At 41.3% G+C, this 118,998-nt stretch overlaps 1 protein-coding gene, 4 long non-coding RNA genes and 1 pseudogene across 5 annotated transcripts; 2 read left to right on the forward strand and 4 right to left on the reverse strand.

The window, feature by feature from the left end:
- Positions 1-6,059: 6,059 nt before the first annotated feature.
- Positions 6,060-66,238, reverse strand: LOC145532172 (uncharacterized). Its single transcript, XR_014073049.1, has 3 exons — positions 65,918-66,238; positions 10,431-10,583; positions 6,060-9,934 (listed from the first exon to the last, which is right to left on the reverse strand). It is a non-coding gene; the product is annotated as an uncharacterized LOC145532172 (long non-coding RNA).
- On the reverse strand, positions 19,597-22,162 carry LOC145532231 (large ribosomal subunit protein eL8 pseudogene; annotated as a pseudogene).
- Positions 66,239-66,299: 61 nt separating the features above from the next.
- LOC145532173 (uncharacterized) lies at positions 66,300-81,429 on the forward strand. Its single transcript, XR_014073050.1, has 2 exons — positions 66,300-66,804; positions 80,957-81,429. It is a non-coding gene; the product is annotated as an uncharacterized LOC145532173 (long non-coding RNA).
- Positions 81,430-81,702: 273 nt separating this feature from the next.
- On the forward strand, positions 81,703-88,932 carry LOC145532174 (uncharacterized). Its single transcript, XR_014073051.1, has 4 exons — positions 81,703-82,154; positions 87,169-87,396; positions 87,698-87,797; positions 88,242-88,932. It is a non-coding gene; the product is annotated as an uncharacterized LOC145532174 (long non-coding RNA).
- On the reverse strand, positions 82,707-86,350 carry LOC145532175 (uncharacterized). The gene is made up of 2 exons (XR_014073052.1): positions 83,843-86,350; positions 82,707-83,154 (listed from the first exon to the last, which is right to left on the reverse strand). It is a non-coding gene; the product is annotated as an uncharacterized LOC145532175 (long non-coding RNA).
- A 21,334-nt stretch (positions 88,933-110,266) lies between the features above and the next one.
- On the reverse strand, positions 110,267-116,435 carry LOC145530955 (uncharacterized). Its single transcript, XM_081552286.1, has 3 exons — positions 116,415-116,435; positions 114,128-114,728; positions 110,267-112,333 (listed from the first exon to the last, which is right to left on the reverse strand). Exons 1-3 carry the CDS (start codon positions 116,433-116,435, stop codon positions 111,810-111,812), a joined length of 1,146 nt encoding a protein of 381 aa, XP_081408412.1. The 3' UTR covers positions 110,267-111,809.
- Between the last annotated feature and the right edge of the window lie 2,563 nt (positions 116,436-118,998).

Raw genomic sequence — 118,998 nt, forward strand, 5'->3', positions numbered from 1 at the left:
CATCTCTTTCAGAATTTTCCACAGTTTGTTGTGATCCACACAGTCAAAGTCTTTGGCACAGTCAATAAAGCAGAAATAGATGTTTTTCTGGAACTCTCCACACATCCAAAATTTTGGAAGGATAAACAAGAGACTATTATCAGGATTGACCTCTGGAGATGGGTGGGAAAGCAGGAAAGGAGATTTGTAACTTTTCTGTTTCATCTTTTGTGTTTTACCATCTCATACATTAATTTTATAATTAAAAAAGGGAAAAAAGTTATGTGTTTAATGATATACAAATGTTAAGATCACTCATCTGAAAAGACAGCTCAAAAGAGGAAACTTGAGAATCTCCAAATCTAATCCAACTGACTAGACATAGAGCATGACTAGATGTGATTCTAACATAAGAAGCCTGCAGCTTAGACAATTCTGATGAGAATGCTTTAGCAGAAGAAGGATGGAGACCAGAAAAATCAGAGTCTCAAGGAGGAAGCATGGTCAGTGTTTATCCAGTACTGTGCAAGTGGAGAGCCACCAGCTATGAGAACGTGAATATGCTGGTTCTTTGAGAGCTGGACTTCATTGTGGGGAAGGAGCAGTTCACCAGATTTACCACATCTGGATGGAATGCTCTTGACTACCCAAATCCCTTTGCTCTAATTTCATGCTCACCAAATGTATTACTAGCTGCCTATGTGAATAATGCTGAAATCACATTGTCTTAAAGCAATGAAACTTTCTGTCTCAAGTCACATTCCAGTGACAGTGGGGGTCACAGGTAAGCTCCACACAGTCCTTCAGGGACTCAGGACTGTCTAATATTGTGGCTCCATCCTCCCCTGAGTCCTTGGAGCAGGTGGAAGAGGAGGGAGAGGGTAAAGAAAGTAAATCCACTCTTCAGACTCTTGGCCCAGAGGTAACACCTCACTTTTGTTCACATTTCAATGGGAAGAACTTTCAGCTCCCAGGCCCAGCATGGTGAGAATATGGACATGGGTGAGCCTCAAACAATTTTCCAGTGATTAACTTGGTTTGCCTGAAATTCAAATCTAAAAAGGGGAGCCTTGAACAATGTATATGAGCATTTCTATCCCCAGGAAGCCATGTCTCCTAACCTAACACATCATCTTTTTAGTTTATAATTCTACCATGTGGGCTTCCCTAGTGGCTCAGATGGTAAAGAAACCACCTGTAATGTGGGAAACCTGGATTTGGTCCTTGGGTTGGGAAGATCCCCTGGAAAAGGGAATGGCAACCCACTCCAGTATTCTTGCCTGGAGAATTCCCATAGACAGAGGAGCCTGGCAGGCTACAGTCTATGGGGTTGCAAAGAGTGGGACACAACTGAGCAACTAACACTTCTATCATGACTTTACTTTTATTGCAACTTACCCTCAAGAACTTATCCATATCTCTATTAAAAAAAATAAATAAATGTTTCTGGGAATTCCCTGGTGATCCAGTAGTTAGAACTCTGTGCTTTCACTGCCAAGGACCCAGGTTCGATCTTAGTCTGGGAACTAAGATCCCATGAGCCAGGCAGTGCAGCCAAAAAAAGAAAAAACAAACTGTTCCTGAATTTATAAACTTGAGGAAATAGCTTTTGACCACGGTCGAATCACCAGGACACTGCAAACCTATAAGATCCCTTCTTTTTTTTTTGAGATCCTTTCTAACTGGTCAGATGGATCAAACGTCACAATCTCTTCATCACTCCTTTCTAAAACTTCAGCTTTTAGAAAGAACTGTTCTAAGAATTGTCAGCTTCTGCTCATGGAAAAGTATAACTTGGAGTTTACCTGGACAGGGAAATAATTTTTCAAGTTCAAATTTTTTGTAAGTGACTAAATGGCAAAGGGTAAAGTCTTCACATAGGCCAAGGGTATTAGTCTCCTAGGATGCTGCAGCAAATCACCACGAATACCACCGAGTGTAAAATAGATAGAAGACTCTTAGAGTCCCTTGGACAGCAACAAGATCAAGCCAGTCAATTCTAAAGGAAATCAACCCTGAATAATCATTGGAAGGACTGATGCTGAGGCTGAAGCTCCAATACCCTGGCCACCTGATGCGAAGAACTGACTCATGGAAAAGACCCTGATGCTGGGAAAGATTGAAGGTAAAAGGAGAAGAGGGCAGCAGAGGATGAGATGACTGGATGGCATCACCAACTCAAGAATCTGAGCAAATCCCAGGAGATAGTGAAAGAAAGGTAAATTTGGCACGCTACAGTCCATAGGGTCAGACACCACTTAGCAACTGAACAACATAAGAGCGGAAAAATGCTGTATAGCACAGGGAGCTCAGCTCAGAGCTCTGTGATGACCTAGAGGGGTAGGGGTGGGGGAGATCCAAGAGGGAGGGGATATATATATACACACATACCTAATTCACTTTTTGTACAGCAGAAACTAACACAACACTGTAAAGCAAATACATTCCAATTAAAAAAAAACAATAGACATTTTGGAAGTAGGAAGCCTGCGATCAGGGTGTTGGCAGGGTGGCACTCCTCCAAAAGCTCTGGGGGAAAAGTCTCCCTGCTTGTAGTGCTTCCAGATGTCCTGTGGCTTGAAGAAGCATAACCCTAATCTGTCTCTGTCTCCACATGAGCCTCTCCTCCTCTGCCTTTATGTATTCCACTTTCCTGCCTCATTTAAGGAGATTCGTCATTGGATTCAGAGCCTACCCAAACCCAGAGTGATCTCGTCTCCAGATTCTTACCGTAGTTACATCTTCAGAGACTGTTATTCCAAATAAGACCACAATCTGAGGTTCCAGGTAAACATACCTTTTGGGGGGATACCATGCAGCCCACTCTACCAAGTAAAGAGTTTCTTGCTCAGTATCATGTTCCATTCATAAGGCCCTTAGCAAGTGCTATATGGATTACCCAGGGTTTCTTGCTTACAGAATGCGACACGGTGACTAATGCCAGGAGGGGGAGCCAAGGTTTGCAAGCAGTATCCCCAGAACACGGGGCAAACGCCAAAGCAGAAATGCTGTTCTGTGTCTTCTAAATACTGAAATTACTTTTCAGTCTTTCAAACTTAAAAGACTGCCCTGAGCTTTTATATTTGGCTATGGTGTCAAATCCCAACAGAACACATGGCAACCAGCCTTTTTGTGACCAAGGGTTTCCCTGTTCACTTAGGGCAGGAGATGCTGACAGCTCAAGCCTTGACCGGAATAGGAGAGAGGACCCTGTGGCAGACTATGTTCAGGAATCCTGGTTCATAAAGAGAGCGGTTTGAAGGGCAGGCAGATGGCAAGGAGGACAACAGAGCAGCATTGGATGGCAATTCCTGACTTGAAATTTCAGGGTCTACTGGTGCAAACTGAGAGGTCATTGGCCACCTCTCCAGACTTCTTATCATCATCTGCAATGCAGTTTCCCACATCAGAATGTTCTTTTCATCCAATTTTGCTATTATCACACCATCCAGAGTAAAGAGCCAACTAGATCCTTACACGGCACTCACAGTTATTGGAGGCAGTAATGAAGAAGACAAACAGAATAAGCTTAATGTGATGTGACACTTCTAATTGTATTGCTTTCTTTTTGTACCCTCCTTTACCATTTAGGGCTAGACACCATGATATATATGCAGGGAGGAAAAGAACAGTATCGATCTCTATATCCAATGACTTCATGCCTCCTCCCATGGGGCATGAAAGCTTTTGTATTGCCAAATTCTCTATATTCCCAGCAGCCTAAGAAAAGTTGTTCTTATCATTCTTATATAGTGCTTGCTTCCTAAGAACCTTAATATTTACTCCGTAAAGCGCTTCATTTCACTCTCATGCCATCCTGAAGGTAGGACATATTATTGTCATCCTCTTTTTTCAGATAGAGAAACAAAGACAGGAATGGAGGAGCTGGAAGGGAAAAAGGGGAGGATTAACATTTGGAGAACATAAGAGGCTTATCTAAAGTACTGTAATAAGATCAGTAACCAGGACCCATAGCTTGTTCTCTAGGCCAAACTAGCATGTCTGCTAAAAGATCTGACACAAAGAATACACTAAATGACCCCACAACAAAGAAATCTGACAAATCCAGGGTGTATTCATTAGGTAGGACAAATGACCTGGTTTTACCAATAAATCAGTGAAAGCAGGAAATGGGAGATGAGCACTGATACAGGGGGAAAAAACACTTAAAAGAAAAATCAAATGCAGTGTAAGAACCTTGTTTAGATACTAATTTGAAAAAACCAACTGTAAAAATACCTGTTAGGAGTGATCAGGAAAATTCATTCCTTACCTAGAAAAGCATCCATGGAGGAGAGCTGGGCGGGCTGGAGGGGAGGGGCAGCCCACAGGCTGAGCGGATGCCATGGTCCTTTTCTTAGAAAAGATCTCTTCAGGCTTCGTTTCAGGGAGTTCATTCAGCTGCTGTGCAGAGGGCAGGCTTGAAGAGGTGCCCCAAAGGGATGGGACAAGATTAGAGGCCCTAACAAGAGTTTGTATGAAAAGATAAGGCGGTACCAACCACAGGCCAGGGTATCAGAAGGAATGGTACAGAGAAGGAGACTGAGGAGCAGCATATTTAAAAGAGGGGAAAATGGGGCTCTGGGCAGATTGGTTCCAAATAGGAAAAGGAGTACGTCAAGGCTGTATATTGTCACCCTGCTTATTTAACTTATATGCAGAGTACATCATTAGAAATGCTGGGCTGGAAGAAACACAAGCTGGAATCAAGACTGCCGGGAGAAATATCAATAAGCTCAGATATGCAGAAGATACCACCCTTATGGCAGGAAGCAAAGAAGAACTAAAGAGCCTCTTGATGGAAGTGAGAGAGGAGAGTGAAAAAGTTGGCTTGAAGCTCAACATTCAGAAAACTAAGATCATGGCATCTGGTCCCATCACTTCATGGAAAATAGATGGGGAAACAGTGGAAACAGTGTCAGACTTTATTTTTTTAGGCTCCAACATCACTGCAGATGGTGATTGCAGCCATGAAATTAAAAGACACTTACTCTTTGGAAGGAAAGTTATGACCAACCTAGACAGCATATTAAAAAGCAGAGACATTACTTTGTCAACAAAGGTCTGTCTAGTCAAGGCTATGGTTTTTCCAGTAGTCATGTATGGATGTGAGAGTTGGACTGTGAAGAAAGCTGAGAGCCGCAGAATTGATGCTTTTGAACTGTGGTGTTGGAGAAGACTCTTGAGAGTCCCTTGGACTGCAAGGAGATCCAACCAGTCCATCCTAAAGGAGATCAGTCCTGGGTGTTCATTGGAAGGACTGATGTTGAAGCTGAAACTCCAATACTTTGGCCACCTCATGCGAAGAGTTGACTCATTGGAAAAGACCCTAATGCTGGGAAGGATTGGGGGCAGGAGGAGAAGGGGACGAAAGAGGATGAGATGGTTGGATGGCATCACCGACTCGATGGACATGGGTTTGGGTAGACTCCGGGAATTGGTGATGGACAGGGAGGCCTGGCGTGCTACAATTCATGGGGTCGCAAAGAGTTGGACACGACTGAGCGACTGAACTGAACTGAACTGAACTTGCCCTTCTAACAGTCCAGTGTGGGACTTCCAAGTGGGTTTACCCCCGTTCCAGACCTGAAGATGGCAGTTCTTCAACACAGGGCTTCCAAGGTTATCCAAGCTGTGGCCAGGCCAGACTGTAAGAAAGGGGGAAAGAGCTGAGTCCAGGACCAGAAGTTCCCTGGTAAGCAAGCGAATCAGAAGTTGCTCCCAAGAGACTTCCCTGATGGTCCAGTGGCTAAGACTCTGAGCTCCCAATGCAAGGGGCCTGAGTTTGATCCCTGGCTGGGGAAATAGATCCCACATGCTTCAACTAAGACCTGATGCAATCAAATAAATACTTTTTATTTTACTTGCTTCCAAAACTTGCACACAGGCTCCATTAATGAGTGCTGCATCACGTGGCCAATCTTTGCTGTAAAGATTCAGGCAGGGGAGTGGGAAACACATTCCCTGGCAATGCAGCCAAGATCTCCAGCACCACTCTAATACTAAGGAAGAATGGGAGGATGGAGTTTGGCAGACAACTAGGAGTCTTCACACTGCTTTTCTTCACTAGTGATGCCCGATTTCTTTTTTTTTTTTTTGGCAAAACGAAGTACCCAGCTTATTGCTAGACTACATTAGTGTTTATTCCAAATTGTGAGTAAGATATGTGAATTGCTTACGTACTTACCTTATATAATAAAAAATTACCATTAACCTGTTAGTATATAATCTGTTTTTGAATTTTTTGATACTACATTAATATTGAAATAAGTAGACATTAATAGGCAGTGCACATACTTAATATATCTTTGATTTTTTTCTCTTTTAGGATCATACTTAATTCTTTAATGTGTATGTAAGTGTTGGAAGCAAAAGAATGGTAAGCAGGTACAATGATATATAAGAGTTATATAGGAAAGAATTACAGTACATTTCATTTATTAGATTCCCACTATTTTCACCTGTACTATCACTGCAGAGGATATGGTTTCGATCCTTGGTTCAGGGAACTAAGATCCCACATGCCTCACAGCATGGCCAAAAAAAAAAAATTATTTTCAAGTATAAGATTGGTTTGAAAAAATGCCTACGTACTGTGTGAGATAACCATTTTTTTCTCCACTACCTTCTCATTAAATTTAAAAAAGCCAAGAACGCAGTTGCCAAAGAAATGAAAGGCATCTTGATTTTTCTGAAGTAGGATGGCTTGTGGTTTGCTGTTGCTAAAAGCAAGTAAGATATAAATACACATAAGTATGATATAGCCAATAGGCTGTGCTGTTGTCATTTGGTTGGAAGGAAAGTTCAGGGCACATATAAGGTTCAAGATGACCTTCAGGAGATCACAATGTCAGGATTCTGCCAGGTCACACACAAGGGAATAAAATGTAGACTGACAGTTAAAATCTTCCTTCCCCCAGTAATCTTGTGCCACCTCTGTCATAAATAGAAACAATAGCACAGGAAATATCTGGTCCTTTCACTGGGGATTGCCAGTTCCAACTTGGCTAATTGCTAGAGTTTCTGTAAAATAAGGACTACTTCAGAAACTTCATTATGAAAAGAGATATTTTCATTTTACAGGTCCACGAGGCAAGCATCACCCATGCGCAGATGTGACCTGGTCTCTGTTAGAAGAACTCTGGCAAGTTAAATAGGCTGTGTCTTATCCTTTGAAGCAGCTAAGAGTGCCTCTAAGCTCACGGCAATGCTGGGAGGTGCCAGAGGTGACTCTCAGGGAAAAGGTTTGTAAACAGGGAAGATGCTCCCTAACCCACAGTGTTATCATTGCAGTTGTTAACAAGATAAACACTCTCTACCTTAACTCTCCACGAACTCACTGCACAGTTTATTGAAGTCCCTGATACACTGTGCTAGATGCCTGGGGTGCTGTTCAGTGAAGGAGAAGAGTTCTGCAGATGGACGGAAGAGGACCGTCCTTGGGGAACAGTCCAGGCCAGCTTCCAGAGAAGGAGCCAGGATATCCGGCCTAAAGATCAGGAAGGGCTCCCAACCACGGCTGCTGTAGCTGAAGCAGACAGGGAGCAAGCTGCTAACACAGGTTGGACCCAGAAAACAATGGATGATTTACATGTGACTTGTGGTCACATGTTTAATTATTGGGTTGATAAGAATTAAACATTGAGGTAGGTTTAACAGCCAGATGTCTAAAGTACTTAAAAAGGGACTCGACATACTTTTTGGTCATAATTACAGTCTCGAATGCACAGAAGTTTGGTTTTGTAAATGGGACCAAATATTAAATCCTACACTTGAAATGTTGAGATCTGCTAGATTTCTCTTTTTTACTATTTATTAATTCATTTGGTTGCTCTGAGTCTTAGCTGTGGCACACGGGATCTTCGATCTTCATTCTGATATGGGATTTTTTTCATTGGCAGCATTCAAACTCTTAGTTGCAGCATGTGGGATATAGTTCCCTGACCAGGGATTGAACCCTAGGTCCCCTGGGTTGGGAGTGCAGAGTCTTAGCCACTGGTCCACTAAGGAAGTCCCTACATTTATAAACAAAATAAATATATAACTTGACCGTAAGGGAAAGAATTTGATTTTTTTGATATTGCCTAAATGAACGACTGTTTCGAAAATCAGAGTAAACGCCCAAATGCACTCCTTGTGGACACAACTATCCTTAGAGACACCCAAAATCTTTTCTTTAACACCAGGACAGTACTAAGCAAAAAACTACAATGATGAGATGGGATTCCTTGCTCTTGTAACCGTTATAGTCTAGCAGGGGAGAGCAGACAATAAAGAGGCAATAGTGGATGTAAAAGAGACACGCAAAAGTAGGGTTGTGGACTTCCCTGGTGGTCCAAAGGTCAACACTCCATACTCCCAATGCAGGGGACCCTGGTTCGATCCCTAGTCAAGGGAACTAGACCACACATGCCACAACTAAGAGTTTGCATGCTAAAGCTAAAGATCCCACATGTTGCAAAGAAGACCAGGTGCAGCCAAATAAATTAATCAATTAATTTTTTTAAAAAAAGTACAACTGGAGCTTGAGTAATAGGGCATCTAGACTGGGAGTCAGAAAACTGAGGACAAGCGTGAGTTGGTCCAGCATGGAGTCGGGTAGGTGGTCCTGTCCAAGCAGAAGGAAAGAAATGGCACAGCCATGGCTACCAGTAATTCAGCATTCCTGAGTCAAAACTTGAGTGGGAAACAGGTACAGATGAAGCCAGATAAGTAGACAGAGACTGGATCAGAGGCCGGATCATGAAGGGACTTGTGTCCCAGGGAAAGGCATTTGTTTTAACCTGTAGGCAGTGGTGAGACATTAAAGAATTTCCATCCGATTTGATCCAATTTGCCTGTTACAGAGTTCACACTGAGAGAACGAAAGCAAACTGAGATGAAAGACAGGAAAACGATTGAAGTCCAGCTAAGAGATAGTGGAGAGGGAGAGGGAAAATGAAAGCAGAAAACATAAGATCAGGCTAAGGGTGAAATTAGTGCCTGAAGTACACATTCTCTTGGGCCATGTACACCTTGCTGCAAAATTTATCAGACAGAATAGATGGGAGGGAAGAAGGGACGGGAGGCTGAGTCAGGAATTGAGATGAGAGTTTGGGCTAGAGGTGTGTTTCAGGCATCGCAGGAAAATAGACGATCATTGAAGCCAGGGGTATAAATGGGATTTTCCAAAGACAGCATATAAATGGGAGGGGAGAGAACAGGGTTAAGGATAAACAATGGGGAGAGTCCATACTGAAGGTGCAGGAAGAGGAAAAATAATCCAGACAAGGTGATTGAGAAAGTTCAGCCCAAGAGGCAGGAAGCAATCTGGAAAGTAACGAGTCCTGGTCTTAAGGGAGGGCAGAATATAAGGAGGAGGAGGAAGGTGAGCTCCAGGGTTAGAAGACCCATAAGACAAATACTCACATCATGAGGTCCCATCCAGCAATTATGTGGAGACTTCCCACCCTCACTTCTGTATCAGTAACATTTCTAATAAAATTATAAAGGGGAAGAGAGTCTTCTCTGCTTTCCAATTGCTTTCTGTTCTCTTTTGTTGTTGGTCAGTCACTAAGTCATGTCTGATCCTTTGCAACTCCATGGACTGCAGCATGCCAGGCTTCTCTGTCCTTCACAATCTCCCAGAGTTTGCTCAAACTCATGTCCATTGAGTCAGTGATGCCATCCAACCATCTCATTCTCTGTCGCTCCCTTCTCCTTCTGCCCTCAATCTTTCCCAGCATCACCGTCTTTTCCAATGAGTCAGCCCTTCACATCAGGTGGCCAAAATATTAGAGTTTCAGCACTAGTCCTTCCAATGAATCTTCAGAGTTGAGTTCTTTTAGGATTGACTGGTCTGACCTACTTGCTGTTCAAGGGGCTCTCAAGAGTCTTCTCCAGCACCACAATTTGAAAGCATCAATTCTTTGGCACTCAGCCTTCTTTATGATCCAGTTCTCACATCTGTACAAGACTACTGAAAAAAACATAGCTTTGATTATACAGATCTTTGTCGGCAAAGTGATGTCTCTGCTTTTTAATACACTGTCTAAGTTTATGATAGCTTTCTTTCCAAAGAGCAAGCGTCTTTTAATTTTGTGGCTGCAATCACCATCTGTAGTGATTTTCGAGCCCAAAAAGATAAACTCTGTCACTGTTTCCACTTCTTCGCCATCTATTTTCCATAAAGTGATGGGATAGAATGCCATGATCTTAGTCTTTTGAATGTTGAGTTTTAAGCCAGCCTTTTCACTCTCCTCTTTCACCCTCATCAAGAGGCTCTTTAGTTCCTCTTTGGTTTCTGCCACTTTGACCAACAAATAGTCATTAGCCAATGAACCCTTCTATCACATTGGACCCCCAATGACCAACTCTGCTTTAAGAAATTCTACCCTTCTTCAGCTTCTGTGATTTACCCCTTGTGGTTTTCTCCCCACACCTCCCTCTCTCTTACCCGCTCCCTTCCCCACCTTTCTCCTTCTCTTCTTGCTCTCACCCCCTCTCTGCAGGCATGTCTCAAGGCTTCAGTGTTCACTCTGTTGGTCTCATTATACTCTCCTGGAATAATTCTGCTGGACCGATTTCATTTCCTTCTTCAGCGATCATTTTTTGGCTGATATTTCCTGGAAACCACAAAACATTGCTATTGTCATTGTTCAATAAATCACTGCAGGGAGAGAATTGCTAGAAGTACACATCCTACATCCAGAATCACAGATACACGGGCTGTACATACCTCATCCATTATGCCCCTGTTCTCTTTTTCTATTATTATTTTCAAGCAGCTCTAGGCAGCTTGGTGATTCCAAGCTTCTGGGACCATTGGCAAGAATAATAATGACTTATCCAACTGCAGCAACAAATCCAACCACATAACCAACATTTCTGCAAGTAACTTGGAAATTATGTATGCTCCTGCCTTTGAAAACTCACCCTGAGAATATACCAGACCCGCCAAGAAGTCACATTGTCAGTACCACTCATGCAAGTGGGTAACACAGCATTAGCCTCTTTTTTCTATGAAAAGCAGTTCTATAATTTTATCATATTTCATCGATTCTAAGACTTACCTACTTTTCACATGATTACTTCTCAGAAATTGAAATGCATCTTACAATTATAGTTAGCAGCACTTTTCCTTGTTATTAGAACATGAAATAATGATATGTGTTACAAGCCGTAGTCTTAAAGAGTTGATGGGATTGGGGTATTTGAAGAATAAGATGCAAAAGTAAATTAGTTTCATTCTGGGAGACAATAAGCACCATGATTAAAAGGTAGGCTTAGAAATCACAGATTGGGTTTAAATTTCAGTGTTGATACTTACTAGCTCTAAGAACATGTAAAAGTTGCTTAATCTCTCTTAGTCTCCATTTTGCAACATGAAACTGGACTAAGGGACTAACAATATTTACCCCACAGGGTTTTGTGAGGTTGAAATGCAATTGTGTGATGAGCTTAACTGTGCATGGCACCTGGTAAATGCTCAGAACAACAGCTACATTCTATTCCTCTTATTTTTTCAAAAGGAAAAGAGGCAAGAAGCATAGGCACAGTATTAGATCCTTATTTTTAATGAATTAGGCAAACAGCTCTCTCTCATTACAATCATGTAAGAGAAAGAATAAATAAATAGCCTGCGATTCAGAGTTGAATCAACAGGCTAAGCAGATTCTCATACTTATAGATTATGAGCAAAGCTTCTGCAGGTGACAGACAGGTCATGGTGCCCCTACCTCACACCATTTACAGTCAGAAATGCACATGTTACATACGAAACCCAAATTCACCCTGTAGGAGGTCCACCATCCCTCCATGAGAGCCTTGTCTGCTTCTGCAGCTACCAAGGTAATCATCTTAGTCAAAGTGAGATATTTACCAAAAATACTTGGTTTTTCTTTTAAGGAAGAAATTACAAAGTGCTCTAAGATATAGTCTGGGGCTTCCCTGGTGGCTCAGTGGTAAAGAATCCACCTGCCAATACAGGTGACATGAGTTCGATCCTTGGTCAGGGGAGATCCCACATGCCCGGAAGCAACTAAGTCCATGCACCACAACTGTTAAGCCTGCGCTCTAGAGCCTGGGAGCTGCAACTACTGAAGGCTACATGCCCTAGAGCCCATGCTCCACAACAAGAAAAGCCACTACAATGAGAAGCCTGAGCACCGTGACTAGAGAGTAGCCGCACTCTTTGCAACTAGAGAAAAGCCCCTGCAGCAACAAAGACCCAGCACAGCCAAAAATAAAATAAAGATATAGTCTGATTTTAGTAAGTGTACATATGTTCATAGAAAAAGCACTGAAAGGATACATATCAAGTTGCTAACTGGATAGCAGGCTTGTGAAATTTTTGTGTTTTCTTTTCATTCTATTTTGTTCTTTTTTAAATTTTTTTTGTATTAACTGCTTTTAAATTTCTTAATAATTGAAATGAGTTGCCTTTGTAAAACATTTCTTTCTTAATCTTTTTCTTTTATAAAGGAAAAAAAGTGATCTGTTTTCAATAGGGTTTAGGAGAGATTCTCTTTAGCCAATGTCCCAGAGGTTATTTTTGTGAATTTAAACACACATAGGAGAAATTGTATTTCTTATGAATTCTTCTCAAGAGTCCCCAAAAGGCTTTGTAGGACCGACACACAGTGGTGATACATTCATACTAACTAATGAAAGTCCACGCTAGCAATTCACAGGAAAACAGGACTTTTCAAGCAGGCATAAGTGAACCCAATATGGAAGAGACAAGATAATCAGTTTATACAAACACAGCTTGTGATAACTATTTTCTTTTGCAATGAAGAACTGTCCTTGTAAAATTACAGAGCAGTGCAAAGCAACTTTAATACCTGTCATCCAGCATGTCTTAGCAAATAGACAAACAGCAGTAGTGGAAACCAAGAAATGAGCTTCTTTCCTAATCTTGTCTGTGTTAGTTCATGTGTAGGCTAAGCTGCTATAACAAAGAGACTCCAAAATGATGACTCAAACAGTGAGAACTAGATTGTATAGCCCCACCTGCTGCAAAAAAGGCTGGTCCCCATCATCTCTCCCTGCTAAAAGTTCAGGAAGGGGAGGGGGGGTACACAACAAAAAGAAAAGGGTACTTGTTGTTGCTGTTGTTGTTCAGTTGTTAAGTCGTGCAACACTTTGCAAACTTATGGACTGCAGCATGCCAGGCTTCCCTGTCCTTCACTAGCTCCTGGAGTTTGCTCAAACTCATGTCCATTGAGTTGATGATGCCATCCAACCATCTCATCCTCTGTCACTCGTCCGCTTCTCTTCCTGCCCTCAATCTTTCCCAGCATCAGGGTCTTTTCCAATGAGTCGGCTCTTCACATCAGGTGGCCAAAATATTGGAGCTTCAGCTTCAGCATCAGTCCTTCCAATGAATATTGAGGGTTGATTTCCTTTAGGATTGACTGGTTTGATCTGCTTGCTGTCCAAGGAACTCTCAAGAATCTGCTCCAGCACCACAGTTCAAAAGCAATTCTTCAGCGCTCAGCCTTCTTTAGGATTCAGTTCTCACATCTGTACATGACTACTGGAAAAACTATAGCTTTAACTATTGGAGACTAGCAAATAGTTGCAATTTCTGCTGTAAAGAGTAATTTTTAATGGCATATTTCTATCTTGAAATTTTGCATTCTTTTCTGTCCACCCACTTTCGGAATAAAACTGATAAATATTTCAGGTGCAGCCGCCAAGCAGCCCTGGCAGCCTCAGGCACCATTTCCTCGCTGGGAGAGTCAGGGAACAGACTCTCCCCTCGAGCCTCTCAAGGGAGGGACTCTCTGCCAGCACCTCGGTCTCAGCCCAGGGATATTGATTGCAGACTTCTGGCCTCCAGAACTGTGACAGAATACATTCCTGTTGTTTTGAGCCACCTCGGTAACTTTACAGCAGGAAATTAATACAGTGCCTTTATCTTTGACTTCAGTCTTGGAAGTTTTTTCATAGTCACAGCCCTTGGCCATAATGTTCCAACCTGATTCTAGGATTACCCAGACACTGGAGTTAACAATTTGAATTTAGGGGAGCATTTATCTAAGAAAAATAAATCTCTAACTCTCTCTAGGCAAAAGGAATGGGTTATAATTGATATCCAGAGTTTCATAAAAATCAGAATAAATCCAGGTGCCCTAGTTGGGGAATCTGAGGTTGGAAAGAGAGAAGAAAATTCCCCAAGTTCATTTTCACTCATTAACTCATTCTGTAAATATTCAGTGGACACCTGCCATGGGCCAGGCACTGTGCTCTGAACTGGGGAAACAATGATGTATAAGATAAAGTTCCTCGAGGGATGCCATCTAGTTCAGCTTTCAGTGAAAAAGAGAGAAAAAAAGAAAGAAAGCCTCGGATGGAGTAAATAAATTTGAGAAGCCCACTTTATGAAAAGATGTAGAAAAACACACAAAACGCTTCATTACACCTCTCCAAACATTTTAACATCATAACATTTGTTCATTTTGTCTAATGTTTTATGAAAAAAGAAAACCTGTCTGAATGTGGAAATTAATCCAGGAGAAGGTCAGCATATCACCTGACAAAGAAGAGGCCCCTAGGGCAGACACAGAAATGAAACATCCCCAAACACAAGGTATTATGAGGGAACATGAAGACAGAGCAGATGCATTTGCTTCCTATTACCCTGTGTTTCGCAAAGGATCTCAAGATCCTATAAAAGACAAAAGCATGTATAGAGTTTCTTAATTTCTAAAGCTGAACTCTCTTTAGCAGCTGAATCAAATGAATGAAAAACTAAATCATCACATTCACCAATCTACATAAAACCATTTTCCTCTATTGAAAGCTTACCATCATACAAATTTAACTCTAGGTTTAAAAAAATCGGAAGCTGACACAATTATCTTCCTACATGGAGGGCAGGAGAGTCATAATCATCTAGGGGGCAAACCTAAATTACCCAAAGGATTTGACTACATAATCAAATTATCCAGTTCAAAGGGCAAGCTATATAATTCAAGACCATCAAGGAAAATAAAAGCCCCACTGTATTGCCTTATAAGTTTCCATGGCTTCATATTTTCCTGTGAAATTGCCTTGATTCTTCATTTTATTTTGCATCTTTAGACACAATCAGTGGGAATTTTTTTCATTGGAGAGTGGCAAAGCGACAAGCAATCCTGCTAAAGAAATCTAATATCACACATCCTGACAAATCTCTTTGGACTTCCCTCACTTCATTCAGGGATTCAGAAGTGTCTGACAGACTGGTAGGCCGGCCGGCCGGCAAGAATCTTATTTGCCTGAGGGCCTGAATAGCTTCCTGGGAAATTCTACCACCCAAGGGAAGCACACAAAGGTCAGTCGTAAGCTTGGCCCAGGAAAAAAGCCTCCCCGGTCCCAGAGGAAGGGTGATTCTGAGTGCAGCCCTGGTCTGTGAATTAGATTTGTCCAGCAGCCCAGCCCTCACAGTTTCAGAATCCCAGAGAGGAACAGAAAGAAAGTAAAAAAAAAAAAAAAAAGCCACAACAGCATTTTTAGCTAGAATTTGCTGATCAACTGTAACATCACTAAAAAGGAGTAACCAGATATTAATATTATGTTCCTAATAAGAGGCATTAGGAACTGTTCTGCACCATCTATAAAATATTCTCGCCCCTCAAGATAATAACAACAATAACTGAAGCAGAATTGAATCAAGCCTCTGGACCTCATTATGACCAATTTCCAGGAAACTCAGGGAACAGAGGAGAGTTTTGAACTGCACCCTGATGGTACAAGTGGCCAAATCCAATATGTGGAAAATTCCATGGGAAAGATGAGCAGTTTCCTTCAACAAATACATAGTTTTTGAAAGGAGTAAGTGAGAATTATTGTTGATGACTCAAGAGACTCAAGTTGTTGTTCAGTTGCTCAGTCGTGTCTGACTCATTGTGACCCCATGGACTGCAGCATACCAGGCTTCCCTGTCCATCACCAACTCCCAGAGCTTGCTCAAACTCATGTCTGTCAAGTCAGTAATGCCATCCAACCATCTCATCCTCTGTGGCCCCTTCTCCTCCTGCCTTCGGTCTTTCCCAGCATCAGGGTCTTTACTAATGAGTCAGTTCTTCATATCAGGTGGCCAAAGTATTGGAGCTTCAGCTTCAGCATCAGCCCTTCCAATGAATATTCAGGACTAATTTCCTTTAGGATTGACAGGTTTGATCTCCTTGCAGTCCAAGGGACTCTCAAGAGTCTTCTCCAACACAAGAGTCTTCTCCAACACCACAGTTCAAAAACATCAATTCTTCTGCACTCAGCCTTGTTATGGTCCAACTCTTGCATCCACACGTGACTACTGGAGAAACCACAGCTTTAACTAGACAGACCTTTGTCGGCCAAGTAATGTCTCTGCTTTTTAATATGTTGCCTAGATTTATCATAGTTTATCTTCCAAAGAGCAAGCGTCTTTTAATATCATGGCTGCAGTCACCATCTGTAGTGATTTTGGAGCCCAAGAAAATAAAGTCTCTCACTGTTTCCATTGTTTCTCCATCTATTTGCTATGAAGTGATGGGACCAGATGCCATGATCTTCGCTTTTTGAATGCTGAGTTTTAAGCCAGCTTTTTCACTCTTCTCTTTCACTTTCATCAAGAAGCTTTTTAGTTCCTCTTCCCTTTCTATCATACAGGTGGTGTTATCTGCATAACTGAGGTTATTGATATTTCTCCTGGCAGTCTTGATTCCAGCTTGTGTTTCATCCAGAGATTCAAGTGAAGTGAAGTGAAAGTCGCTCAGTTGTGTTTGACTCTTTGCAGCCCCATGGTCTATACAGTTCATGGAATTCTCCAGGCCAGAATACTGGAGTGGGAAGCCTTTCCCTTCTCCAGGAGATCTTCCCAACCCAGGGATCGAACCCAAGTCTCCCTCATTGCAGGCAGATTCTTTACCAGCTAAGCTACTCAAGAGACAACCAAATATACGTGTGGGCCTTCTTTAGATCCTGTTTCAAATAAACCATCAGTACAAAGACGTTCTTGAGACACATGGAGAAAACTGAACATGGACTGAAAATAGAGAGTATATAAGGAATATTTTAATATTTATTATTTATTATTATATATAACAAATATATAAATATATATTATATAATTACAATAATTATATAATATATATTTATATATTAATATTTAACACATTATTAAATACTTTTTATTTTTTATCTTTTAAATATAATATTGTGCTCATATTAGGGAAAGAGGTCCTTCCCTTTTAAAGATAATAATAAAGCACGTAAGGGTAGGACAGCTGGTAAAGAATCTGCCTGCAATGTGAGAGACCTGGGTTTGATCCCTGGGTTGGGAAGTTCCCCTGGAGAAGGGGAAGGCTACCCACTCCAGTATTCTGGCCTGGAGAATCCCATGGACTAAGTCCATGGGGTCAAAAAGAGTGGGACACGACTGAGCGACTTTCACTTTCACTAAGGGTAAAATAATTTGATCTCTGGGATTTGCTTTAACATATTCCATTGGTGGGGGACGCTTTCTTAGTGGTGCAGTGGAGAAGAATCTACCTGCTAGTGCAGGTGACATGGGTTCAATCCCTGATCCAGGAAGATTCCACATGCCATGGAGCAACTAAGCCCATGCACCACAACTACTGAGCTCTCTCTCCTAAGGTACTTTTCTGAACTGCCTTCTGTGCCCAGCTCAAATCCTGCATGCATGCAAGCTCAGTCATGTCCAACTTTTTTGCAATCCCATGGACTATATATAGCCTGCCAGGCTCCTCTGTCCATGAAATTTCCCAAGCAAGAATACTGGAGTGGGTTGCCAGTTCCTCCTCTAGGGGATCTTCCCAAATCAGGGATCGAACTTGCATCTCTTGGGTCTCCTGCATTGGCAGGTGGTTTCTTTACTACTGAGCCACCTGGGAAGCTGTGCATCCTTCTTTAAAGCTTTAGATAGTCCCCAGATACCATGAGCCTCTCCCCCTTCTCTGGACTCTCCTAGCACACATCTCTTGGCATTTGTCGTAGCTGTTTGCTTCCTTGGTTAATTTCTTAGTGTTTTGCATCCTCAGTGGGATTTAAGGCTCTCACATAGCAGGACACACACTGGGTTTTTTAATTCTCTCTCTTTTTTTTTCTTTTTCTTTTTAATTGGAGTATAATTGCTTAACAGGGCTCTGCTGCTGGCTCAGACAGTAAAGAATCTGCCTGCAATGAAGGAGACACAAGAGACGCAGGTTTGATTCCTGGGTTGGGAAGATCCCCTGGAGAAGGAAATGACTACCCACTCCAGTATCCTCTCCTAGAGAATTCCATGGACAGAGGAGCCTGGTGGGCTACAGTCCATGGGTCACAAAGAGTTGGACATGACTGAGTGACCAACACACTAATACATACAATTGCTTCACAATGTTGTGTAAGTTTTTGCTACACAACAAAGTGAACCAGTTATATGTTCACATTTATCTCCTCCCTTTTAGACCTCTCTCCCACCCCACCCCATCCCACCCCCCCATCTAGATCATCACAGAACATCGAGCTGAGCTCCCTGTGCTATACAGCAGCTTCCCATTAGCTATCTATTTTACACATGGTAGTATATAATATATATATATATATATATATATATATGTCAATGCTACTCTCTCAATTTGATTTTTTTGTTTTTGTTTTGTGTGTGTGTGTGTGTTTTGGTTGGCCACTGCTTTATTATTATTATTATTATTATTTTTGCCTCATTGCATGGCTTGCAGAAATCTTAGCTCCCTGATCAGTGAAACTGCCAAGTCCTAACCACTGGACAGCCAGGAACTTCCCAATTTATTATTCTCCTGATGCAACAACTTCACCCCGGAATCTCTCCTAAATAATCTTGAGTAACTAGTATATCATGGAGATGTCTCTTTAAAAGCCCTGACCTAACAAATAACACGTTGAAACAAGAATCTGGAAACCTGAGCTAGTCCTTGCATTAGTCAGAGGTGCAAGCGACAGAACATTTGGAATGTACTGATCCAAATAACTGGAAAGTTGAGGTGTAAATTCAGAGACCTAATGGGATTTTCACTTCCCTCTCCCCCTCTCCTTTTTCCATCTCTAAGCTCTGCTATTTGTAACAGACTCAGTTATTTTCAGCCAAGCTTAGAAAGTCTGAAAGAGAAGGTAATTTTTTTCTTGCCTGTAGATAAATCTCAGTGAAAGATTCTGATTGGTCCAGATTTCAATTCAGTGTCCATCCTTCAGCCAATCACAGCAGCTAGAGCAACGGGGGCACTACAGTTGGCCAGATCTGGATCATGTGTGGTCCCTGTGGCCAGTGGATAAGCAGACCCATGAGAACTTAATGAAATTAGTTCTTAATGTCAGTCCCCTGGGTGACTGACAGTTCCCCAGGGGAAGGTTACCAAAAGAATGGGGGAAGGAATGCTGAGAAGAATCCTTCCATCCCCACCCCCACCTCCAAAAATGACCTCAACCACAGCCCTAGTTCTCACCTGACAAATGGTCCTTGGTCAGTTGTTTAATAATAACTTAATAATTGTCACATTTTGTTGCATTCTTAGTATGTATCAGATTATATGTCAGAACTTTGTGATATAAGTACGTGTACATTTATTTTTTTGAAGAAGAAGAAGAATCTTTTTTATTACTTTTATGTACAGAAAACTCAGTAGTGTACACTCAACCCAGCTTGGTGGCCAGTTCTTTGGCCTTCGCCTTTTCCAGCTTGGCAATGTGAGCCACTGACTTCAGCCCCAGGACATTGCCTCCCCAGTGACGACGGATCTCATCGTATCTGTCATTGTAATTGGTCCTGATGGCTTCCACCAGCTTAGCCAGGGCACTCTTGTCCTCCGAGTTGACTTGTGTGAAGGCTACGGTGGTGCATATCTTCCTGTGGACCAGGCGCCCCAGCTGGGCCTTGCTCTTGATGATGCAGTAGGGAACCCCCTTCTTGCAGCACAGGGCAGGCAGGAAGACCATGAGCTCAATGGGATCCACATCGTGAGCGATCACCACCAGCTGAGCCTTCTTGTTCTCCGCCAGCGTGGTGACAGTGTTGACCCCTGCTCGAAGGACAGGTGGCCTCTTGGTGGGGACGTCGCCTTTGCCAGCAGCTTTCTTCTCAGCTCAGGCCAGCAGCCTCTGTTTCTTCTCTTGCTTTGTCTCTGGTCTGTATTCGTGGGCCAGCTTAAGCAGTTGAGTAGCTGTTTGTCGGTCCAAGGCCTGGGTGAATTGATTAATTGCAGGAGGAACTTTCAGCCACTTATAGAGAATAGCCCTTTGCCACTGCAGCTGGATGTAGCGGGGCCATTTGACAAAGCGGGTGAGGTCCCTCTTGGGTTGGATGTCCTGTCCAATGCCAAAATTCTTGGGCCTCTTCTCGAACAGGGGGTTGACCACCTTCTTGGCCTTCTGCTTCTTCACCACAGCTGGGGCCGGGGCCACCTTCTTCCCCTTGGCCTTCTTTCCCTTCTTGAAGGGCTGGCGTAGAGAGCAATGTGTACCTTTATAAAAGAATATAATGTCTATGCATTTATCTCTAACCCTGTGGACAAGGCTAATGTTATTAGGCTCATTTCACAGTTGAAAAAACAAAGATTTAAATAGTCCAGAGAACCTGTGTCTTACTTCAAAGGCTGCTATAACAAAGTACCACAGACTGGGTGGGGTGGGCATTGGAGGTTTATAAATAATAGATATTTATTTCTCAGGGCTTCCCTTGTGGCTCAGCTGGTAAAGAATTCACCTGCAATGTGGGAGACCTGGGTTCGACCCCTGGATTGGGAAGATCCCCTGGAGAAGAAAAAGGCTACCCACTCCAGTATTCTGGCTTGGAGAATTCCATGGACTGTGTAGTCGGACACGACTGAGTGACTTTCACTTTCACTTTCTTATTTCTCAAATTCTGGAGCCTGGAAATCCAAGATCAAAGGGGCAGCATGGTGGAGTCCTGGTGACAGCCCTCTTCCGGTTGCAGAATACTGCCTCCTGGGTGTATCCTCATAGAAAGCAGAAAGAGAGTGAACTCTCTCTTGACTCTTAAAAGGCACTAATCCTGTTCCGAGGGCTCCACTTTCACAACCTCATCTAATCCTAACCAACTCCCAAAGGCCCCCCTCCTAACACCATTGCATTGGGAGGTAGTATATCATGTTGTAATACATGAATTTTGAGGGGATACATTCAATCCATAACAAATTGCTCAATGTCACCTACGAGCTTTACAATTGCACATTTGTGCTTCGATTTCTCTCTGTGTGGAGGTTCTTAACATCTCTCAGCCTGACAGAGATGTTTTAAATGTAAAAAAGAAGTATGCCAAGGTTTTTGAGAGGTACTCATTCCTCCAGCACGCCTGCCCCTGCATCTTCCCAAGGCTTCAAGGCCACCTCTTCCAGAGCTCGCCTGACTCCTCCACTGATGGGAGGGATGCTCCTTACCCTGGGTCCCCTGGCAGCACACCCACAGTGCTCCTGAGTGTACCACCCTCCCTTCCATATCACAGCCAGGGATATTCACTCCTCTATTAGCCAATAAGTTATTGAGAGAGGGAAGCATCTCTCATTTAATTTCATATATAGCATGTATTTAATCCATCCATGAAAGGTGTTTTGGGTTGTTTCTTTCAGCCACATCCAGAGCAGCACTTGTGCAAGATCTTAGTTCCCCAACCAGGGATCAAACCCATTGCCCTTGCAGTAGAAGTGCAGAGTCTTAACCACTAGACCACCAGAGAAGTCCCTTTGATGGGTTTTAAATAAAAACGTTAAAAATGTTAAAATTAATACTTTTTAAAATTAATTGATATGTAAGTGGGAAGTTCCCCTTAAATTCAAGACACAACTGTTTGAGTTTTGAATAAAAGCACAAATGTACACTATAGGAGGGTCCCCAAAGTACAGGACCAGTCTGCAAACAATTTGTTACTGATCCACAACAAAATTTGTTAAGAAATTGAGAATAAGTATGTAGTAACTTTTATAACAATTTGGTAGATTATGTCTGTCTGTTGAATTAATAATAAAGAAAAAGTTAGACTTGTATTCTGTATGTCTTTGCTTTTTAGATGTATTTTTCTAACAACTCATTTCTACTATATTTTATAAACAGTGCAAAATGGACTGGGAGGTAAAAAATAATAATAATAATTCTTCGCCAGAGATCATTTGAGCAGTACGATCTTGTCTAAACTCTTAATCAGGGCAGAAGCCTTTTCTCTGTTCCTGGCCAACCAGTCTCTCATGCTTTCAGTAAACATTCAGACTTCACACCATCGAATTTCCACTTGCAGATCATTTCCTAACTTAACTATCTGTGTTCTGATCTGGGAAGGTTCTCCTGCTCTGTCAGTGGAGTTGGGGCATGACAGGCTTCAGCAAAGCTGACCTGGGTCTGAGGCTCAGTTTTCTGCAAAAGAAGGAACCTTCCATTTATGATCCCAGGATTCATTCATGAGTTTTTCTATCTCTCTGAGACATAAGGCAAGTATAGTCCACTGCAGCCCACTCCCTGGAAGAGAGCTCCCTTTTTGACATTTAATAACTTGATTATCTAACTACAGTACATCCTATGTACCATTTCCCTGGAATAAATAATGCTAGATTATGTAAATCCAAATAAAGTAAAGGTTAATAAAGTTGCTGTAGAAAGCAGATCTCTTCCTTCCTATAAATCATAAGTTTAGTAGTAGAAGTAATAAAAATAATAATCACAATAATAATGTAGCTAATAGTTACTGTGCACCTATTATATACCAAGCATTGGGTCAAGTGCTTTGCATAAATTATCTCATTTATTTGTCAAAATAACACTTAGAAAGGTAATGTTATTCCCACGATACAGATAAAAAATAGTGAGGTATGGAGAGGTTAAGACACTCGCCCAAGAGACATGGCTAAAGAGGGGTTGGGCCATGATTAGATTCCTGCTGATGGGAACACAGCAGAATTGATGCTTTTGAATTGTGGTGTTGGAGAAGACTCTTGAGAGTCCCTTGGACTGCAAGGAGATCCAATCAATCCATCCTAAAGGAGATCAATCCTGGGTGTTCATTGGAAGGACTGATGTTGAAGCTGAAACTCCAATACTTTGGCCACCTCATGCGGACAGTTGACTCATTAGAAAAGACCCTAATGCTGGGTAGGATTGGGGGCAGGAGGAGAAGGGGATGACAGAGGATGAGATGGTTGGATGGCATCACCGACTCGATGGACATGGATTTGGATAGACTCCGGGAGTTGGTGATGGACAGAGAGGCCTGGCGTGCTGCGATTCATGGGGTCGCAAAGAGTCGGACACGACTGAGCGACTGAACTGAACTGAACTGATGTGAACCCAGAGCCTGTATTCTTAACCGCTTGGCTTATGGGGAGGAGGAAAATGAAGGGCATAAACAAACAAAAAACAAATAGTGAAGTATGCTGATTTTTCAAATATGGGTGCTATATTTTTCATGTCAAATACTATCCAACTGTTTGTTTAAAATAATAAGTTTTCTTATTAAATAAAGCAACATAGCATTGGGCTTCCCAGGTGGTGCCAGTGGTAAAGAACTAACCTGCCAGTACAGGAGACCTAAGAGATGCAGGTTCGATCCCTGGGTCGGGAAGATCCCCTGGAGGAGGGCATGGCAATCCACTCCAGTATTCTTGCCTGGAGAATCCCTATGGACAGGGGAGCCTGGTGGGCTACAGTCCATGGGGTCACTAAGATTCAGACACAACTTAAGTGACTTAGCACACAACATAGCATTCCTTCTGTATTTTTAGGTTGAATAAAACTAAAATCTCTCATGCTTACTGTAATTAGGACCACCTACATGCAGACTGCAAGAAACCCAACTTTAAAAAAGATGTAGTTTCGTTTAAAGTGAAACAATAGAAAAAGACATGGTATGCAAGCACTAGTCACAAGAAAGCTGAAACAACCGTACTAATATCAGCCAAAGCAGACTTTAGGTCAAGCCATCTCATCAGAGAAAAAGAGAGACATTTCATATTGACAAAAGGTCAATTCATCACAAAGACATAGTGATTATAAATGTGCGTGTACCTAAAAACATGGTGTTAAAATACATGAAGCAAAACTGACAGAACCAAAGGGATAAATAGACAAATTCTCATTTCCCATAGAAGATTTCAATACTCTTTATTCAGTAACTGACAGAACAAGTGTCAGAAAATCAGTAAAGATACATAAAACCTCACTATCAAAATCAATCAAATTGACTCAGTTGACATTTATGGAAGCCACATCTAATAAACAGAATATATCTTTTTTAAAGTGACATGGAATATTCATCAGTAAAGATCATATGCTAGGATATAAAATAAGTTTCAGTGAATTTAAGAGGACTGAAATCATATACAGTATATTTGCCAACCATAACATAATTAAATTAGAAATTTATAAAAAAATATGTGAAATATCCAATTATTTTAATATTAAGAAACATGCTATAAAATAACTTGTTCAAAGAAATGAAATAGAAATCAATATACTAGAAATACACATGGAGTAAAATCAAAACTTGTTTTTCTGCAAGATAAACAAAATTGATGAGCCTCTAGATAGACTGATCACATGAAAAAGAAGATAAAACACCAATTATTAATATTAGAACTGAAAGCACAAACAATACTATGTATTCTACAGATATCAAAAGGAAAATAGGGACTATTATGAAAAAATTGATGCCAACAAATGTGACAACTTAAATAAAATGGAAAAAGTTTTCTGAAAGATATAACTTACTAAAATTAATACAAAAGAAATAAAGAATCTAAATAACCTTGTATCTACTCTTTTGTCTACTCTTGCCACTTCTATTCAACATTTTATTCAAGTTCTTAGTTACTTAAATAAAACAGATTAAGAAGAAATAAAACTATCTTTGAACACAGATGATATAATTATGAACATGCAGTTGTGAAGAATCCATAAAAATCTAATTCTGTTAGTTCAGTGCTCCTGGGGTTTTGTTTGTTTGTTTTGTTTTGCTTGGTCACACCATGTGGCTTGCAGGATCTTAGTTCCCTGACCAAGGATGGAACCGGAGGCTGGGCAGTAACAGTCCCAAGTCCTAACCACTGGACCACCAGGAAGGTCCTTGTGCTCCTAAGTCACTTGAGTTTGAAGTGTTGGGAAGGTTCCTCAATGAATAAACTTTATAAATTTGTGAGATACTATCATCTAGAAATTCTATTGACATGCAAGGCAATCAACTCTATGAATATCTTTTGCTCCAGATATTTTTATCCAAGTATCTATAGATTTAACTAACATCCAAGTGAATAAATACATATGTAGAAATCAATGTTAAGACATTCCATGCAAAATGTGGAGAAATGTCTAAGAAATCTGAGTTTAGGAGCCAAAATTCAGAGATTCTAGACCCTTCCTAAGTAATACGCCCAGAACAAAACTGATGGTATCAGATAAGGAGTAGCCTGGTTTCTGTCTTCAGTTTATGACTGTGTAGGAAAAAGGAAATAAATTTGGAGAATGGATTCCATACTCTCTAAACCCTTTCTTAACACATTAAGTTACATGTTTTATTAAATGCTTTAGAAACATATGTAATAAATTAACTAATAGTATGTCACAGGTTTTACCACAATTAAATAAACAAAATTTTAATTGTAGAAAAATGTGTTTTATAGTAAAACACATTCATATAAAGTCAAGAGCTTACCCTTTGACCTAATAATTCTATTCCTGGGATTTTAGCCTAAAGAAATACAAGATTCCTGGATTGTTTATGCACAAAAGTGTTCAATGTAACATTTTTTATAACAATAAAAGAATGGATTCTGCCTGGATGTCCAACAAAAGTAAACCAGAGTTCAACCATGGGACAGACTATTACGTAGACGTATTTGAGATACAGAAAGATGCAATAATACAGGGAAAGTAATCATTCCTAACATTTAGTACTTCTGAAAGCCAGGAATGGTGTTAAGGTCTTCAAAACATTAGCTCTTTCCATCTTCATAAGAGTCCTGTTGGAAAAAGCCCTTTCATTGCTCCCATTTTAGGAATGAGAAAGTAATGTGTAGAAAGATTACTAACTTGTCCGAAGTCACATGCATAGTGAGGAAGCTGGCATTTGAACCCAAGCAGTAGTACTCTGGAGCCTGCCTGCACTTTGCCAGTGTTAAACCAAAAGTGGAGTGCAAAAATTATAGAAAGTGATCATCTCTCCCACATTTTCAAAAAGGAAAGAGAGGGACAGAGGGAGAATAAAATGCATCAGAAGATTAACAATGATTTTATCTGGGTGGGGAGAGCATGGGTTTTTTCCTTTCCACTCTCTGTATATTCTAGTTTTTCAGTAATATAAATGCATGATCCTCTGAGTTAAGAAGGAGATGGCCCTCCCCCAAATCTGCCCTCCAAGCCTGCACCTGAGAGGACAGGCTGTCTCTATCATGCTGCCCAGGCAAACTTTACCTGAAACAAGGTTAGGGTTTAGTCCTCAGTGCTGAAGACTTGTTCACTTTGCCTGCACAATGCCCTCCCCTCTTTTCTCACTTTCTATGACCCATGCCCTCATTAGCCCCATTCCATTTCCCAGCTTGTGAATCCCTTTGAGGAAAACCACCTAGTGTAATTCACCTTTCCATACCCTCTCCAGGCCTGGAACAGAGCTTCACATGTACTGGGTTGGCCAAAAATTTTGTTCAGGTTTTTTCATTGCATTTTACGGAGAAATCATGACGAACCTTTTGGCCAATCCAATAATTCCCATATAATTCAATAACTAAAATCTTGAAAAGCCAAGAGGCTGTGATCAGAAGAGAAAATCTCCCAGAACAAAACATATGGCTGCAATTCAAAGGGCAGGACATCTTCTCTGATAAGTTCAATAAGATCCTGCTCCAAGAAGGCATGAGAATAAGGTCCTAGCCCTGCACTGCCCATTACGATGCACTGCCCAGTTCCCTCTTGTGGGGTGAGATTGGGGGGTACAGTGGGGAACACAGAACACAGACATCACTCCTCCAGCAGCTGGGACTGTTGGCTGCTAACAGTCACAGTTGAATTTCTTCCCAGTCCCTAGAAAACAACCACACCAATGACAGTTAAGTGTCCTGGTACAAAGACACTCAATCTGGACAACCCAAAGGGCCATCTCTGAGCTCCCCTTGGGGTTGGCTGAGGCCCTGCTCACTGCCTTTCAGCCCCCCTGCTCCTGCTACTCAGTCCTGCCTCCTTCCCTCAAGCTGCTGACACCAAGCCCACTCCTCATCATAACTTGTATATGCAAATCTCCATCTCACAATCTGTCTCCCAGAAACCTGAGCAAGGAGAATCTCTGGAAAACAGCAGGTCCCACTGGGGCCTGATTGTTAATAAGATAGAGGTACCTGGCATAAGTTAAGACCAGCCAAGTGGGAGGACTCCTAACAGCTTTTTAAGTCTAAGGAAGGCAAGAGGCAAGTTCAAGAAGGTGGGAAGTGGCAATGCCTAGAGCACAGAAACACCCCCAAAATACCCAGTAGGAAATGCTTCATAAGCTCAAACACAAGTTAACATGTTTCTCAAATGAACCTTCAGAAAAAATGGAAAATTTTTATATTTGAGTCCTCATGAAGTCTTTCGTATTGTAAAGTACTCTTTCCATTACTTTATTTTGAATGACCAAATATTGTTTGAGAAACACATATTAACCTCAATTTAATTAAAACTAGTTTGAAACAACAAGGTCCTACTGTATACCATAAGAACTATATTCAATATCCTATGATAAACCATAATGGAAAAGAATATGAAAAAGAATATATATATATGTATGACTGAATCACTTTGCTGTACAGCAGAAATTGATGCAACACTGTAAATCAACTATACTTCAACAAATTTTTTTAAAAATACTAGTTTGGATGCTTATAGATGTAACCAAATTGAATTTTATTGGATCCATTTGGAATGAACTTTTCAAAGGGCAAGTTGTTATACATTAAGTGTCTAGAGGTATAAAAATTACAAGTGTTGGATGTCATTGTAATCAAACCTTTCAAAAATCAATACAAAAGCAATACGGAAGTAGTTAGGCTGTGGCCAGCACAGAGTAAGTCAGGAAGCCAATTCGAGAAATAAAAAACCCACTGGCTATAACATGATATGAAAGGCTACTTGTGACTTGGGTTGAATTTCCAGTGACCCCCATCATTCATGGATTCAAAAAGTGCTCTGTCTCAAACAATTTAGACAGAAATACAAAGTGTTCTGAAAAAATGTGACTCTGGAAATAATGAAAAAAAACAGATGCCAAAGATGTCTGAAATAGCATAAATTAAAATTTTTCCATCCCTGTATGTGACTTTAAATATCAAATTTTAAATATGCAATTAAATAATTAAATATAATGAGTAGACATTGGACTATTTCCTCGACATCCCCAGAACTTTGTATATTCAAGTTGACAACATTATTCTCACCGTAAAAAAAAAAAGGAAATGGTATTACATCCAATGTTGCTTTATGTTTGAACACATATATGATTTTCTTTTCCTGAATTAGCTGGATAATTTCCCAAATTCTTTATAGCACTTGATTTTGTTAAATACCTCTTCCCTTCAAAATTTATAATAAAAACTACAAAGATCCTGAGCACAAAGGGATTAAACAGAAAAACTCTAAAGGGTCTGCAGTTAAAGCTACATCAATTTATTGTTACAGCCAGGAATCTTCCTAATGGGAAATCTTTTTAAGTCCAACTCAGCCTGGAAGTTTCTTTTTCTCCCCCAAATAAGCAAGTATATAGGCTTCTTCTTTCTGCCCCAGTGTGAAGAAAACATTCATTCAACAACCACTGATGGAAGGCCTTCTGTGGGACAGATGCAGGTCCAGACGCTGCAGATAAAACAGTGAACAGGAGATGGACATCCCTGGTGGTCCAGTGGTTTAAAGAGCCTGCCTTCTTATGTAGGGGACATGAGTTAGATTATTCCTCCGGGAACTAAGATCCCACATGCTGCCTAGCAACTAAGCCCAAGCACTCTGTGACAACTGCTGCTGCTGCTAAGTCGCTTCAGTCGTGTCCGACTCTGTGCGACCCCATAGACGGCAGCCCACCAGGCTCCACCATCCCTGGGATTCTCCAGGCAAGAACACTGGAGTGGGTTGCCATTTCCTTCTCCAATTCATGAAAGTGAAAAGTGAAAGTGAAGTCGCTCAGTCGTGTCCGACTCAGCGACCCCATGGACTGCAGCCTACCAGGCTCCTCTGTCAATGGGATTTTCCAGGCAAGAGTTCTGGAGTGGGGTGCCATTGTCTTCTCCATCTGTGACAACTAGCCACAAAATAAATTAGTTAATTACAGTACAGGCTGAGCTCAGAAAACATTTTGTAGGGTGGGGCAGACTTCAAGAGCACAGGAACCACCAGAAAACAATACCAAGAGGTGGGAAATGGCATCTCCTTAGAATTTAGAGCTCTCCCAACATTTTGAAAAGTAAAAAGATACAGAGTATTAAAAGAAAAATTCAGCTGAGAAAATATAGAGATCTAATTGGCTTTACTTAATGATTCATTTGAATGGGGTAGCACCCCATGTAGCAAAAGAAAGGAACTCTAAAGAGCTATACAAAATGGAAGGTATTCATAGTCATAAGGGGGTAGGAAAAGGAAATTTCTAGCAAAGAGTAGGATGTTTCAAGGAAAGTTATCTTCCTGTGGTGGAAGGAACAGGTCCCTCAAGCTGATAACCTCACTAGTGCTGCCAGGTAATTCCAGAGGACTGGGTAAAGGTCATATCCCCAAGTGAGGTCAGAACTCCAATTAGGTTAGGTATTAAGTCTTGGTTTGCTGATGTGGATTTAGCACAAGTGACTCCATTTGGGGTCCGTTGTCTCTTTTTTAACAAGAGTAAAGCCTTTCCTGGCATAAAGTAGACAACAGGCACTTAACCACACACGCTGGAGCTGTCTAACAGCTTTTACTCAGTAACAAGGACTCTGTTATTCAAGCTCTAAAGGGAGCATTTTTGTTGTATGAAATGTTCAATTAGTAGTAGAAAAAGGAAAGGACCCTGATTGGACGAAGCCACCATTCCAATGCAAAATGGTGCTGGAGAAGAGTGGCATGAGACATTCTGAAAAGGTCAGCAGACAAAACACACAACCCGGCTGACAAAAGAGGAGAATAGACACAGCAGAGACCCTTCCCTTAGGCACACACAGCTAAAGGTTTCCCCAAGTCCCCAGCAGCGAAGGATTATAAATTAATAGCAGAATCGCACCGTAAGGTATCTCGTTGTTATATAAAAAAAATCGTGCTTACATTCAGCACAGAGTAAATTGGAACTAGGTCTCCTTCCATGGGAGTGTTTTGGCAATCTTAATTAACACCTTCATTAGCTCTATGAAATTCCATGCTAATGAACCCTCCAGGTATTGTTACAGCCACATTCAGAGAAAACCCCTAGCTAACAGTGATGATCCAGATTCCAGTGGCTAGAAGGGGTGGACCAGGCAAGGAAGGTCTGTTACCCTACAGATGCTGCCTTAATAAGCTCTCTGAGTGTGCGTTGTGTGTCAATTACTTAGAAATACTTTCCAGCTCTAGAAGAAGGAAAAAAAAGATGGAAAAAATCAAAGGTTTTCAGTGCTGCCAACTGTTCAGGAAGGACATGTCATTTTCTAGATCAGAAGGGGAAACAAAAGGATATTTCAGACAAAATTGTTTTGGTCTTCTCTTTGTGCTTCTTCTGTTTCTGCTTACCACGATACTTCTCACACACCCCAGTGGCCTTACACACAAATTTCCCTGATTTTACTCAGCTCTCCAATCGCCTATTCTCATGCAAATATACCCTCTAAGTCCCCTGCTTTCTCATTCCACTCCTATTTTGAAACATAAAAAGATAACACCCCACCCCCACCATCAGGTCCTGCAGTTGCACCAGAAGGGATAGAAGCTAGATGACTTTCCCACCTTTCCCATCACAAACTCCTGATCTGATCCCAATGCTGCTGCCTGACCAGTCTGCAGTTTGAGTGGTTTCAATGCTACCAGTAATTCACATCCATAAAAAGATGAGAATTAAATGATTTAACTGCTGACCTGGACTCCTGAGTTCCATTTCTGGTTCTAAAAATAATTTTCTTTTTCTGGGGCAGATTTTTACCCTCAGGAAAGATCATGATGCCTCTATGATGATAGTGAAGCAGGAGGTAGATGACACACACACACACCACCACCACCACCACTACCACCCCCTGCCGCGGGTAAAGTGATTGGAGATTTATTCCCTTTGAAAGACAAGACAAGAATGCTGCTGCTGCTGCTAAGTCACTTCAGTCGTGTCCGACTCTGTGTGACCTCATAGACGGCAGCCCACCAGGCTCTTCCGTCCGTGGGATTCTCCAGGCAAGAACACTGGAGTGGGTTGCCATTTCCTTCTCCAATGCATGAAAGTGAAAAGTGAAAGTGAAGTCACTCAGTCATGTCCTACTCTTCGCGACCCCAGGGACTGCAGCCTACCAGGCTCTTCTGTCCATGGGATTTTCCAGGCAAGAGTACTGGAGTGGTGTGCCATTGCCTTCTCCGAAGACAAGAATAGTAGGACAATTAAGGCAAGGAGGCTGGGCCCTGCCCAGACCACATATTTCTCATTCTCGAAGTCAGATTTCCCCGACCACACATGTGCAGTAAGACTCCTTGAAGGCCAAAGGGGAGTTATGTCAAGGGTTGTTCTGTGCTCAGTCACTTCAGTCATGTCCGACTCTTTGGTACCGATGGACTGTAGCCCGCCAGGCTTCTCTGCCCATGGGATTCTCCAGGCAAGAATACTGGAGTGGGTTCCTATCGGGATGTTCTACCCAGACCCTTTTCGGTAAACTCCATCTTGGCTAAGAGATGCATGCGCACACATGGAGGATCCTAAGATCTACCAAATATGGACTGTGAACCAGGCAAATCAAAATGATTGGCCAAAGGAAACCCAAAAGAAATGCCCCATAAAATTAATTCAAACCACTCTGAGGGCACAACACAGGGACTCTCCCTCTGAGACTGCCCATGTGTCTATCCAAACGCACTGTACTCTTTTCCTCTTAATAAATATTTCACATGCTTCATTACTTTCCATCTTTGTGGGAATTCTTTTCTGCAAAGTTGAAAGGCCAGGGCCCTTGTCACTGACCACAGATCTAGTGGCTAGGATCTGGTGCTTTCACTGCCATGACCCAAGCCCGGCTCTAAGCCATTGCAGCTCAAGGCCACTGGAGATCAGTAGGAATTGTTTTAAGAAATCAGGCTAGATCTCTCCAACACAAAATAAATTATTTGGTGAGTTTAGTAAATTCAGGGCAAACTGTAGCAAGAGAATCATTCATTTGTTAAGAAAATATATACTGATTACCTACTTTATACCCTATAGGAAATAAACACAGTCCTTGGGCTCAAGAAACTTAGGATCTCAAGTAGAGAAGATGAAACAAAAACACTTTTTCACATGTGATAGTTTAAAGGGCCACTGAAATTCAAGGGAACGAAAGAATTAAAACTTTCTTTCTGTTGGTTTTTTTCATTCTTTTTGGTTGGTTATATAAAGTCCTGTTATAGAATCCAAAAATAAAGATCAGGACACCCTACAATATGTTATTTTCATCTATTGATTACTTTGAGCTGTAGGTACTTGAAAAACAGCAGATGTAGAGAAAGGTGTTTCCTGAACTCCCCTTATCTACCTGAAAACAGATCCTCCAAAAAGAATCCAATTGTCAATAATCTCATGCTGTGCGGTTTCATGAACCAAGGAAGACTGACTCATCACAGAAGAGAAGATGAGACAAACTTGTCACAAACTATCATCAACTCAACATCTGAGTGTCCATTCACCTTTTCTAAAAATTATTTACTTTCTCCTGAGAGACCTGCATTCCCTCTCCCTTTTCCCTGTTAAGATGGTATTTAAGTCTGAATTCTAAGCCACCTGGGGGAGTTACTCATCTATGCCTGGGTATCTTCCATGTATACATGAGGTATACCTGTTAATAAATTTCTGTTTCTACTCAAAGACATAGGGAACAAAAGGCAAAAGGGGTGGTGGAGGGAAGGACTGGCAGTTTGGGATTAGTAGATGCAAACTAGTATATAGAGGATGGATAAACAACAAAGTCTTGTATATAGCACAGGAAGCTATATTCAATATCCTATGATAAATCATAATGAACAAGAATATAAAAAATAATGTATATGTTTGTATAATAGAATCACTTTGCTGTACAGCAGAAATTAACACAATATTGTAAATCAACTAAGGACTCAGAAAGGTAGAGGGAAAATTATTTTTCCTCCCCTACAGGTCCAAACATGCCAAATTCAATCCAAACTAATTCAATAGTAATCAAAGTCATTATATATAAAAACTTTGCTGCAAAGGCTACAAACATCATGTGAACAAGTGTAGCCTAATATTTAATGAATACTTGCTACGTGCCAGACACTATGCTAAGCACTTCACATACATTATCTAATTTAACCTTCACAGAAACCCTGAGAAGTAGGTAAAGTCACTATCACACTTTACAGATGAAGTAAACAGAGGTTCAGACATGCTGAATAACTTACTCAAGATAGATGGCAATGTAGGAATTTAAAAATACTCAACACTTGGGACTTCCCTGGAGGTCCAGTGGCTAAGACTCAGTGCTCCCAGTGTAGGGGGTCCGATTTGATTTCTGGTTAGAGAACTAGATCCCACATGCCGCAACTAAGAGTTTGCATTCCACTACTAAAAATGCTGCTACTAAAGGTCCCCCATGCTGCAATGAAGACGGAAGATCCTGCATGTCCCAACTAAGACCCGCACGGCCAAATTAATAAATATCTTTTAAATTAAACTAAAAAAATTAAAATACTCAACTCTGTCTAAATCTTCAGTGCTACATGTACTGTCTCTTTTCCCAACAAGAAAGTTATGTCAAGAAGAAAAGAACGCTTTTTCTATCCTATTATGTTGCGATGAGGTGCCGACAAATTAAGATGACAAAAGACAGATTAGCAAAAAAAAAGACAGGTTTTTATTTATGTATGTACACAGGAGTTCACAGAAAAAGGTGACTCAAGGAGCTGGCTAGAGTGGGCCTGGAGAAGAGTAGAGAAATCACTTCTGGGAAAGTAAATAACTTCTTAGAAGTGGGGCAGAAAAGGCATTTATGAAAATAAAAATTTTTTTTGTTTAGTATATATATTTACTGCTTATTTTTTAATTTATATTCTTATTGAGGTATAGTTGATGTACAATATTATTATATGTTTCAGATGCATAACCGTGATTCACAGTTTTAAGGGTTATATTCCATTTATAGTTATTAAAAAATATGAGCTATATTCCCTGTGTTGTACTATGTATCTGTATCTTGGTAGCCTATTTTCTACTTAGTAGTTCATACCTCTTGATCCCCTATCTTGCCCCTCCCCACTTCTTCTCTTCTCCTTCCTTCTAAATAACTTCTTAGAAGAAGGCAGAAAAGGCATTTATGAAAACACAAATGATTTCTTAAAAGATAAATGAGATCTTAAGAGAATAGATGGGAGATATGATAGTTTGTTGTGCTGCTTCTAGACTTTTGGACTTCTGTCTCCTGAAAAAAAAGATTAGAGTTGCCCTAAGGGATTGATGACAATTGAGTTATTTTAGGAGGCTCTGCTTTTAGGCAGATAAGGGATTTCAGGAACATAAATGCCTTCAGCTCAAAATAATTCTTATACCCAAGTGACATATTTTGGGGTAGTGCTTCCCAATTCATGTCAGTTATAGTCTGTTAGAACACAAACACAAATAACAACAGTACAAAAGAGGACATATTGTTGTTGTTTTTTTAAAGATTTATTTATTTATGGCTGCACTGGGTCCTAGCTGCGGCACTTGGGATGTTCTGTTGCCGGGCATGCAGGATCTTTAGTTGCGGCATTCAGAGCAAAAAAAAAAACACATACTAAATGCCATAAAAGAATGATTAAAATGCAATGGAGCTTCAGAGAAGAGAGAGATCACTATACTGATGAGGAGACAAGGAAAGATGGGAACAAAGCACAGGCAAGTAAGATGCATCTTCAGATTTCAGCGGATAGAGATAGGAAGAACATTGTAGTTAGCCGAAACATTTTTTCTAATGAGCATAGTGGTAGGAGAGTACAGAATTTATCTAGAGCACATTACATAAACTAGTCTGGCTGAAACATGTAGAATATTTGAAAAATTTGCATGTCACCCTGTGGCGCTAGTGGTAAAGAACCTGCCTGCCAATGCAGGAGACACAAGAGATGCCAGTTCAATCCTTGGTTCAGGAAGATCCCCTGGAGGAGGGCATGGTAACCCACTCCAGTATTCTTGCCTGGAGAATCCCCATGGACAGAGGAGCGTGGGGGGCTACAGCCCATAGGGTCACATAGAGTCTGACATGACTGAAGCAACTTAGCACAGCTCCTCCATTTGAAACTTTGCTATAGGTTAAATTTGAGAAACAGACATTATTATTCAATCAAGAAATACTTTTTTGCCAAGGCTACAAGTGTTTTGACCTTTTGAAACAAAGGACAGGCTATTCCTTAATAGCAAATGCGTGCGTGTGTGCTAAGTCACTTCAGTTGTGTCTGACTCTTTGCGACCCTATGGACTGCAGCCTGCCAGGCTCCTCTGTCCGTGGGATTCTCCAGGCAAGAATACTGGAGTGTGTTGCATGCTTTCCTCCAGGGGATCTTCCCAACTCAGGGACAGAACCCACATCTCTTACATCTCCAGCATTGGCAGGTGGCTTCTTTACCACTACCACCACGTGGGAAGCCCTAATAGCAAATGAGTGCCTATTAAATGGTAAAAATTCCATATCCTCATAAATGATTGACCCTCAATAGTCACTGATCCAATTACACTGGCCAAGTTGGGAGCAAGAGTCCTCAACTGGAAGGACCTGACACCTGGGTATTGGCATTAGGTGTAAAATATATCACAAGAAGTTAGTCTCTGGCATTCTTACCAAATATTTATTTAAAAATTAATAATAATAATAAAGGGGAGGAAGGGAGAATTCTGGGAAGATGGTGAAATAGAAAATACCAGGACTCTGTCTCCACCTAAACAACAATTTCACTGCCAGAATCTGTCTGATATAACTGCTTTGGAACTCTAGGGTCTACTAAAGGCTTGGAAATCCCAGGGGAAGACTTGGATGTTAAACTGTGATTGATTTCAGTCAGTGCCAACTCTTAATACAGTAGCAGCTACCTGTCCTTCACCCCAGCCACATGGCAGGCAGCTCTGCACCTGTTTGTGGAGCAGCCTGCACACAGTCTGGAGTTGCCAGGGTGGGCAGAAAGGACTCTGTCCTCTAAATATCTGGGACCTGTGCTCTGATTGCTGATTGCTGCTTCTGATCGCAGAGGTGCAGACAAAGAGGCAGCAGCCACCGTTGTTGTACCTCCTCCATTGTTGCAAACAGCTACCTCTCCAGCGCAAGAGAATTCCAAGAAAGGTAAGGTCAGTGCCCTTCCCCTAACCTTTTATTTCTCTTTTTTTCCCTCTCTTGAGAGCCAGACATCAAAGATGAGAACATCCAAAAATAATTGAATAAATGGGAATGACTAGGAAGTGATCATGCATACACAGGGAAAGGCTCAGAAAAGATCTGAGAAGACCTTAACTTTATACCTCAGGCTGTTCCTCAGCACAGAGGGAGCCTACAACAATCAAATAAACAAAAACAAACGACAAAAAGTGCACACCCAAGAAAAGGGGAAGAATCTGATTTCCACAGTTACTGTATTATTAGACTCAAATATCCAGTTTTCAACCAAAAAAAAAAAAAGAAATCACAAGTCATACAGACTAACAGACAACTATTTAAGGAGAAAAATAAATTAACAGAAATTGTCCCCCCAAAGACCTGGTGGCAGATATACTAGACAAAGACTCAAAAATACCTATGTTAAAGATGCTCAAAGAGGGAATTCCTTGGTGGTCCAATGGTTAAGACTTGGCACTTTCACTGCAGTGGCCCACGTTCAATCCCTGGTCCGGGAAGTAAGATCCCAAAAGCCACATGGCATGACCAAAAAAAATTGCTCAAAGAACTAAAGGAAGATACAGAGAAATTCAAGAAAACAATGTATGAACAAAGTGGAAATGTCAATACGGAATAAGAAAACCTAAAAAGAAACCAAAAATAAATTCTGGAGTTGAAAAGTACAATGTTCCATGCTGTGCTTAGTCACTCAGTTGTGTCTGACTCTTTATGCTCTATCCACGGGGATTCTCCAGGCAAGAATCCTGGAGTGGGTTGCCGTGCCCTCCTCCAGGGGATCTTCCCAACCCAGGGATCAAACCCAGGTCTCCCACATTGCAGGTGGATTCTTTACCATCTGAGCCACCAGGGAAGCCCAAGAATACTGGAGTGGGTAGCCTATCCCTTCTCCAGGTAATCTTCCCCACCCAGGAATCAAATCAAGGTCTCCTGCATTGCAGGCAGATCCTTTACCAGCTGAGCTACCAGGGAATAACCATGATGAAAATTTCACTATAAAGATTCAAAAGCATGGAAGACAGTATGGAGATTTCTTAAAAAACTAGGAATAAAGCCACCATATGACCCAGCAATCTCACTCCTAGGCATATACCCTGAGGAAACCAGGGTTGAAAAAGACACATGTATCCCATTGTTCACTGCAGCACTATTTACAATAGCTAGAACATGGAAGCAACCTAGATGCCCATTGACAGATGAATGGATAAAGAAGTTGTGGTATATATACACAATGAAATATTATGCAGCCATAAAAAGGAACGCGTTTGAGTCAGTTCTGATGAGGTGGATGAACCTAGAACCTATTATACAGAGTGAAGTAAGTCAGAAAGAGAAAGATAAATATCGTATTCTAATGAACATATATGGAATCTAGAAAAACAGTTCTGAAGAATTTATTTACAGGGCAGCAGTGGAGAAACAGACATAGAGAATAGACTTATGGACATGGGGAGAGGGGAGGAGAAGGTGAGATGTTTGGAAAGAGTAACATGGAAACTTACATTACCATATGTAAAATAGATAGCCAACAGGAATTTGCTGTATGGCTCAGGAAACTCAAACAGGGGCTCTGTATCAACCTAAAGGGGTGGGATAGGGAGGGAGATGGCAGGGAGGTTCAAAAGGGAGGGAATATATGTATACCTATGGCTGACTCATGTAGAGGTTTGACAGAAAACAACAAAATTCTGTAAAGCAATTATCCTTCAATAAAAAATTAATTAATTAAAAAAAAAGATCCACTACAAAAAATAAAAGATTCAAAAGCAGATTGGAACAGGCCAAAGAAAGAATCAGTGAACTAGAGATTGGACAATGAAATAATCAAGTCTGAGGAACAGAAAGAAAAAAGATTGTAAAAAAGTGAACAGAGCCTCAGGTACCTTGGGACATGTTTAAGCAGACCAACATATGCGAAGTCTCCAAAGAAGAAAAAAATGGGGTAGAGAGAATACTTCAAGAAATAATGGCTGAAAAATTTCAAATTTGATGAAAGACATAAATACAAACATCAAAGAAGCTCAACAAACTCCAAGTAAAATGAACTCAAAAGAGAGTCACACCAAGATACCAAGATACATTACAATCAAGCCTTCAAAAGACAAAGAAAGAACCTTGAAAGCAACAAGAAAGAAGTGACTCATCACATACAAGGGATCCTCAATAAATTATCATATTTCTTATCAGAAACTTTGGAGCTCAGAAGGCAGGGGGCCTGTATAGTTGAAGTGATTTTTTTTTTAATTTGTCAACTGAGTGGTAGCTCAGCTGGTAAAGAATCCACCGGCAATGTGGGAGTCCTGGGTTTGATCCCTGGGTTGGGAAGATTCCCTGGAGAAGGGAAAGGCTGCTCACTCCAGTATTCTGGTCTGGGGAATTCTATGAACTGTATAGTCCATGGGGTTGAAAAGAGTTGGACACAACAGAGCAGCTTTCACTTTAAGAATTCTATACCTGGCAAAACTGTCCTTTGAAGTGAAGGAGAAGTTACAATATTCCAGATAAACAAAAGCTAAGGAAGTTCATTACCACTAGATATGCTCTGTAAGAAATGAACAAGGAAGTGTTGCAGGGTGAAATGCAAAGAGACTACACAGTAACTTGAAGCTATATGGAGAAATAAGCATCTCAATAAAGGTAAAGAATCAATTATTAAAGCTAGTATTATTGTAGCAATGGTTTGTAATTTTTTGCTTTTAACATGATATAAGTGACTAATACATTTTTAAAAGAATGTAGTTTGTAACCGTAAATGTGCTTTCTGCATAATTTAAAAGACTAATGCATTTACAAGAATTATTAGTTTATGTTTTGGGGCACACAGAGCATACAAGATGTAATTTTGTGACATCAGCAACAAAAAGGGGTGGTGACAAAGCTGTAAAAGAGCAGAATTTTGTATTTTGTTGAAGTCAAGCTGGTATAAATTCAAATTAGAGTGTTATAAACTTAGAATGTTAAATGTATTCCCATGGTAACCACAAAGAAAATAGCTATAGAATATACGCAAAAGGAAATAAGAAAAGAATTTAAATATTTCAGTATAAAAAAAACACAACCAAACACAAAAGAAGACAATAATGCAGGAAATGAGAGACAGAAAAAAAAAAAGCTATAAAGTATACAGAGAACAAATAGCACAATGACAGGGGTAAGCTCTTCCCTGTCACTAATTGCTTTAAATGTAAACAGGTGTTAAACTCTCCAATGAAAAGACAAAATTGGCAGAATACCTAAAAACATTTGATCTGACTATATGCTGTCTACCAGAGACTCATTTTAGATCCAAAGACAAAAATACATTGAAAGTGAAAGGATGGAAAATGATATTCCATGCAAATAGTAACCAAAAAGGAGCTGTCAGTAATATCAGACAAAATAGACTTTAACCCAAAAAAGTTTATAAGAAACAAACGATATTTATGTTAATAAAATTTTCAGTACCATAGGTTATGACTGTTAAATTATAAACATTTATGCACCTAATGAGACTATCAAAATATATGAAGCAAAACTTGATGGAATTAAAAAGAGAAATAGACAGTTTTACAATAATAGATGAACACTTCAATCACCACTCTCAATAAACAGTATAACAACTAGATAGAAGAGAAGAAAGGAATTAGAAAACTTAACACAATAAACCAACTCTACCCAACACACATATACAGAATACTCTACTAAACAGTATATACACTCTTCTCAAGTGAACGTGACACACTTCCCAGGACAGACCATATCTTAGGCCACAAATTAAGTCTCAATAGATTTTAAAAGACAGACACTTTAAAAAATACCTTCTTAGACCACAACAGGATTAAGCTAGAAATCAATTGCAGAAGCAAAATTAGAAAATTCACAAATTTCTGAAGATTAGTCAAAATAGTTTTAAGCAACCATTGGATCACAGAAAAAATCAGAAAGGAAATTAGAAAATACTTAGAAATGAGTTAAAATGAAAACACAACAAACCAAAACTTATGGACCAAGTAAAAGTGGTGCTAAGGGAAATACTTACAGCTATAAATGGTTACATTAAAAAGAAAGAAGGATCTCAAATCAACAGCCTAACTCTATGACTTAAGAAACCAGAAAAATTAGAACAAACTAAACACAAAGTTGGAGAAGACTCTTGAGAGTCCCTTGGACTTCAAGGAGATCCAATCAATCCATCCTAAAGGAGATCAATCCTGGGTGTTCATTGGAGGGACTGATGTTGAAGCTGAAACTCCAATACTTTGGCCACCTCACGCGAAGAGTTGACTCACTGGAAAAGACTCTAATGCTGGGTAGGATTGGGGGCAGGAGGAGAAGGGGATGACAGAGGATGAGATGGTTGGATGGTACCACTGACTTGATGGACATCGGTTTGGGTAAACTCCAGGGGTTGGTGATGGACAGAGAGGCCTGGCGTGCTGCAGTTCATGGGGTCGCAAAGAGTTGGACACGACTGAGCGACTGAACTGAACTGAACTGAACTGAAATACAAAGTTAACAGAAGGAAGGAAATAATAAAGTTTAATCACAGATAAGTGAAACAGAACAGAAAAACAATAGAGATAATAAATTAAACCAAAAATTTGTTTTTGAAAAGATAAAAAAATGACAAACTTTTAGCTAGAAAGACAATGGAGAAATAGAGAGAGGTCTCAAATGCCAAAAGCAGAAATAAAACTTGAGACATCACTACTGACTCTACAAAAACAGAAAAAGACTATAAGAAAATACTTTCAACAATTGTACACCCACAAATTGGATAACCTAGATGAAATGGACAAATTCATAGATGCAAAACCTACAGAGTCATGAAGAAATAGAAAATCTAAACAGACCTACAACAAGTAAGAAGATAGAAAAGAATAATAATAATAATAAAATCTCCCCCAAATAAAAGCCTTGGACCTAATGGCTTCACTGGTGAATTCTAAAAAACATTCAAAGAAGAATTAATAGCAATCATTCTCAAACTTTTTAACTTATTCTTTCCTCATTCCTTGAGGCCAGCATTACCCTGATACTAGAGCCATATAGAGTCTACAAGGGAAAACTACAGACCAGTAGCCCTTATCAACCCTGATACAAAAGTCCCCAACAAAATACTAGCTAACTGCATTCAGCAGCATATTCCTGGAAGCAAGGATGGTTCAACATCCAAAAAAATAAAATCAATCAATGCCAATGTAATACACCACATTAACCTAGTGAAGGGGAAAAAAACACACAATTATCTCAGTTGAAACAAAAAGTATTTGACAAAATTTAAAATCTTTTCATGATAAAAATACTCAACAAACTAGGAATAGAAGGAAACCTCCTCAATATCATAAAACCATATATTAAAAACTCACAGCAAATATCATACTCAATGGTGAAAGATTGAAAGCTTTTCCTCTAACATTGGGAACAAGACAAGGATGCTTACTTTCATTACTTCTGTTCAACCTGGTATTGGAAGTGCTAGCCAGAGCAAACAGACAAAAAAGGAAATAAATAAATGTCACCTAAATTAGAAAGGAAAAAGTCCGTTATCTTTGTTTGTAGATGATATGATCTCATGTGTAAACAACTCTAAAGATTCCACACAAAAAAACTGTTAGAGCTAATAAATTAATTCAGCAAAATAGTAGGATATAAATTCAACACACAAAAATCAATTGCATTTCTACACACTAATCATGAACAATCTAGAAAAGAAGTTACAAAAACAATTCCATTTACAATGGCATCAAAGAGAACAAAACATTTGAATGGAAGATTTACTATTGTCAGGATAGAAACTATACTGTAGGCAACCTACAGATTCAATGTAATCCCTGACAAACTCCCACTGATGTGCTTGCAAAAAGAGAAAATCCCATCTTAAAATTCATATGGAATCTCAAGGGACTCCAAACAGCCAAAAAAATCTTGAAAAAGAGAACAGCATTGGAAGACTCACACCTAATTTCAAGGCTTATTCTAAAGCTACAGTAATCAAAATATAGTGTGGTACTAGCATAAAGACTGAAGGACAAATGGAATAGAATGTGTGTGTGTGTGTTAGTCACTAAGTTGTGTCCGACTTTTTGTGACCCACAGACTGCAGCCCACCAGGCTCCTCTGTCCATGGAATTCTCCAGGCAACAATATTGGAGTGGGTGGCCATGCCCTCCTCCAGGGGATTTTCCCAACCCAGGGATCAAACCCATGTCTCTTACATCCTCTGCATTGGAAGGCAGGTTCTTTACCACTAGCGCCACGTGGGAAGCCCCAAAAGGTAGTAGTACTGATGACCATCTCTAACTTTTTGCAAACATGTGCCTGGCATCTTGAGCTTTCAGAAACATTGGTGAGCAGGGAGTGCTTGTTTATGTTTTTTTGCGATTTTTTTTAAATTTATTTTTAATTGAAAGATAATTGCTTTACAGAATTCTGTTGTTTTCTGTCAAACCTCTACATGAATCAGCCATAGGTATACATATATTCCCTCCCTTTTGAACCTCCCTGCCATCTCCCTCCCCACCCCACCCCTTTAGGTTGATACAGAGCCCCTGTTTGAGTTTCCTGAGCCATACAGCAAATTCTCATTGGATACCTATTTTACATATGGTAATGTAAGTTTCCATGTTACTCTTTCCAAACATCTCACCCTCTCCTCCCCTCTCCCCATGTCCATAAGTCTATTCTCTATGTCTGTTTCTCCACTGCTGCCCTGTAAATAAATTCTTCAGAACTGTTTTTCTAGATTCCATATATGTTCATTAGAATACGATATTTATCTTTCTCTTTCTGACTTACTTCACTCTGTATAATAGGTTCTAGGTTCATCCACCTCATCAGAACTGACTCAAACGCGTTCCTTTTTATGGCTGAGTAATATTTCATTGTGTATATGTACCACAACTTCTTTATCCATTCATCTGTCAATGGGCATCTAGGTTGCTTCCATGTTCTAGCTATTGTAAATAGTGCTGCAGTGAACAATGGGATACATGTGTCTTTTTCAACCCTGGTTTCCTCAGGGTATATGCCTAGGAGTGAGATTGCTGGGTCATATGGTGGCTTTATTCCTAGTTTTTAAAGGAATCTCCATACCATCTTCCATAGTGGCTGTATCAATTTACATTCCCATCAACAGTGCAAGAGCGTTCCCTTTTCTCCACACCCTCTCCAGCATTTACTGTTTGTAGCCTTCTTGATGATGGCCATTCTGACTGGTGTGAGGTGATATCTCATTGTGGCTTTGATTTGCATTTCTCTAATAATGAGCGATGTTGAGCATCTTTTCATGTGTTTGTTAGCCATCTGTATGTCTTCTTTGGAGAAATGTCTGTTTAGATCTTTTGGGGAGTGTTTTTTGAGTGGTAGAGGGGTGTGTAGGTCTGTCTATGTCTGAGTCTAATTTTCATCTCTACTGCATGGATTCACATAACCTAAAACCCTAGCACAAAAAGACCTTGGTGGATGTTACAGAAGCCAGCACCTGCATGATCTTGGGCTTTTGTTGCCCAACACATGGGAATAATTCATGAAAATAACCAAGCAGTCTCATACCAGACATCTGTTTAGTAGATCCTCCCTGTCTTTAAGATTATACTGGGTGTAGTCAGAAGATCTCTTTACTGATTTTCACTGTACCTTCACTTACAAAGAAGGCTCCTTAGTTGGATAAATTTATTTAATTAATGAATCACTTAGATGACTAGTCAAGATGTAGACATGACAGTGGCTCAAAAGGTACCAGTTTGGAAGGTTGGGGTTGTTTGGGTTTTTTGATAGCTGAGAGGATTTTCTAGCTAAGTAAAAGGGTAGCAGTAACTACTGTCATAAATCACACTGACTTTTCCCATGTTGTTTAAGGCAGGATGGAAAGTTCAGCCAGGCAAAGCACCAGGCCGGCTCTCTATTCCACACCTCGTAAAATGAGCTCAACGTACCTCTGCGAGAAAGCCACTTGGACCATGCAATGCCAGAGTCACTGGGGAAGAGAGAAAATGTGAAAAGCAAACTATAGGTTTTTTTAAAAAAAAATGTAAATCCAGCTTATGTTTGGGCTCAACTATTTTAAAATATTACCTCTCAGCCCACTGGCTACTCTACTTGGAAGGAAACTCTTAATTTATTTCTAAGGAGTGGCAGAATTCATTAGAATCACAGTCTCCTCATCCAGCCTGATGGTTTAAAAAAACTGCCTCTGGGAACTTGCCTAAAATAACTTTTTAGAGCCTGTACCTCAATAAAGGGTCCTTTGCTAAAACTTGGATCAGATGTTCATTTATTACCCTCACTTTTTAATCAATTAAAAAATATATCATAAAAGCACATTTATAAGAGAAGAAACATAGGGCTCCTTACTGTGCTCACAGCACAACTTTTCTAAAATGGAACTACACATGTGTACTGAGTGCAGGAAAGGCCAGCATCATGGGGTTACTCTAAGAAATACTCTTACATTGTCAGAATTACACAGTGACTGATGGATAGGAGGTAATCACTTCCTTTTGTAAGTGTCACGTCTGAATGGCAGTAGGAGTGGGAGTGTTTGAGAGACTGGAAAAAGGACCAGACAGTCATGCTTTTATTTCATTTTTAAAACTGAATATTCTCTAGGCACAAGGAATCTCGCTTTATTGGTCTCGGAATTGGGATGATTACAAAAGTGCTTGCGGAGATGGTTTAATCTGAAATCTCCTCTTCTTGAAAACACACTTCTTTTAAAGCTTCAAGCCTGGGAGCCCTTCACCAACTTTCCATTTGTTCTTCTTGGCACATGGCTTTTGTGAACCCAGCCAGCACTCAAATCAAGTCACTGGGACATATGACATCACAGTCTAGGACACCCTTTCCTCTCCCTGCTCCCCTCAAAACACACACACACACACACACACACACACACACATACTCATAACAAAATGAAACAGCTCTTAAAATCATGTACTTAAGTATGTTTGGTAAGGTTATGTGGCTGCATCCCCCAGAGATGAAAAAAAAAAAGGAGAACCCAGACAGTAGAGGGGAAAAAAAGATGTTATCACAGAAGGATTTATTCTCCCTAATCAGGATTTTCTGCTCTCAAAAATCAATGCATTAAAAAGAAAGAAAAAAGAAGAAAAACAACAACAAAAAAATCAATGCATTGGCCACTAATCAGATGAAAACAATCAAAAAACAAACAAGACAAAACCTCTTGACTACAGTTTGAACCTCTTTTAAAAGAGTTTTTTTTGACCTGATAAATCTCTGGCCCATCTAAAACAGCAGGCTTTGTGACATGTCCCTCATCTGAGCACAATCCATCAGTGAACAGTGAATTCTGAGCGATACCTAGGTGCCTCATGAAGTAACTGGGTTGAGGGCTGCATGTCAGGGATGTTAAGGTTTCTGCTCATAGGAAGTCTGTAATCTAGTTTGGCAGGCATGAGTAAGACGTGCAGTAATTAACAAACTGAGCCAGACAATCTATAATAAGGCGCAGAAGGGTGCGACCATCACCGGTGTTGTGAATTCCATGGTGTGTGCTACAGACCAAGCTCCTCAGGAAGAGACTCAGGCAGCAATTAGAGCACGGGAAGATCTTGGGGAGTGCTCTTGGGAGGAAGAGGGCCACACCTGTTGGGGAATGGAAGGACTCAGCCTGGGCTTACGGAGAAGCTGGGCTGGGCTGTGTCTGTGGGAAGCTCTGACACTGAGAGGTCCCTCTGGAATGGCCCATGCTGCGCCTGCAGACAGTGCAACACATTCCTACCAGTCTCTGGGAATGGGATGCCCAGGTGGGGAGCTTGACCTAGAGCAAGGTGGCTTCCCCAGGGGAGGCTGACAGCTAGGGGCTCTCCACCTGACCTGGACAGTCCTAGCAGCTGGGGAATAGGTTCTTCAATCCTGAAGGGGCCATCTGGGCAACACAGCAGCCACAGGAGGGTGGCTCCAGGTCACAACGACTTCCCCTGCTGTGGGAAAGCCCCTCTCCTGCTCAAGAGAAGCCCCAGTGGCCCCAGCTTCCTCACCCACCTCCACCTGGCTCCTGGATCTAAATCACCTGACCCAAACTTAAACACAACAGCTTCTCCTGGGACACGACACTCAGCATCCACACCCAAAAAAGCAGCTCTGGGAGCCAAGGAACTGCCCTACAGAGTCTAAACCTTTCCACTGCTGAGACAGCCAGAGATTCTCTCTCCCTAAGCCCTAGAAGCCAGAGTTTCAGCTCTCCTTCAGTTCTGTGAGGTTCCCCAGGACTCTCCCAAGAAATTCATGTTTGGGCCTGTATTCCAGAACTCGGTTTTGTTGGTTGCAAAAAAAAAAAAAAAATACCCAGATTAATAAAGATTATACAGAGGACTGAAAAGATCTATTATTGTGTGATTTTTGCATGTATAACACCTAAACTTTCAGTCCCATGAAGGCAGGGAATAAATCTGCCTTATTTACTAGGGGATTCCCACTTAACACATGGTGATGGACATAGCGCAAGCATGGAACAAATATTTGTTCAGTGAATAAATGAATGAGTGAAAGAAAATATAGGACTTCGATGTAGGCTGGGATCATCAAAAGGCTTCAAGAAGGAGATAAAACTTGATCTCAGCATTACATGGAAGGATTTAACTGAACAGAAAAAGGGACCCTGCCAGGAAGAAAAGAGACATGAATACACGGGCGAAGGAGGCCAGCTGCTTGGAGCAGAGGTTATGGATTACAGGATTAGACCAGATTGTGCAGACTATTGAAACCCAGGGGGGAGTGGGGTAAACTTCATGTGGAGGGCAATAGGAAGACATTGCTGAGTCCTGCGCAAAGGATAACTGGATTCCTCATCAGCTTCCTTCCTCTCTAGTGAAAACTCACACTGAGAGGCAATCTAATGCCAAAGCTTGTTAGAAATTTCCATCCACTGTTACTGCCAATGAAGCTGGGTCGAGAAAAGCCTAACCAGAGCCAGACTAAAAAAAGCAATAAGACATGTTATACCTCCCTAGGATTCTACTTCCTGTTTCAGAGACTGAGCGTCTGTGGCTACCAAAAAAAACAAATAATGAGCTGTAAGGCAGGGAGGATAAGATGCCTCTGTGCACCCTGTCTCTCGGCCAGAAAACTCAGGACAAGAGAGAAGAGCTGATTGCAGCGATGCACTGCATCCTGGGAGGTAAACCCCACAGACAAAATTCTATAGGTTAAATCAGAGAAAAGAAGAGTCTGGGTGGCAGATCATGGGGATTGCAATCTACCCTGGAATATGTGGTCCATCTTGGGGATTATAATTGTCTCTGTGTCCCAGTGGCTCAAAAAATCAAAGGAAAAATCAGGAGGATTTAGGAAGGCCTGATTCCTGAGCACCTCAGGAACCCCACTAGATTAATTTCTCTTTTTTCTATGTTTATTTATTTATTTAGCTGCATCAGGTCTTAGTTGCAGTACTCAGAATCTTCACTGCAGCACTCAGGATCTTGGTTGTGACACAAGGACTCAATTGTGATTTGTGGGCTCAGGAATTGTAACTCAGGTCGGGCTTAGTTGCTCCGTGGCATGTGGGATCTCAGTTCTCCCTCCAGGGATTGACCCCAACGTCCCCGGCATTGCAAGACAGATTCTTAACCACTGGAACCCCAGGGAAGTCTCTAGATTAATTTCTCTGGAGACACAGGCAGAGGGTTAAGTGTATCTATCTGCCTCCAGCTCTATATCTCAGAAGGGGAAGTACATATAGTGAGCAGAGCCAAGGACAATCCACAGCAATTAAAGGTCTGAGAGCAAACATCAAGTATGAATAGATCCCTGTCTCTTGTTTGAAGTTCAGAAAAAGGAGGGGGAGTTGGTGGTCTGTGAAATCACACTTAGAGGAAAAAGGGAAAATGCCCAGAGAACCCACAGAAAACACCTACAATTGAAAAATGATCCTGCACAGGATCCAGGAAAGAAATCAGGAAATGGTTTGGTAGCCTTAATGCAATGGAGGCAATGGTTTGGTCCTTAATGAAATGGAGGCATGCGATAATCTGTACAAGTAATAAATACCATAAAGAGAAAATGGCTTGAAATGAAGGCAAAAGTATACATTATATCAAGACTCCTTGCATGCACACACAAAAGGTAAAAACAAAAGTGAAAAAAAGAGAGTGAGAGAAGGGATTTATTGCAAGAATAGGGGGTGGTTCACAGACCCTTGCAGCAGGAAGGAACAGAGCAGAGGCCTTACAAAGGCCCGGAGCTGGACTGCTGTGGGGTGGGGTGGGTGGATGTGGGGGCCCGTGTTCTGAGTTCTCTTTGCCCTGTTCCTTCACCACAATGGAGATGATTAATATCCTTCATTTCTGTCCCAGTGAGAGAGGAAACAATACTATCTCATTTTAATATGCATTTCTTTGATTATTAGGGAAGTTGAGCATCTTTTCACGTTTATCAATATTTCCACTCAGCCTGAACAAGGCTGTTGTGAGGAATGAGATGAGAGAATAGGAAAAAATTTTTGAGAACAAATGAAGACTGCTGTGCTGCTCTACTTTCATAAACAATGAAGAGTGGTTTATATTGAATACATATTTCAAATAAATTCTGAAGTTCATCAGGTTTCTATTAAAGAAGAGAAATATATATGTGTACAAAGGCCATTTTAGGTGATGGAATTGCACCCAAGAAAATAAGCACTTGATGGTTACAGATGATACAAATCTGTCATTTAGCCCTAATGCAAACACTCCCCAAAAAAAAGAAATAGGAAAGGGAAAAATAGCAAACCTACAAGAAAGTTCATGTAATAGGTCATCTTTTCTAGACTCTGGTTGATTTTTGTGGGACTCTGCTCTCTACAGGGAAAGAATGTGTATGTTCATTTAGCTCTAATTATAAGGAATTTTCCTCAAGCTTTAACCCCACAGAATCAGAATAACTACTAAGAATTACTTTAACCTGTTTTGAGGGTTAGTTTTCTTGTGTAGAGAGCGAATCAATACTAAAAGAAAAGGACAAATGCCTTTTCTGGGTTACATTCTCCATGGCATGATGAAGAACAAAACTGAGTTATACTGTTTCTCTTACTATAAAGATGACATGATTCTACATGTATCTTCGAAAAAAAATATTCTTCCAATTGGGAACTGTTTTTGGAACACTCTTTTACATATTTTTTTCCCAACTGAGATTATGTCTTTATTGTGAAAAGAACAAAGTATGTGTTATTGATCCTGAATATTACAGAAAGAGAGGGAGATTCTTCTCCAGTGACGACTTTCATGACTTCTGGAGCAGTTCCACTGGACTGCAGCATGTGGCAGGAAACCTCTAATTTCAACTGGACCAAAGGATCCACCTTGCCAGAGTGATTCAAAGGCGATTAGCATTTTCAAACTCTGCCAAACAGTCTATTATAATCAGAAAGACATACAGATGGCCAAAAAGCCATGAAAAGATGCTCAACATCACAGAGTACTAGAGAAATACAAATCAAAACTACAATGGGGGTATCACCTCAAACCAATCAGAATGGCAATTATTAAAAAGTCTACAAACAATAAATGCTGGAAAGAGTGTGAAGAAAAAGGAAATACTGTTGATGAAAATGTAAATTGGTACAGCCACCATGGAGAATAGTATGGAGGTTCCTTAAAAAAAAAAAAAATAGAGCTACCATATGATCCAGCAATTCAACTCCTGGGTATGTACCAGGAGAAAACTATAATTCAAAAAAGTACATGCACTCTAATGCTCATTGCAGCACTATTTACAATAGGCAAGACACTGAAGCAACCTAAATGTCCATCAACAGATGAATGGATACAGAAGATATGTTACATATATATACAACGAAATATTGTATGTGTGCATGCGCAGTCACTCAGCCATGTCCAACTCTTACTGACCCTTAGACATTCTTTTTCAGGCAAGAGTAGTGGAGTAGGTTGCCATTTCCCTCTCCAGGGGATCTTCCCAACCCAGGAACTGAACACACATCTCTTGCATTGGCAGGCAGATTCTTTATCACTGAGTCACCACTGAGTATGGAATTATTCAACCATAAAAAGAATGAAATAATGCCATTTGCAGCAACATGTGTGGACTTAGAGATTGTCATACTGAGTGAAGTAAGACAGAGAAAGACAAATATATGATATTGCTTATATGTGGAATCTTAAAAAAAGGGTACAAATGAATTTATTTACAAAGCAAAAATAGAGTCACAGATACAGAAAACAAATTTATGGTTACCAAGAGGGGAAGAAGAGAGGGGAGGGACAAATTAGGAGACCAGGATTGACATATACACACTTGATAGTCAGGCCATTCAAGATGGCTGTTTTCTTGCTCTCTGTACATTCCCCGTCCAACCAATACCTGCCTCACCTATACTCTATTCACGTGACCGACCTTCCTACATGTCTGCCCCAGGCTCCAGCTAGTGAGAGCTTATCAAGGAGGTGGTGAGGGGCCCGCCCCTCTGGTTTCCCTGGCAACTAATGAGCCCACCTGGCCTCAATTCAAATATAAGTGGTACTCCTCCCTTCCTCACCCTAGGAATGAACACTGTGTCATTTCCTGCCTGCTGTCCTCCACACACAGTGGCATGTCCTTCCAGGATCTTGCTTCAGCCGCGTAAGCTCCCACATCCGTTAAACCATCAGCGTCTCTGATTGCTGACTCCCAGCTCTTTTACAGGCCTCATAGTTCTGAGGGGTGCAGCCCAACCACTGGCTGAGCAGCCAAGAGACTGAAGAAACTCCTGTGAGTGCCAGGGAATGGAAGGTTGCAGGGGCTGTCCACTAACAGGTGAGGCCTGAGAGCCACAGGTATAACCCCAGGGCAGCCATTCTTTAACACGTGGGGCCCTAAAGTTCCAGGGGTGATCCTGAAAGTTGCAGAGGAAATCCTGGGGTGGCTGTCTACTAGCATGCGGGGCTTGCGGTGGCTGTCACTGTTTTGTTAATGTCTATCTAAAATAGTTTCTCCATATTTTGGTAACTTGAAACTAAAGTTGAAAGAAGAGTACTCTTGCGTCATTTCAAATTGGATAAAATCTTGGAATATGAATTGCTGAGTAGGTCTCAGTTTATTGACCTTTGCCTGCTTAGGAGAGGAAGACTAAAGCACAGAGTTTTCCAATGAGGAAACACACAGTTACTTGTTTCTTGGTTTTTGCCAGAGATTAAGATTTTTAAGGGTTAATATTATAATCAGGGACTTCCCTGGAGGTCTGGGGTTAAGACTCAGTGCTCCCAGTACAGGTGGCATGGGTTCAATCCCTGGTCAGGGAACTAAGATCACCCATAAAAATTTTTTTTAAAAAGTATAACATTATAATTAGTCATAATTCTAGTTACTGTAACCAAGTTTCTTTATCGATTACATTGTAATCTGGTGCTTAACCATGTCTTTTTAAGTCTTTTGTCTTTTATACACAGTTACTGTTTTATTCTCCTACTTTTGCAAAAGTGCTTCATCTTCAAGAAGATTCATAGGAAAGACATTCTGACAATAGCTGGTCTTTGATAAATTTCAGATTCTATTGCTGAACTGGGTAAAGAATTTAAAGGATCTTAATGGAAGACCTGATAGCTTCATTAAAAAGTTAACAAAAGGATTGATTACTGAGTGAACTGGTGAATATGGTTATAATTCTTCTGGGTTTTGTCTGCATTGTTACTCGTTTTGACCTGTGTTTTCCAGATAGAGGGAAGCCCTTGCCCTCAAGTTGGTTATGACTTAGAGCAAATGGGACAGAGGAGCCTGGTGGGCTGCCGTCTATGGGGTCGCACAGAGTCGGACACGACTGAAGTGACTTAGCAGCAGCAGCAGCAAATGGGTAAACTACACCTGTGGATAGAATTGAAGCATTGTTTTTTTCTCTCTGCCTGGTCCTCCCAGAAATCAGACTCTTGGGTTCCAAGTGGCCTTACCAGGAGAATGAAAAAGATTGTCTCCTGGCAAGGGCAGGAATCTCAAAACTTGGGGGGCTTCCAGAAGAGAAATCAATCAATCAATCAAACCTTTGGCATGGCTCTCCTGTACTTGAGAGGTCTTTGGGGGAATTCAGCCTGGGACTCTTGAAGAGTTCCCCCTCAGCCAGCTTGGAGGAGTCTATTTGATCAACTGATCAGGCTGGTTTTGCAGACAGATTAGTCTTGATCTGGCTTGATGGAGATGAGGATAATTTTAGAAAGAACAATATTATGTTTCTGTGGATGTTAAATTCTAGATCTGTTGATTGATGTTCTAGATGGAAAGAAAGTCATCCAGTGAAATTGTCACAGTAGCTCCAATACTTTGGCCAATAATTTGGCCACCTGATGTGAAGAGTTGACTCATTGGAAAAGTCCCTGATGCTTGGAAAGATTGAAGGCAGAGGATGAGATGGTTAGATAGCATCACTGACTCAATAGATATGAATTTGAGCAAACTCCAGGAGATAGTGAAGGACAGGGAAGCCTGGCATGCTGCAGTCCATGGGGTTGCAAAGAGTTAGATGTGACTTAGTGACTGAACATATACATACACACACACACACACACACAACTACTTATCAAGTGTGACACTCTTTGCTTTAGATCTGTTGCTAAAAGCACATGTAAAATGCTTATGTGACAACTGGGTATAAGTGATAAAATGTATAGCCTATAAAGTGTTCCCCCATTAACATAACTCTCTGAGTCTGCTCATGAGATCTGACTAGTTTCCCCCCTATCTGACTAGGCAAATATAAAGGAGGCCTAGTACCAAGAACCTGGGTAGGAGCCAGCACACCAACATCAAGGTACAGCTGAGTCCCTTCACTCTTCACCTGAAACTATCACGCATTGTTGATTGGCTATACCTCAATACAAAATAAAATTTTTAAAGAAAGAAAGAGGGTGTGGGGGAATGATAGAAAAATCTGCACACATTGAGGTATGGGGATGTCAGAAGGCCTATACATGGTTGAACTTACATTTTACTGACCAGAGCAGCCTGTTTTATGGCCTTTCTGATGTGGTTATACATCTACTTTGGCCTTGGAGGAAGGGGATGCATCTGAGAGTCAAAATGAAATAGCTGTGGTTCAGATACCCAAGGTAAAAGTAGGTGGCCATTGTATATGTGATTTTTAGACACATTCTCGTATTACTGAAAACTTGAGTTTTCTGAACTGTATTGCAGACCAAGACAAAAACCCCAGGTGAGTGTGGTATCTCTGAATATGGGTATTGTTTATATTTTCCTTAATTGCCATAATCTCCGCTGTGTTGTGCCCGTTAAATGTCTCATATTCTGTTCCCAGTCTGAGGGAGGAATCTATTTGAGGTTTGAGCAGCAACACTGGCCTTAGTGCAAAATATTCCAGTACCTGAAATAATGTCTTCACTCAAAAACCACAGTCACTGAATGATGGGTAAGACAAATATGAATGAACAAACACATTCACAAGTGAGACTTCAGCCCACCCCACCCTCAGAGAGAAGAGGTAAGTGGCATAGATGAAATGAAATGACAGACCCCTGAAAGGTCTCTCTCCTCACTATGCACTAGAATAGAATCATTAACTACTGCACGAGTCTTACGCGTGCTGTCACTTCAGTTGTGTCTTGATTCTTTGCGGCCCCATGGACTGTAGCATGCCAGGCTCCTCTGTCCAAGAGATTCTCCAGATAATAATACTGAAGTCGGTTGCCATTTCCTTCTCCAGGGGATCTTTCTAACCCAGGGATCAAACCCATGTCTCTTCTGTTTCCTACACTGGCAGGTGGGTTCTTTACCTCTAGTGCCACCTGGGAAGCAGAAGAGGGGAAAAATATCTCCCTCTAACTCATCTTGTATTCTTTGGCTGGAGGCCTGTAAACTGGACTCACAAAGGACAGATTAACAGAAGAAAAGCATACACATTTATTTAATATAAGTTTTACGTGACACAGGAGAACTCATAAGGAAATGAAGACCAGAAGAAGCAGTTAAGCCCAAGTATTTTTATACTAGATTTGATGAAGAGTGGAAAGTATGGAAAAATGTGATGGGACAAAAGGATATGAGATAAAGGTGGTAAACTGGGGGAAATTTAGTAAGACCTGTTCATTTGAATTCCCCTTGGCATCACTCCATCTGTGTAGATAAAGATGGTCCTTTCCTCTGGGTATTAAGAGGGCACCTCTCACATGAGGAGACCCACTCATGACCCACTGTGGGGAATACCGGGGATGAGAGAATCCTTCCTGCAACTGCTATACCCCAAATTCCTTCCATCAAAAATACTCAGTATGTCAAGGTGCCGTATTGTGAGGTAGCAGGGGTTGCACCTCAGCCCAACCCCTAATAACAAGGAGATGGGGACCATGATAAGAAGTAATTGAGCAAAGAGCCTCCTCTGAGTGGTGAGGAGAAAGAAAAAACAGTAAGGAAGAGTAGAAAGTGCAACAGAGTAGACACGTCCTAGAAACTAACAAAGACCATTAGAAAGGTCTGAGGCCCAGCACCTGGGGGAGGGTTGATGTGAACCACAGCATCTGTGTGGTTACGGATGTAGTGTTGTTTGGTCACTAAGTCGTGTCCAACTCTTTGCGACCCCATGGACTATAGCTCACCATGCTCCTCTGTCCATGGGATTTCCCAGGCAAGAATACTGGAGTGGCTTGCCATTTCCTACTCCAGGGACTCTTCCTGACCCAGGGATCAAACCCACATTTCCTGTGTTGGCAGGCAGATTCTTTACCACCGAGCCACCAAGGAAACCCCATGGTTACTGATACACGAATGAAATTTGGTGACTGCAAAGAAGGACCAAGTATGCTTCTCAGACACCAGCAAAGCAGTAGCACTAGAGAGGAGAGAGATCCTCTAAATTGGGGCTTCGTTGTGAGAATTAAATTATTCTTATTGTTTTTTTATTATTCTTATTGTTTTCATATATGTGTGATGTCATCATCTCTGCAGAGTCAAGACCTCTTCAGGTCTCAATCCACTCTACAACTACACACACTTGCAAAAACAATTTTTGCACCTCTGAGAATCTGAATGAAGAATGTGCTGAAAAGTGAGTGAAATGTCACTTTAAGGTAAAGAAACAGACCTGTTGTGAGCAACTGCCTCATTATTTCTAGCAGCGCTTTGTATATTTCCGAGTACACGTGTGATCAAAGATAGGAGCTGAGTCCTTGTGTGATGATCTCTATGTGACTGTGTGTTCATGTAAATGTCTGTGGAGGCATCTGTCCGCAAGACATGGGTAAGTAAAAGATCTCAAATGGTATCCTAATCTCAGAAATGTTGGCTCAGAAGTGAGACAGATTGAAACAATCTATAAAGAGAATAAGAAACAGAAACGAAGTTGAGTCAAAAGAGGAAAAAGGCCAATGTGTTACTGAAGAGGCACAAATGCCATAAATTGAAAATAGATGTTTAGCACTGGTTATAACTTTACCATGCTGCTGTGATGTTTAAAAATTACCAGTTCTGTAATATGGTTTAAAGCAGTGCTTACCAACCTTGAACGGGTTTAGATACTCATCATACACATGTGAAAGAAGTTTGGTCAAGCATAAGAAAAAAGTAAGATTAAAGAACACACAGAGTTTCTAGTTTGCAGATGTAATTTGTGAAAATTTCACTAACCTAAGCTATTATAAAATAGCTGCATACATTACAGAAAGAAGGAAAATTTCAGAGAAATGATTTCTGGTTAATAGGAAGAATTCCACTTCCTAAAGAAAAGTACAGAAAACCTTTCATTTTGATAGATTTGGCCAATGGAAAAAAATGAAGAAATAGAATGTGATGTTTTAAGTCCATAGATAGGTTTAGTGTAAACTGTTACAAAGTGGAAGAAGTATGTAGATCTTAGCTGATTTCCCCCTGGAACCTGTTTTCTTGAAGGTTTAGGTATTTCACAAATCTCCTGCATTTGTGTAATGGTTTACCCTTTTTCAAAGGGCTTTTGCATTTCTGATCCTTGTTGATCCCCATAACAACTTTGCACAGTGTTTTGAGTATTAAGTGTGAGCTACAGAGAGGTTGTGTGGTTTATTTGAGGTGTCACAGTCTGTGACAGCCCCACTACAAGTAATTCCTATTCTACAGTCATTAATGCCTCCCTAAAATAATACAAAGGGTAGCCATACATCCATTCTAAGAACCATAGGGCCATCCATTGTCCTGTGTATTTCTTGCCAGGCAGGGAACACAAAGGCTGCCATCTTGGTAGTATGGGTTTATTCTGACCAGTTAGTGCCCAGGCCATGATAAAAATTTTAATATCATCTGTGATTATATGTGTAAAGGAAAAGACCCTAGAAGGGGAGGTCAAAAAAGTTGGGGTTTAGTCCTGGTTTTTATTATTGAGAATGCTGCAGCCATCACGGTTAAAACTGAGTGCTTACTACAAATAAGGCTTCTCACCAAGTATGCCACAGGGAGGATCTCTCTGCAGTAGATAAGCTTAGCTTCTACTTTACTGATAAGAAAACCTAGACCCAAAGAAATGAAATCAGTTGCCCAAGAATATGTAGCTTAAAAGGGTCAGAAGCCAGGATTTGAACTTAGCAGTCAAATGCCTTAACTTGTGTTTCTGGCTATGATGAGAACCAGCCATTCATTGGCTGATTTAGGCAATCTCTTAATTTCTCTGAGTTCAGTTTCCATGATTAATAGTAAAAAAGGTTTCACTCAGTCCATTCCAATTCCATATACACTACGGAAATGAGAGAAGAAATATAGCTGAAGTATAATTTTTCTTTTGTTAAGCAATGTGTAAAAGGTGCTCTGAACCCAACAGATAAAGCTGAGGGGCTTCATCCTCCCACCTGTTTCCTCCATTGTAAACTCAGTGTATTGTGTTTATTTATTTTCCACTTTAAATATGTTCCCAGTATGTTACAGACAAAATTTTAAAATCAAAATGCTAAATTTACCGAACAACAAATTTTTTAAAAAAATCTCTAGTGTGAATCTTTGTGTGTGTGTTGTTCTTTTTTATTTTTATTTTTAGCTGCACTGGGTCTTCCTTGCTACACTTGAGCTTTCTCCAGTTGCAGCGAGCAGGGGCTACTCTTTGCTGCAGTGCTCAGGCTTCTCATTGTGGTGGCTTCTCTTGTCATGGAACGTAGGCTCTAGGTGCATGGGCCTCAGTAGTTGCAGCCTCTGAGGCTTGTGGAAACTTCTGGGGCCAGGGATCAAATCCATGTCCCCTGCATTGGCAGGGGGATTCTTATCCACTGTACAACCAGGGAAGTCCTTTACTGAGGTATGGTTCATATATACCCACTCCAGTGTTCTTGCCTGGAGAATCCCAGGGACGGAGGAGCCTGGTAGGCTGCCGTCTATGGGGTCACACAGAGTCGGACACGACTGAAGCGACTTAGCAGCAGCAGCTTCACATATTAAAAGCTAAACATATTTAATATGCACAACTTGATAAGTTTAGAGACAAGTATATACTTGTGAAACCATCATCATAATCAAGTTCATAAACCTATCCATTGCCTCTGAAAGTTTTTTCCTACCCTCTTATTTATCATTTATTTTTAGTAATGTTATTAGTGATAAGAACACTTAACATAGATCTATCCTTGTAGCAAGCTGAGGGGGAATCGAGCCATGGGGACTGAAGCAAGATGGACGCCTGCCCAACTTCCCTATCAGTCAAACCCCCAGTAAGATTCGTAAGCATACAATACAGTACTGTTAACTATATTGTGAATCATTTGTAAAATAATCATCCCTTTAAAATGGCTTTTGTAAAAACTCAAGATTTTCACTGTAAAATGCTCAATTAAAAGTGCTCCTGTAATTCAATAGGTCTTTACACAGCTCCATGCTTTTGTTCCACAATCCTAAACACGACTGAATTAAAGAGGTAGTTCAATCTGATTAGTATTAACAGTTCCTTCTTTCTTCCTAAATAGATCCCTCATTGCCCTCATTCTACAGAGGGGAGGCTTCTGGTCTCCCTGATGGTTTTCATTAACACATCAACAATTATTTTACTTTGGTGACATATTTTGTGGTGATAGCCCATCAATCGATGAAGGAAACATTGCAATGTAACATAGTCTGATAAATAATCAGGACAAGATTAATGGTTATACGTAATGAAAACCACCTGTCTGTTACAGTGGCTTGCTTGCTTGCTTTCTTCATTTCATTTCAGAGTCCAGTAAATTGTAAATGCCTTGAAGCATACTCAAGCAAGGTGGAGTAAATGTAGTTCTCTCAGAGTAATAGTCCCCTCTTTGGGACCACAACCAATATTCACATGGTCTACAGTTGGAAGAGAAAAAGTAGTCAACTGACAGGCTGTTTTGTTGACTTGACCCTGTCCTTTTATGTCCCCCTGGTTTCCATGAATGGACCAGTGTTTCCTTAGTGTGCAGGCTCCTTTTTTATGCAGTTCAGACAGCTAAATTCCTAGTCTTACAGATCATACTTTATACTCCTCCCCAAAGCATGATGAGTAAGCTGCTATAAAAATCACCTAATTGTCTAAGGTGAAATAGACAATTCCTGATTTGGTGACCTTTTAACTGAATGATCGAATAAAATACAAATTTGAGGGAGCAAAAAAAAAACACCTGACCTGCATTCTGTCTTTTGAGGATACTCTCATCAGTGAGCATGTGCACTGAAGTCTAGAAGGACACAGTAAAAAATAACATGGACAACAGCTATCTCTGAAAGTGAGATTAAGTGATTTCCTTTTTTAAATTGTTGTTTCGTTGCTAAGTCATGTCCCATTCTTTGTGACCCCATGGACTGCAGCACACCAGCCTTCCTTGTTCTTCACTATCTCCCAGAGTTTGCTCAAACTCATGTCCATTGAGTCAGTGATGCCAACCAACCATCTCATTCTATGTTACTCCCTTCTCCTCCTGCCCTCAGTCTTTCCTAGCATCAGGGTCTTTTCCAGTGAGTCAGCTCTTCGCATCAGGTGGCCAAAGTATTGGAGCATCAGCTTCAGCATCAGTCCCTTCAATGAATATTTAGGGTTGATTTCCTTTAGAATTGACTGGTTTGATCTCCTTGCTGTCCAAGCGACTCTCAAGAGTCTTCTCCAGCACCACAGTTCAAAAGCATCAATTCTTCAATGTTTCACCTTCTTTATGGTCCAACTCTTACATCCATACGTGACTAGAGGAAAAACCATAGCTTTGACTATATGAACCTTTGCCAGCAAAGTTATGTCTTTAAATTGTTTACTGCTTGTATTTTCAAAATGTTCTTTACAATCTTTTATTGCCATCTCAAAATAAAAGAAAAATAACTTTTTGTTTTATTATTAGCTGTAATTATGTCACTTTCTGACTAATATTTTGGCGACAAATTTACAGTGAGGACAGTTACTAAGAGGTTAAAATTCCTATCATTTTTATTCCCACTCTGAAACAAAGGCATACAAGGTTTCTCTGAGGAATCCATTTTCTGTACAGTTATGCTAGTGATAAAATCTCATTTGGCTAAATTCTCCTGCATGGAGTGGCAAGAATACAAGAAATTCTAGTTTTAAAATAGACCTTTCTTACACAGAAAACTATTTATCTGGAAGTTATCACTTACCGAAGAACCTTAGCTAATCAGGGTATAGCCAAGTATCCTGACAATACAAAAAGGCCTCTGAACAGTCCAAAAAAAGAGATAAAACATCTTGCTCAAAATAGAACCACTTGGGATTTACCCTTTGTCAGTTTTTTCTCTCTTTGGGTAAATGGAACAGAGTCCCAGAATACAGAGAGAAACTGGGTCTTTTGGGCTAATTCACTAGTGTCTGGAGGGTATTTTGAGGTGGTTACTCTGGTCTTTCATGTTCCTAAGGGTCCTTTGAGATCTATCCAGCCATCAGAGTAAGACTCCTCAGTTACAGAGGAGTGGAGCCCTGTGAGCACTCCAGCTACAGCTCAGGTGGAGAAGGTCAGGGGGAGGCTCTGATGAGCATGAGGGCTGGGTGGCAGCAAGTGGCACTTCTGAAAAGAGTCAGTGCCTGAGGGACAACAGAGCAAAACAGAAGAGAAAGTAAAGCAAAATCTTTCCCACTTATTCTGTGTGAAATGAAGACGAGTTGAGGCAGAGTTCTGGGAGTAGCACAAACACTGGCTGATGGGGATGAGGAATTTTCTTATCTTCCTCTTTGAGTTATCCTTTGTTACTGCTGTTCAGTCGCTGAAGTCATGTCTCTTTGAGACGCCATGACTGCAGTCTGCCAGGCTCCTCTGTCCACTATCTCCTGGAGTTTGCTCAAATTCATGTCCATTGAGTCAGTGATGCTATCTAACCATATCTTATCTTCTGTCTCTCCCTTCTCCTTTTGCCTTCAACCTTTCCCAGCATCAGGGTCTTTTCCAATGAGCTGGTTCTTCAAAACAAATGGCCAGAGTATCTGATCTTCAGCAACAGTCCTTCCAATGAATATTCAGGGTTGATTTCCTTTAAGATTGCTGGTTTGATTTCCTTGCAGTCCAAGGGACTCTCAAAAGTCTTCTCCAGCACCACAGTTCGAAAGCATCAATTCCTCAGTACATTGGCAAGTGGATTCTTTACCACTGGGCCACCTGGTTGCTGCTGCTAAGTCGCTTCAGTCGTGTCCGACTCTGTGTGACCCCACAGACAGCAGCCCACCAGGCTCCCCCGTCCCTGAGATTCTCCAGGCAAGAGTACTGGAGTGGGATGCCATTTCCTTCTCCAGTGCATGAAAGGGAAAAGTGAAAGTGAAGTTGCTCAGTCATGTCGAACTCTTAGCGACCCCATGGACTGTAGTCTACCAGGCTCCTCCTTCCATGGGATTTTCCAGGCAAGAGTACTGGAGTGGGATGCCACTGCCTTCTCCGGGGCCACCTGGGAAACCCAAGTTATCCTTTGCACCATAACAAATCATCCCAAAATGTTGTTACTTCAAACAATACACCGTTTATTTGCTCAAAATTCTGCACTTTGGACTGGGATCAGCTAGGCAGTTTTTCTCCTGGTCTCAGGTAGGGTGACCGTGAAGCTGCAGTCAATTGGTACCTTAGCTGATAGCTGGCTGGCACTGCGTGTGCATGTGCATGCTCAGTCGTGTCTGACTCTTCGAGAGTCCATGGATTGTAGCCCAACAGGCTCATCTGTCCATAGAATTTTCCAGGCAAGAATCCTGGAGTGGTATTGCCATTGTCCCAGTGTTCCCACTCACATGTCTGGGGATTCCACTGGGGCAGCTAAAGCTGCCTGTGTAGTCTTCCTGTGCAGTCTCTTGTCCTCAAAGAGCCCAGCCCATGTTTGTTCACAAGGCAGCAGTGTTTCAACAGAGGAAAAGCAAAGCTATGAGACCCCTCAGGGTCTAGCCTCAGACGTCACACAGTGTCACTTCCACCACATTTTGCTAGTCAGAGCAAGTCACAAAGCAGCCTGGATACAAGAGATGGCACAGTAACTACTGATAGGAATGTAAATTGGTGCAGCCACTATGGAAAATACTATGGAGGTTTATTAAAAAACTAAAAACAGAGTTACCATATGACCCAGCAATCCTACTCCTGGGCATATATCCAGAAAAGACAAAAACTCTTAATTCAAAAAGATCTATGCACCCTAATGTTCATAGCAGCACTATTTATAATAGCTAAGACTTGAATGCAACCTAGATGTTTGTCAACAGATAACTTGATAAAGATATGGTGTATACATATAGAATGAAATGCTACTTGGCAATTAAAAAAAAGAATGAAATATTGCCGTTTTCAGCAACATGGGTGGACCCAGATACTATCACACTAAGTGATTTAAGTCAGACAAAGAAAGACAAGTATGTGACATCACTTATATGTGGAATCTAAAAAGTAATGCAAGTGAATCTATTTATAAAACAGACATAGACTCACAGACATAGAATACAAATTTATGGCTACCAAAGGGGAGAGGGAGGTGAAAGAGGGATCAATTAGGAGTTTGGGATTAACAGATATACAATCCTATCTATAACAGATAAACAATAAGGATTTACTGTCTGCAAGAAACTATGTTCAATATCTTGTAATAACTTAGAAAAGAATATGAATATATATGTATATATACATTACTGAGGGGCTTCCCTAGTGGCTCAGTGGTAAAGAATCTGCCTGTAATGCAGGAGATGCTAGTTCAATCCCTGGATCAGGAAGATCCCCTGGAGAAGGAAATGGCAACCCACTCCAGTATTCTTGCCTGGGAAATCCTGTGGGCAGTGGAGCCTGGCATTCTACAGTTCATGGGGTCGCTAAGAGTTGGACATGACTTAGCAACTAAACAACAACAATAAAATATGTAACTGAATCACTTTGCTGTACTCCTGAAACTAACACAATATTATAAATCAACTATACTTCAATTTAATAGGTGGGGTGGTAGACTCTCCACTTGACAAAGAGAGTAGCAAAATTACCTTGAAAGGGAGTGAGAGACAATAGAGAGGCCTGGCTCACTGAGGCCATGGTTGTAATAATCTAGCCCAATGCCTTGGAGTACACTCCTGGGGTTGGGGTCAGTCTGACAGATACAATGGGGTGTACATTCCTAGGAGAGCCGCAGCCGCACATCAGATACCCCAGTACCTCCAGCATGGCCAGGCATCGCATCAACCACACACAAGGCAAGAGCCCATGGCCTGGTGAATAAAGAAGGAAGTGTGAATGGTACCTGAAAGTTTCTTTGCTTTTTTGAGTTCAAAAGGAAAGATCTGAATGTTGGGTTCCCACAACAGTGCAGGTGAGGACTGAGACACCAGAATAGTATCTTGTTATTAGGCTGTTTCTATTTTCTTTTTTGTTTTTTATTTTATAACCTATTGAAATAACCTTTTCCCCTTGGCTCATGGCCTGGGAAGCACTAGTAATTCTAATAAGCTTGATTTATTGACTTTCTAACCTATAACAGATTAAAGGAGCATCCGCTGCTGCTGCTAAGTCGCTTCAGTCATGTCCGACTCTGTGCAACCCCATAGACGGCAGCCCACCAGGCTCCCCCGTCCCTGGGATTCTCCAGGCAAGAACACTGGAATGGGTTGCCAGTTCCTTCTCCAATGCATGAAAGTGAAAAATGAAAGTGAAGTCGCTCAGTCGTGTCCAACTCTTAGCGACCCCATGGACTGCAGCCTACCAGGCTCTTCCATCCATGGGATTTTCCAGGCAAGAGTACTAGAGTGGGGTACTATTGCCTTCTCTGAAAGGAGCATCTACAAGCAAGCAAAGAACTACTGGGTCTCAGTTCTCTGACAGAAACTAAAGTGACCAAGAAAGCCTGGCAGAAAAGGAGAAGAAGGAAAAAAAATTCCTGGCAGAAAGGAAGTGTCAGAAAACCATAAAAAGCAAATTCAATAATCCAACAAATCTTACCAATCTGTAGGAACAGAATCTCCTGGATCATATCCCAACTGTATTTAATGATAACTAAGATCCCAGACATTTTAATTATTTTCAGCATATTCAAGTAAAGAACACAGAAGACCACATATAATAAAACCTCACAATAAAGCAAAATTGCGAAGTCAAACGTAACTTAATTGATAATTGGCTATGAGGGGTAGAAGTGGAGGAATAAAGTGACCCCATGATCATTTGGGACATTTCTCACTTAGTATATGGTCAGTAATGCAGAGTATAATTTTCTTACGCTGGCATTTCAAAGAGTTAACTAACCCAGAAAATTCACTTTTATGAATCTTTCACTGATGCCAAGCACATGAAGTGTTACTTTGCTATTTTCTGCCTAACTGGCACTAATTTCAAAAGAAGGAAAATCTAATTTTTTTTCAATTATACCATAATTTCTGCAAGATGCTTTTTATTCACAAATATTTTCTTATTTGGTCAACATAACAATCTTTAAGGGACAGATGTGTTTATTGCCCATTTAAAGATAAGAATACAAATATTCAAGGAAGGCAAAGTAACTTGGCATGGATGCAAAGCTGGTTAGAATTCACATTTAAAAAAAATTTTTTTTGGCCATACCATGTGGCATGCGGAATCCTAGTTCTCCAACCAGGGATCAAACTCATCCTCCCGCATTGGAAGTATGGAGTCTCAAACACTGGACCACCAGGGAAGTCCCTAGAAATCATATATTTTGATGCTATCACCCCTGTTCCTTGGTTCAATTTCTGGGTTGGAATGATCCCCTGGAAAAGGCAGAGGCTACCCACTTCAGTATTCTTGGGCTTCCCTGGTGGCTCAGATGGTAAAGAATCCACCTGCAATGCAGGAGACCTGGGTTTGATCCCCAGGTTGGGAAGATCCTCTGAAGGAGGGCATGGGAACCCACTGCAGTATTCTTGCCTGGAGAATCCCCAAGGACAGAGGAGCCTGGCAAGCTACAGTCCATGGAGTCACAAAGAGTCGGACACAACTGAATGACTAAGCACAGCACAGCACCCCTGTTACAGGACTTGTTAAGAGGCTCTCATTAAAGAGACCCAATTCTGACATGTACAGGGGGAGGTTTTCCCCACACCAACAAGGAATTCTGAGACACCAGCTGGCTGTCCTCTAATTCAATGCAATTCTGACACTATCTACCCGAGATGGAGTCAGATTCCAGATCCCTGTTCTCAGATATTTCATGAATATTCCTCCTTCTCTTTACTCAAGTTCCTTCCTTTTATGGGCTTTGCTGGTGATTCAGATGGTAAACAGTCTGCCTGAAATGCAGGAGACCTGGGTCTCGACCCTGCTATACATATGATATCTCTACCAAGTCAGGCTGAGAAGTTGATTTGCAAACTAAGTTTCGGCTTCTCCATTTTGGCCGTTGAATAAAGTTGTGCTGTTCTAGTCTCAGCATCAGTTTCATAACTGGCTATGCAAATTTGGGCAGAAAAAGAACCACCCTGGCCAAGACAAGGGGTCTCCACCCAGTCTAGGACCCTGGTGAGAGTCCAGGCACCAATTTGATAACAGTCGGAATGGCAGACACACAATAGAGTCAAGTATATTGGGTTTTCCACGTGGCGCTAGTGGTAAAGAACCCTACCGCCAGTGAAGGAGGCATAAGAGACTCAGGTTCGATCCTTGGATTGGGAAGGTCCCTAGAGGAGGAAATGGCAACCTGCTCTAGTTTTCTTGCTTTGACGTGGCTTAGCATGCATGCCTATACTTCCAGGGATGACCTACAAACTGGAAAAGAATTATATTGCGGAGCTTCTCCTGCACAGGAAAATAAGACCCCAGAGGATCTGGCTTTGAAGGCCAGCGAGGCTTACTTTCAAAAAAGCCAGAGGGCTGTGGGAAATAGACTCCACTCCTAAAGTAGTATTAGTCGTTCAGTCGTGTCTGACTCTTTGCGACCCCCATGGACTGTGGCCCGCCAGGCTCCTCTGTCCATGGGATTTTCCAGGCAAGATACTGGAGTGGATTGCCATTACCTTCTCCAGAGGATCTTTCCGACCCAGGGATCGAATCTGGGTCTTCTTCATTGCAGGCAGATTCTTTACCGTCTGAGCTACAGGGAAGATCCATTCTTAAAGGGCGCACACAATATCTCATCCCCTCTGGGACCCAGGGAAGAAGCAGTAATCCAACTGGAGCCTGGGTCAGACCTACCTTTTGATCTCAGAGCATCTCCAGGAGAGGCAGGAGGAAACGCAGCTCACTCTGGGGACACAGACGCTGGTAGCCGTCTTTGGCACACTGATGCCGGCAAGCCTTCCAGCATACAGAATCCTTCCTCTAGCTTATTAGCTGCGGACCAAGCCCCGCCCCGGCCCAGCATCCTGTAGGCACCAGTGATGGGACTCCTCAGGATAGAACACGGCCACTCCTCACAGTCAGACTGCCTTAAGACCCTCAGAGACGGTGCCGGGCCCACCAGACGACTAGAGCAGCTCGGCCGGCCAGTGGTCTGGACTGGTCCCAGAATCCCCTGCGCCTGGCCCCGCCCCCCGGGAGCCCTTCTAGCCTCCCACCAGCCGCCAGATGCTCCCACAGGGGCAGCCGCCAGATGCTCCCACAGGGGCAGCCGCCAGATGCGGTGAAATCACCGTCCCACAGCCTGCAGACCCGCCTGCCCACCAGCAGGTCAGACGCCTCCAGCTGAACCACACAAGCTTCGGGACATCCTGGACTTCCTACCCGACCGTGTCAGGGGCGGCCCCACTTCACCAGCATTCTAACACCAGCTCTGGGACCGCGGGCCCTGCAGCCAGTAAGCTGGCACAAACTCCAGGACCTGGCTTCACCCAACAGCCTGGAGTCCTCTGGACCGTGACCCGCCAGGAGGCAGCACCAGCCCCACAGCCCCCTGGGGTCTACCCTCAGCCACTTCATGCCCTGGTCCCACCGACCAGCAGGCAGCTGGCGCCTCCTCATGAGACAGGGCCTGGCAACCAACCAGACCAAGGGGCCAACCAAGCCCACCAGACCGCCCTCATAGTCAGCCCAAAGAAGGATGCGAGAGCCCTCTTCGGGGGATCCCGGAGCTTATGACTCAGGTGAGGAGAGGGAGTGTGCTGTGGGGAAACACAGGCGGTCTCCTCCAAAGGCCACCTCCCCAGGGTCTGAAACGTACCTAACCTACCACAGTCATAAAGATACAAACAGCTGGGCCTACCCTGGCCGTCCAGCGGTTAGCACTCCTTTGGCAAGGGCCCCAGTTGGATCCCTGGTCAGGGAACTAAGATCCCTCAAGCCTGTGGTGTGGCCAAATATATGTATATGTGTATATATATATAATATATATGTATATATTATATATATATACACAAAAAAAACCCAGCCATTTAGGCAAAATCAGGAGACAGAGGAACAACTTACAGATTAAGAAACATGATAAAACCCCACAAGAAGATCTAAGGGGGACTTCCCTGGTGGTCCAGTAGTTAAGATTGTGTGCTGCTAATGCGGAGGGGCACAGGTTCAATTCCTGATTGGGGAACTAAGATCCCACATGCCATGTGGTGTGACCAAAAGATAAAAATAATAATAAAATAAACCACTAAATGAAGAAAGAGAATCTACCAGAGAAAGAATTCAGGGTAGTGATCATGAAGGTGATTGAGAAACTCAGGAGGAGTGGATATACAGAGCAAGAGGTTAAGTTTTTAACAGTTAGAAAATATAAAGACCAACCAAACAGAGATGAGGAATACAATAACTGAAACGAAAAATGCACCGGAGCCTGGGAACCAAGAAACACCCTGATAGGAGCAATGGAAACAAAGATTCAGAGTGCCTTTGTTATGTTTATATTTAAACATATAGAAATTGTAATATTGTACACAAATGCGTTCAAAGGACATGATTCCCAGAATTGTGCCACCTGGATATGTCCACAAAGTATGAGGTGTCAAGACCAGGGCTTCCTCACCTACCAGCTGTGTGACCTTGAGTAAGTTACTTAACCCCTCTGAGCCTCAGATTCTTTTTCTATTGAATGAGAATGGTAATGCTATAGTGGGCCGCTGTTATTTTTGTCCATCCCTTTAGGAATTCATGTCTTCCCCAAGTCAAGTATCAGCTCATAGTAATCACTCAGTAAATGATCGTTTTTATTCATTATTATTACACTGGTTTCCCTGGTAGCTCAGATGGTAAAGAATCCACTTGCAATGCAGGAGACCTGGGTTTGCTCCCTGGGTCAGGAAGATCCCCTGGAGAAGGGAATGGCAACCCACTCCAGTATTCTTGCCTGGAGAATTCCACAGACAGAGGAACCCAGCAGGCTACAGTCCATGGGGTTGAAAAGAGTAGGACATGACTGAGCAAATAAGCACACATATGTTATACTGGTAGTGGTACATATGTATGTCTCTGCAAAAGAAAGAAAATCCATAATATCACAATAAATATAGTCACTGACACATATTCTCATCAGTGCTGTCTCTATTCTACACCATGTGGATCCTGACCTGGAGGGTCTCTGAAAGGAAACGCCCCTTATATTGTCACATGGTTCGTCCAGAGGCCCTGCAGCAAACCAATTCTGTTTTTTCTTTCTGAGCATAGAGGTGTTCTTTTTGTCCTTTGTTTTCATCAAGCATTTCAGGAACCATCTTGGAGTTCTCTCTAACTAGTAGCCCCTGTTGTGAGAGTGATTGTATCACACTTAATGGTATGTCTGACTTGGGAGACTATGGGGATAATGTGGGTGGTGGTCACAGTTTAGCCAAAGTCTATATAAATTTCAATTACTACCTGCAGCTATTCCCTTACACATAACCCTGTCCTGAGCCAGACACCACTGCTTTCCTTTGCCATAAACCATGTAGGCACAACCTATAATCTTCCCCCATCTTCATGATTCCTTGTTTTTATTTTCATTCTTCTCTTCCTATGACCACAGTATTCACAATTCAAATGCCGCTTTGTGAAGCCTATGACATGAACTGTGAGTAAAGACATCTTTATCTTATATCAAGATCGGGTCCTCTTCTTCCTGCTCATGCAAAAATCACAGTCAAAAACACAGGCATGAAATACATACCTGAGACATTTTGAAGCCCTCTACACCTAGGATTCAGCATTTTAAAAAATTGCTAATATTTCTTTTCTTTTTTTTTCAAAAGATCACTTGCTGCTTGTTTATGAGAAAAGAGCTTCGTTAACTATGGGCCCACATAAGTGCAGTGGACAGCATGCTTGAGGATGAACAGAAGAGCTCATTTATAAGTTGCTTCTACTTTCCCAAATAGATTTCATTTTCCAGTTGTCTCATCCTCTGCTGTCTTACTCTATAGCAGCTAATTTCTGTAATGGTTCTGTTGCCATGGATTTAAAAAAAAAAAAAAGTGTTAAAATGTTTGCAGCAGAAGCTCTGTGTGAGGGAAGCCACTGGCGTCAATTGCTTTGGTTGCAGCCAACCTCTCCTCTTCTTCTAGGAGTCACCTTTAGGCAGCAAAGGGACACTGAGTTTACCTGGCAGTCACTAATGGGTGAGAAAAGACATGTTTTCCACCTGGGAGAAATCAAATCACAACTGCTAGAGGTGACTCTGAACACAGTTATCCTACAAATTTCCAGAAACTACCTGCACAGCAGTTGGGCTGCAGGTGCATTTTTACTTTTTCAATGTACCATAAATTATAACTATAAAACATCTAACAAATCTCCTTGATCAAAATAGCCATGGTTTTGTGCATTCCAAAAATAATTTCTTTTCTCTTGGCCAGAATTTTAAAGGTTAAAAAGTATGGTCTCCAGGCAGGATGAGAATCCTTGCTGGCCATTTCCCAGGCAGGAGACCTTGGGCAAGTCACTTAGGAGTTCTGTACCTCAGTTTCCACATATGTAGAAAGGTGCTCTTAACACTGTCCAGTATTTTTGGGATCATCAATATTATTGGGATCATGTTAGTAAGATGAGTATTAAAAATAAATATAATTGTGTCTGATGTATAGAGGCAGTATAAATTTTTCAAAAATCACCCTTTTAGAAAACTTTACAATTGATCTTTAAGGAGAATGAAGATCTCACAATTATTCTATATTATTGATTACAGCAGCAAGATTGCTAAGCCTATTTATTATGAGTGTTAGCTGCTATTTTTACTGTTAGTATTCTCATTTTGCTTCTACACATTATTGATGTATCCCTTTCGCAAGTAGAGTCAGCATCCATAACCTCATTTGCTGTTTTGCCTAAAAATTTTCATTCCCTCTTTATTTATGCTTTTGGATTTTCATTTACAGCATGCACAGCCAAATCTTTTCAGAGGTAGCAGCCATACTTAACTTACAGAACTCTAAATATAATTTTAGGGACTTCTCTGGCAGTCCAGTGATTAAGACTCCACATTTCCAATGCAAGGAGGAACAGATTCGATCTCTGAGTCAGAGATCTAAGATCCTACATGCCCGCAGTGTGGCCAAAAACAAAAACAAAAATATGTATATTTTAAATTTTTAAATTTATATTTTGAAGGATTGCATACAGAGTAGTATCATGAGCTCTTCCTCAAATCCAAGTGTCATACTTGAAGTGCCATCTCTGCCTGCTTGTTTCATGTACTCTTTTTTGCATTCTTTTCCTTGATTTTGATTGCAGTGATATTTTAATATTTCCAAGCAAATCTCATACATCATATCCTCATGCACCTATATACATTAGGGCATTTCTGACTGTGCATAACCACATTATTATCAGCTATACAAACAAAATTAATGTTACTGAATACCCAGACCAAAATCAAATATCCTGATTTGGCTCAGAAACGACATTTTATAGTTGCTCTGGTCAAACCAAGATCCAAACAAAGTCTATACCTTCTATGTAAGTGTTGTATTTTTTAAGACATAACAATGTACTTAAGAGACGTAACCCTATCTCTTGTCTTTTTCTAATCAATAATGCTTGACCTTAATTCTCCTTAAAGACCTATTAAAAAGTCTAAAAGGAGGTGATTTTTAACAAGGTCCTACTATGTAGCATGGGCTTCCTCATGGCTCATCGATAAAGAATCTGCCTGCCAATGCAGAAGACGTGGGTTTGATCCCTGGGTGGGAAGATTTCCCTGGGATAAGGAAATGGCAACCCACTCCAGTATTCTTGCCTGGGAAATCCCATGCACAGGGAAGCCTGTTGGACTATAGTCCATGGGGTCGTAAGAGCCAAACACAACTTATCGACTAAACAACAGCAACAACTATATAGCACAGGGAACTTGACTCAGTGTTACGTGGCATCCTGGATAGGACGAGAGTTTGGAAGAGAATGGATGCATGTAAATGTATGACTCGGTTCCTTTGCTGTCCACCTGAAACTATCACGACATTGTTAATCAGCTATACTCCAATAGAAAATAAAAAGTAACAAAAAGAAAAGTTTTAATACAAGGAGGTGATCTTTTTTCTCTTTTTATTTCTAAGCATTGAGAATGAATTCTTAATTGGATTATGCTCTTCAAACAAAAAAGGAAGGAGGAGGGTGGGGAGGTAGAAGAAAGCCAGAGGAAGGGCGTCCTCTCACTTCAGTTTTCTCCCCATTATTTTTATAGCTTTTCATCCTTCTGTTTTTACTTCCCCCCACCCAGTCACTTTGGTTTTTGTTTTTGTTTTTTTTCCTTTTTTGTGTTAGGCGTGATTAAGCAGCATAAACACATTACCAAGGACAAAATGCAAAACACATAACCCACATAACTAAAGAAAATAAGGAAGTGTTTTACTAGGCCACCTTTATTTTATCTCCTGAAAAGTTAGTCCACAACATTATTATCTATCCTCCATATCCTTGCTGTCACCTTAAATCATCATGAACAGAAGGAAAGATACAGGAAACAAAGTCCTGACTTCTGGGCAACGATGGAAGAATTTAACTTTTACATACTTCTACTCTCTCCTAAAATCATGCTACAGTAACAGTATAGGGATTTTTAATACAGTAAAAGCAGTGTTTTATGGTATAAATTAGCAAAATATAAACATTTGTGCTTTTTTGGGACTTCCCTATAGCAGTCCAGTGATTGATTCCACGGTTCCAATGCAGGGAGTGAGGGTTCAACCCCTAGTCAGAGAACTAAGATCCCCTATGCTGTGTGGTGCAACCAAACATTTAAAATGTTTCTAAGTAAAATATATATATACATTAATGCTTTAAAAATTTTTTTTTTCTCGAAGTATAGTTAATTTACAACATTGCATCAGTTTCTGCTGTATAGCAGAGTGAATCAGTTAATACATATATATATATCCTCTCTTTTCAGATTATTTTCCCATATAGGTCATTACAGAATATTGAGTAGAGTTCCCTGTGCTATATAGTAGGTCTTTGCTGCTGTTGCTGCTGCTGCTGCTAAGTCGCTTCAGTCGTGTCCGACTCTCTGCAACCCCATAGATGGCAGCCCACCAGGCTCCCCCGTCCCTGGGATTCTCCAGGCAAGAACATTGGAGTGGGTTGCCATTTCCTTCTTCAATGAATGAAAGTGAAAAGTGAAGTCGCTCAGTCATGCCCGACTCTTAGCGACCCCATGGACTGCAGCCTACCAGGCTCCTCCGTCCATGGGATTTTCCAGGCAAGAGTACTGGAGTGGGGTGCCATCGCCTTCTTCCATAGTAGATATTTATTAGTTATCAATTTTATATAGAGTATTATGTATATGAGGACTTCCCCAGGGGCTCAGCAGGTAAAGAATCTATCTGCAATGCAGGAGACACAGGAGATTCAAGTTCGATCCCTGGGTCAGGAAGATCCCCTGGAGAAGGAAATGGCAACCCACTCCAGTATTCTTGCCTATAAAATCCCGTAAGCAGAGGAGCCTGGCAGGTTACAGTCCAAAGGATCACAAAGAATCTGACACACCTGAGTGACTAAGCACACACACATAGTGTGTGTATGTCAAACACAATCTCCCAGTTTATTCTTTGAGACAGATGTATACAGAACCCCAACACATCTCTATAGACCCTGGTTTGAAAACCCTGGGCTAAGCTCTGTGATGGGGCTTCCTTCTTATTCCTAAGAAGATGGTGGACGTAGTAGTAGCAAGAACTGGTAGCCTAGGAATCACCAGATCCAGAGGCCAGTCCCAGCTCTGCCCCTCGCTGGCTGCATGATATTAAGCCAGACTTTTCCCCTCTCACGACCAACTGCAACTTCACCTCATGGGAAAGGAGGGGACAGGTCCCATATATGATCTCTCACATCCCTTCCAGTTTTGAGAGTATTTGCTCCTAGTCCCAATGCCAAAAATCTTAGGCAAAATCAAATGAAATCCTAATCTAAGATCCTACTGAACCAACAGACATGACCCAGTTCACCCAAAGGGTTTAAATAAATAAATCAACCCTTAAAAACAGAGAAAAAAAGGATTTTGGAATCACCGTGCATTGGGCTCCCATGTCCAGGAATCTTAGGAAAGTCTCTTCTCTACTTCTGATAATTCTGCCCACTCGTGTGCACTTGGCTTTGAGTCCTCAGACAGGGTTCAAGCTAAGAGACCTAGGCCCCCTATGAATCCTTATCTCTTGGGGTTTGGAGATCAAATTTCTGTTTGTCTTCTTTGTCTTTTGGCTTTCTAAATTTCTCCAAACTAGAATAGATAGAGCAGGCTTGCTTAGAACCTCTCAGGTTTGGGGAACCTAAAGGAGCTTTTCATGCATATGACCCATTCAAATTCCAAAGAGTGCTGCCTTAAGACCTTTGTTTTGACCCTATTAGTGTCCACTTTCTTCATCCCATTTCTTAATCACCATTTAGAGATTTCTGTCCTGCTGGGGTGAGTTCTTTACTCTCTGTTCTCTCTTTCCGCATTCTCTAACCTTCTTCACTATCTGTTTTCTCAACGTAACTTTTCCTCTGGTAATGCCCCAGAGGCGAGCAGCTGTAGCTCAGAATCCAAGCTTGGCCCTGAGTCAGGATCTGCCCCAATATTCTCTTTTACTTTCATTTTAGCTGTTTCAGATAATAACCAAGGGATTGTATAGTTAGCTTGTTTCTTGTTATTTTGCATTTCCATATATGTCCAGTCACATGTATGGGTGTGAGAGTTGGACTATAAAGAAAGCTGAGTGCCGAAGAATTGACGTTTTTGAACTGTGGTGTTAGAGAAGACTCTTGAGAGTACCTTGGACAGCAAGGAGATCCAACCAGTCCATCCTAAAGGAAATCAGTTCATTGGAAGGACTGGTGCTGAAGCTGAAACTCCAATACTTTGGCCACCTGATTCGAAGAACTGACTCATTTGAAAAGACCCTGACGCTGGGAAAGATTGAAGGCAGGAGGAGAAGGGGACGACAAAGGATGAAATGGTTGGATGGCATTACCAGCTCAATGGACATGAGTTTGAGTAGACTCCGGGAGTTGGTGATAGACAGGGAAGCCTGGCATGCTGCAGTCCATGGGCTTGCAGAGTCGGACACGACTGAGTGACTGAACTGAACTCTACTGATGTGTCCAGTGAGTCTGCTCCTTGGAGTCGGATTCATCCTTTCTAAATTCCATTGATAGCTTTTACCTCCAGTAACTGGTAACACCAGTGTTGCTATTCCATACCATGAGTGACTCTGTAGCCACCCAGGAATCAAAGGCTCATCATCCTGCACCCTCTCATCCTTCTTTGTCCCAAACAAAAGCTTTCATTTTATTTTAATTTATGGCTGTGCTGGGTCTTTGTTGCTGTGGGTAGGCAGTTGCAGTGAGAGAGGGGCTACTCTTCGTTGCAGAGCATGGGCTGTAGGGCACTCATGCTTCAGTAGTTGAGACTCTCAGGCTCAATAGCTGTGGCACATGGGCTTAGTTACTCTTTGTCATGTGGAATCTTCTCAGTCCAGAGATTGAAATGATGTTCCCTGCATTGGCAGACAGATTCTTATCCACTTATCCAGGGAAGTCCAAACCATAGCTTTCAGTTCTGTGAGCACTTTAAGAAAATTATCAAACCTAAGTCTTAGGAACCCTTGAATTTGCAATTGGTATCAGAAGTGAGGGTGGTCTTGTGCACTATTCACTCTAACTTTACAGACACCAAAGCAACAAACAGAAAGACAGCAACTTGGAGGAGAAAAAAGAAAAAAGAACTATGTAGGGAGAAGAAAGTTTTAAAAAAGAAAACAAAACAAACAAAAATCCTTACAGAGATAAAATAATTACCACAAAACAAGAACAAAACAAAAACATGAAATATCAGGGAAAAGAAAGTTTTTAAAAGTTATAAATATATTATCAGAAGCTAAAACTCAATGGAAGAGTTGAAAACTGACATTGAGGAAATTTCTCAGAAAGATGAGCAAAAGCTACAGAAGAGTGACAGAAGAGAAAGAGCTGGTTCCCAAAAACTGGACAGTTGATTCGTGAAAGTATGCTACATGTGCTTGAGCATTTTAAAGGAGAATTTAGAACAAATGGAACCCACAAGCAGACAAATGAAAGAAAGTCCAATAGGAAGATTGGCTAAATTGTTGAGTACTCCATGACCACTGACAATTATTATGATCATTAAAAATTGACATGAAAATATGTGAAATTGTATTTACTTAAAAATTTTACTAACAAAAACTTTGCTGACAAAAATTTGGGTTATGTTAAATATGATCATAGTAGTATAAAATATATTTTATCTATGGCTACACACATTGTCAGGCTTCCCTGGTGGCTCAGTGGTAAAAAACTCCACCTGCCAACACAAGAGACACAGGTTCAATCCCTGGGTCAGGAATATACCCTGGAGAAGGAAATAGCAACCCACTCCAGTATTCTTGCCTGGGAAATCCCACAGGCAGAGGAGCTTGGTGGGATAAATCTATGGGGTCGAAAGAGTCGGACACAACTTAGCAACTAAACAACAACAAATGTACATTGTCATTTTTTAAAGACAAAAAATACACAGCAAAGAACTAACACCAGTGTTTACCTTCAGGCAGTAAGAATACAAGTGATGTTTTTGTTTGTTTTTTCTGTATTTTCCAAATTTCCTATGCTAAACCCCTTACTTTTATAAATAGGAGTAAAAAAATGTTCCTTTAAAAATTATGGTATACAGAAGAGCTTCTTCCTTTCCTCTCTTCACTTGTCATCTCCTGGAGCAAACAACCCACATTCAAGTTACCAGTGCCCCTGTCTCACAGCTCTTCTAATCACCCTTTTCACATCTCCTGTGAAATTACCCTTTTCACATCTCCAACCTCACATCTATTGTCTATCATCTTATCTCCTCAGTGTCTGATTTCCCATCTTTAATCCCTTATATAAACAAGTTAAAGCCCTTTAAAGGGACTCTGACATAGTTTTTCTGCATTTCACTCAATATTTCACAAATAATAGGAATGAGGGAATTCCCTGGAGATCCAGTGGTTAGGACTCAGCACTTTCACTGCCATGGCCCCCAGGTTCAGTTTCTGGTCGGGAAACTAAGATCCCACAAGCCATGCAGTGTGGTTGTTGTTGTTCTGTCCCTAAGTCATGTCTGACTCTTTATAACCCCATGGGCTGCAGCATGCCAGGCTTCCCTGTCCTTCACCATCTCCCAGAGTTTGTGCAAACTCATCTCCATTGATTTGATGATGCCATCCAACCATCTCATCTTTTCTTACCCCCTTCTCCTGCCCTCAGTCTTTCCCAGCATCATGGTCTTTTCCAATGAGTCAGCTCTTTGCATCAAGTGGCCAAAGTATTGGAACTTCAGCAACAGTCCTTCCAATGAATATTAGGGTTTATTTCCTTTAGGATTAACTGATTCGATCTCCTTGCAGTTCAAGGGACTCTCAATAGTGTTCTCCAGCACCACAATTCAAAAGCATCAATTCTTCAGTGCTCAGCCTTCTTTATGATCCAACTCTCACATCTGTACATGACTACTGGGAAAACCTTAGCTTTGCCTATACGGACCTTTGTAAGGAAAGTGATGTTTCTGCTTTTTAATGTACTACTAGGTTTGTCATAGCTTTTCTTCCAAGGAAGAAAAAAAAACAAACAAGAATTAAATATACACTTATTGAAGAAATAAATGTTAGAGAAGAGGAAGATGTGGTAGTAGGTGGACTAGAGAGCTGCAAAAAGGCTTCATGGAGGTGGGAAGACCTGAGCTAGGCCTTGAAGAATGGATAAAATTTGATGTCTAAAAGGGAAAGCAAGCTGACATGCCAGGAAAAGTGAAGAGCTGGGAAAAGAGATGGACCTGGTCCCATAAGCTCAGGAGACATACAATAATCGCTCCTGGTTGGCGTGTAAATTGTGGGTTGGAAAAGAGTAGAGTAAGTGTGGAGAAATCAAGGCTGGGTGAAGAAGAATATCTCAAACTTTGGCCGAATTTTTACACAGCTTTGCTGGGCCCGAGTCCCAGAGTCCCTGTCTCAATAGATCTGGGGTAGGACCTGAGATGTTTTAATTCTAATATGTTCCCAGGTCATGCTGGTTGCACATTAGAACCACCTAAAAGGCTTCTCAAAAAGCCAAAGCCAGGGCCCTGCTCCTCAGGGATTTCAATGTAACCAGTCTGAAGTAGAACCTGAGCACTGTTGTTTATTTTTTTAATAATCATAATTGGTGATTAAAATAGGCAACCAGGGTTTCTAACCTTTCTAATTACTTGTATAAGCAATAAGGAGCCCTTCATAGTTTCTGTTACACAAATAATAATCAATGTCAAAAAATGAGAAATTACAAAGAAAAAAATCTAAATTATGTAAAACCCCAGTACTAAAAACAACTTCTGGTGTTTTTTTTTTTAATATCTATCTATTTATTTATTTAGCTGCATCGAGTTTTAGTTGTGGCACTTGGAATCTTTCATTTCGGTGTGAAGGCTTCCCTCTAGCTGTGGCTCACAGGATTAATTGCCCCACAGCATGTGGGATCTTACTTCTCTGACCAGAGTTCAAACCTGTGTGTACCCTGCATTGAAAGGCAGATTCTTAACCACTGGACCACCAGAGAAGTCCCAAGAGTAACTACTGTTAATGGTTTAGATGAAAATCTCCAGATCTTTCCCATGCAGACATATACATAAAAACATGTATTGACAAAGACGGGGTTGTGTTTACTAATTGCTTTTCCTATGAATGACTTCCATAACAATAGATATAAGTATTAATATAAATCATAGTTGATGATGACTGCGTAGTACTCCTTCAGAAGGATGTGCTGTGGCTTAACCCATAAGTAAAGCATGTTTTAAGACTGTGGAGGGTGGGCCACACCATATGATCAGAGAGAAAGCACAGGATTCAGGTTCTACTTCTGGCTTTCCCACTGGCTGAAAGAAGTTAAACAAACCAAAATCTATGCAGGGGACTTCCCTGGTGGCCCAGTGGTTAAGAATTCACCTGCCAGTGCAGGGGCCTCAGGTTCAATCCCTGGTCCAGGAAGATTCCACATGTGGCAGAGTAACTAAGCCTATTTGCCACAACTGCTGACCTCTTGCTCTAGAGCTGACCTCATGCTGCAACTACTAAGCCCACACACCCTGGAGCCCATGCTCCGCAGCGAGAGAAGTCACCGCAATGAGAAGTCCAAACACTGCAACTAGAGAAAGCCCACTCACAGCAACAAAGACCCTCACAGCCAAGTAAATAAGTATTTTTTAAATGTTATTTTTAAAAAATTATGCATGCTGCTGAAAAGCCCTCAACTAGGATATTATTGGTAAGAAACAATTTGAATAAAGAAGCGCTAGGATTTGTTGACAGTAAAATATGAGAGTTACGGAAAAAAATATTTTAAATATGGAAATTATTAGTAGACAAAGAAATCAGTTTTTTTATTATTTAAAGAAAAGCCCAAGATAGGAATTAACATACTTTTTCAAAGGCAGAGAGGCTCAAGATAGTGACATATATTATTTCCTTCTCTAAAATATAACGATACTTTCTTGAAGTGCTAGCTGATGTCTTACCTAATCCATAAAGCCTGCTGTGATTTTTACCCTGTGATTTCCTGTTATACTTACAGTTTAATACACGGTTTAGCCCTTAATCACAGAGTCTTTTATCCTTTCTCAATTATTTGTCTTGGCACCCCAACTAGGCTGTAAACTCCTTGAGCACAGAGATGGCCCCCTCCACCACCACTCCTAATACTTACTTTCTGAGCTCTAGTACCTAATGTAGTGCAGAGTTCACAGTAAGTATCTATTAGGAACATTCGTTGATCTTCAATTTTGCAATTCGGTAATCTGGCCAGCAGACCACTCTAGTTACTGATGCATATTTTCTATCTCTATAGACAAATCTCTAGGAATCCTTAAATTTACAAATATGTCAAAGATAGCTACTTCAATTTAGACAGTTTCTAAGTAATCTAGCATTTGAGGTTCCCCCCCTTCCATTGGCTATAGAAATCTAAGCTCCCCAAAGCCCCTGTTTTTTCCTATTTTACACCAAATGACAGCTGCAATGACTTCCAGAGTTCAAGTCAGTATACAAATCATACTACCATGGAAATCTGCAATTCAGTGTATTTGGTGAGCTCATTACACAATAAAACTTGAGGTCAGAGATTAAAGTCTATTTCCCAGCAGACAAAAATTGGTTTGACAATATGCAACCCACAGTTTGTTCAATACAGTACTCACATATGGCAAATTATGCTTCTGAGGTAGTCAAAACCTTTTCATTTTTATTAATATTTGGTTGTAAAGGAACAACATTCACAATTCTATTTTTGCCTAAAAATAATACAGAGAAGCAGTGAATGGTTTTTCTTTCTTATAGTTTATATTAACTAACTTAGAACTCCTGAATATGAAATCTATCAACTTACCCAGACTATTCTCGATATTGGCAATTTTTCCAATATAATACTTTAAAGAAAGAAAAAAAATTCCAGTTGCAGTCTTTCTTTCTCTCCTTCTTCCTTCTTTTATTTCCCCCTTTCTTTATCCCTTTCTCTCTCTCCCACTCCCTGCCTCCCTCCATTCCTTCCTTCTTTGTGTTCCTTTCAGTTAACATTTAGTGCCCGCTATGCGTGCTCCTGAACCAGGCACTACACAAACAGCACTGAACATAACACACACAGTCATAGCTCTGGTCAAAGAGCCAGTTATAAACCAGAAATTGCAAGCTGGCAGCTTTCAGATCTATCATGACCCACAAATGAATTTTGTTTGGCCCACACCATGTCTTTTTTAAATTGAGTTATTTCCCTACATTTTAAGACCAGGACCTTTCCCACAAAAAGTCACAATTCTGGGTTGTATGAAAAATTGGAAAAACTAATAGCACTGAGTCCCTTGCTCCCTGAAAAGAACAACTAGCAGATCCAAGTGGGAACTTCCCTGGTTGGACACATAGAGTTCTTCCCAGCCCTCATGTAATCTCCCTCACTCAGCACTATGTGCAACTGCTATGTTAAACAGTCATAGAAATAATAAATGTACAGTTACCAATAGCAGCAAATGCTATAAAGGGAAAATACAGAGCTTTATGACAGAATATGAGAGGAAAACTAATTTAGATTGAGGGTCACCCATGATCTCTTTAAGGACATCACATTCTTAACTTTCCTCAATACTGACACTTACCTCTTATGAAGTATTTACCCAAATGATAATCAGTACCTTTTATTGAGAATCTGCTGGTGCCAGGTACCTTATTTAATTCTCACAGAAAACAATTCTGCATCATCTCCATTTTGCTAATGAAACACCTATGAAATACATGAGGTTCAAGAAGGTCAAACAATTAACCCAAATATATAAAACCAGAAATAGAAAACCTGAAGTCAGAACCAAACCCTGATTAATTCCAAATTATATGTTCATTCCAGTAAAAAGAGCTATTTCAAATAAGTCCCAGTTCCAATTCCAAGAGTCATTTTGTCTCTGCTCTTCCTAAAATACATGGCCAAGAATATTCAATATAGCACACTCTTGATTTTTCTCTACCATGAGACTGAGTTTTTTCTCAGACTGTACCTCCACTTATGTGTAGAGTAGGGCAGAGTCACCATGTGAGACCAGCTAGTTCTGCAGCTGAAGCCCAGAATCTCTGGCCAGATCTTGGGACCTGCTGGTGCTTTGGATAACCCTAAGATGAGTCAAATTTATCGGGCCAGGTGCCTGCTTATTGTCGGTCCTTACCTACTCACTTTGGGGATTTCCTGCCCCACCAATCAGCTGAAACTTTACATCTTGATATCCAGAGAGCTTAAATTTTGTTTTATCCTTATCACTCGATGGATTGTGTGCACATTTCACCAAACTCTCTTTTGATTTTCTAGGCTTTCCTCTCAAACCTCTGGTTCAATATGATGTTGCTGCTGCCGTTATGTCTTCTTATTATGAGAAATTTTTGACCACTGAAGTTCCTTATTACAGCCCCTACTCCGAATTCTTCTCCAACTCATCCAGGATCTCAATTAAATAGTATCAGCAAGTAATTTCCCAGGGCACCATTGTGTTGCTGCCATCTGTATCCTTCAATCCAAATACAATACTCAAAGTAATGACATACAACATTATGAAAGTATAATCAATAAAAAAGGAAGATACAGGGTGTTGGGGGGGTTTGTTTGTTTTTTGTCCAAGGATACGATGTAAAACTCTAGGTATTCTAGGTTTTGAAGAAAGTAGAATCTGAGCATTCATGGCATTATGTGTACCTTAGCTTCATAACACTATATTCCTCACCTACAAGGTAGTTCAGCCTTTTTAGGCCTTATTTTCCTCATTAATAAATTTGCTTTTCTAGTCAGCTTGGCAGACTGAACCAATGTAAGAAATCCTTCCACTTTGACCTCACAGGAATGCTGTATTTTTTTTGTTATGTTAAGACATAAATGAGTTTGAAATCAAGAAGTGAAACTCTTAGGAATAGAGCAAAATTTAGGATGGTAATTGCGAACTGAAGTCAAAATGTTCACAGGGGAATCTGAGTTGAATATGGGCCTTAACAGTTTGTGACATTAACACCTATGTGTGGACAGGTGTATAGGACTCTAAGTCAAGGCAGGACTCACACAGGGCTGGCCCTTGTGAAACGGAGCCTAGAAAAACTTTTCCCACCCATCTGAGGAAGCAACAAGGAAACTTGCTCCCATGAATGGAAAAACAGTCACTGGAGAGAAATTTGAAACCCAGGCCTTCGGCTTGTGCAGAAAACGAGGTTGAAATTCATGCTCTTTGTGATACTGGAACCTCAAGGCTGGAAAATTAAAAGTATAAAGTGGCTTGACACTACAGAACCCACAGGTCCCCAGTCAGGGGGAAAAGTAAAACATTCTGTAGGAACTCTCCAACAACCCAACACGCAAGAGACTTTCACAGAAAACAGAACAACCCCTGCTGAAGATAATTTCACAGTAAAAATCAGAAACCACACCAGGAAATAAACCACTGAGGAAATGTCGGCAGACAGGGCAAAGCTGGTCCTTTATACCCGAGGACTGGTTTTAGTAAAACTATTTAAAAGAGTTTAAGGTAAGTATGTTAAAAATATTTGAAGAGACAGAGTAGGGGAAGAAAAATCTCTTCCTCTATCTATAATAGTTCTCCAGCCAGGACCCTGTAAGTTGAATTCACAGGAGTAAAGCATACAAATTTATTTCATCTAAGATTTACATGACACAGGAGTCCTCATAAGGAAATGGAAATCCAAAGAAGTAGTTAAACCTGAGCCTTTTTATACTAAGTTTGATGAAGAGTAGGAACTTGCACAAAAATTGATAGGACGAAAAGATACACGCTAAAGGTAGAAAACTGGGGAGACAGCAAGACTTGATCATCAAATTCCTGTCACAGTCCCTCTGTCTTAGGAGATAAGGATGGTCCTTTCCTCTGGATATGGGGAGGCCATTTCTCTAATGAGGGTCTCAAAACCTGCTTCAGGGGAGATGGGATAGGTCAGAGAGTTCTTCCTGCATCTTCTGTTTCTCAAATGTCTTCAGCTTAATATCTTCCATATGCCAAGATGCCTTTTTTTAGGGTAATGTGTCCTGAACCCTGTCACTGAGAATCAGTACAAAATGAGGAAACAGGACTATTTGACCTTGATGGTCCCTTCTTTCAGCACCAACATTACAATCACCCAACCCTGCCTTCTATCCGTAGATTCCACAGCAGCGGATTCTACCAACCACAAATCAATTTTGAACAAAACCAGTGCAAGGTTGGTCGAATCCCCCGATATGGACCCTGAGAATTTAGAGGGCCAACTGTACTACATCCTTTCATATAAGGGACTTTAGAATTCACAGAGTTTATTTATCTGAAGGAGTCCCAGACCTCATCCCCCTAGGCATATGGAGGACCATCTCAACTGGACTGTGTAAGTAGTGGGCATTGATCTTAATCTACAGTCTGAGGCAACTAATAAATATACACGAGTGCTCAGTTGCTTCAGTAGTGTCCAACTCTTTGTGACCCTCTGGACCGTAGACTGCCAGGTTCCTCTGTCCGTGGGATTCTCCAGGCAATAATACTGGAGTGGATTGCCATGCCCTCCTCAGGGGATCTTTCCAACCCAGGGACCAAACCTGAGTCTCTTGTATCTCCTACATTGGAAGGTGGGTTCTTTATCAATCACATCAGCTGGGAAGCCCAACTAATAAATATTACTTTCTGTATTTCCTATACCTTTAATTTTCTTTTGAGTCCTCATTCCGTTAGTCTGACAAAAAACATTAACTGTTCAGGATTTCCCACCCTCTTCCCTGTCATGTCAAGATGCCAGGGAACTTTCTACCAAAGCACTAGAAAAGCAAGTCATTCCTCAGATTGTTTGATATAGATTTTACAGCATTCCATTTGCTCAATAAATACTTGTTGGTCTACTGATTTAGGAAAAACACCTAGAAAGGGTTTTTATCTGTAGCCCACCACGTTCTTAAAATGATTAGAATGACAAAGATATCTATACTAAGAGCTTTAAAACACAAAGAAAATCAGAATCAAGAGGGGGAAATAAAAAGAAAAAAAATGTTTCTAAGAACTGAGAACAGACTTTTGCTCTAAGCACACAAGTAGCCAAGGCAAGGAGGAAATTTGGGATTCTATAGTTCACGCTATGCTCAGTGTTCAGTCGCTTCAGACCTGTCGACTCTTTGCGACCCTATGGACTGTAGCCTGCCAGACTCTTCTTGTCCATGGGATTCTCCAGACAAGAATACTGGAAGGGGTTGCTGTGCCCTCCTCCAGGAGATCCTCCCGACCACTGATCGAACCCGTGTCTCTTGTGTCTCCTGCATTGCTGGCGAATTCTTTACCCACTGAGCCACCTGGGAAGCCCCCATAGTTCATGCTATCAGAAAAGAAAAAATAGGACTTCTCTGGTAGTCCTATGGTTAGGACTCCACCCTTCCAATGCAGGGGGCAGGAACTAACTGGTCGGGTAACTAAGATCCCACATGCCCTTCAGTGCAGCCAAAAAAGCAAAAACAAGGAAAAAGAACTGGTACTAGAACCAAGTTGACCCAGGTTTTGGTCTAGCTCTGAGACCTCAGGCAAAAAATAATAATAATACACTATTCCTTAATGGAAAGAATGTTTTTGCTTATTTATCAATTAAGTTGAGTCTCATGGAGACAAAAATATTTAAGTGATGAGAGACTAGCAGCTTAATGGTGAACAGAATGAGATAAAAGAAATACTGAAGTTAGAAGAATGTAATAAAGTTCTTTGAGATTCATGAAAACTAGAAAGAAAATATAAATGTGTTGTTTGTTAAAGCAATTTTGAGAAGCATAGGAAATATATGTATGTGGTAGTTTAGTCATTTTATTCCCACTTACAGCTATTACAGAAATTGGAGACTTTAAGAACAGGTATATATTTAAGGATGAATACCACTGCCATTTAGTAAATTATTACTGCTATTAATCCAAGTCAGTTGAAATTGTTTCTTAAAAGTCTGAGCTAACCTAACCTTCTGTCATATCAGAAATCATATCGAAACATTAACAAAATCAAAAGGCAAATTTTGTCAATAGGTAAAATCAAATCAAACAAGCAGTTTGCAAGGCTCAGAAATGAGTTACTGACCTAGCGTAAACCTAGTGCAAGAAGCAAATGATGTAAGGAATTAATGGCTGAACCAGAACTAGCACCATCAAGCCCTGCCAGGCTAACTCCTGAGGATGATGTAGTGCCTTTTGGGGAAAAAAAAAAGAGAGAAATCAAGAATTGTGTTCAAAACTGCTCTCCCATGATCACCTTGTAAGAAAAAGGACATGCTTGTTTAATGATTCAAATATATCCAAGAACACCTGTCACTTCAATGGCAAAAAAACCAATGATAATAATAATTAAGTTGTATGCATGTGGATTTTAGAGAAACACTGTTAATCAGCCTTAATCTTATTCTAACGTTACCCTGTGCAGCAGGTTTAAACACTAAGCTCTTCCAGAGCCACATCAGCTGCTCAGGCCATAGGACGATTCTACTGTGATGAATAAATAGCACCTTCTGACCTGAAAGAGTTAATATGACTCCCCTCCTCCAAATGTATTACTAGGGAACTGTCTGAGATATTATTTGATCCTGGAAAGAAAAAGGCCCATTTGTTCCCTAAGGTTTTTTTTTTTTTTTTCAATTCGTAAAGACCAGCAAAGACCCCTTCTTCTTCCTGTACCAAATCCCCACTCCTCCCTACCCTAAAAACCATATTTTGTAAACCAAATTTTCAAACTCTAAGACTGGTTTTTCTCATGAGGCAAAGGAAAAAAACCTCTGTGATTAATGCTTTAGCTAAAAGCATAGAATGTAAAATGGGAAGATTATTTATGGTTCTTCTCTTCAGGAGCTAATAGAGTCAGACGTTAGCCTAAAAGGATGGAAATCCTACAGTGGGATTTTTTTTTTTTTCCAACAGATAAAAGTGGCTTCTGGAAACAGCATAAATACTGTCTGCAGTAAGCCATAAGCACTAATAATTTTGCTATAAGTGCTCAGTCAAAGGGAGATGAACATGTTAAATGTTATTTAAAAATGGACAGCATGTTATCTTGAAAGCCACAGTGAAATACTAACCTAAGTGACGAGCATGGCTTTCAGTGCCGTGTTTTAAGATGGACGGTGGTTGCAGGGATTTACCAGGCTACTCTTCCATATAGTCAAATCGCACTCAGTAGCTCAAAATGCAATATGGATTGAATTTTCAATTTCCAGTTATATTTTCCCCAAGGCTGTTAAATTTCTCTTTTCCTAAACTGCTCATTCTTCTTCAGTTAATTCTGTTCAAAAGAGCCACTTCGCTAATTATCTAAGGTAGGCAAGTGAGCATGAAACTTGATTTCACTACCTTCAACACTGTTAATTTGTCAGAGAAGAGTTTTATTTGTGTTAATAGGGTATTTCCAGTGAAAAGCTTTTTGCACTTTTGCTCCCCTTTTAACAGTCCGTAACATCAAAAGTTTCCTCTTCTTTAGTGACATTCTTTAAAAAGAACCAAAAAAATTAGATTTAATGAATAATTAGGAACAAATAAGGAAATAATTTGGAAATTAAAAGGCTTCAGGTGAAGTGCGAAGACAAACATATTGTCTCTTTATAATAAAAGACATTTCCACAAACCATATGTATTGGTTGTCAGTAAGCCAACAATTGCTTACTGGTCTAATTTTGGGGGTGATTAAAATATTCATGGAGAAGGAAATGGCAACCCACTCCAGTATTCTTGCCTGGGAGAAATCCCATGGACAGAAGAGCCTGGCGGGCTACAGTCCATGGGGGTTGCAAAGAGTTGAACACAACTTAGCAACTAAACAGCAACAACAACAAAAAATATTCTTATGCACATAAATAGTATTGTTACCAGGTGATTCCACAGGTGATTTTGGTCAAAGTAGCCAATAAACAACAGCACCCTGGAGGGACAGACAGCTCCAGAGGCGTCCCACCTCCCTGTGGGTGGAAATGGTCTAGATGTGGGCCAATGTCAGAGGAGTGCTCCAAATCAGGCTCCTTAAATATGCTCAGAGTGTTGTGCACACATACATCATTGACAGGAAAATAGTCCATGAATCCCTGGCCCCATCCTTGCTTCCATCCCTGGTTGGGGAACTGAGACTCGGTATACTGGGTGGCACGGCCAAAAAATAAAACAATGTCACATCTAGTGAATCACAGAATATTTGATCTAAAAATGTTGTAAATAAAGGGACTGTTTATAAAGGTGCTGGATTTGTAAGGCCACTGTTACAAAGCACCAAAAGCGAGATGGTTTAAACAACAGAATTTTATTGTTACAAAGTTCTGGAGCGTGGAAATCCAAAACCAAGGCGTTGACAAGGTTACTTTCCTCTGAGGACTGTGGGGGGAGGCTGTCCCAGGCCTGTCTCCTTAACCTGTAGATGGCCTTCTTCTCCCCGCTGTCTTCACATCTTTTGCTCTCTGTCTGTCTCTGCATCCAGATTTCTCCTTTCTACAAGGACACCAGTCATATTAGATCAGGGCCCACCCTTGATGACCTCGCTTTAACTTGATTCTCTCTGTAAGGATCCCATCTCCAAAAAAGATCGCATTCTGAGATCCTGGCGGTTAGGACTTCAGCATGAGGATTTTGGAAGGACATCACTGAACCCATAATAGCTGTGAGCAACATTTGAGAAAGCCACCAAAGGATGGCGCTGTAACCTGGAGCTGATCACAGCAGAGAGCATGAAGAGATTATCGGAACCATTAGAAAGAGGAGCTAGGTGGAGACAACTGTCATATAGGAACCAGGTTTGTTGTTGCTTAGTTGCTCTTTTGTGACCCTGTGGACCGTAGCCCATCAGGCTCCTCTCTCCATGGGATTTTCCAGGCAAGAATACGGGAGTCGGTTGTCTTTTCCTTCTCCAGGGATCGAACTCTCAGCTCCTGCTGCATCTCCTGCATTGCGGTCGGATTCTTTACCAGGGAAGCCCATAGGAACTAGGGCTTTCAGTAAAAGGATTTAGCTAACAAGCAACAATGGCAGGGATGGAACTGAAGAGTGGAGGGAACAAGTGCCCTGACTTCACCCACCTTCCGTCTCCTCCTACAGGTTCCTCCCATGGGGCAAACCAGTTAGAAGCCAGAGAATGAGCCAGTGGATCAGCCCAGACCAGCCAGCTTCCTGGGGCCCCTCTACAGGGTGCAGAAAGGTAAAAATTGAACCTGGAGTGATATGCAGAAGATATCCAGTAGATTGTCTTTTACAGTTCATAAAACCAGCAACTGGATATGCGAGAGTTCTGTATATTTTTTCTATATATATTTGAAATAATTCACAGTAAAATTTTTAAAAGAAGCTTACAGTATATTGTTACATAGGGAAAAATACACATACTATAATCACTACTCATGTTCTGAAGGATATGCTCAAAAATGCAACCATGGCACTTCCCTGGCACTCTAGTGGTTAAGACTCCATGCTTCCCCTGCAGGGAGCACAGGTTTGATTCCTGGTCCAGCATTAAAGATCTCACATGCCGCACTGCACAGCCAAAAACAAATAATGCAATCATGTTTATCTCCTGGTTGAGAGTTAAGGATAATTTTTATTTCCTTTAATTACTCAGTATTAACATTATGAAGTTTTTTTACAGAAATGAAAAGTACAGTAAAGTAACACTGCCATCAATGTATATAGTAAGAAGGAGTAGCATCTCTGTGAGTAAATGGAGGAAGACTCCAGGAAAGAGGCTTAGGTTGCAGGAGGGTTTACTTTCGATGGAAAAGATTCCAGAGATCAGAGTATAACAGTTGGAAGATGAATAGGAAAAAGAGAATATGTAATAATATGGAACTCAAACCAGAGGAGAAGGTGATACAATGGGCTTGCATTTTGGGTGGCAGCCAAACATTCAGGGGGTTATGTATATGGCCGTGAAGAATTAACTGCCTTCTGCATTCTAAATGGAACTCTGATGAAAGTTATTTTTTAAACCCCAAGTGTCAGAAGCCTGACCACACTAGCAGTCAACAGTCTTTACTTAGGACTCTATCTGGAATGTATGTGAAGATCTATTATGGAGCCTTCCAAAAAAACCCTTTCCCATGGAGCACCAGAACACTCAGGCCTCCTTTGATGGGTTATGAACTTAGCTGAGATCAGTTCTTGGAGTTACCATCATAAGGTATTCTATGACTTCTGCGATGTCGAAGTAGGATCTCTGTTTTTATATTGCTGAACAGATGTAAAGTTTTAACTTCAATGTAAAGGTTACAGCATAAATTCCATTTGCCTTTGTAAGTTCTATGACATGGTAAATAAAGTAAAAAACCAGCATCTACACATATGCTATAAAAGTCTCATATCAATTTTCATCAGCAGACTACGAGTAACATACCAAGCATGTGCAAACATGTAATATTAGAGCCTTCCAACTCAGAAAAATACTCAGCTTTTTCTCAAACTAACAATGATTGTATTCCTCAGAGAGCCATGAATATATAAAGTTTGAGGTTTCTACGTCCAACTGTTCTTAAAGTTATTTGAGGGCAGAAAAAGGTCACCAGGATTTTTTTAAATCATTTTATACAAAAACAGCTGGACTGCTTTACTCTAACATCCCCCAGCTATCCAATGGGAAGAAACCTGCCTTGCTTAAACCTGAACAGCATGACAACACTCTTCAGAAAGAGAGCAAGAACGTTTTTATATTGGAATGCGGTTTCAGATTTGATCATAGATGGTTATCTGTTTTCATGCTGAAGAATGTGACTTCTCATGATAAATAAAACTGATATAAGACAGTATTTTTTTTTAAATTTGGATTATACCAGGTAAGAGAGAAAACAGAAACTCAGAACATCATGATTTTGTTATTACATTTACTTTTCCTACCAGTCTATATATGTATACACAGAAAGTAGGAGTAAAATTGAAAGAAAGAACCTGAAAGACTATTTCTAAAACTCAAAGTTCAAACTGTTCTCACACATTTTAAAATTAATCTTTCATGTCTCACCAAAATATTTATCTTGGATTTGGGTAGCGGCCTCCTTCTAACACACTCAAGCCTATATATAGGCTAGCTGTGCATTGTCATTGCATTCTCATAAACAAAATGGTCTGAAATATGGCAGGGCAGATTCTTAACCACTGGACCACCAGGGAAGTCCTAGTCATTGACTTCTCTTGAAGCTTATACACCACTCCATCCTCATGCAAGATAGAATATTCCTTCACTTTTCTTCATATACATCAAAATTTACTCTTGTGTGCATCCTGGTTCCTAGTGTGCATACAATAGAATACAAAGGGGAATGAAGAGTCCATGAGTTTGCATTTAAAGGTACAGCTCTTGAAGGCATCCATGAGGCATAAAACCATAGAAAGAGTCAAATCACCCAGGGAAACATACAAGCAAGAAGGAAAGCTTAAAGGGTGGACAGAGGATATGAAACCAGCAAAAGAAACTAATGAACAGCATGGCAAGGCATCCAGTGCCCCCTGGCATGACCCACAAGAGTAGCCACAGGTGTGACATTTCCCAAAGATATATCTAAGAGACAGGTTGGTTGTATGTAATGCGAAATTCAGCTATCTGGCTCACCCTAAATCCTTCAGTCATCTAGGGACAATCTGTACTTCAAGATTAAAATTAGCCTCTGTTCTTTGGCCTCTAAATAAAGCTGTGCTGCCTGGGAGAAAAAAAATTAGCTTGTGGAAGTACACATTGGTACAACCAATCTAGAGAGTAACTTGGCAATGGCTGTTTAGATTTTAAGCAAGGGACTTCTCTGGTTGTCTAGTGGTTGAGACTCTGTGCTTCCAATGCAGGGGGCTTGGGTTCTAATCCCTAGTCTGGGAACTAAGATACCACATGTTGTGTGGCACGGCCAAAATGCTTTTAAAAAGTAAAGAAAAAGATTTTAAGCACACCTTTATTTGACCTATTCTTGCCTTTATTCTTGACCTTTATTTCACCTTTGTTTTAAATATTTGACCTTTATTTTTTGCCTAGAGAATCCCGTGGACAGAGGAGCCTTTCAGGCTACAGTCCATAGGGTCACACAGTTGGACACGACTGAAGCAACTTGGCACTTACTCACTTATTTGACCTAGCAATTCTACTCTTAGTGATTTATCCCATTTAACACCAAAAAAATTTGTTCCAATTTAAAAATATGAGTTAACTACATCTCAATAAAAATGAACTGATTGATGAATACATTTCTAAATAACAGCACATTTGGAAAATAAATATAGAAATATTTATTATACCTTTATTTATGAACAAAATGTTAGAAAATCTGTTCCCTTTAAAAAAATGTTACAGAAGTGATGGTATCATTTTCTTTTAAAGATATGTTAGTCATTGATTCTGAATTACATTGATAGATAATACCAGCAGATTTCAGCACAGCAGATAAAATACACCAAATTCTAACCAGCACAAGTTTTAGTGACAAGCAAACCCATTCCATGGACATAAATAACTTCATTAGATAATTACATTTTTGTTTTCCTACATTTTTACATATTTTTTTTAACTGTGACACTTTCAGATCAGAGACCTAAAGTCTCCTAAGTGGTATAAGGTGCTCCCCAGGAGTTATTGCATGGCACCTCCATGGCATGGAATAGTATTTAGTGTAGAAGATGACTGGTTAGCTGCAGCAGAATGAACATTTTCTCTAAGAACAATAGTAAAGAACAGTCCAGTGGTTAAGACTCTGCCTTTCAGTACAAGGGGTGAGAGTTCCATCCCTGGTTGGGGAACTAAGATCTCACAAGCCATGAGATGCGACCAAAACTTTTCAAAAAAAAGTCCAAGCCTGGGGACACTCTCTGTGACAATATGTATTGTAGTGTGTGTGCTCCTCCTCTCCAGGCCCTCCTCTAACTCCCATTCATAGTTAGTGATCACAGTTTGTCTCATCAAAGTAGCCTATGAGGTAGAAGAATCATAATACATATAGTTAGTTGGATCTCAATTTTCTTTATTGAGAATAGTTATTATTATTAAATAGATCTTAAGTATGAAATGGGCTTCCCTGGTGGCTCAGGTGGTAAAGAATCTCCCTGCAATGTGGGAGACCTGGGTTGGGAAGATCCCCTGGAGAAGGGAACGGGTACCCACTCAAGTATTCTGGCCTGGAGAATTCCATGGACTGTATAGTCCATGTGGTCACAAAGAGTCAGACAGAACTGAGCAACTTTCACTTCACTAAGTATGAAATATCAGTTACAATCATATCCAGTTATCATTTCTAACTGGTTTAGTAATATAGTAACTTGTTTTGTGGACTGAGGCAAGTTCTATACACCCAAAGTAAAAGAAGGGTATCATAATTAGAAGTGATGCTACTTAAGCCAAAATTTAAAAAACAAAATTCTATGTGGAAATATTAAAAGATATACCCAAAACATATCATTAAGTGAAAAAAAGATGTACAGAAGATTATGTAAAGTATGCTACCATTTGCGTGAGAAAAAAATAATGTATAAATTCACATTTAAAAAATGCTTGAGATATGTCTTAAAAGATACTCAAAACGTTGATGACAATGGAGGCCTGAATAGCTAGGAAACTGAGAAGTGTGCTTACTTTTCACTGTATATCTCTTTTTGAATTTTATACCATGTGTATCTGATATCTGTTCAAAAACTAAAGTTAAAGAATAAGCGATTGGGACTTTGTTGGTGGTCCAGTGGCTAATACTCCATGCTCCCAATGCAGAAGACCCAAGTTCGATCCCAGGTCAGGGAACTAGATGCCACATGCTGCAACTAAAGATCTCGAGTGCCACAACTAAGACCTGGCACAGCCAAATTAATTAATTAATTTAAAAAAATAAGCAATTACATAAGAGTTTTTAAAGCACACACACACACACAAAATTTACAAATGAGATTAAAAAAATGCTATTATAAAAATGTCTCACTGTACCCTCCTGTATACAGGGGGAAATCTAGTGTCCTTCCCCATAACTGCAAGAATTCTTGGAAGAAAGCAGGGGTTAACGTCTCTCATGGTCACTTCCTATTCTGGAAACTTGATTTCGCTGGCTTCTTGGGCTAATTTCTGACTCCTGCCTTCTATACATGCTGCACATCACTGTTAACAGTAGCAGCAGTCACTGGCTCTAATACAGCCTGTTTTTTTGTTTTTCCTTTAAAGTTCCCTGTCCTGGTCTCAGAGCTCTCTGCAAAACTCTTTAGTCGTAAGACAAATGCAGAGGTCTTTTCTACTTCCCGCTAGTGCACAATCACAAATTGTGGTGTATGAATCACAGCGGCCTCTCTCCCGGTGGTACCAGCAGTCACAGCCACCAACTCATCCAAAGCTCCAAAAGGACATGTGGCCTCAACCAGCATCCTGTCCTTGTCCTTCACTACCCTTTCCCAGAGACCTGCCACCCTGAGCTTCTCTGAGAAGTAGCCAAGTCACAAATCAAAGTCCTTAACTCTTGTCCTGATCCAATATCCCCAGTTTCTGGCAGCATTTGGCCTCTACTGCTTGTCTGGCTGCCTGCCCTACAGAATAGGCCCAGCCTGTAAGAGATCCTCTCCCAGCAAAGGCAACAGGATAAGAACATTGAATCAGGGACTTCGCTGGTGGGCCAATGACTAAGACTCCGTGCTCCCAATGCAGGGAGCCCAGGTTCCCACCCAGGTCAGGGAACTAGATCCTACATGCTGCAACTAAGATCCAGCACTGCCAAATAAATAAATTTATTTTTAAAAAAAGAAGAAGAAGAAGAACATTGGATCAATCAAAGCATACCTGCTAAGGATCTTTCCCCTTTCAGGAAGTTTGTGGCTATAGATCTACACTCTATTCTAAGATCCTCTCTCAGTAGCTATTTCTGGAATTTCTTAGTCTTGATCCCTCTAGGAAACGCATGCACTCCTGCATATACAATATTCTCTTCCCCCTAAATCTTCCCTTTGTGAACTACCATCTCAAGTAGTTTCAGTAAGTTTTTTGACTCTGAAGTCTTGTCAAGAATCAAAATGTCCTGTGTAGGTTAATATATCACCAGCAATTAGGTGTGGTAGTCCTAGTAAAGATGTACTCCCAGCTTAGCTCTAGAGCCTGAACCTGGTACTGCTCTAGACAAGACCCCAAAATGTAACCAAGAAGGCAGTCCCCTAGGTGTCTCCCAGTCCTCTAGCCTTCAGGGTTTACTCCAGACCAAAATATTTAAATTCAAATGACTCAAATACAATCCTATATATGGTCGGACATCTAGGATCATGCCTCCAATGTCTCTGGAGATTCTTGAGAGAAACGTATTTTTTCTCCTCTCTTGTTTCAGTGTCATACTTCTGCTGATTCTCACATGTTATCCTGTGTAACATTTTCCACAAAATCATATTTTCAAAGCATCCTACCCTTTGACCTCTCCTTCTTATTCTTATCCTTCACACTTACTAACTCTCAATCCCCTGCTCTAGCTATTTTTCAAAACTTTTTGTTTTATATTAGAGTACAGCTGATTAACAATGTTGTGATAGTTTCAGGTGTTCAGTAAAGTGATTCAGTTATACATATGTATTTATCTATTCTTTTTCACATTCTTTTCCCCTTTAGCTTGTTACATGATATCAAGCAGAGTTCCATGTTCTATGCGGTAGGTCCTTGCTGGTTATCCATTTTAAATACAGCAGTGTGTACACATCCTCTCCAAACTGCCTATCTCTTTACCCCACCCTTCCCCTCTGGTAACCATAAATTCATTCTCTAAGTCTGTGAATCTGTTTCTGTAAGTCTTATTTTTGTAAATAAGTTCATTTGTATCATTTCTTTTTAGATTCCGCATATTGCTGTAGTTATTTTTGACCTCATGAGAATCTTTAATCCATTGGCCTGTTTTTTCACTTCCATCACTGACCTCATGTTCTCACTTCCCTCTTTATTTATCTTAGATTCCATGATCCAGCACTACTCCCCTGAAATATACCCTAAATATACCCTCAATATACACTACTCCCCTGAAAATACCCTTAATCCCCTTGCCCCTCTCTTCTTTATAATTGCCTGGAAAGGCCCAACTCTAGCTAGACTCCTACACATATATCCCATGACTGCATGTAAGCAACTTGTGTGTTTGCAGGAAGTCACACAACTGTTCAGATTGTTGCCACATTAAATTTATGGCCACAAATCCCAGGTACATAATTAACACTGCCAGACAATCCTACTATACCGCCTAGCAAATTCCCTTACCTGTTCTTGAAAAGGGCTACTTGATGGAATTCCCTTGGGTTCATTCACTGAACCACAGGTAATTAGGACTTGGTGATTTAACTGTTGAGGACCAGGGTTCAGTTGCTGTTTGGAGAAATAAGATCCCACGAGCTGTGAGGTGCGCCCCCCCCACCCCCAGAAAAAAGGACAACTTTGGACTTTCTCCTTTGTAGTCACATCTCCAACACATTTTCTTCTCTAACACAGAATTATAGGTCAACTATGTGAAAGTCGCTCAGTCATGTCCCGCTTTTTGCAACCCCATGGACTGTAGCTTCCCAGGCTCCTCGGTGCATGGAATTCTCCAGGCCAGAATACTGGAGTGGGTAGTCGTTCCCTTCTCCAGGATAGGTCAACTATACTTCAATTTAAGAAAAAAAGGATGAGAAGGAGAGGGATAAATTAAGAGTTTCAGATTAACCGTATATATATGTATATATATATATAAAACATATATAAACATATAGAACGTATAACTACTATATATAAAATAATCAACGAGGATCTACTGTATATAGCACAAGGAACTCTACTCAATATTTGTACATATACATATATCTATTCTTCAGATTCTTTTTAGGTAATTATCTAAATGGGAAAAGAATCTGAAAAAGAATAGGTATATGTATAGGTATAACTGAATATCTTTGCTGTACACCTGAAACTAACACAACATTGTAAATCAACTATACTCCAATATAAAAATATTTTATGTATAAATAAAAATGAAGGCCAAAAAAGCAAAGACTATTCTTAAACTATTTCAGGTACCTTATAAGATCAAGAAAATAAATAGTTATATTACTGTTATTTGGTACCAAGATTTTCAGCATGAGAGAAAAAAGATAGGAGCATTAAAAAAAAAAGAAAGAAATATCCTGAACTTATATTTGAAATGCTAACATGAACTTGATTTTTAAATCTATCTGTTGAAGAGTAGCAGAATATGCCACCCCCAAATATGCCTCTTTAACATGAGCACTATTTTGAGCTGAAAGCAACTGAGATGAAACAGATACAAGAAAAGCTCCTTACCCTCCCTGTAAGACAGGACACAGATTTGCAAAAGGGACCCTTTTCTCTATCAAGGACAGACGTTGATCCTGTAGACTTTAGACCCTTATCAGTGAAGAAGGCATCTACGTAAAGCTTCGTAACAAACTGTGCTCTTGTTTACCGTGCTTTCCCTCATAGCCACATCATGACTCGTCTTCCCCATACCTTTATTTCTTTTATGTTCAGCTGAAGATGGTGTTTAAGCTGGAGTTCTAGGCTACTTCTGAGAGTTACTCATTTTTCCCTGGGTATTTCCCGTGTATAATACTAAAGTATATGTATTAACAAATACATATTACATATTTCTCTTTTTAATCTGTCTTTTATTACAGGAGTCTCAGCCAAGACACAGAGAGTAGCAGGAAAAATTATTTTTCCTCCCCTACACTATCTCTCTTTCTGTTAGTTCTAACCACTCAAATGACTTAGATGCAATCTTTATTTTTTTAAATATGTATGGCTCAGACAGTAAAGAATTTACCTGCAGTGCAGGAGACCCAGGTTCAATCCGGGGTTGGGAAGATCCCCTAGAGAAGGGAATGGCTACCTACTCCAGTATTCTTGTCTGAAGAATCCCATAGACAGAGGAGCCTGCCAGGCTACAGTCCATGGGGTCACAAAGAGTTGAACACAGCTGAGCAACTAGCACTTTCACTTTATTTATTTATTTGTCTGTCAGGTCTTAGTTGCAGCATTCGGGCACAGTTGCTCCATAGCATGTGGGATCTTAGTTCCCTGACTAGGGACCAAATCTGAGTCCCTTGCATTGCAAGGTGGACTCTTAACCAGTGGACTACCAGAGAAGTCCCTAGATGCAGTCTTAATCCAGCAGCAACCAGCATGTCTGGTACCCAGATTTTGCATTCTAAATACCATCCCTAACTAAATGGGAACAAGTCTCCGTGGAGAAGTAGCTAGCTCCAAGTCTGAGGCAGGGAATACATGGAAAGCTGGAATAAGTGTACCATATGCTGTATGCCTGATAAAGTAGAACTCAAGGCTTTTCCTGGGTAAAGAAGCCAACAGCATATGTGCAGTTTATTGTATGTCAATTATACCTCAATGAATTTTTTTTGATTAGAAGAAAGGAACAGGAAAAGAACTCAATAGTTCTTAAATCTGAGAATCTTAGGGGGACCCCACAGTCCTCTCAGGGGATCTGCAAGGTCAAAACTGTTTTTATAATATTACCAAAATGTCAGTTGCCTTTTTTCCACTGCTTATATTTACACTGATGGTACAAAAGCAAAGAAGTGAGTAAAATACTGGCCACTTAGCACCAGCCTGTACTGGTGTGTTCTTTTTTTTTTTTTGGCTTTGCCTCATGGCTTGCAGGATCTTAGTTCCCAGACCAAGGAGTGAACCCAGGTCCACAGCAGTGAAAACGCCAAGTCCTAACCACTGGACCACCAGGGAATTCCCTGTTTTCTTTATTATTATGCATTCACAGGAAAAAAATAAAAAAGACAAAGGGTAAAAATAAAGCTGCTTTTAGTTGGCATCATTTAATTATATCAAATATCAATCCTATTTATACATCTTTTTAATATTCTATGTGATGAAATGAAACTAAAACACTTCTGCCTCATACCCAAGTAGGACGGATACCCCAAGAGAAAGCACTTCCAAGATTGTATGAGGTCTGGGTTGAACTAACATTTTTTTCATGGAAGATTATTTTTACTTGAAAGAACTGACAGACTCACTACGATTATTTTGACTTGAGTATTTGGCACATTTTCTCAAACATAAATGAAGTGAGCCTGTCATTTCAAGGAAAACAACTGACAGTATTGGTTGCCAGTGATAAAATTTGAGCTTTTAAGTGAAAATTAGAATTTTGGAAAACTTCTAGCAGTTACTCTGAGCTTAACAGTTTCCCAAAACTTAAGGGGTTTCTGTTGAAACCAATGGTGACAGTAACAGTACAGTTCTTTTAATATTGTTTAAGGAGGTGTGTCAGCATTTGGAAGATCTGCACAATTGGGTAGATCAATATTTTTCCACGTGACCAGTGCACAATGTGACAAAATTATGTGTAGGTAAAAGATCCGTTCAAAGTGGAAAGTAGCTCAATGGGTTTGATATGATTTCAGATTCTATCCTGCAACTAAATTTTAAGAAACTACCACTCATCAATTTTTGGTGTGATATAAAGAATAATGTTATGATTATCTAAAAAGGCTAGTAAAATACTCATCCATATTCCAAGTACTTCAACCAAAACGATATATTGCAACAGATTGAATTCCCAAGCAAATATGAGAATCTAGTCCCCTCTATTACACTGAATAGTAAAGAGAGTTACAAAAATGTAAAACAACATGACTGTTCTCACTAAATGCTTTTTATTTGGGGAAATAAAGCTATTTTCATAAAATATACTTTATTTACATTAACATGTTTAGGGTTTATTACTGTTATTTTTGATGAATTAATGAATATATATTTTTTAAATTTCTCTATTTTATTTTCTTTCTAAGATAGTAAATGTAGATAGACAGAACTCCAAAATGAAATTTTAATAATTTTTAAGAGTGAGACTTCCCTGGTGGTCCAGTGGCTAAGAACCCACCTTCCAATGCAGGGCACGTGGGTTCAGTCCCTGGTCAGGGAAGCTTTCCCAACTAGAGAAAGCCTACACATCACAAAGATAAGCCAAAGCGGCCTAAATAAAAAAATAATGTTTTTTAATAATTATAATTTTTAAGAGTAAAAAGTGTTCTGGAGATGGAAAAGTTTGAGAATTGCTGGTTTAATTGAACAAAGAAAATCACTTTACAATGTACCTGCTTTTTGCTCAGGAAAAATCCCTTAGTGGCCTTTATTAGGTATATAAATATACAAAGAACAAAATATACAAAAAGCAGGCACCTGATGCTCTGGGGGAAAAGGTAAAAGGACCTTTTCTGGCCTGAAAAAGCTTGGTATACAGAGGTGATCACTGTGTGCAGATTTGGATGGGGACCAAGATGCATCCTGGAAGGAAAGTGATCCAGCCCTGACCCCTTCCCTGTGAGTTGGTGTCCTTGCAACCAACTACTCTGAAGGTATGAGAACTGGTGGGACTGAAGACCAGTCAACAGCTTCGGAAGGGAGCTCATCGTGATGGAGAATTCTGCACAGGTGACCCTGGTCCCATAGTAGCACCTAGAAGGCCACAAGGAGGAAGAGTTCCCACTGAATGTGAACCTGAGTGTGGACCCACATACTTTGTACCTCTCTAGATCCAGCTGCCTTGTCCCCATTGTTTGGCCTTGGGAATAATGACTGGCGTGAATATGAACCAGAAGAACTGTTCCCTGAGAGCCCACAGGTGGCCCTCCACAGAGATCTGGACTAGTAGGGGCATTCTTCCAGCCATGGGGCCTAGATCTGGGCTAAACCATTCTTGTGCAGTGAGGTCACAAACCCGTGATTAAAGGAGCAGCAGCCTTAAGCAAGAGCCTACTGATGAATTGATTCAATTGTCTAGCTCTTTCTCTGCCTGACATTTGAAAACAGAATTCACTGGGACTTTCCTGTTAGTCCAGTGGTTAAGAATCTGCCTTCAGTGCAGAAGATGTGGGTTCGATCCCGGGTCAGGGAACTAGATCCCACATGCCTCGGGGCAGCTGAACCTACACTGCAACCAAAAGGTCCTGCATGCCACGATGAAGATCTCATGTGGTGCAACTAAGACCTAGTAAATAAATAAATATTTTTAAAAAAGAAAACAGAACTTATCCCTTTGGACTGAATAAGCCCCTCCTAGCCATGGATGATTGGCAGGGGGAGGACATCTTCAAAGTAGAGATTCTGGACATCATTAAAATGCAGGGCTTCAATAGATTAATAGAAAGGATGAAATAAGGTGTCTGTATTAACGTTGCATGCTGGCAAGCCAGTTACAGTTGTGCCAGATGCTGGGTAGCCATGAGCAAGATACAGTCCCTGGCCTCAAAGAGCTTAAGCTGCAGAAAGAAATGAGAAAATGGGTATTTGTGTTACATAAAGAGAAGTTCTATATTCGGATTAAGTACAGAGTGCTATGAGGACAGATAGAGGAGTACTCAATCAAGCCTCAAAGGGGATATAGGAATAAATTCCCAAACTGCATTAATTAGGATGTTTATTACCAGCTGGTATGACAAACAGCCTCTAAATATCAGTGTTTAAACACAGTCAGTATTTCTGTTTTGTTCAGCTCAGACAGACTTCCCAATGTTCTTCTCCAAAGGTGTCCCAAGGACAGCTTCCACATTGTGCCCACACCATTCAAGTCCACTCCAGCATCACGCAGCTGGCATATAGGGCACAGGTGGTGGGGGGGCTGGTGGTATGTAAGGGAAAGGCACATCAGATTCTCGACACTGTGAGCCAGCAAGTAACATACATAACCTTCATTTACATTCCATTTGCCAGGACTCGGTGAAGACAATGGCAACCCACTCCAGTACTCTTGCCTGGAAAATCTCATGGACGGAAGAGCCTGGTAGGCTGCAGTCCATGGGGTCGCGAAGAGTCAGACACTACTGAGTGACTTCACTTTCACTTTTCACTTTCATGCATTGGAGAATGAAATGGCAACCCACTCCAGTGTTCTTGCCTGGAGAATCCCAGGGACGGCAGAGCCTGGTGGGCTGCCATCTTTGGGGTCGCACAGAGTCGGACACAACTGAAGTGAGTTAGCAGCAGCAGCAGCAGCCAGGACTGGCCACATGGCCCCACCTAGCAAAAGAAATAGGTCACATGGGTTTCCTAAGCTCCAGAAAGAAAATGAATTGACTTGGTGGCCACATAGCATTGTCTCTACTACACAGCAGAAGTGGTTTCTAAGTAAAGGATGAGGGAGGTGGAGGACTTCCCTGGTGGTCCCGTGGTTAAGAATCTGAGCTCCCCATGCAGGGGGCCCAGGGTTCAATTCCTGGTCAGGGAACTAAATCCCTGACCTCAGTTGCAGGCTGCAACTGAGGCTTCATGCCTTTATTCCTAAGAAAGCTATGACAAACCTAGACAGTATATTAAAAAGCAAAGACACCAAAGGTCTGTATAGCCAAAGCTATGGTTTTTCCAGTAGTCATGTACCATGTGAGAGCTGGACCATAATAAAGAAGGCTGAGCACCAAAAAATTGATGCTTTCAAAATGTGGTGCTGGAGAAGATTCTTGAGAGTTCCTTGCACAGCAAGAAGATCAAGCCAGTCAACCTTAAAGGAAATCAACCCTGAATATTCATTGGAAGGACTGATGCTGAAGCTCTAATACTTTGGCCATGTGATGCAAAAGGTTGACTCATTAGAAAAGACCCTGATGCTGGGAAAGATTGAAGGCAGGAAGAGAAGGGGATGACAGAGGATGAGATGGTTGGCTGGCATCACCAACTCGATGGACATGAGTTTGAGCAAGCTCCAGGAGTTGTTGAAGCACAGGGAAGCCTGGTGTGCTGCAGTTCATGGGGTTACAAAGAGTGGGACACAACTTAACAACTGACCAACAACATTTTGTTCTGTTTGATGCTATTTTATTTATTTTTAAATTAATTTTTATTGGAGTATAGTTGATTTACAATGTTGTGTTAGTTTCTGCTGTACAGCAAAGTGAATCAGTAATACAAAGACACATATCCCACTCTTTTTTAGATTCTTTTTGTTTGGTGCTATTTTAAATGGACTCATTTTTTAAAATTTCCTTTCTGATTGTTCATTGTAAATGTATAGAAATAAGGCTAATTTTTGCATGTTAAAAAATATGGGTTGTTTTCAAATATCTTTTGATATTGATTTCTAACATCATTCCACAATGATAAGAGAACAGACTGTATGATTTCAGTACCTTTAGACTGTGAAATTTTTGCACCTTGTTTTATGTCCCTGGACATGTTTAGTATCTCCTAATTTATAGTATATAGAGACTTGAATAGAATTTGTATCCTACTGTTGTATGAAAACTGTGTAAATCTTAATTATGTTGAATTGGCTCATATTGCTTTTCAGGTCTGCTGTAGCCTTCTATTTTTCTGTATACTTATTGTATTTTTTTGAGAATTTGATATTGAAACTCCAACTAAAAATCTTAATTTATCTACTTAAAAATAATTGTAATATATAGTGAAATCTTAAGGACATAGTCCCAAAGAAGCCTAACTAAATAGGCTAGGCTATTAAAATAGCTATGAAGAAGTCTAAAGGGTGGGCCTGTCTCAGAACTGTAGCTATGATTTTATCTAATGTAGTAGACTATAAATCTGATGCATAGAAAGCCCATAAAGTGTTTTAAGAGACTTGTATCAACTCAAACCAAAAAAAGACTGAGATCATCCAAGTAGACCTTTTGTCTCCCAAGTCTATGGCCCAGAAGCAGGATGAGACAACTGTTCAGAGGCCAATTTTTATGGAAAATAAGATATCTCAGAAAATAAAGTCAAGATTTCCAAGGGTAGAACTAACAGCCTCAAAAAAGTTGTAGAGAAAGAAGCCACTCCACAGAGCAGAACCAGGTGCTGATGAAGGAACATTGCCTGTCCCCAAAGCAAGTGGATTTGGCTACCTGTGCCCAGATGGATTTCCAAATTGCTATGAACCAGTGATTGCTATGTCCACAGTTGAATAAACAAAATGTGATCTATACATACAAAGGAGTATTATTCGGCCTTCAAAAGGAAGAAAATTCTGATACATGCTTCATCATGGATGAACCTTGTAGGCAGTATGCTAAATAAAAATAAGCTAGGACAAATAATGTATGAGTCCACACATATGAGGTACTTATAGTAGTCAAATACATAGAGACAGAAGGTAGAATGATGATTGTCAGGGGCTTGGGGAGGGGAGGAATAGGGAGCTGTTTAATATGTGCAGAGTCTGGGACTTCCCTGGTAGTCCACTGATTAAGACTCCAAGATTCCAATGCAGGAGGTGGATCCCTGGTTGGTCCCAGATGCCTCAAAGCATGACCAAAATTTTTTTGTTTAAGTTTTAAAAATATATACAGAGTTTTAGTTGGCAAGATGAGAAAGGGTCTGGAGATGGAGGGTAGTGGCAGTTGTACAACAATGTGAGTGTACTTAATACAGTGAACTATACACTTAAAAATGGTTAAATGGGAGACTTCCTTGGTGATCCAGTAACTAAGACTTGGTGTTTCCAAGGCAGGGAACACCGTTGATTCCTGGTCAAGGAACTCGACCCCACATGCTGCAAATAAAGATTCTCAGTGCTCAAATAAAAGATCCACAGTGTCACAACTAAGACAAATGGCGGCCAAATAAATAAATAATTTTTAATGGTTAAATGGTACTAGTGGGGAAATGGAATGGGGAGGGGCAATATACGGATGAGGGTTAAGAGGTCCAAACTACTATGTATAAAATAAGTAAGATACAAGGATGTATTGTACAGCACAAGGAATATAGCCGATATTTTATAATAACTATAAATGGAGTATAACCTTTAAAAAATATGAAATACTATGTGAAACCTGAAACTTATATAATGCTGTAAATCAACTATACCTCAGTTTAAAAAATGATTAAATGGTAAATTTTAAGTAATGTATATTTTATCACAATTTTTAAAAGAAAAAATAAAATCATACCCAAAGAGCCTTAGCCACATTGACATCTGAAGAAGATCAAAAGTTCACTGCTTCAAGTCTGACACAACAATTGGCATGAGAGTTTTGAGGGTCTTGGATTGTGTAAAAGTGTATTTCACAGGTGGGAGGAAATAAATAATTTGTAACCATGGCACGGACTTTAATAAACTGTTAAAAAAAAATGGCCACAGATTTTTCTCATTGTGTGTATATGTTTCTTTGTTAGGTGACTTTGTAGCTCCCTGCCCATCAAGAGTCGGAGTCCACTCTTTGAGTTTGACCATATGACTTACTTTGGCCAACAGGATATTAGCATAGGTAATGTAAGCAGAGACTTGAAAAATGTTTATATCTTGGGGACTTGCCTTCACTTGTTGCTGGGAACACTGCAAGAAGCCCAGGTTAGCCTCCTAGATGAGAGACCCCATGCAGAGAGACCCAGACATCCCAGGTCCAGATATGTGAGGAAAGCCATTCTAGACCATTCAACCGCAGTCAATTCAACTCAAAGTAGAAGTCCCACACCCCAACCCAGTGAAACCTGAGAAACAAATTTTTTGTGTGTTTTACGCCACTTAGTTTTATTTATTTTTATTTTTATTTTTTTGCCACTTAGTTGTAAATGATTTGTTAACTCAGCAAAACCTAACAGATACAGGGTGGTTTTAGACTGTCAAAATGACAAGGAAATTCTATTGGCATTTAGGTGGTATGAGTCAGGTCTGCACATGTGCAGTCCTGCACAATGAAGAATTATCCTATACAGTTGCAATAGAGTCCCCACTGAAGAACACCACAGCCATGTCTGAGCTTGCCACCCTGATTGGAAGAAAGAAGAGTTAAAGGAAGTTAGTATTCATTGAGTGACTTATCTGTACCAGACAATTTGCATGCATTACTTCATTGATACTACACAACAAATTTCTATGATTAGCCCCAACAGAAAAGAAAACTGGGGCTCAGAGAGGTCACTTGGTTGTCTGATGTCACATAGCTAATAAGGAGCAGCACCAGGACTTGAACCCATGGCAGTCAGCCGTCATCTCAAGAGAGGACTTTCCTGACCACCTAAGCCAAGGTGCCCTCCACACCCACTGCCATCACTCTTTATTAGGTTACTGGTTTACTTTTTTCAAAGCACTTATCTCTTTTTGAAATTGGTGGTTTTGTTTCCTTGTTGCCATAAGCCCTCTACCAGTAATTCCCAAGGAAGCAGAGATTTTGTGGGATTTATTCACCACTACATCTCCAATGCCTAGAGCAGTGCTAGGCATGTAAAAAACATTCAGCAAATTGTTGTTGAATGAATGAAGTAAATGATGGCTTTCCATCAAATCCTCACACAGGCTGGGGTCTCTCGGCTTCTATTCCTGACGGTCCCAAATTCCTTCTCTCCACTTGCCCTGATTAATGTGACCCAGTCGGAGACTTCTGTCTGACATGACTAAAGGAACTTCAGAAATCCTCTAATCCAATCCTTTCATTTTCCAACTTAGAAAAATGTGGTCATTGACATTTCCCCCGGGATATCCCTTCTCAAGCCACATGTTGATCTCAACATTTCTGTCACTTCTCTGAGCCTATTTATTCATCTTTAAAATGTAGATAATAACCATAACCACCCTACTTGCTTCACTGAGTTGCTGTGCAGAAGATACAATGTGACTCCCTTAAATAATGTGACTTCCTTAAATCTCCCCAACCTCAGGGATGAAAATTAATTATCATGATAACAATCACAGATAGTATCCTTGAGCTTGTGGTGGCTTCACATGTGCGAACTCGGGCTCTTAAAAATATGGAGAGCTCTTTAATTCAATCACAGTTTGGACACTTGCTATATCAACAAATTCCTTCTCAACTTTATATGATTGTAATAATTGCAGCTAACAAGACAAGTGTGGTTATTTATTGCCATGTAACCAACCACCCCAAAGCTTAGTGGCTTAAAACAAGAAGATTTATTGTTTTTCATGATCCTGTTGGCTATGTGTTTCCTCTACTAATTTTGCCTGGGTTCATTCACATAGTGCTGTTCAGCTGGTGGAGGTACTGGGAGCTGGGGTCAGTGGGAACAGCTGTTACAGCTGGGCCCCACTCTCTGTCACAGTCTTTCATCCCCACCTTCTTTATGGCACAGTGTTCCAAGAGGACAAAGATGGAAGGTGCAAAGTTTCTCCAGGCCTTCTTTTAATATTTATTTATTTGGTTGCCCTGGGTCTTAGTTGCAGTATGTGGGATCTAGTTCCCTGAATAGGGGTGGAACCCAGGACCCCTACACTGGGAGTGTGAAGTCTTAGCCACTGGACCACCAGGGAAGTCCCTAGGCCTCCTTTTTTAAAATTTATTGAAGTATAGTTGATTTACAATGTTATGTTAATTTCTTCTATGCAGCAAAGTGACTCAGCCACACATGTATACATATTCTTTTTCATATTCTTTTCCATATTCTTTTCCATTATGGTTTGTCATAGGATATTAAATATAGTTCCCTATGTTGTACAGTAGGACCTTGTTGTTTATCTATCCTATAAATCAATACAATGGTTTGCCTCTGCTAATCATGAAATCTCATTCCTTCCTTCCCTCACACCCCCTTCCCCTTGGCAACCATAAGTCTGTTCTGTACATCTGTGAATCTGTTTCTGCTTTGCTGGTATGTTTATTTGTGTTGTATTTCAGATTCCACATATAAGTGATATCATATAGAATTTGTCTTTCTCTTTCTGACTTACTTTGGTTAGTATGACAATTTCTGGGTCCATCCATGTTGCTGCAAATGGCATTATTTCATTCTTTTTGATGGCTGGGTAATATTCCATTATATGTGTAATAAACATATGTATAACATCTTCCTTATCTATTCATCTACTGATGGACACAGGTTGTTTCCATGTCTTGGCTATAGTAAATAGTGCTGCTATGAGCATAAAGGTGCATGTATTTTTTATCTTTGTCTGGGTACATGCCCAGGAATGGGATTGCTGGACCTCTTCAGGCCTTAATTCCAAAACTTGTGCAACATCACCTGCACCTTTTCCAATTAGTCAAAGTAAGTCACAAGGCCAACCCACATCCCAGGAGGTGAGGATAGATTCCACTTCTGGATGGGAGAAGCAAACTCACATTGAAAAGGGCTGTGCATTCTGGACAAACTTGCTACCTTTAAAACAGTTTTCATGATTCTGCGTTATTTTATTTTCATAGCTCAGACAAAGGCAAGTATTGTTAATGACGTGCTTCTGATTTCTAAAGCACAAATGAAAGCAATATTCAAGAAAGGTTATTATCAAACAACTCTGTTATAATACTTGTTTAATATTCACTTATTTACTTGGCTGTGCTGGGTCTTAGCTGTGGCATGTGGGATCTAGTTCCCTGCCCAGGCCTTGAACCCGGGCCCCCTGCGTTGGGAGCACAGAGTCTTAGCCACTGACCCACCGGGAAGTTCCTCTCATAATAATTTTAAATTAATTGTCAAATAACTTTTTAAGTAAGATTATTATAAAAATCAACAAATGCTTATCCTTTCCTGACAAATACACACACACACACACACACACACACACACACACACACACACACACACACACACACACACACACACACCCCAGGAATAGTTGTCCCTCACCACTAGCCATTCAATTCCTAGCTCTTTTTTAATGTAAAAACTTTCCTTTAGATTTCTAGTTAGCTAGGCAGAATTTTAATCAGTATTGTAGCTTGGCAGTTATCTAAGTTTCCTACTTATATTGGCCAGTTGCCACCTAGAATATTAAGTCCTCTGAGACAAGCTGTCAAAAGCAACACTCATGAAACTTTGTATCGCATTTTTTCCCCACACTTGGGAAGAGCAGGCCTCCCATAGGACAAAACAATCTCCTAGGAATCTAGAAGGGAAAAAAAAAACAAAATAGGAATAGTGAACTCTGACATTCAGCTTCTGGTTAAGTCTACAGAGCTACTTGTTAAAAGCTGGATGACCATTAACTGTCAATGGGGCCTTTTAAGTTGCTCAATGATTTTTGGAGCCAGAAGATATTTTGTGAGAACTAAAAATAATCTAAATTTACTCCCAGGAATATTCCTCATTTCCTTCCCTTAATTGGCAAAAGAAATGCAAACTACTCCCTTTTTCTACTTTCAACCATTTGTTTAAACACCTAGGCAGGTTCAGTTCAAGTTCCAAATTACAAAAATTGTTGAAGATAGCATCTGTTTTTAGCATGTCTTGAAAATTGGCCATTTTACACAAAAGAAGTTCAAATGAGTCCAGAATAGTAAAATAATTAAAGTAAGTAAGTTTTCTAAGTTATCCATAAATACTTCTAAATTTGAATTAATATTCACATCAAAACATGGCCTCTGAAATTTTATGATTATGTTATTTGGCACTAAAATTTAGCTAATAACGTTGGTTCACAAGTAAATAAAACAAAATACATAGCAGGAAAAATTGATGCCAAAATAATAAATTGGTAAATTTTCTGCTCAAAAGGAAAAATAACAGAAAACCGATTTCTATAATAAATTAGGACAGTTTAAATTCATTTTAATTTTTATATTGAGTCTAATATTCTATTTCTTATTAGTATTTTTTCTTTTTTTCTTATTAGTATTCTATTTCTTATTAGTATTTTTTAAATTTTTATAATGTACAATTCACTATTTAATGAAAGCTATCAAAGATTTTCATATAAGGAACACACCAGGGTTCCAATCAATTTTATTTAATTTAGGAATGATCATTATGTGTATATATATAAATCCACATGTGTATTATGAATTGAATTTAGTTGAAATTCTCCTATATTTAATGAATTATCAACTTTTGTATAACATGCATATTTGTCCCATCCCTCTTATCATATAAGGTATAATTGTTCACTTAAGGTACAGTTAATTTTCCTTTTAGTGGATGGTGTTGTTTAGATTTTTATTTATACAGTCAGACACTAACTTTCAAGCTTTGGATAGATCTAATATATCACTTCTTGCAAAGGTTTCCCCCAGAGCACTATAAATCTACAATGAGAGGGAAATATTGGTAAGTGAATAAGAAAAATGTCCAGGAATGAGTCCGTGCTAAAGATTGCACACAACTGAATATTTTGCATTTTAAGTTATTCTTATTATGTTATCTCCAAAGGGTCAGGCATTAAGTTTTCATTTGCCCTGATGACCTTAATCAGATTTGTTCCAGATTTATGAGAACTGTAAAATTAGGAAACTTTCATTAAAAAAAAATTAACCCCCCTGGATGGCTTCCCAAAGCACATCCAGCATCACTTAAGACTTTATTATTTCAGCTAGTTGGATACATCATATCCACAGCTCTAGCCAGGACTATAAGAGTGCTGTGACTGACGCCTAATGGAACCAATTTTCACTCTGGCAGAACAAATTCAAGTTCTAATACTAACTTGAATCCTAGTTTCCTTTGAATGCCAGGAACCAGATCCTTTAAGAAGAAAATGTATCAGAGCATATGCCTATCAAACAACATTCCATTTATTTCATCTAAATAGCTTATAAGAAAAACTGACTAAAATCAAATCTAAAACAGAAAACAAATAGCTTTTTAATTACTGAAATTTCCTTTTTTTACATTTTTATTTATTTATTTTTTTAGTCTTCTTTCCCTCTTGGCCTCAGTTTTCTACAAAATTCCCTTATTTCCACTGAGGACCACAGACCTTTTTAAAATAGGAACAAATGTTTTAGTGTACTCACTCACCTACACTAACAACCATGTTGCAGTCACAGTCCACAGACTGTCACCTGCCCATGTTTTTATTACCCTATATCTGATGAACATTGATGCATTTAGGTTTCTTCCTCTTCACTAGAAGGAAAAAACAATAATTTAGATAGAATTCTAAAAACTTAGTATGTTTTGTCAATAGCATCATTGTTCCTTGTGTCCATTCATCACGTCTTGCCTGCTATTGAAACATTTCCTTACTTTCCAACATTATTAAAGTCATTTCAAAAAAAAGATGGACACTTTTACAACTTCTAAGATAACTGTCAACTAAGAATCATATTTTCAACACTTCAAATTGTATTATATTTTCAAGCTTTGGAAACAAATATAATATTCCTATATATTTCCTAAGATGGTATTTCATACAGACAATAATGTGATAGGAAAGATAAGGCTTATGTAATGATTTTGGCATTGCCCCTAGATAACTGTGCTCCTCTGAGAAAAGCAGCAGGGTTTTCTTATTATCAGAACACATTAAAGAGCATGTTTTGGAGTCCTGTATGTCTTACATTTGAGAGAGAAAACTCACTGGGAAAACAACAATAGTTATATTTGTATTCATCTGGTTTCATTAAAATATACATTGGGCACTCTTTTTTTTTTTTTTTTTACAATAACCACATATTATTGTATAAGGCCCCTTAACGGATAATTGTATTTTAGTTTTATTTTTCACAAAAATCTGACTTAATTAGAGATTTATGAAAAGGACAAAAATTATTCCACAGTTTCTCATTTTCCAACCCCTCCTTCAAATGACTTAAGGAATGACAAGTAATTTGATCCAGATAGTTAAAGTTGTTAGAACTGAATCTCAGTAAATAAACCTCTCTAAACAGAATGCATATTTTAGTCATTTTCAATTAACATGAAGTAGTTTTGCCAAAATATGACTGTAAATGGGAAGCCATCATTCTGAACATTTGAAAACTATAGTTTTTATTATTATTTGTTGATATTTGATATAAAAATATAGTTTAAACCATTCATTAATGCTACTTTCCATTAATCACAAAGAAAGAAATTCAAAGCAAAGACAGTCATTTTATTGGTTTACTAAAGATCCCTGACAAAATGCACACACCACAAAGAACAAAAGTTAGGTCCTCAACATGTTCCAGATTTCAATGGAAACATGGGCATGGGCATTACAGGTTGATTAGGGAAAAATCTGTACATAATGTATATTCTGTGTGTGTGTGTTCATATGTGGGAAAGACAGTCAGAAAGAGAGAGGGAAAAGAGCCACAGTTGTACAATGAGTTCTCTCTTAGATTTATTAATGGGTAATGAAGAGAAAGATAATCCAGGACTCCTCTCTGATGACAATACAATACTAGGAAAAAATCAACTATCATATGTAATTTCCTATAGAATTACTTGTCTTAGAAATAGACTAAAGGGAATACAAATTCCGTTGCATGTGTATATATGTACAGATACATGCACACATTTTCTCTTCTGAAATTTTTATCTCAAATCTGCTTGAAGTTAAAGTGAGTTGAGCTCAAGCAGGGGGTGGGTGAGAAAGACCCTTCTAAAAATTTTGTTCAACCCAGCAAATTCTTTAAAAGTGAACTAATGAACAGTATCTCTCAGTTACCTAACCATGCTCCAAGAAGGATTGGCTCTCTATTTTTATTTAGAAAAAAAAGTGCTCGGGCTTTTAAAGAACAAAGAAGGAAAGCCTTCGCCATCCTTCCTTGCCTTCCTCCCTCTCCACCATCTGACCACTCCATTTCCCCAAGTTTTTTTTATAAGGTCTCTCTCCTTTCTTTTGCTTTCCTTCCCTCCTTATAACTCCACAACAAAGTTGACTGAAAGTGATTTTCCACGAAGGACCCTTCTTAACACATTAACGTGATAAGGCGACACTGGCTATTCTGAAACTCGGCCCACTTGACCCGAGTGGTCTCCTGCACCCCCACTCCTACTTCTCTAGGGCCTCCCCCCGGGGCGGGGCACCCCCGGCAGGGTTCTCGGCAAGTTGAGAACTTGCTCAAACGCGGCGCGGTGTGTCTACTGAAGTCTGCTTTCCCCCAGGGAAAGCTACGAGACTACAAGTGCTTCTTGTAGTCAGCTTGGGATCTCCGAGCCAGCGGACTGGAGGCCCAAACCCCTCTTCCTCCTGCGCCTGGCGACCGGGGAACCTGGGTCCGGGGATAATTCATTGCTTCGAGCCCCCAGTGCCCAAGCATCCCCATCTATCTGCCCTTCGCCCCCAGCAAGAAAGCGCCGGATGGAGCTTGCCCGGCGCGTTTGGCCCCAGGGTGACCCGTGGAGAGACTGGATTCGCGTGAGAACCACGAGGTGGGGGAAAAGAGTGGGGAGAGGCACCGGTCCCGGCCGCCCCTCGCACTGGGGGCGCCGCCAGTCTAGACCCCAAAGGGAGAAAACGTGGGCGCGGATCCGTTTCCCTCTTCACCAGAGAACGGACTCTTCATTGAGAAGGAAAAACACAGGGAAGGAAAGTCAGCTCGCGCGTTTGTTTTGGTTTTTCGTCTGTTTGCCTCCCAATTAAAAAGTGGCCGGCTAGGCGACAGCTTTGCGGTTTTCACAGTGTAAAACGGATTAGAGGCAAAGCTCCAACCCTTCTCGACTTTCGCTTGCGGTTTGCAACCCCCGGGGCAGGCGTGACCCTGCTGCACCTGCCGGGGCGAGCTCCTCCCCGGGGTCCAGACCAGCGGCCTCGGCTTCCCTGGGGCGGGGCCCCGGGGGGGCGGAGCCGAGGCTGGGGGATCGGGGGAGGTAGGTTCCCACCTTGCAGGTAGACTCCGAGCCCCCGCCCGCACCGCCTCCCCTCCCCCGCGCCCTCCCGGAGCCGGGACCTGAGCTTTCCTCTGAGACTACGGATCCTGGGTGTGCGGAAATCCTGGGACAACGCCTGGGGGACCCTTCTCCAAGACGCGGAGGAGCGAAGAGCAAAGGAGAGAAATTTACTGCAGATGGCACCGGAACCAGAGTTGGCTTGTTCGTGCCCTGCTCGGGGTTTTCCCGGGCTACGTGCCGGGCTCGTAGGCTTTCCCCAGTAATCTCGAGTTCGATGAGGTCACTTGTCCAATAATCGATGAATTCATACCCACACGCACATCTAGCTGAAACGAAAAGAAAGAAAAACTGCTCTTCCATCCTCTCCACATTCCTTGCTTTCACCAAATTAACTAGCTCTCCTGGCGAGAGTAAGCTGAAGCCGGGGGCGCCGGAGATGCAAAAGGAGGGGTTCCCTATGGGCCCACCGCTCCTCCCCGGCGTCTTGCACCTGTACCTGACCAAGAGTTTGCGGGGTGTGGGCGCTGAATGCGAGTCCCAGACCGCCCGGCTTATCCGGAACCCTTGCATCCGAAAGATCCAGGGACTGGCCAACAACCCTCGGCGACCCTTCCCTGCAGACCTTCTGCTTTGAATAAACGAAAATAAAAGTTTACTTTTAAGTTAAACGCCGTTTTGGTCTTTCAGCCCAGACGTGTGACTTACGCATCCTTTTACACCAGCAGGGAATTATCAATTGTGATTGTCGAAATCGATACCGGGGCACCCGCAGACGAGGATCTGCAGATAATGGGGTCAAGGGATCAAGGAAATAGCAGCAGAAACCATCAGACTCCGACCCTTCCGGACCGCCAGGCCCGCTTCTTGAGGGAGACGCCGCGGGTGGAAGCAAGATTGCGGAATAGCCGAAAGCGCGGGTGGGGAACGAGGCCCGTTCCACCTTAAGAGTCGGCGCTGCGCGGCGGCTGCGGAGGCGCTCAGCACCTGCAGGAGGCGCTGCTGCCCCGCGGTTCCGCCCGCGCCGCGGCGAGCCGCCAGCCTAGCAGCTCCCGGGCCGCGGTCCCTGGAGTGGGTGGGGACGCTGGGGGAGGAAGGGAGCGAGTGCAGCCGTTAGGTAAGGAACCCGAGCCCTCCCGGATTTGGAAGCGGCCTCAGAGAGGCGTTTGCTGGAGGGAGCTTTCCGTCATTCGGCCGCGAGAGGAAATGTGGCGAGGCGTCCTCCCCTGCCCCCACTGCCTGCCTTCCTGCCTCCCTCCACCTCCGCTCCCCGACCCCGACCGTGCTTCCCAGACCCTTTGTTCTCGAGGTTGGGAGCTGCTGGGTGGGGGTTCCCGGGGGAAGAAGTTCCCCCTGCGCTACTCGGAGAGGAAGGGACTTTCGCCTCGTCCCCCGCCCAGCCCTCCCAAGCCGAGTCCTCCTGGCCCCACGCCCCCTTTCCGCGTCCCAGTGCCTCCTGTCCCGCCTGGAGTCCCCCAGTTCCCGCTTCCAGGCCTTCGCCGTCTCTTTACCGGTCTCCCTTCCCACTTCGCCGCCGCTCCGAGATCTCCGAGAAGAGGATGGGAGAGGCAGAAGGGAGGGGGAGGAGAAACCACGTCGCCTCCGCTTCGCGGAGAATCCCCGGGGACCCTTTTAGCCCGCGTTCCCCCGGGACACGCCGCAGAGGCAGGGGTTTCCCGGCGCTGCCGCAGGGCGGAGGGCCGGAGGCCGCCCGGCCCGCACCCCCACCACGCGGCTGTGCACCCACGGGCGCGCAACCCAGCCTGCCCGTGCAGTCTGGAGAGGGCCCGCGTGGCGCGGCCTCACGGTCAGGACCCGAGTCCCCCAAGTGGAGAGACGGAGACACTGTAGTTCGCGCCCCGGGGAGGCGAACTGCAAACAAACGCCTCCTGCTTGCCCCCATCTACTCTCTGGGGCGCCACCCGCATCGCCTGTCCGCCGCGCGCGACCCCGAGGGCTCCTGCAATTGTCTCCTTCAGTACAGTTACAGCTGCACGCAGCTAATTTCTTACTCGGGCGAAGGCGTCGTGCAGTGGAGCGAGGGGACGGGGCTGCGGGGGGAGGGGAGAAGCCGGGGCGGGAAAGTGAGCGGAGAGGTGAGGGGACGTGGCCGGGCGACTGACCAGTGCAGGGCCTCTCGGAGTCCCCACTCTGAGGCGAAGAGGCAGGACTGCCAGTGAAGGCCCGCCTGCGCCCCGGCCCAGCGGCCGCAGCCCAGCGGCCGAGCCCTTCACGTCGTGGGCGCTGCAGATGCGCCTTCGCCAGGCAGGCGCCCCGCGCTCTTGCAACCGTAGAATGGGCTCTGCACAAGCCCGGGTGCCAAGTAGGTACCCCGCTCCCCTCTCCGCCCGGAGATTGGGAGGCCCGGGGCCATCGGCTGGAGGCTTCCCGGAGTCCTCTCCGGCGTCTCAGCGTGACCCTGGAACTTACTGGCTCCTCGAGAGCCGCGCCAGCAGTTCTCTCCGCAGCGGGTTCCCCGGGACACACCCCGTCCCCACCCCCGAGAGCTGGCGGCCAGCTCGGAATGCCAGGCGGCCAGGCGGGCGCCTTGCCAAATTCCGCGTTCCTCTCCAGGAGACGGAGAGTTACGTCCCAGGCTCGGGAAAGCCAGTTAGTTTGGGCTTGAGAGTCGCTTGCAAAGCCCCCCAAGGCGCCTGGGACGCCTCTGCAGGTTGAATTCCTGCTCCGTATCACTTCAATTTTAATTAATCTTTTAAAACACCGCTGTCACGTCGCTTGCAGAAAATTAATCAAACCTGAATCCTTGTTGCATAGCAAGAATTTCGATCCGAGTCTTTTAAAAAGGACTTGACTTTGCAAAGTCACGTCTTTTATGGTTCCCTCTTCCCCCCTTTAGCAAGGGAAATATTGCAAAAGTCAAGACATGTTTGGTTCTTTCTGTCTTCAAAATGAAACTTTGCTTATTTCTGATCTTTATTTTCTGTCTTTGAACAAAAAATAGGGAGATAAATTGCCTACCTCTGTTAATTCAAAATATAATTACTTTGAATGATCTTTGTTTAAGAGCCCAGGTAAACTAAGATAATCTTAATTTTAGTGTGACACGACCCCCATTTTTCCTTGTGAATAATGAGAATAAAGCAGTCATTAACTAATACCAAGATATCTCCATAGAAGATGGTATCTGTTCTTGCTGAGACTCTGAAACATCAGTTGTATTAGTAATTGATACTGTATAATTGAACATGAAGATAGTTGTCTATTTTTAACCTCAAAGCTCAGAGTTTATTTGGTGATTATTGAGCTCCTAATAATTAATTTTTGCTCCTTCTTGCTACATAAATAATTCTTATGATTCCCAGTTCCCATGCAACGGAGAGCCTTCCCATTAAAATCTACCCCTCAGTATATAAGATTGTGAACCTACATTGTGCAACAACCCTTTTTAGGCCATCATTTATAACATATTTGGTCTATCTTTATGTCTTCTTGTTACATTCCCCTACTACTTTGCTGTAGTTTATCTGCTAAAAATTGGGAGAATATAACTGTAATATCTTTAACCACAGCTTCATCTGTCTATGTTCATCAGTTCTGTTTGATGTATAATACTTAAAACTTCCAATCTTCCACGCTTTTGAGATTTAAGGATAAGTTCAATTGAAGAATCAACGTTTTTTGTAAAGTGAAGTTGCCTTAGACTATACTCTCACCTAACACAGAGCCCACACTCACACTTTTCTGTGGTTAAAAATAGACTTTGCTCAAACACATTCCGCTTTTCCAACTTGACGATCAGTTCAGCTCTCAACAATTTCCTGGGTTAAATTTACATTTAACACAACTTTTGACGTTAAAAACGTTCCCTTCCCAGGAAATAGAGAAGCCTTCCAAATAATAATGGAAATTTAGACTGCCTTTAGGGTATCTAATTATTTCTCAGCATCAATTTGCTCATGATCCTCACTTCTTATCCAATAGAGAAGAATTATATTTTTTTCTCTCACAGATGCATAAAAGCTCCCTATACATTTCTTCAGTATGTCTCCCCAAATAAATATAAAATATTTTATACCGCTTAAAATTCTTAGTACCTACCCTCCCAAACACACGTTGCTTAATTGTCAGTGCTGTTCCTAAAAGTGATGAAAAGAATATCGGTTTTCCACGTTTATTTCCCCCTTGGAGCAATTAAAACTTTAGGTCAATATATGATGGAGTAATTCTCACCTCTTGGATTTTATATTTTCCCACTATAATTTAGACTGAAATGGGATTAAAACAGGATCTAGAGTTCTAATCTTGGTTGATGTTTTGGTGTATTCACCGTAATGAGTCCTATTCCCTGGGGTCATGAAGCTCCCAAATGTCAATCAAGCAAACTGATTCAGAAATGCCATTGTTCGACTCCCACGTCACTCGCCTTCCTCTCATTTTATTTAACAATACCGAAGTTCTCTGATCAGTCATTCGGAATATGAGGCATTATCTGGGGAAAATTCACAAAGTGTCTTGATCTTTCCTTGGGAGATACTGTTAAGGGGTTTGCGCAAAGCAGAAAGTGCTTGTTTATATTTCTGTCTTTGGACTGCACTACAGATCGAAAGAACCAATGAATAGCGCTTGAAAGAAAATCATACCATAAATCCGTCAAAAATTAATTCGTCCAGTTGAATGTTACGTTTCTATTTTCGTGTTGGGAGCATCCTGGCTTGTCACCGGAAGAGAAGTATGACCGGGTCTGGGTCCAGTTGGTATGCCCCCACTTTCAACCCCGTCTATTTTACCCCATTTAATAACATTAATGTGTTTAGTCTACACTAGTTAACCAAGTATTTGTTTGGGGCGAGAAAGAGCCAACCTTTGCCCCGGGAGCTCTGCGCAGCCCACTCAGACGCATCCCAGAGCCTACGAAACTGGCATTTCCCATCCGCAGCCCTGGGTCATCTGAGCCTGGATCCGAGCTCCGGGACAGTTCCCAAAGCCAGAGGTGTTGAGTATGTTACTGGCTCCGAGCAGCCCAAATTAATGATCAACGTCAGAGAGAGGCTATGAGCCTTCATCCTGAGTTCCCCGAAGGCTCCCAGTGTGGAGCCCCGCTCCTGCGAGGACTTCCATGGAGGGAGGCAGGCGTGCTGGGACGGTTTCCTGGGAAAAGGCGTCACTTGCGTCTTTCTCTTAGAGGACTTCGGGTGCAGAGACGCTATCCTGCCCTCCTGTAATGGGTTCATACACCAGGATTCATCCAAAATCGCGACAACCGCTCTGGCCCTGCCGGCTTGACAATCATTCATATACAAATGCTCGCGTTTGCGGCTCGCATCTCCAAACGCGCCACCCTCGCGCCCGCAGGTCTCTGCGCACAGTTAGAGCCGAGGTGACAAGGGAAGGCGGCGGAGATGGGGACGGGGGTGGAGCGGCTCTCTGATGGGACATGATCAATCACTTTAAAGCAAAAGGTTCAAAAGTTCCAACCAACCATCCTTTGGAGGGGAGAGAACCAGCTTCCAGGGGCCTGCTTCTCTGCAGCCGGCGGGTTCCCAGCAGCCGCGCGACACCCTGGGATCTCGGACGGCCCGACAGGAGCCACTTCCCGGGGACCCCCTCTCCTGCCTGGGCGGCCGGCCGGGTTTACAGGGCCGGCCAGGGCAGCTCGGCTACCACGGAGGACCTGCGCTAGCCCGCGACGGACGCGCTCACCGCCCGCACCACTCGGGGCGCGCGCTTTTCCCTTTCTCAGCAAGCGGGAAAGGCCTGCGCGCCGAGGCGGGCGGAGTGCCGGCGGTCCGGGAGCAGGGCCTCGGCGGAAACCCGAGCTCCCTGCGACCTGCTCGGCGAGAAGGGGCGGGGAAAAGCGCCAGCGAGCTACCCCGGAGGCAGGCCAAGCGAATTCCTGCGAAAAAAACCCTCTCGAAAATACCAAAACCTTCCAAAAGACGAGGCTCTGCCCCTCCCCCGTCCTGCGGCCTTCCAGCCCATCGGTCCCCTGGTCAGCAGCCGGCCTGGCCCTCACCTGAGACCTTGCCCGGGCCCTCGCCATGTCTCCTCTCCCCCACCCCCGCTTTTAAGCTCCTTCTCCTCCCTGACCTCTCGGAGGCCTCGGCTAGGGTAGCCAGGGTGCTGCAAAGGAAATGAAATTGTTCTGGAGATTACAGTGGGGCTTTTGGCCAGAAGTTTTCCCCCCTTCTTTTTCTCATGCTTCCATGTGAAGTGCACACTTGTATTTCCCTTACCAAGAATAGACAAATTTCCTCGCTTATTTGCAATTTTGCAAAGTTCTACACACAGATCAGTGAACCTTAAGCGCCCTTTTTTCAGACTCACATTGTGGGGGTTTGTCAGGGTCCCTGGGCAGTGAGCGTAATGACAGGTGAATCCAGCAGCCCCAGGGGAAGCCAGACCTAACTCCGAAGACTTAGAACAGGCTCCCCAGCCAGCTTTATGCAACAGGTACCTTGGAGCAGGGCAGGTTTTTCAGGACCTCTGAGCTTAGGGCCTGGATGCAGAACCTGCTCCTCAGTAACTTGGACTGGAGTGTCCCTACCCAGGAGATACCTTCTCTCAGAGCTCCTCTCCTCATACCAGAGCAGGGATCTCTCACACCTAGCCACCTGCCCAGACACAGCCTAGCCTCAAGTCAGCTTCCGCAGGTCCTCATAGCACAAGGCCACTGGTGCTTTCTACCTGCCCTTCTTCCTGATTTGACATTGATGATGATGAAGAAGAAGGAAAAGAAATGCAAAATAAAAGAAGGCCAAGGGGGATCATAGCAAAACAGAGATATTCCTTCCTTATCCAAATTGCCCCTAACTCAGTCTTTTCCACGTTCAAGAAGAGAAGTAACTGGTTTCAAAAACTCTAGCTTCTCAAAGTAACTTTTTTGAGTGATAGTTTGCTCCTGGTCCTGTATGGACCTAACCCACTCTCTCCCTAACCTCAAGAAGGGAAGGAGCTATGTAGCTTTAGGGAAATAAACAGCTTTATGGGGTTGGCTTGGTCTCCCTGTAGCAGGTCATCATTCTGCAGAGAACCT

Source organism: Giraffa tippelskirchi, chromosome 13 (assembly GCF_054371585.1).
Source record: "Giraffa tippelskirchi isolate mGirTip1 chromosome 13, T2T-mGirTip1v1.2.pri, whole genome shotgun sequence".
Lineage (NCBI taxonomy): Eukaryota > Metazoa > Chordata > Mammalia > Artiodactyla > Giraffidae > Giraffa > Giraffa tippelskirchi.

Excerpts from the sequence above, each read along its gene's own strand:
- LOC145530955 (XM_081552286.1), bottom strand. The coding sequence starts at position 116,435 with ATGACTGATCAGAGAACTTCG. Across the intron at positions 114,729-116,414 it reads TGACTGATCAGAGAACTTCG|CGGTGTTTTAAAAGATTAAT; the intron begins GTATTGTTAAAT and ends GCGACGTGACAG. Across the intron at positions 112,334-114,127 it reads CTCCGAGAGGCCCTGCACTG|CTAGATGTGCGTGTGGGTAT; the intron begins GTCAGTCGCCCG and ends TTTTCGTTTCAG.